The sequence below is a fragment of the Dermacentor andersoni genome, chromosome 8, assembly GCF_023375885.2.
Source record: "Dermacentor andersoni chromosome 8, qqDerAnde1_hic_scaffold, whole genome shotgun sequence".
NCBI lineage: Eukaryota > Metazoa > Arthropoda > Arachnida > Ixodida > Ixodidae > Dermacentor > Dermacentor andersoni.
Window position 1 is genome coordinate 55,688,631 of NC_092821.1, and position 144,179 is coordinate 55,832,809.

The 144,179-nt window shown below is 46.2% G+C and overlaps 1 protein-coding gene across 1 annotated transcript; it reads right to left on the bottom strand.

The window, feature by feature from the left end:
• Positions 1-9,556: 9,556 nt before the first annotated feature.
• Positions 9,557-86,626, bottom strand: LOC129383489 (glutathione hydrolase-like YwrD proenzyme). Its single transcript, XM_072284073.1, has 10 exons — positions 86,602-86,626; positions 85,716-85,869; positions 80,281-80,437; positions 76,379-76,582; positions 66,341-66,596; positions 55,979-56,147; positions 36,870-37,032; positions 29,683-29,853; positions 14,875-14,969; positions 9,557-9,904 (listed from the first exon to the last, which is right to left on the bottom strand). Exons 1-10 carry the CDS (start codon positions 86,624-86,626, stop codon positions 9,649-9,651), a joined length of 1,650 nt encoding a protein of 549 aa, XP_072140174.1. The 3' UTR covers positions 9,557-9,648.
• Between the last annotated feature and the right edge of the window lie 57,553 nt (positions 86,627-144,179).

Sequence of the window (144,179 nt, forward strand, 5' to 3'; positions counted from 1 at the left end):
GGGATTTGCCTGACGGGAGGCCAGTGCTGTGGTGTGTCGACCTTGGAGGCAGCATTCATCCCCACATGGTGCCCGCTTCGGGCACATGACGACTACGTGCACGGCTTGGGTGTCTTCGCGACTTCTCGGCGTCAACGACGGAAGCCGCCGCCGGCTCACGGACTGCTATTCGGCCCCTCCTCGTGCCGGCAGCAATGCAGCACCCCCCCCCCTCCCCCCCTTTTATGCGGTGGCGCTCAGGGGCAACCCTTTTACCGACCAACCAAGGACTATGTTTCGAACCCGTGCCTTGCAGATTGTTCCCTTTGTCCTATGCCGGGCCATTGAACTTGCCTGGCGCACCATTCCGACCGACCACCATATTGGCCTGACGACGCAGCGCGGTGCCCGGAGGCGCCGGCCACTGAAAGCGGCGTTGGGACCACGGAGGCTGCCCGGACCCTTTCTCTCTCGACCTTGTTCGTCCTTAGGTACTGTCTGGGGAATCTGGGGACGGGGAGGTGTTATTTAAGCAGCTTGCAGCTGCTCTGTTGCGCTCTCCTGATAACCACGCCAACTTGTACACATTGTATAAAGAATTCTTCGCCGAGAAAGCTCTCCTCGTCTCTGACTCTACGTGAAGTGGGGTCCAGACCTCCTGCCGGCCACGCATACTTCGGCACACGCAACACACGCGACGCCACAATACCGCGAAAACTCACCTCGTCAAATGGACGTGTATGCGTTCAAAAGACATTAATAAATAAAAAAAGAAATGAATAAAAGCCCGAACAAAACTGAGCTTTTTTCTGAATAGCCACAGGTTGCCCCATTCGGAAAGAAATGACAGATGGCTGCCGCCGATCAACTGGTCACTGGCCACTCGCGCCTGCCGGAGAGCATGGGTTTAGTTGTGTACACTAAAACATTTTTCGTGGCCGTATAAGTTTATCGAGCACTTTCGGCACGTTTATGACCTCGCTCTGCCAACTCTTCTTTGCTTAGGAACTGTTTTAGCGACAGTTTTAACCTTTCGTTGCATGTCACAACGATTTTCAATCAGCCAACTACAGCTAAATAAGGGAAATCGCAGACGCCGGCACCACCCTCTTCATGAGGCTATCAATTTTCAGTGCACTGGCTCGGCCCCATCAAATCGCTCTCCACTTGGACGTGCTCCTCGTCTCTTGTCAGCCAATTACATAAGACAAGCCGTTCACGGTAGGCAACGCTTTGTTTTTAAAGCAAACAAAAGTGACCTCCTACATATGAGGAGAGCGTTTGATTGGTCTGTTCAGAGAACCCTGCGGGTCAACGCCTGATGCTTGCGTCGGCGGTTATGCAAATTTGACGTCTGGAGATTGGAATAAAAATATATTGGAATAGTTTTACGTTATAGGACCCCAGAATGCAGCAATCTTCTGAGGAAACATTTGGCCTCACATAGAAGCAAACGATATCGGTGCCCCTTCAGAACCTCCGCGTAGAAAGCTGCATTGCATATTTGTGCTTCAAGTATAAATTCGTGGACCTCAATTCTGTATCAGAAAGAAACGTGATCAACATGACTGCATATTGGGGTGTTCCGCTTTTTTTCCTTTACGCATCTTTCATTTTTGTAATGTTGGGTCATGTATTTAGATGAATGTTGTTTCGTCCGTGGTGACGAGACCTTGAAGAGCTGATCACATTAGTGAGTTTTGCATCAACTGCAAGATTATACTCGTTGCATTGCTTTCTCAGGAGTCAGTAGATCTGGCACAATCTTAGGGCATGCCTTTGATATTTCAAACTTTTTAGTAAAAATTGTGTGATCGGACTTTTCAAACCATGTGTGTCTGATATCATCCTAATGTCATTCGGTAGTCACTGAGTAAAAGAGAACTCACACATTTGACGTTTTCACGACGTGCACAGGCATCCAGGACTTACATCGTTCGCGGGGCTGTTACGGCCTGTCTCAGAAAGCTAGACCTACTTGAATAGCTGCTTCCTTAAAGACATCATTTCCATTGCCTTCTTGCAACATTTGAGGAACTTATCCACCATTTTTACCAAACTTCAAGAGATCTTATTCTGTGTCTTCGGTCTATCAATTCGTCAATATCTATTTCAGACAGACTAGTCTTTCACAAAATGTCGCAGTGTCACACGAAAAGCGAAGCATCGATTGTGATAGGAAATTAATGGCCAGCTATAAGGAGTAAGGATATTAGTGTTGTCATCCGGGTACGCTTGTAAACATACGCATACTAAATAATTTAACAAGCATGGTGTCACTCGCGCAAAAGCAATCATGAACACATCTCACACGATGACCGGGGAAACTCGCTCACAAAACGATGGAGGGAAGAAGCGCGGCAAGGGCAGCGACCCATTTGACCTTCGTGCTGCCTCTCGCATCAACGCGAAGTAAGCCTCAAGAACACAGCGCACAGTGAACATTGCACCAATCGCAGCTGGCTTTCAAGATACAGTAGTCCGACCGGGCTGTGCACGGCCGCCTGGGCCGTGCGCGCTCGCTTCTGATATATTCACGTGCTACAAGCGACCCACCATGGAGGTTGAGCGTCTATGATATTACGCTGCTAAGCGCGTACATTCGCGATGTTTTTCTTCACAAACAGTTCTTCCTGTACGTGTTCCTTGTTATAAAAATGGCTTATGAAGCCACCTGGCGCTACGTAATTTTTCGAGATCGCTCGGAAATGAATATTCGTTGCAAAATGCTTAATGTATTAGAAAGGTATTTAGTAAATCGCCCTTTCCGTGTTAGAGTAGGCAATGCGTTGTCCAGACAATTTATCCAGGAAACTGGGGTACTTAAGGGAGGAGCACTTAGTGTTACCCATTGTGTTATAAAAATGAATACGCTACGTTCTTTTATTCCACGAGACATCTTTTATGGCATATATGTAGAAGAGGTGAAGATGGGATATAAATCCTATAACCTCGCCATCTGCGAGCGACAAGTTCAACTTTGCCTGAAGAAAGTGTCGAGATGGGCACCGTAGAAGTCATTCAAGCTAAACGCTTTAAAAAGCTCGGCTGTCTTTTTTTCGAGAAATAGAGGTATGATACCAGACCACCATATTTAGCTACATGGTGAAACCTTACCTTTAAGCTGACAACAAAAATTTTTGGGGATTAACCCAGAGACGAATGTAACCTTTATTCCACAGCTGAAGTAGCTTAAGAGCAAATGCCTAAAAACAACGGATATTCTTAGCATCCTTTCACACACAACGTGGGGTAGTGAAAAAAAGCGCCTCATGAACCTTTACAAAAGCCTCATACGAACATGTTTAGATTATAGAGCTATAGTGTATCAATCAGCTACTCCTAGCGCTCTGAAGATACTAGATCCTGTGTACCATCTTGGTACCCGTCTGGTGACCGGTCCCTTGAGGACAAGTCCTGTGGAGAGTCTCTATGTTAAAGCTAGCGAGTCGTCGCTTCATATTCAGAGGTCATATTTTATTTTCATGTACTTTCTGAAAGTCAACGCAAACTACGACTACTCCTCTTGTGTAACCGTAAACGACGTGACATTTGTAACGCTGTTTAATTATCGACCAGCAGCTAGAGAACCATTCGCTCGGTCCGTACGAAAGCTTTCTGAGGAAATGGGAGTTACATTTCTCGAGCATATCATGATGGTCTGAACGCTTATAAGCCATTGTCGCCATGGCTGTGCCCGCCACAGAATGCGATACATCATTCGTAGATGTGACAAAAAACGCCCAAGAGGTACATATTTGAATGCATTTCTTAGAACTACAGAGGTTTACAAAGACGCTTCTAAGTCACATGCCGGCGTGTTTTATGCAGAAATCAGACCATCCTTCACTGAGCCCGATGTCTTGCTCCCGGAAACAAGTACATTTACGACGGAGGCCTATACATTACTGTCGGCCGTAAAACATATAAAAAAAATAAATAACAGCGCCGTGTGTTGTCCCTGTGTCTCTTCTTTTGTCCTGTTTTTTATTCGCGCTACCGTAAGCACATTCAAGGAAATTAAAACTTGAAAAAACAATTACATTTACAGACTGACTAAGTGTCGTGAAAGTCTTAATTTCACTGCGTAAAGACAAACTCTATACATACCGAGCTTTATTTCGCTATTTCCACATCGTACAAGTCTCAGCAGGAAATCATTATATATTCGGTACCTTGACACAGCGGACAGAGAGTTACATGCTGGGGGACCAAATTGCACACCAGTTGCATTGCAAGCTACCAATCCAACCGGGGAGGTCACTACCTTAGATCTCAAGCCTTTTCTCCGAAAGGATCTAGGAAGCCACTGGAAGAGATTATTGACGCTCAAACAAATAATAAGATCCCTGTTATTAAGCCAGAGTTGGGTTTCTGGCCCTCCACAGCGAAAACGATACGAAGGGATGCCCAATTCTGTCGTCTCAGGATAGGACACACATATGGCACCCGCAATTTCTTGCTGACTGCTGATGGACCTCTAACTTGTGGTATATGTGGTGAGAGACTAACCGCCCTCCACGTTCTCCTAGAGTGTCGGGAAGCCGAAACTGACAGAAAGAAGGACTTTTCTCTAGCTCACCGGCAGCCCATCCTTCATTCTCTAATGTTTCTTGTCGAAGAACAGTTTTTTGGCACCGATGCCGTACTACGTTTCTCGACTGATGCTGTATTGCATGTTATAAGCCCAATAAATTCGTAGTGCATCCTCTCTCTAGAGGACGCCGCTATGATAGTTTTCCGCAGCACATGCCTGCAGGCCCTTGCGATTCAAGGGCTCTGTTTAGGCAATAGTGCTTCTTGGAAACGTTTGCCTCTGGCACATTTTTGTACATCAACATTATTTCAAAATGTATCATTTGTGTCCATAGCACACCTCATGAGCCATTCCTATTCTTTTATTACATATAGGTTTTATGCACTTTACATCGATCGTTTTTAAGGCATTTCACAGCCATGTAACATGTACCTGTCGTTATTCATCGCTACACGGCGAACACATAAACACTCTTTTGGCTTTCTTTTGCGATACTTGGCCCTTGCGCCAAGAAGCCACCCACATTCATACAATGTTCCATGCTTTCACACATATAAAACGAGTGTGATCTGCTATTACAAATACCTATTTAATGTGGTAGCCCAGCAGGAATAAAGGTAATAAAGGGTAAGATACTCGGCTTCTGAGCGTCGGGTCGCAGGTTCCAAACTAATCGGTGCAAAAATTTTTCCCTTCAAACTTATTTTGTTTTATGCATTATTTTCTGTATGGCAATTCGTCTTAGGTGACAAGCGGATGTTTTTTTATTTTTTTTGGGCAGGCGTACAAACGTTTACGCATTTAAAAAGTGCACACATAAAGTCTGCCTTGTCATTAGTCTGGTACGCTCACGAGGCCAATTGAGAGCATTCAGTGGAGAGCATAAGACAGCGGTGCCGCTGTGCCGTTTACCACTTCTTACTCACTGCATGAAACTTTGGGACAGGCTTTCCATATGCCAATTAAATTGTTGCACATTGGTTCAGAGAAGCACAAAATTTGTCAAGTACATGAAACGCCGATGTTACGTGCTGTGATGTGCGAGTATCATTCACAATCTCACTCTTCACCATATCACTTGGACAAGATATGGCAATGAAATTTGGCGATATAAAACGCGATATGAGTGTCAGTCTGTCAAGGCGCCGTCTGTTAGAGGCCAGATATTCCTATGCAAGGTTTAGGTGATGAAGTGCTGAAGTGGATGCCACTACGAATTAAGAACGGTTTTTCCCGAGACTAGTCTCCCCAGACTAAGCAAAGTTACTTGCTATAATTTTGTCATAGGCGACAAAAGAAGGCCCATCTTCGGCAAGAATATGTTGTTAGGTTACTAGTGTTTCTTTCGTAAAGCCTCATTAAAAAAGATTGGCTTTCTGAAACGGCAGGGTTCTCATTTGTTTTTCTTTTTGTAGAGTGACACAATACGCTAATTGAGAGGAACATGCCGCAAAGAAGACCGAGTGAACATATGCATAGTCCACGAGTCTTCCATGAAGCCATGTAATAAGCCCCAGTAATATCGATAATTAAGCAGAGTGATAAACCATGCTACATTATTGTTGCTTGTTTCGATACTGCGTACTATTTCAAAAGGTATCAAACATTTTCTACATATAAGGCTAATCTCATATCCTAATGGCTACAATGTACTCCATGATACTTACCTCGAGTTTGTGAGGCACCGATCGACAGAAACAGCCCTTTTTGCTCAGAAGTTAGTTATCATAGAAGCACTCACTAATAAGGAACAAACCACCGACACTTATATTGACTTTAGAAAGGCTTGCCCCCTGCTCGACCACACACTATTGCTCTATAAGTTTGACAAATACGGTGTTCGGGGACTTCCACAGGCGATATTTAAATCATACTTATTGCCAGACATCCATTTGTAAATATTGATAGCCCACCGTCCGCAACTCTGCAAATAAGCAGAGGTGCCCTACGATCAGCATATAGGGTAATCATAACTTTTTTTTCTATACACAAACGGATACTACACACCAACAGAATTACCCAAGTAATTTCATCTGCAGACAATATGATTAATTTTTACAACTCGTTAGTCTGAAATAGAGAAAGGTAGCGAATCAACCGAAACCCTACTAATTTTTTAAAAATGAGCCGATACCGTTAGGGTAAATATAAACGCTTATTAAACTAAAACCGTCGTCCACGCTCCCAGATGCAAAGAATAAAATATGTAGATGTTAACTCATGCACCGAGTTACTAAATAGTTCTGACTCTGAAGACTTAAAAACATTTTCGCTTAATATATAACCTTGAAGGAGCATACCGAAATATAATAAATCTAATATGTCTACTTCATCAGGCGCTCTCACGAGTACTGGGCATATACATTCTTTTAATGTTAAACTGCTATTCTGAAACTGTTTTCTGAAGAATGAAATATTGTATGATTATGTGGTGCACAACAGGCATGCCTAATTTAAAGAAAGTGCACCTGTCCACAAAGGAGCCGTTCGTTGCGTCGCAAATCAGCCGTTTTTTTTTTTTTCTTTCATCCACTAGTGAACTGTTCGGGAAATATGTCCTGCCAGGGTGCGCGTTATGTAATCATTGGTTGCTCTCATGTTGTGGGTCCTATTTAGAGCAAAGCATCAGCGCAGCATTCTCATTATCCAAGCTTCATGAAACAGCTACATCCGAGAAAATAGACACATAAAAGGTTGTTTAAAACTGCACCTAAAAACACTATGACAATCAGTCCTTACTTTACACAGCACCATCTCACATAAATAAACATAATTCAGAAAATTTTGAAGTAACCTGCCACGCTAAATCTCAAAGCAGATTGTATTCCAACAGGAATAGATGTAAGTGTTAATATGAAGAAAAGGTAAGGAAATATATAACTGGTACTATGTATTTGCGCAGGAATGCGCTGAACTGAGCTGGTTTATTTGTAATGTAAGTTGTGGGCATTTATAGCTGCTATATATATATATATATATGTATATACAGGGTGTCCCAGTTAACTAGGACCAAGATTAAAAAGAAAAAAACCGAGAACTCTAGAGAAATCGTACCGACTGCAGAGTAGCGGCACTCCTATGTATTTACGGCCAGTATCTTCTCATCATGAAATATTAAAAAGGTAATTGCTTTTAATTAGCGAACTTTCTAATTACTGCTTGAATTGCAAACATATAATTACAATGTTGTAGGCCACCTTAAATAGCCTCCAAATCAAGAATTTATTTCGTGCAGAAGTGGTCCTGGTTGCTTTTTCCAAGAAAAAACAAAATTCCGCGAAATACGCGAAATACGAAATAGATGCGCACTCGCACGCCACTACTCAAGCGCGTACACGCAACCATTCAAAGATATACAGCTGCATTCTCTTATCGCCACATCGTACAAGGCTCCACTACGCTCACCAATGCGTCAGCGGCGTGTTCTCTTGATGCCGCGACCATCACATAGCGTGAGGTCCTGTATCGAGCTACCACCGCTGGTAAAGCCGTGTATCCGTGGATATTGGCTTGGGAGCGCTTGAGTAGTGGCTCGCAAGCGCGTATCTATTTTCGTATTTTGAATGCTTCGCGCTTTTTTTTCTCTCGGAAAAGCCAACGCGGCTAAGCTGAGCACTAAAAAAATGCTTGATTCGGCGGTTACTTGAGGTGCCCTACGACTTTGTAATTGATATGTTTGCGATTCAAGCGATAAATAAAAAGTTCACTAATCAAAAGTAATTAGTTAATTCTTCGTGATGGAAAAGTACTGGCCGTAAGTACATAAGACTACGGCTACAATGCAGTCGGAACAATTCTTCTAGAGCTCTCGGGTATTTTTAAAATCTTGGTCCAAGTTAGCTGGAACACCTTATATATGCACACATTGTGGGCATTTTTTAGGTGCTTCATCGTATGCATATGATCATCATCAAATCGGGTTCTTCGTCTTCGTCGCTTGCGGGGACTCATCCTGAGATTAATTTTTGCCTTGAGTGTGATCGGTCCGCCACGTCTTCGGGGTGTATTAGAGGTCGTGCTAACTGCTCCGTCACACGTGCTGGAGGTGCGTGGTATCGGTCGAACAGTGGCCGGGATAAAGGCGGCCGCATGCGGGTGTGCCGGGGGGGGCTTAAATATATGCATATGTAAATATATATCTTTGTTTATACTACAGTATATCCTTCTATATATGGTACGTATACATTTTTAGGCTTTCTTTCACTGTTATCTTTTGTGTGTGTGCTGCATTGCTGTTATAGCATAGCGGTCGAGTTCATTATCAAGCTCACGAATGCCTCTTGTCCCAGCTCCTCCTCTCAAGGAAATAAATTTAAATTGAATTTCAATATTACATCTGAAAAAATTTGCATTTTTCTGTGCGTTAGCTCTACGCGCCCTATGACATTGAGCAAATCTTCATTTTATACGGTCTGCTATATCTAAAAACGACTGCCACGATTAATATAATGGACAGGAGTGCTTTTGATTCACTATCCTAAGGAATACTTCACGTAATCAACTATTTAACATAAGTTATTCCAGAGCTAGTGGGTTCGTGACCTAATGACAAAGGCGACGGCGCACAGCATACGAGGTATATGTCGTTTGCATCTCACATCATCCTCTGTTGCTTAGCGCCGTGCCTTTTGTAAGTTAAGAACCAACTGGCTCAGCAACAAGTCTTGTCTCGTCGTATTTCTTCAAGAATCGCATATGTGATTTGTGCCTCACTTCGTCCTCACCTGCTTGTGCCTTATCGTTTATTTAGTAACCAACCAGTTGAAAAATAATGGATACGTATGTGCATACCTTGAACATTTCATTGACTCTAAACTTGCTTGAACGCTTCATTTGTAAATAACTCTCTGTAGGATATCGATCTAGTCTTTTAAATGCTCCGCAGATTGTATATTTTATGCCTTCAAGTCTCAACCACCATTTATAATTGTGGCACGCCGGCCTTTAGGCTTCTAATTTGATGGCAGCAACCCCCGCAATGCTTGATATAACCAAAATTGAAGAAGAGCGCGAGTTTTATAACAGAAATATTACTGATAGGGCGCTATATTGCTTTAATACAGTCATCATGACGCAATAATACAATGTCACAACGACAATGTAGGCACCAATGTGCCAAACTACGAGTGCTTTCAATATCCCAAAGCCGAACCGCTGATGCGAGGTTCAACACCACACCAGATGGGACCGACATCGGTGGACTGCTGGACTCCAACCGCGTCTCTCTCATCTCCCTTGGCAGACCATAGCGACGCCCTGGCCAATATGTTGGCATGCCCTGCGCCGTGTGTGCGAGGGTCTACGCATTTGTCCTTCACGCTGTGGCCCCGCTGCTTGAGCGCCTGTAGCACGTCCTTTGGAAACGTAGCTTCCACCGCAAGAGCACCACTGCGTTTTAGACAGTTATATTAGGTGTGAAGAACATCGTACCTTTATGAATGATTAGTCATCAACTATAAATGTAATATAATATTATATATTATTTATATACATATAACTATCCTGGAAGCGGTAAAAATGAAAGTTCAAGCTGAATAAAAATGTCCTGTATTTCGACCTATGGTAACAATAATAGCCGTAATTAGGTTGAAATTATAGATCTACCTGTTCCTTATTTTGAAGCATGCGAAATTTTGAATTTAATTACCAAAATTTCCAGCACAATTCTAATGGCATATGTACGCCCACATACTGGCGCGTCATTGTACTAGCTGTACACCACGATTTCGGTGTATTTTCCGACACTCGATGCTGTCTGTGGAAAAATGATGGTAACCTGTTTCCGTAAACAAGACCAACTTACATACCAATGGCACAATACTACTTTTTATTAGAATTGGGGTGCGTTACAAGACTACTTTTGTTGTTTTTGAGCTAGACACCTTTCCATTCATGTCACTGCGCGTGCACAAAATGAGATCGAACCATTACCAACAGACACGGTACTCATGGACAACGCATATCTTGCCAGTCATGGTAATGCAGTTGTACTTTAACGTGCTTCTGGAATGCTTCAGTTGGACTTCACAAACTCCGCTGGAACTGAACACCGCCTGAATCACCCAACTATCTTCTGCATATATGTGGCAAGCAGAAGAAAGACTGATACGATGTTTGCGTAGATTGAATGTACTATCGTGAGCAATATGAACTGGAGCACGAGATCGTGTGGCAAATAGCCTCCAACCCGACATGGGCGATTCGAAGCGGCTGCTGTCGGAAACAAAGAGGAAAGGGTGTCGCGGCTCAGCTAACTGTTTGCACTCCCGCCTCGCTAGCATTACTACGAAAGAGCAGCTGATTGCGTGTCACCGGCTGCAGGCGATGATATGAGTTCATATCAGCGCGCACAGCCACATCCAATCACAGATCAGGCAGCGTAACTACTGAGAGATCGGCCGTTACGTAGCCTGCCGCAATACACAGGATTTGCTGATATCTAGGTGGTGTTGGCCGAGCATTGGTACACCTGTTTTAGTTTTATTTTTCGTGTAATATGTTTATAAAGTAAACCACGGCTGTTCGTGCCTAGCAGTCAACTGTGTTTCAGAGCCCAACGATATCACGGGTGCTTTTGCCTACGCGGGAAGCAGTCATTGAATTGTCAAAGAAAAGTTGCACGCAGCGCAACATTGATGCCTTGACATGCTGCCAGTTAAAGACCGTCAACAGGACAGTCCAAACATACCGAGATGAAGGACGCATTAAGGATGCGCCCTGCAAGAGGGGACCCCGCACTACGTCGATTCACCAAGACCGACAAATTGTTGCTGCAGTCAATGAGAAGCCATTTAAAACTCCGAAGGACGTAGGCAGTACTCTCCACCTGGCAAGTTTAAGTTACAGCCCCATACGGCGATAATTAAACGAAGCCGCACTTCGTAGTCGCATCGCCACTCAGAAGCGCCTTCTCACAGCTGCCAACAAAACTGCTCACCCGAATTTTGCGGCGGATCATAGCAGCTGCAGGGTGGCAGATTGGAAATGTGTCATCTTCTCCGACAAACCTACTTTCTAGAGGCGCTGGGACCAGCAGAAATGAGTGTGGCGCATGGAGAACAGACGCTTCCCTCTGCAGAAAATAAAGCAGGTGGCCGCAAGCGGACGCACGTCACTAAATATGTGGGCAGCTAAGGCAATTGTGGGGGCGGCTGTTTTGCAGGACGGACTAAGTTCCCTTGTAAGAATCTCTGGGAGATTTACGAGTGCTGCTTATTGCACATTGATGGATCACGATATGGACCCATATGCATTGAATGATATGCATTGATGATCTCATTTGCATTGATTGCACTGAATGCATTGAATGGACATAATGGATCATGTTTGGGCACGTATGCAGGCTAATCTATCCACGCTCTCCTTGCATTTGGCGACCGCTGATAAACTGCGGGAAGCTGTACAAGAAGAGTGTAAACGTTTTTAAGGTTACACAGCCATCGTTGAGGGTCTCTACGGCTCTCTGCAAGAAAGAAGAGAGGCCGTCATTCAAGCCGGCAGAGTCGCGATCCATTATTGGCCCAGCAAACGCGCTAGAAAAACGCAGGCTGATGCGTATGTAAAGGGGTACTCTTTTTATGTAAATTAAATGTTTGTTACCATGTCGCAAGCGCCCAATAAAATATTTTGAAGCGACTGCCGCCCGCAACTTGTCTCCGCTCACGACAGCCAGCATACAGGAATGTAGCTAGAAAAAAAATCAATATTGCTTTTTCCTGCGCGTGAACGCTATTACAGTTAATATAGTGTCAAGCCGGTATCACTACCAGACGTTCCGTGCATGCATAGAGAGAAGGAGAGAGAGAGAGGATTTTGCGCAGAGCTATAAGCAACACATTACCACGCCCTGCGTGCTATAACTACCTTAACATCCCTAGCAGCCGGTGAAATGCAATCAGATGCCGTTTCGTAGCAACGATAGCGAGGCGGGAGTGTGAACAGTTAGCGGAAGAGCCACCTCCTTTTTTCCCTGTTTTCGAAAGCGCTATCCGCGTATCGCGTTAACTCGGTTTCGAGGCTATTCGCCACGCGCTTGCGTGTTCCCGCTTGTACTGCTCGCAATACTGCAGCGTAAATACAATTGTGTTACCTGTTCTAAATATCTTATAATACTGACAGGACAACGTGTTGCGACAAAATGAAGGGAAAGGTAAAGATATAATTCGCCTACAAGTGAAAGTTCCTCTGAAAAAGTCCCACATTTTCACTCACGTTAATTAAAGTTCAAATAAACAAACACCTATTGATCACAACAGTAAATAAGAAATAAGAAAGATGTCGCTCAGCGTTTGAGTTGGCTCATTTTGTGGATTATCCTTCACGCGTCTGGGCAAACTCGTCACCTTCAAACGTGGACGCAGCGTCGATTCCCCCGGCGTCTGTCCCGAGAAACCAAAAGCGCTGCCAAAGGCTGCGGGACCACATGCCATGGTAACACACGTGCAGATGCTCCGCCCCGAAGATTTACATTCTTTGCCACACAATGCTGTCCGCAATATCAAAATGGCCAACTACCCGTTTGGGTCTTGCAATATGTGCAAAAAGTTTACCTTCTGCTTCAGCTTGCTTTGTGTTATGAAATTTAAAATGCACAAATGTGCACGTATAGACGCTACGCGGCGCGAATCTCAGATTGCAAGGCACGACGCACGATACTATGCAAATGATGAGGATGATGATTTATTGGCATCCCCTTTGAAACGTGGCGGCGACGTTGTCACCTGACAAGCTCGCTTTAATCAGGTACACAGTGTATTTTTCTAACATTCCTGTATACATCTGCCTGAACCTCTTTTTATTCCTCAGACATTCTGTAACGGCCTTGTACCGCTTCATGTGTACCGGCTACAAGCCGTTCTACGTGGCGTAATAATATGCCAGTACAATGCAAAACGCACTCGTATCCACGCTACGCAGCGCGCATGCCACGTCGCGTGTCTCCATTCGCGCTAGAACGCGTTATAGGACAACTTTCCGCTGCAAGCGCTGGCGTGGCTCAGTAGTAGAGTAGCTGCCTCCAATGCAGCTGCCCGGGTTTGATACCCGCGGCCACTGGTTCATTTTTTTTTTGTCATTCGCGGCAGTAGCTGCTACGGCCACCGGTGGCGGCGGACAGCATCGCCACCTGGAATGGCTGTTGCAATCAGCCTGTAACAGTATACGCTGTAAAAAATTCAGGGTCCTTTATGATCTCGCTTAAGAGGTGAACGGTGCAAGCCCACTCTTCCTCCGCTTATCATTCGCCTCTACCTCCTTGCCTCTTCTCTTTTTCTTCTTTCTTTTAGTCTACACTGCTCACTACTAAGCATTTTTAATGAATTGTGGTCATTACAAGACGTTGTTAGACATGTTGGTCATATCATAGTCACTATTAGTCATTACAAGTCGTTTCAGTCATTATTAGTCATTACTGGGGATTACTAAGCATTTTTAATCATTTTTAATCATTTGTAGTGGTTACAAGTTGCCGTTAGACATATTGGTCATTTTATATGCATTACTAGCCATTACAAGTCATTTCAGTCATTATTAGACATTACTGCTCATTACGAAGCATTTTTAGTTATTTGTAATTGATTGTAGTAATTATAAGCCGTCTTTAGACATGTTGGCCATTTCGTAGTCATTAGTAGTAATTACAAGTCATTACAGTCATTATTAGTCATTACTAGTCATTACTAAGCATTTTTAGTCATTTCTAATCAATTGTAGTCATTACAAATTGTTAGACATAATGGTCATTTCATAGTCATTACTAGACATTACAAGTCATTTCAGGCATTATTAGTCATAACTGTTCACTACTAAGCATAGTAATTTCTAATCAATTGTCATTAAAAGACGTAGTTATACATATCGTTCATCTCGGAGTCATTAGTGGTCATTACTAGTCACCATTAACCTCTACCAATTTCTATTATCGCGTTATCATTCACTAACCAACACTATCAGTCATTTTTCATTATTTAATCTGTCTTTATAAGGCGGGATGACGCTTCGGCGGACACTCCGGCGGTCAGGTCTTATGGCACAAACTTCACCACGAGCCTAGAAAGGCTTTCGCCTTAATAGTGTCACTTACTCTACACAATAGTCAGCAACATGCATTTGGTCGCGTCGTCTTAGAGCGCATCGGCATATCTTTAACCTCGGGGTAAACTTTGCTGGGACACCCTGTATATTCCAATAGGGAACGTTGGATTAGCACCATTTCTTTTTTTTGTCTTCGATGCAGTGTAGGAGTGTTTTGAATCGTGTTTCGTATTCTCCGTAGAAGTCAAATGACGATGAAACCAAACAATGGAAATACCGTTTGCTTTGCAGAAAATCGCGAGACATCTGCTTGTGTTGTTACTCACTCAGGATTCGCGTGATTCGGGGAGCCCACCAGAAAGCGCGGCCGCGCCAGAGACTTTTGTGGGTCTAGACCAAGTTCCATCATATCCAGCAACAGCTGCAATAAGCAAAAGAGAGCACGAGTTACACGTGGAACTTGGCCGACGCTTCATTTTGGCTTTGTGCGCAACCGCGTTATCATTCGAAACGTACATGCTGGAAATCACAGATTGTGTTAATTGATTGCATTAGGTAAGTTATGCGATTTTTATCTGGTAGCCTTCAATGCAGAGATGGTCATGGGAATACTGGGCTACGCTCCAATCATTCTGACAAAACGTTAACTCCACTGCAGCGTGTATTACTCATTAACATTGCAATACGCGAAGCTGTTAACATGCTTTGAAAAATGTCTCCCTGTTGGCTACGGGACGTCATATAGGGCAATGACCCTCGAAGCGGTTTGGCTTGCTCGTGAATACTACAACGAGGGTGTCATCAATGAGGGGTAATCTTATGGAGCTTTCTTTTTCTGTGAGCTGAGTACATGGCTGTACAGCGGATATTGCATCTGGTGTTGGCATTCATCCCTTTTGCCATAATGCAGAAACGTCATTGAGCCTCCCCTATTTCTCTAGACATGAACCCACGCCGCGTTATGATAGCAAAGTTGCCACCTTGGGACTACTTTGCCTTTGGTATTTCTACCCTTCGTAGCGCTTGGAGAAGGATCGTCATATATTCCACGATACAAACTGAGGTGTTTAGTTTTATTAAACTCAATAACATGCCTGATTCAAGCGAACGCTATATCACAACTCGACGCCGCGTATAATTCGTGAGCGGGGCAAATGGTTGGGGTCACACACCTGCAATAGTCTTTGACCTGCGAGCCTAATATGGAGGCACTAAATTGTCGCCTCAGGCAGCTTTTAAACAGCATTTAAAGAGCAGACCTCTCTGCTTATTCTCCCCACTCCGCCAGTTCTCACTGAAGACTCTGGCCTTGCCTTGTTGATACAAGCACAACACCTACTGCAAGACAGCCGCACTGACAGCCAGGCCCATCATACTATTGACACTCCGTTTTATATAGGTAACACTTCGTAATCAACGCAGGTACAGCCGTGATAGAGGTTTTACTGCGCGGCTTTATGCGGGGAAGTTGCCTTATAACTGCGAAGTTTTTAGAGTACATACACTTCAAACGTTAAAAACCTTTCTTGTGAGCTCAAATTGCGTTAGGTCCTAAATACGTGGACAGATTTGTGCTTCCAGTAGAGGCGACGTCGGTTATGAGCGCAGATTGTGCGCTGCGTGATACATCGAGATGATATGTTCCCGTCACATCTCATTTCGATCAGGTTGAGGTCAACATATTCTAGCCTCTGACGCCTTTTACGTAGAAATACTGGTTATATGATCCGAAAGGGAACCGAGTTGCGCCCTCCTTTGGGCTTCGCCGTTCCCGCCGCTACATACTGAGCCCAGATACGTGGTCTAAAATGACATTAAATCTTCCCCCGCACTGCAGAGAAACCTACTTTAGGGACTGTGGAAAAACTGAACTCCTCTTTGGCTGCTTCTCGACGCTCCTGTTTACCAGGGCCTGACGGCATCACCTATTCCGCTCTTGCCCATCTTGGACAAGAGGCGAGGCAAGAGCTATTAAATTACTACAACCGCTCATAGAATGAAGGCATCGTTCCTCAGCAATGCAAGATTAGTAGGCTCGTATTGCTACTCAAACAAGGAAAGTCAGGTTTCGACCTGACTTCATATCGCTCTATTGCCCTGGCAAGCTGCCTAGGGAAAGTAATGGAAAAGATGATTGTCACACGTCTGGAATGGTATGTTGAACGCCACAATGTGTACCCTGACTCTACGACAGGTTTTCGTTGAGCCAGGTCATCAATAGACAATGTCATTTATATAATAACATTCATACAACAAAAATTCCTAAAGCGCATATCAGGGGCGCTCTTTCTTGATGTGAAAGGGGCGTACAACGATGTTACACATGAAGCAATCATTGGGTCATTGTAGGCTTTTGGAATCGGTGGCCAAATGTTTCTGTGGATCTGTGACTATTCGACCAGAACGTCCTTCTTTGTGCTTACCGCAGATGACCCAACTGCCAACTATTTTACACACGGTGGCGTCCCACAGGGCGGGATATTGAGCCGTTTCTCTTTAAACTAGCTATGGTTGGCCTGGCTGCCATATCACCCAAGACAATTCACCTGTAAATATACGCAGATAATATTTGTCTTTGGTCTTCTGCAGTGACTAGTCTTCAAGCGTGCGCAAGAATTCAGCGGGCAGTCACCATAACCTGTTCATATCTCCGCTAGCAACGCCTTAGAGTGTCCATCAAAAAATGCCCGTTAATCGCGTTTATGCGCAAATCTATGGCACCATACCTGGTGTCTATCAATGGACCGGCTATCAAATACCAGAAGGGTCACCGCTCTTTAGGTGTGATTATTGACAGGACCTTTGAAGCCTGCACTGCATCAACCTGAAGCGGACACTAATTACGATTGTACATATACTCATATTCCTGTGCGGAAAAACCTGGGGCACGTCGGTACGGTCCATGCTGCAGCTGTAAAAAGCACTGTTTCTGGGCTTTTTACGGTAAAGCTTGCAGTTTTGGCGAACTCACGTAAAACAAACACTCGCACCCTCGAAAATTTGCAAGGCCAGGCTCTACGGACATGTCTTGGACTACCACGATGTGCTTCGAATCACGCAACAATCATGATTGGTAGAGACTACTTGGTGCCAACATATACGATTGACAGCCTTAGAGCACACATTGAACATATGTGTGGCGAACCCAGTCATTATATGGCTGCTTTGCCAGCACAAGGACCTCAGGCCACATTTTCTAGACTTGTTGTGACACATCAAGGCTACTTTCCGTTGGGTTTTACACCAGCAGCAAGATCACTGTTGCTCCTTTGGTCCCTACGACAACCACAAGTACGCATCATGTTTCCGGGAATAACAAAGAACGCCCATCATTCAACAGTGGCTCTACGTCAGTTCAGACTGTTATTACTGAACGAGGCATATGAACAAAGAACGCAAATTTACACCGATGGCTCTGTCTCAGCCACAAGCTCCACCGGTGCTGTTATCATCCCGGCCTTAAAAATTACAAATACTTTCAAAGTGTCCCATATAACGACCTCTACGGCAACAGAACTTGCCCCTCTACATGCCGCTGTTAATTACATCGCCGAAGCCAAACCTCGAAACTGTGTCGTTTTTGCGACTCCTTCAGAGTCTACAGTCAGCCTTGCGACGCAAGACCCATGACCAACTGCTGTTGGAGACCAGAGAGAGCCTCTATCAAGCCCTCATATACGAACATGACATCATCTTGCAATGGCTTCCGGGGCACTGAGGCATCGTCGGAAGTGACCTTGCTGATGATGCCACCCAGCCAGCCCCCAAAGAACCCCTGACACTTCCTATACCTTTATCAAGGACAGACGCTGAGAGCGGTCTTCGTTTACTTGCTTAAACCAAGACTGAAGCTTTGTGGAACAGACCAATTTTCTCCAACTGCCGTCTCCCCCCGGTCAGATCCTACACTGAAGCTGCAGATTTCACCGAACTTCTTCCGCCGTGATACAACTTTACTGTGCCGTCTCTGGTTAGCGGTGGCTGTTACGAAAGCCTACTAATCTTATTAAAATGTCCGACACACCGATCGATGACTCGTGCAACTGTGAAGAGACGATTGAGCACGCGTTGTGTTTTTGTGATCTCTATTACAACGAACGTGACCTTATTCAGAGGGTGTTAAACCAATTAGATAAAAGACAATTTTCAGAGAATAAGATTCTCGGACCATGGCCACATGGGTCGCAGGCTTACAAAGCGACAAGGGCACTGCTACGTTTCATGAAAGCGACTGGCATCAGTGACCGATTATAGGCGCGAATTTATGGACATCCGCATGTACTCAGACCGATAGTACCTTCTTCCCTCCCTGTCCTATTCTTTTCTTCCCTTAAACCCCTTCCCCTGTGTAGGGTAGCAAACGGGTCGCGCATATGGTTTACCTCCCTATGCTTTCTTTACTTCTTTTCGTCCTCCTCCTCCTACTTTAGGAACGCGAAGCTGGCTTTTGCTTGCTTTCGATTAGATCAACATCGCAAACCACTGCTCCCGTTGCGCGTTTGACGTGGCGTGAACGCATGTAATGTTAGGAATAGCACGACAAGACATCAACGTCAGGTAAAGCCATAAATGACACAACATACGTGACTGACATCCTAAATTACATGCATGACATGAAATATCGTATGATGAATGACTTGTAATGAACGACATCAATGGAACTGACATCCCATACGTCGCGTGCATTCACGAAAATAACACTGCACGCTATATGAAATGTACACATGACATGTACGACATTTAGGCGTGGCATAACATACATGACTGACCTACAAGACTTATCAGGATTGATAGCATACAAACATGACGACCAATTATTTGACATGCATGCGTGACATGAATGATACGTCATTACATGACAAGAGTGACGCTCATGACATGGCGAATTACATGCACTCATGAAGTCACAGGAACGACATGAAAGACATGTCATGATATGCATCATGACGAAGGCAAACCTTGTGGGCAAAGCTAGCAATGAATGGCGTGATAGGAATGACGTGACATAAAAAAAAAATATTCGGATCGCGCGCACTGGGAATCGATGTAAGCGAAACTTTCCGTGTTGCTCGCTTTGACTGACGATAATTTGAGTTGATATTGACGGCTAAATCCTAATTTCTTCGAGGTTTACGCTAACCCCAGAGTGGTGCGATGATGTTAAACGTTACCCTGCGGGCACAGCTGCTGTTTGCCTGCGTCGTACACAGAACACACAGGGAGAGGTGTTTGCTTGAGGCATTGTTATGCGCCATATTTCAGCACCTCTGAGGGGGTTGAGCATAGTCATTGCCTCAAATGGCACATCGCATTGTGTCAGAAGTATTAAACTTGAATTGGATTATGGGGCTGTACTTGCCAAAACCACAATCGAATTATGGGGCATGTCGTAGTGCCAAAATCCAGATTAATGAAGAAGAAGAAGAAGAGGCGGTGGTGGCGCCGTCGGCAACAGCAGCAGCAGCAGCAGCAGCGGCGGCGGCGGCGGCGGCGGCGGCGGCAGCAGCAGCAACAGCAGCGGCAGCGGCAGCAGCGGCAGCGGCAGCGGCAGCAGCAGCAGCGGCAGCGGCAGCAGCAGCGGCAGCAGCAGCAGCGGCAGCGGCAGCAGCAGCAGCGGCGGCAGCGGCGGCGGCGGCGGCGGCGGCAGCGGCGGCAGCAGCGGCGGCGGCGGTAGCGTTAGCGGCAGCAGCAGCAGCAGCAGCGGCAGCGGCAGTGGCAACGGCAGTGGAAACGGCAGCATATAGAGTTAGTAGAACAACTCTAGAGGAAAAGCTGGGCAGGAAAAGTGGGAATCTCTAGGGCGCCGCCCTGTTGCTACTGGTCAATGTGGCCAGCGCAATTACTATAGAAAGAGCTGAAAACAAGTACAGGTCACCTTATGCTTTGTCATCTGAAAACGCATACCTGATGGCTTTATGAAGGTGGTGCGTTAAGATTAAGTTTACAGAAAGCGATCGCTAAGTCCGTGACGTATGTAAATCATGATGTACGCATTCATGCAATAAAGGATGACACGAATTTCGGTTTCGAATCTGTTTTTTTTGGATGCGTAGTAGTTTCGTACAGTTTAGGTTTGACATGCGATCGCGCGTCGACACCAGACGCTATGGCACACTCATTCCTTATGTGCCACCGAAGCCCCGAAGTGCTCTGGCATATACCTTCACATCTAACTAAACGAATGTATCTCCTTGTTGAGAATATCACGCGAGTAGGCAGCTACATGCAGAGCGGTGTTTTTATTTGAAGGTTTCCCTTCAGTAGGAAATTGCTGCACAGGTGGACCAGTGCACAGGAATTGTACTGGCGAAGCAACAAGCAACTCAAAGAATCTGCTTGATTGTCACACTTTGAACAATCATACTTCTACAAAGGCCACAGCAGAAAAACAGCCTGATGCAGAGTATTTCTGTGCCACGAAGTATTCAAGAGGCGAGTGCCTAATGCGGATGAAATCGAGTGCATCGAGACTTAGAACGACAGAAAGCTGAGCTAGTTGGTAAGGATTCATTATGCAAAACAGAGGTGAGGTGAAGCACGAGCGCCGCCCACTTCTCTACAAGAGTAGAGAAGTGGGCGGCGCTCGTGTTGTTTGCTTGTAAATACTCTACTCTTGTGTCCTGTCTGCACGCCTCACCTCCGTTTCGCATAACGAGTGCATCAACCCACATATTAATAGCGTAGCCGTTTTATTAACTGTGCAATATTTTCAACACTTCCTTGCATGCCATTTCATGTGGAATATCTTTTCTGGTCACAAATTTGTGCAGCGAATCTATTTGCATGATCGACTCCGGTCCTAAGGGACCGTTCACTTGCACTTCATGCTGAGTCTTTTACATGTATCCATAAGCTGCAGATATGCACATCAGATCCCTGCAAGCATTTTCAAAATTCAATTATTTTACACAACAGGCACATATGCAATACTGACATAATCTCAAATAGCACTAAGAAGCTGGGACACATTTTTGTTGACCATACTCGCAGGTAAAATAAGTAGATCATGTGGACAGCTCCAGCTCACTTTCCTTAAATCAGTGTGTACAAGGGGTATGCAAAAATAATTTTTTTCTCGCGCACCGATTATGTTGCTGTGTAAGCAAGAGAACCCACCAGGTTAGTGTAACGTGTCTTGTATATCACACTAATATGTGCTTTAATTTACCAAGTGAGATGAGTTATTATTATGGCTCATTCAGTCATATCACACTGCAAGCTGCATTCATCAATCTTCAATTGGATTTTGCAAATGTTTAATGAAACATGTTTCCCTTTTATGCAGATATGCAATGGCAAGCCCTTCCGTGTGTTCCAAAGGTAAAATTTAACCTCTAAATTAAAGAAGACATTTCTAGTCAGAAAGAAGCAAAAATTGTGAATGCAGAGTATCAGAAGCCCAAGGTACAGAAATTGAGAAGTGTCGAATGATTTTAAGGAAAGAGTCGTATTTGAAAATGCAGCACTCTTTAGTGGAGGTCAAGCAAGTCAATATATGTAGAATACTCTGAAAAATTATGCGAGTGAGGGGATTCAAACAATGGGTCAGGAAATGCGTTGTTTTTCTGCAAAAGTAAAGCTGATTGCCATTACATAAGTCACTTTAGCATCATGAGACTGCTGCTTGATAAATTCAGAAATAAACCAAAACAAGACACGCAAAAATAAAAAAAAAACAATTTCATGATGCTCTCTCCACACTGGGCTAAATGAAAACAAACACATCACATCTAATGTGAACATATCAGACGCCTTGTGAAACACTAAAGGAAAAATTCAGTTTCCAGCTATGGCACTTGCCGCATAGATGTGGGGGGCCTCGCAATAATAGTTATAGTTACCACTGCATTTAGAAATTGAAAGCATTAATACAGACAAGGATGATTCTTTATATTTTTGGCTACCACTTCAAATGCCTCCACCAAGTGTTACAATGCTGCACGCAGCCATACTAAGGATCTCGCAGCAACACCTGCAGGTAAAAAGCAGAAGCAGTGATAGTGCTGGTGTGTACTGGACACTATGGTTAAAACTTTTAGGCAAAAAGAGTGCAAGAAGCAGACATAACAACTGCATTTATTTCCATAATTCCCCATTTGAATGGCCTTTTCTTTTTGCTTAGACAATGCCTACGCCTAGCCACAGCAGCTCCTTCATACAGACTCCGCAAGCCAAGAGGCCGTGGAGGCAAATGCAGGTAAGAGGCAAGAAGCAATAGCACTGGTATCGACATTCATCTAATTTCTTTCTTTTTCTTTCGTTTAGGCAGCCAGCACACCTTGAACATCCACCTTGACTGCAAGTGTGTGCCCCTAGTCGCCAAGGAAGCATTTGAGGGAAAGCGACAGGAAATGTGAACAGCCACTTCTCCACGTAAACGATACTCTTTCTCTCGGATGAATCCTACGCCTCGCCCCGCCAGCACACTTGTGCACAAAGATGCCGCGGAGGCACGTGCAGGTCAGAGGCAAGAAGCAGCGGCACTGGTGTCGACATTTACCCAATTTCTTATTCTTACACTGAGGCAGCCAGCACACCTCGGACAGCCACCTTGACTGCGGGTGTGTCAGTAGCTTCCTGTTGTATATATTCTCATAACAAACTTCAGTAAACTTGAACTTGATAATAAACTTGAAGGCAAATGGGACATTGATGCATTGTTTTTTTGAACATTTATTGCACACATACAACATATGTTATACTTTGCAGTGCTACAGAGTGTATTTTGAAGCTTCCTCCTATATTTTGCACCTTGAATTACGTAGTGTTGTGAGGCCCTCAATGCAGTTCATGTTGTAGCAGCTGCTTTGTCTGTGTATCGCACATTGGCTTAAGCTCGTGATATCCACATACTTCTCTCACATATACAAAATAAACTTCTATGTAGTCCTCAGTGTTACAAAAAAAATGAAAGTAAACAATCCGATCCTGGAATTGCGTTTATTACAGTGATTCCTATGACAGTTACTGACAAGTTGACAACTTGAACCGATAAATCCGTCCATAGCCTCCTCTATTTTTCAAAAATAAAGGAGGCTATGATCCGTCACGTCAAGGAATTGTATGTATACATAAAAAAGGGGGTATGTGTGTGTGTTCGTAGAGGGGGGTATAGGATTAGGGCGGTACGAAAAAATGTACCAACACCGTCCTTTAGACCCATTCCGTTAAGGTACCGTAACAAAGCGTATTATGCATAAAGTTCGTACAACCAACTCTGATATTACTACACACGCCAGACGACGCGAGCTACATTTGCCATGACGCACCAGATGCCCTCCATATTATTCTCGTTAATCGTGCTCACTGCACCAAGGCAAAAGAAAGATCATGGGCGCAGGTGCCTTTAATGTATCTCGACCTTGCGAGGCACTGTTGCGCGTGCCAGGGGAGCTGTCCGTGCGAACACTCCCTGGCACACACCTGCCTCGGCGGCCACAACCTACGTACCGTCCTGCTTCGAGCTTTGATCCCCCACTGTCCCTTGGGTGCCCTGTAGTTCCTGCGCCGCCTGCTTTATTATAATCTCAAGTGCTCTCCTGAGACTGGGCCTAATCCTGGGCCAGTTCCCCTGGGCCTAATCGACCAGCTTGGAACTGCACATAGCCAGGCCTAAGCTCTGCGAGAAAAGGCCGTCGTCTTCGGGTGGCGGCTGTACAAACATGTCGACCGAGATGGAGACGTCCATTGTTCGGGACCCGGCGAATTCCGGCGTTAGCCAGATGTGTGTTGAAGTTCAAGGGGAAAAAATTTCTTCCGAGGAATTCAACGACGATGCACACTGGTCGCACGTAGGCTGGCGTATAATGACCTTGGCCGGCGAGAGGACTGTCGCTCACCAGTCAAGACCTACGACGAAGAACTTTCCCAGGAACGTGAAAGCTCCGGTGACGAGGACAGCAAGGATGCCGGACGCTCTACAGAGGGAGGAGACCAAGGTGATAGTGCGGCCTCGGGGAGGCCATAACATCGCAAGGACTCAGACCCCCACCGTGGCATCGGCCATCATGACGGCGGTGAACGTATCAAGGGAGGACGGAGCAGCGGACACCTTTTGCTCCAACTTGCAACAAAACATCATGGTGGTGAGTACCTCCGACGATATACGTGCTTCACGTTACGCCGAGATTAAATCGATCTGCATTGGTGGCAAGGAACACGTGGTTGACGCATATCAAACCGCGCCATATGGCACCATTAAAGGCGTTATTAGAGGTATCCCAATAGAGGACTCCTTGGCCGCAATCGACCGGAACATTGTTAACGCGAGAAATCCCTTGGTACTTGGTGCGAAGAGGATTGGTAGCTCGACCACAGTCATCGTGCCTTTCAAGGGCCTGAAGGTTCCGAATTACGTGTGCTATGGTCCCGTTCTCACCAAGTGCAGCCTATATCGAAAACCATTCGATGTATGTAAGCAGTGCGGAAAGGTAGGCCACCGCCGTGACGTTTGTCAAACCCTCACGTGAGGGCTTGCTTTGCTTGCGGGGCCGTTGACCCCAAGCGAGACCATAGATGTACTCCCACTTGCAGATTCTGCGGAGGGCCACATCTGACTGGTGACAAGGTTTGCAAAAATAGGTATAAGGTCCTATACGTATCGACAAAGAGGCAATGGGAGCGCATGATGGCCGAACAACAAGCGCAGCAGCAACAACGAGCGTCTCTCAGAGCTGAGGATTTTCCATCGCTGATGTCAGCAACCGCAACACCTACCGGCCCAGCTGGTCGCCGCGCGTCACGTTCCGTCTCGAAGCGCAGGGCCAGCGTGAGTAGACAGCGTAGCCTTAGCCATAAGCAATCACAGCAAGGTGACCGCGTGAGCTGGGCCGATGCAGCAAGGCGTGGTGCCAAGAAAGCACAGCGTGGGTACCACCACCTCCAATGCCACCGCAACGACCAAGACCATTAGTACCAGCAAGACCGTCGATGGCAACAACAACAGCAAGACGAGGGAAGACGAGGCGATGAGGACGTTGAAAGAAGCCAACGAGGCACTCCGCCGCACGAACAACGAGCTCGAGACGAAAGTCAGTACTCAAGAGGCCACTATTAGCAAGATGGCAAACGAGATCGCGGAAATCAAGAAGCTTCTGAGGACCCGTTCCACCAATAACGAAACGCCCCAAGCGGTATCATGTGAACCCACACCGAACATCAGAAGCGCTGTACCACCAACATCCGCTGAGAAGGAGCCTGCACCCAAGAGACGAGCGATCGTGAACCTGAAGGAGTGCAAGCTCAATGACCGGGTGGACAAGCTGAAAGACAAGGTCGACCAAATCGAGGAACACCTCGACGGGCTCGAAAATTATATTAAGACAACTTTCACCAATGTGATTAACGACAGGTTCGCCGCCATCAAGTGGACGTGCCAGCAGTTAACAGGAAATAACGCAGTAGTACAATCAGCAACAATCATGGCCGCTCCAGCAAGAGCAACAACTACAGCAGCGAAGGGTCTCGGGACCTAGCACTACAAGTGTAACGGTTTCGCTAGAAAGAGGGCAGCCTTGCAGCAACATATGATACAAGTAGCACGCAAGCCCGATATAATCATGATACAAGAGATTTGCACTGATGCAGTATCGCTACCCGGTTATCGGGTATACGCGAAGTCTCCGAACGTCAGCTGCGGTAGAGGGATATGCACATTGGTTCGCAAGAGACTCACCTTCATTGAGCACGAGTTGCACAGCAGTACAATTGAATACACTCTCATAGAATACACGTCTACAGTAGCCCTTCACACCGGAAGCCAAAATTCAAGACGCTCCTTCACAGAGCCAGCACCGTGGCGGGGACTCACAGGCTCGTCGCCGGCGGGGACTTGAGCGAGGCGCACCCGGCATGGGGATATAACAAGCAATTGGGCAAGGCGCGAGACCTGCTCCAACACACAATAGACCTGGGCTTCATATTCATCCCATACCCGACTGATCCTACAAGGATTGGGAACTGCACATAGCCAGGCAATGAGCAGTTCACAACCAGAGGGCGGGGTCACTGCCCCAGCAGTGGAAGACTGCCAAGGCCATCCTCATCCCCAAACGAGGCAAGCCGCAGAACACGGGCAACCTCCGGCCCATCTCGCTCACGTCCTGCGTGGGCAAGGTGTTGGAGCACGACCTCATGTGTAGGTGGCAGGATTACCTGGAGGAGTCGGGACTATACCCCACCACGATCATCGGGTTTCGGCGTTCGCTCGCCACCCAAGACGCCATGATTCTGTTGAAGAAAGATATCATTGACGATGACACCCTAACGAAAGGCAACAAGGCCATTCTGGGGCTGGACCTGCAGAGCGCGTTCGACAAGGTGAAGCACTCTGCGATCCTAGCTCAGCTGTCCAGACTTAACATGGGCGCAAGACCGTACAATTACATCAAGGACTTTCTGACGGGGCGGACTACCGAGCTCTGCGCTGGAAATCTACGGCTGCAAGAGATGAGGCTAGGCAGTTCGGGACCCCCCAGGGCTCGGTCATCTCGTCGTTGTTATTCAACCTCGTTATGATCGGGGTGGCCAAGCGACTCTCTCGCGTCGACGGCGTCCGGCACACCATCTACGCCGATAAGATCAGGCTGTGGGTTCCGGGAGGCAGCGATGGTCACATTGAGAGCACGCTGCAAGAAGCCGTCGACGCGATCGAAGACCAGCTGAACGGTTCCGGTGTGATCTGCTCACCGAGCAAGTCAGAACTGCTGGTGTTACCACCGAAGTAGGCCAGACCTAACAAGAGCGAACCGAGGGATTACGAGGCCATCAAGATCGTAACGAGCAACGGCCAAGTGATCCCGGAGGTCGACAAAATCCGGGTGCTCCGCATGATTATCGACAAGCGACGGAGCAATGGCGAGACCATTTCCCGCCTTACAGCCAAGATTACCAACGCAATACGTCTCATCAGACGGGTCATCAACCGCAAGGCCGGGATGAAGGAGGAAAGCTTGATTCGGCTTGTGCACTCCTTCGTAATCAGCCACGTCACCCACGTTGCAGCCTTCCAAAACTGGATGCAGTGTGAAAAGAATAAGATAAACGCCCTGATACGCCGAGCTTACAAGGCGGCGCTCGGACTATTCGAGTGTGCGAACACCAACAAGCTCCTGAGCCTGGGGGTACACAATAGCCTCGAGGAAATTGCGGAAGCGTAACGGACCGCCCAGTTGGAGCGGCTCTCTATGACGGAAGCCAGCAGGCGCATACTTCAATACTTGGGCTTTACGCCCAGGACGAAACAGGCGAGTAGCGACGTTTCTGTCCCGGACGGGACCCGGTGCCGGATTAGGGTAGACCTGATCCCGAGAAACATGAACCCGGAGTTTAACAAAGAGTGAAGAGCGGCGAGGGCCAAGGCCCTCATCGACTTTCACGCCAAGAACGAGCACGCAAGGATCGTGGATGCGGCAGAATATCAGGGAGACTGCGCTGCGTTCGTAGCTACTGTCATCGAGGCGTCGTCCCACGCGACAAGGGCAGCGGCGAGCTCACGGCTCCGCGAGGCGTGTCAGGCGGAGGAGGTGGCCATTGCCCTGGCCATTGCCGACCCCGGGTGCCAGATGGTGTTGTGCGATTTACGAAGTGCAGTGGGGAATTATGCAAAGGGCAAAGTGCGTGGTGAGGCTGTGCACGTTCTGTGCTCGGATGACCTGCAACCAGAGAATAGGTATGTTAGAATCAAGTGGTTCCCAGCGCACGCGGGCAACGATGCGTTAGAGAAGCACGTTAACCACAACGAGACGGCACACGCAGTGGTGCGGGCGCTAACCAACCGCGCCGCTGCAACCGACATTCCAACCTGGTGTAGTGTCAAAGACCGCATGATGACGTTCAACGAACTTACACAGTTCCACCGCCTTGCTCGAAGGACTTTCCCAACCCCGCACCCGGGGCTGAGCCGAGCGGAGGCGGTGCTGTTCAGACAATTGCAAACTGGTTCGTTACCCACCCCAGTATTAATGACTCATCTATACCCGAAATTATACGTGAGTGATGTGTGCCATGTGTGCCAGCGAAAGAGGGCCACCCTGTCGCAAATCCTATCGGATTGCACCAAGTTCCTCGACGAAGCTTCAATAAGTGCAACGATTCCGGCGCGACCCGCGGCTGCGGCGGAATGCTACGACCAAGAAAGCCAAACCTGGGCCGTCCAGCATGTCTCGGCGGCTCTCGAAGGACAAAGGCCGAGCGAAACCGACGAAACGTTGCCTCTCGGGGTGACCGACCGCGGGAGTAACACGCGCTGGACTTGAGTAGAGACCACCCGCTGGAAAGACCGACCGACTGACCGACCAACCGGGCGAGCGAGCGAGCGACCGACCGACCCACCGATCAGCCGACCGACTGACTGACTGACTGGCTTACTTACTTCACGTTGCTAAAGTAGGCAAGATATATATTGCACTAAACTAGCTTGGCGGCAGATGCCCATAGACAGTGCTTCACGTTCGGCTTCTGCGTCATCGATGAGTGGTTTCACCGCGTAGCGTTGAAACAAAACGGAGGAAACAGGTGCAACTATTACATGTGAGAGCACGTACAAGGATATTAGCCTTCGTAGCGTCGCCTGCAATGTTTGAAGCAGGGTGTCATTACGGAATCAAATAAGGTACTAGAATTCCATCACGGCTTCGTCATGGGCGCACTATGAAGTTGAAATCGGTAGACGATGAGAATCGGGGAGCGCGGTCAACATGGCGTCCACGAACGCGAATTGGACTGCCGTAGATACCCATTTCGGGTGGCCGTGAAGGAGCGTTCCCCGTACCGCAGTGTCTCGCCTATATACGGGAGTAAACCGATACTTGAAAGCCACTTCCTGAAGAACCGCTTCGAAAGCCCGTGCAGTGTGTGCGACCAGAAACATGGTGTGTCAAACGACAGCGTCTGCGTCCTTTGCAAGAGGCACAGCGTTTTAACGACTTTGTCTTAAAGCGCTAGCTTTCACGAGGAAAGAATGCGAGACGGCTCCTCTTACCACCATGCCACCCTTCGGTACTGCACGATTGCCGTGAGGTCTTCAGCTATGTATCACTACCTTTGGAATCAGCCCACAAAAGCGGTTAGATAGCTATAAAGAATTCCGGTTAGCTCTCATAGAATGCTAAACCCATTGACAACCGCAATCTTACCTGTGCGATGACGACGGCCTGCGTCATGCCTCCCATGGCACCTAGCGTGCAAAGCCAGGCACCGGAGTTTGCATCGGTAAGCATGACCGGCATGACCGAGTGGTAGGGTTTTTTACTAGGGCCAATGCAATTGAGGTGTCCTGGTACCAGGTTGAATCCAGTTGCCCTCGTCTGAAATACAAGAAAAGGTAAAGCCTCGGCTTTACTTCTGGCAGCAGACACGGTGCAAATATATCACCATTCACGACAGCTCGCTTTGTACTAAAGTTCGTGGACGCATCCGCCTGAAAACAACGAAATAAAAACAAAGACAATGCAGAATTTTGACTGTAGACCTATTCTATAAATCTAGAAGGCGGTAAAGTTCACCAATGATAATGTCAATTGATTGCTGTTTAGGTAGAGTTGTATTCCGCAAACATAAATAAACTTTGGCTTGTAAGTAAATACAAGGATTGTCATCAAATACAGGCATTTCTAGCTATTATTAGCATTTCTACCAATAAACAACGAAAAGAAAAGATTATTTCGCAAAGCCAAAAATTCCGATGCTGCTCCTGTCTCAAAAAAGTATTACGCCAGTGAAATGGCCTTTAAATCTTTGCCTACAGCAGCTAAATGAACCTTTTACTCAACAACCATCCCTAACATGCTGCAAAACAATACTTCACAATTCTGGAAATACATTATACCAAACAACCGTAAACCACCATATTATATGTTGACGACAATAACCATGTTTCTGACCATAAAGTATCTGAAGTACTAAACTCGGTCTTCTCTTCCGTGTTCACTTCTGAACCTAACACTGACCTCCCAGACTGCCCTTACTTCAACCATCCAACCATGCCAGACATAACATTTGGGGCGTACGCTATCACCAAGCTGCCAGAATCCCTGAAATTAGCGTCCTCAACCGGCATCAACGGAATCAATTCCAAAATGGATAAGAACACTGCGCCCATCTCTAGTGTATTTTTGTGTCATATCTTTCAGCAATTATCATCTGGAGTGGTACTGCAAGAGTGGAAAATAGGTAAGATAATTCTAGTACCAAAAACAGTGTTTGTTCCAAACTAATGGAGCATATAATTTATTCTCATATTCTAAAATATCTAACCTCCGCTACTTTCTTCACTGCTAAGCAACATGGTTTTCAGAAACACATGTGCGGCGAGACTCTTTTCGTTAATGATGTCAGTTCACATATTGATCAAAACGTACCCATAGATCCTCTCTTCCTAAATTTCCTAAAGGCTTTTGACAAGGTTCCTCATGAACGGTTCTTCCTAGAACTCTCGCGTCTTAATCTTAACCATTGTGTTCTCCAATGGATACGGAATTTTATGACTAACATTCAACAGTTCGTTTACGCTAACCAATGCTCGTTTAATTTATCACCCGTAATCTCCGGCGTGCCGCAGGGCACTGTTCTGGGGCCACTATTCTTCTTAATATATATGAACGACTTACCTATAATTTGTTCTTGCAAAATTCGTTTATTTGCTGTAGATTGTGTAATCTATCATCCTATTACTGACGAAACAGATTCTCGTGGTCTCCAGTCCAACCTTAATGTCATTTACACTTGGTGTAATAATTGGCTAATTTCTCTCAACGTCAAAAAAAAAACGTCGCTACTTACTTTCCACCATCGCCAATCATTTATTTGAGCTAATTACGTTATCGCCGGTTCTGCAATATGTGCTGTGACTTATCGATACTAATACATTAACTTGCCAAGTAACCTCTATTGGTCTTCAAACCTTTGCAGCAGTAGCAATGATGCGAATCGTAAACCATGCTACCTGTGCCGTAATCTGCGTCTTGTTTCCCCTTCAGTAAAACTACTCGCAAATTTAAAACTTGGTTAACCCAAATTGGAATACGTATGCACAGTGTGGGAGCCATAACAATCTAACTAGGTGCATACTGAAGGATTTTACCATAGCACGCCGTTGCCCACGTGTCACAAAGCTCAGTGCCCATATTTTTAATTTATTCCTTCTTTTGCGCCTCTATCCTTCTCTCTTTCTCTCCCCAATTCCCTTCCCCATGCAGACTTTCAATAAACGGTTCTCTCTCTCTCTCTCTCTCTGGCAACAGCACTTGAATCCATACAGGATCATGCAGCAAGGTTCATTCACTCTGACTACTCATACCATACTAGCGTCACTAAACTTACGTCATCTCTGAACCTTCCGACCCTACAGCACCGCCTCAAAGCAGCAAGATTGTGTCTCCTTTACGAGGTTTATTACTCACTGTTCCACCAGACCGACATTACGCCTGCGCATCGCACTTCATGCCATCATAGCCCTTCAAAGCCTATTTATCTCCGCCCCCCCCCCCCCTCTCATCTCGCAGCACCGCTAATCTAGACTCTTTCTTCGTTCAATAAGCGAAATACTACAATTATGTACCTGCTGAAGCAGTGCACTACTCCAGTCATTCATCGCTCAAGGCATTCATTGAAAATGTTACCTAGGCACGCACATCCCTCATGTAAAACCCCAAATGGGGTATATGCGTTATGAATAAATAAATAAATAAATATATTTCTCATAAATCGGTACTAATGGGTAGTAATAATGAGTACTACATTGGATCACCTAAAGAACTGCTAATCGCCTACTTTGTTACTCACTTCAATATGCATATTTCATATAATTTTATTCCAAGAGTGAATGCTCACTTTTGTGTGTATCTGCTTTTTTGTTTTAAATGCGAATCTTTTTTTGGCAAACATTTGCCACTTTGACAGTACCTATCTTGCCGCCTAAGCCTTGGTGCTCTCATGGTTGTTTCGTTAAGTGGTATGTACAAAAATTGGCAATATTATGAGAAGAATGTGTGAAGCACATCAATGATAGTTCATCACATTAATATCGTGTAATGTGTGTCATGTAGGTAATGAAACAACGGCCTACGTCTCGGTGCTCTCATGGTCATTTCGTTAACTTTGTATGTCACAAGATTGGGATAGCATGACAAGAGTGTATGACGAACACAAATGATACGTCATCACATTTGCGTCGTGTAGGTCTTGAAATAGCCGCCTATGTCTTGGTATGTACCAAAATTGGCATAGTATAACAGGGGTGTATGACGAACATAAATGATAAGTCATGACATTAATTTCATGTCATGTGTGTCATGTAGTTCATGAAACAGCCGGCTACGTTTTGGTGCTCTCATGGTCGTTTAGTCAACTTGGTATGTACGAAAATTGACATAGTGTGATGGGGTGTATGAAGAACATAAATAATAGGTCATGAAATGCACGTCCTGTAGATGATCAAGCAGCTGCCTACGTCTTGGTGCTCTCATGGTCGTTTCGTTAACTTGGCAGGCTCTCCGCAAACTGCTTCGCATAACATCAATTCCCCAAAGGCGTGGGCTCTGCCGCCTATTCAAAATATAGTTTTGTTGGAAATATTGTCTTTGATACATATGAACGATCGCTTCGGCGGAGTATAGAAAGGGGTTGTTAGTCAAGTGATCATCCTGTTAACGTTTTCTCGACACCCTTCTCAGCACTGAGCCTTATTTAGTCGCAGAAGAACCTGCCAACAACCATTTAGGCGCGCTGCAAGAGAACCGCCATCTTGAAGAAATTGTCACGCGTGTCTTTTAATCAAATCGGGGTTTCGACACGTAAAAGCCCAGAATTCAATTAAAAGAAATTGTCTGACTCACGAGAAATGCGACGCATTGAATGCGGTGGGAATGTTGCGTGTTGCGTACAAGCTTCTTGAACGGTGTTCTAAAACATAGGAGGGGCAGCACCTCGGGCGCTACGCAGTGTTTCTGCAGTGCTGTTGTTGCACTCCAGAAACAGCGCCCTACCAGGCCTCTCACAGTAGTGACGTGACGAAGAGCTCCGCCAGTTGTGTTGCTGGCGTCGCACCACGATAGTGAAAGATATGAGGCGGAAGCTAAAGAGTCGAATTTTGCAGTTTGAACTTCATTGTACGCTCCACTTACACCGGTGTAGGCCTCAAGATGTGGTTTCCATTGGGGAGTGGAACCGAAACGTTTTCAGGTTCGTTTCCAGTGTGAGGTTCAGTCTTTTGCACGTATTCCCGTTAGTTCCGCTTCAGCTCCGCAGCAAAAGTATACCGCTTCGAACCAGTTTGGAAAGGTTCACACCGGTTGAGAACGGCTCAAAATGAGGGATAATAAAAAGATCTGGCAAATGTTTCATTTTAGTTTCTGATATTGATGTGACAGAAAGGTAGTGAAGTTATGTCCTCACGCGATGCGAACCAGTGCAAGTATCTCTGATGATTTACTGTTAAGTAAATAATTGATTAGACTGAGACCTCAGGCGCCGACGCCAAGACGTATCGTGATTTGCTTTAGTGAGGCACTTATTTCAATTCATAGTATGCGTTCAAGAGATGACAACCAGTGCTATCTCTCACGAGCACACGAATATTGCACATGAGTATTGTGCTAAACCGATCTCACTGGCAGATTTAGTTGTCAGCTTGAATCGCTTTGGATGGTCCCTGTGTATAAATCTAGGATTGCAGTTTGAAATTAAATTCGTGTACGTCAAATGCGGAACGTGAAGCAAGAGTGCGTCCAAGTTTGTCAGAAATCTTGTGCCATAGATGTCTGAACTGGCTAATCTTAACGCATAGTCTTTATCAGCAATGATATCTGCAAAAGACGCAGGAAATTATATGCCGACGAGACGTGTGAAACCGTACAATGCACTATGCCGCTGCCAGCAGACACGTTGTCTCAGTGCCATAAAATCATAAATGAAGTGACCCTTCTTCGGAATATATATCAAGAATACTCTACACACAAGGAATCTGCAACAGCTCTCCAGCAATGTAGGCGCAGGTAACGGCGCATGCATCAACGGACCTGTACGACGTCCAAGCGGGATGAACCATCATTTCCACACCAACCTTTATCGCCTACTGCATGCACCTTTGAACATGATGCAGAATGATGCACTCCATTCGCTGCTTTTACATACGACAAGAGTACTAGGTGGCCATTGGACAGTTTTCGTATAGCGTATAGCAGGAAACGCAAGCAGTTGGCGTTAGCGTTGCGTCCTCTACACAGCGCGTGCACTATACGTAGACGGTGCTGGACCTCTTATGTACATACACTATTTTCGGGATTTAGCGTTGAATGTTAACACATACAAAGATAGCCTTACGTACGACAACATGACAACAACAAAGCTGCCCGCTTCGGATCAATCGAGACGTCGGCCTGCACTGCTCGGCTGGTTCGTTCCCCACCAATGCTAATGTTGACTTGAGACTTGTTTGATGATGCTTCGACAGCGTCGGACTGGTGAAAATTGATTGGACGTTGTCTTTAACGTACGTTATCAATCAGCCGTGCTGTAGGCTTAACGAGATAGTTTGCTCATGTTTGCTCACGTTGGCTGTAGCCTCGTAGAGACAGCACTAAAGCCTATCTGTCGCTCATTCGCTTGACTTTTACTGTGTTCCAATACTCGCCGTAGACGGCAAAGTAGATGTCTAAGGGCACAGTAGCCATCCTAAGTCCCGTTTGAAGTCTCACAAAGGCGCCAATGTAGGCGCTTAGCGACGACAGCATCGAAGTCAAGAATGTTGCAGGCTACTTTCTTGTCCAAAAAAGATGGCGACTGAGCAGGACGCTTCAAAACTGTACAATAATATAGGTTCCGCAAAAACGCAGCAAGGGTTTCCTATGGCCTTAATGAAAGTCACATCTTGTTTTTCACATGTTTGGAGGCGCAAAGTCTATTTTAAAATACACAACTAATCTGTGCTCTTTTCAACTTTCTCTTGTCGCCGCGAGGTGGCATCACGTAGCAGAAGCGTCTTCGATACGTCTTGCAGAGGGCTCAAAACGCGTTCCATTACATGGTCTCAAAGCTGTCTACAAAGGCTGTATTCGATGTTGGCCAGATTTGAAACACATCCTTAGTAATGCAGGTTCGGCCTTGGATTAGCTCGACATTTCGTATACATTTGGCTTGCCAGCACACTTCCTGTTTTGCTCCGATTCGCTATTGTAAAAGACTGGTTGGTGTTGCGCAGCGCAGCCTCTCTTAGCGTTCACTATAGTAAGACTCTCTATTGCTCTCTCTCTCTCTTTCTATATATATATATATATATATATATATATATATATATATATATATATATATATATATATACTCCGCTATATTTCTCACAAGCGGCTCGACGTTTAATGCACTTCGCTTCCACCAGACCTGCGCACACCATTCCTATGTGCTTGGTTCCTCTACCTAGGAAGAAACCTATCTAGGTAATGAACCCCTTGACGCTTTTAACCAGGCAATAACTGAGACTAAAGAAAAGGTGATTCGGAGCTTGTTGAATGATCTACTGAACTCTATGAGAACGCTTCTTTCTGACTTCTAAGTACACTACACAGGCCTTTGTGGTATTGGAGTCGCTTCTTGAAGCCCTTTATTGACAGCTTACAAAGCTTGAATTCCATAGAACTCAAATACGCCATTGAATTTTGTCAGTCCACAGCGTATATTTTGTGGAGCATCGTTACGCGGCATATATTAAGGACCTTACCTTAGGTTTGTGGTCATTTGACAAAATGCCAAGTAACATGCGTTGGGAGATGTTCTGAAACGTTCCGAGAACAATGAAGAGTACCCTGGCCATGAGCACAGCTACACCTTGCCCCCCCCCCCCTCGTTGTGCACGTAGCAGCTTGTACTCTTTCGTCTTTTTCACCCGCCGCGGTTGCTCAGTGGCTATGGTGTTGGGCTACTGAGCACGAGGTCGCGGCATCGAATCCCGGCCACGGCGGCCGCATATCGATGGAGGCGAAATGCGAAAACACCCGTGTGCTTAGATTTAGGTGCACGTTAAAGATCCCCAGGTGGTCCAAATTGCTGGACCCCTCCACTACGGCGTGCCTCATAATCAGAAAGTGGTTTCGGCACGTAAAACCCCATAATTTAATATTTTTCATTTGTCTTTTTCATTCACGCCTTCGTCCCCGGCTAAATCCCATTAGTTCAGGCCAACCTCTCTCCATTTTTTTTTTTTTGAATAAAACCTTTTTTTTTTTCACTCTCCAGACGTGAATCAGCGTGGCTACTGATGCAACTGCAATGTAAGCTTTATGATTTCGTCGCAATGAAATCGTTCACTTTGAATGTATGATTTCCTACTTACCTGGACGCAAATACCTTGCTCTTCCACTACCGTGCAGCCAAAAAACTCTGAATTACTGCCCATTAAAGCGCATACACTTCCAGCGTCGTCAATCGCGGCCATGAACGTCGTACCAGAGCGCCTGCAGGTTGGCTGTTGATCAGCGTACACGGTATCTTGTCTCCTGCGAGGCCGATAAACGACCGTCTATTCATCTCACAGTCGAAACACGACGTACACCACGAGTTCTTACATATGTTGTGCAGGTGTCCTGCCACACTATACAAACTACAAACACATTTAATATGGTACTTCTCACTGGCAAGTACCAACCTTTTTTTCACCAAATGTGACCCCTTGTAGCGGCTCGCCAAGGATTTGTTGTCTTGAGAATTTATAGAAAACAAAGACACGTGCGTGAGCGCGAAGCCGCGCGCCTGCGATAAGGCACGTGAGTTCGGCGAATTCCTTCTTGATTCCTGAGAGAAGTGCGCTTTCGTTCACGAACATACAGCTATACTTTCACGACATTTAAATCATGGACGAGGACTTCAATGTGTGCTTGCCTTGCATTATACCAGGCAGTATGTCGGAAGCCAAGAGAAAACCACATTTAAAGCACAAATGGTAACACGGACGCAAAGTAGCTAACAGCGGAAGGCAGGCGGTATAATTATTTATCTTACCAGCAAGCAACTTATACTCCAAGAAGCTCTTCTGCTTGCCGTCCCCCTGCCATGTATGAAAAAGTGCATAACGTGACCGATGCAGTGAGGGGTATACTGAGAGAGACGACGGCGTCACCACAGGAGCTGATCCCAGCGTGCTTCTTGGTAAGCGCTCATTAAATAAAAAGGACGAAGTGCCACACGCCTACGCATTATAATCTCCTCTAAACACCATAAACGTCAATGCATTGTTATTTGTAAGCACTGTTTCACAGTCCTGCAAGTTCCTCGCTAATATAATCGCTGTCCTGATTGCAGGGTCTTCCACCTACAGTTCCTGAAATGTAATCTGATGCTCTGCTTCCTTGATGTCACCTTGCGTACATGTTTCCCATTCCTTTATGTTTTTTTAAGGAACACGCAGTTCCAGTACTTTGCGATTGAACACACTAGATGTTAATTATTCGTTTCTGTGCTTGTTAGGAAAGCAGCGTCTTGACGCAAATTATCATAAGCTTGTCCTACGGCCATATTTGAGACGTCTTTCGTTTGAATTATATCATTTTGCATACTTTGAGCCAACAATGGTGGCTTCTGAGTGCATTCTATCGATTGCGCTCAATGCAGGCGCAGACATTAGGTCAGCAATGTCGGTACAGAGTGCGCCTCAGCAGTACCCGTTCTGGTGACGCGTGATCTAAAAACCTGTCGGAAGGCAAGTGGAAGAATTTCGACCCCTCATTTATAGAAATCGAAATGGTCCCCTTTCTAAGGCTGCCAACTGCTGCCGGTGTACAGCACGACACATTACAGTGGCCGCGTCCATTCGTATCACGTAGCGGCATAACGGTGTTTACAAAATACTCACCGCGTGCGTGTCCCTGCACCGCAACGTGCGCGAAACAGCTAACGCACGAGGGGCATCACCATGCAGGCGTAGTACACCCTTGTGAAAAATGAATATCTTAAGCATTCTTAGGGGGAGGAGGCGGCACGAAAATCCTTTGTGTTATTCAAAATTTGAATGCCTTTCTGTTCACTTCTTCAAAAACGGCTTTGTGCGGCTAGCTAGAGCTTTAACTTATTTCATTTTTATTCGCCCTGTTACTTTTGCACCAGTCACTTATATCCTGGGAAAGCACAGGGAATGCGAGAAATAGAAATTCAAAAATGTGAGCAACACGAGAACAATGTAAGAGCAGTAGGCACCGTTTCCCCAAGTGGACTCCTATTTTTAAGGCAACGTGTGATCTTCTCGGCCCCGCGGACGCACGCACGCACGCACGCACGCACGCACGCACGCACACACGCACACAAACACGCACACACACACACACACACACACGCACGCACACGCACACGCACGCACGCACACGCACACGCACGCACGCACACGCACACACACACACACACACACACACGCTATAGCTTGAATGAGGGGACTTATAGACGCTTTCCGACCTTAGAGGAAGGCCGCCTTACAAGGAAGCCTTTCTTACACGCGGCTCAGCACCATTGTAGCGGCCCGTCTCCCCACTCTAACAATTTGCCCTTTCAGCGAAAGTCTCTGCCTAGGCACCCTTCTCTCAGTTGGCACCCAAGTCTTTGGCGGTGATTCAGTATCAGTTCCACTTCGTTAGGAATAACGACTCCAATGTGTGGGACAGGCAGCCAAGACCGTGAGTTGTTTGGTGTGCCGCCTTGAACACGCTAGTAGTGAACGCCCGGTAAGCGTTGATAGTTTTTCTTTCTTCTCATTTTCTCTTTTTTTTCTACACTAAATTTAGGTATCGTTCAAGTTCGCCGAAAATATATCGTATAGCTAGCCGCGTCCATGGCCGCATGCGCACAGGTGACTCCGAAACCACGATGTTGGGACCAGTAAGCAATACTACGCCGTATCGCCTGCGCACGCGCGACTCCGCAACTACGAGGCCGGAACCGTTTGGAAATCCTTCTATATTGAGTTACGCATTGCGATCAGGTAAACATTTCTATCGCGCACAAATCAAAGAAAGTATTAGGTATGTAGGCCTGTCGGGGTTGTACTTGTCGGCGATAAGGTAGCCTCCCCGCCTGCGGGATTATCTGACTGAGCTGTGGCGAATGATCGGTTGCCACAGTCGGAAGTTCGAATCCCGCTATAAGCTATATATATATATATATATATATATATATATATATATATATATATATATATATATATATATATATATATTTACATATATATGATGGTGAGCGTGAAATTCAGCTCCACGGGCAAAAGATGACGGGAGCGAGTGGGGCTATATTAATCCAGGTACAATCAAATCATGAAGGCCCACAAAGCTTCAACAAGACACTCCCTCACCACACCAGGACATGGCCTCCCTGGTGCAGTATTCGGCCACCCCCTACCAAATGGCTAACTCAATTACCCTACGGCCCTCAGTCCCCAGCAGCTGCTCCGCAGCTGACCAAGGTGGCGGTCAGACCTGTAACGCAGCAGCGGGTGCTAAGAATCTCTAGATCCGGACAGATCGCCAGTGGAAAGTGACCCTTGCAACATTTAGCACCCGAACCCTCTCGAATGAGGCTAGATTAGCAGGATTCTTTGAGGAATTATCAGACATTGTTGGTGATATCCTCGGACTCAGTGAGATCAGACGAACTGGGGAGGCTTATACATTACTGAATAACGGACATGTCCTCTGCTATAGAGGTCTCCTAGATAAGAAGCAATACAGGGTAGGATTCCTAGTCCATAAGGACATAGCGGGCAACATTGACGAATTCTACAGCATTAATGAGAGGGTAGCTGTAGTCGTAATCAAACTTAATAAGAAGTATCGATTAAAGGTAGTGCAAGCCTTCGCTTCAGCATCCAGTCACGACGATCAGCAAGTATATCAATTTTATGAAGATCTTGAATTAGCGATGAGAAAAGTGCAAACTCCATATATTGTAGTAATGGGCGACTTCAATGCAAAAGTGGCGAAAAGCAGGCTGGTGAACAAGCAATTGGGAACTATGACGTCGATTCTAGGAACGCTAGAGGACAGATGCTGGTAAAATTTGCAGAAAGGAATAAGCTTCGAATAATGAACACCTTTTTCAGGAAGCGTAGCAACAGAAAGTGGACCTGGAAAAGCCCTAATTGAGAAAGAAGAAATGAAATTGACTTCATACTTTCTGATGTAGAAGTGATAGGTAGGGTAGAGTGACGTGATCATAGGTTGGTGAGGGCTAGGATTCACCTCAATTTGAAGAGATAAAGAGCTAAATTGGTCAAGAAGAAACAGGTCAACCTAGAGGCAGTAAGGGTAAAAGCAGACAAATTCAGGCTGGTACATGCAAGCAAATATGCTGCCCTAGAACAGAGAGATGGTGAGGGCATAGAGCTAATGAATGAAACCGTAACTAGGTTGGCATCAGAGCAAGTGGGAGGCAAGGCACCAAGGCAACCAGTAGACATGCTATACCGAGTAACGAAGGACCTGATAAAGAAACGACAAAAAATGAACGCGTGCAACTCAAGAGATAAGGAAGAATTCGCGGAACTTTCGAAACTGATCAACAAGGCAAAAATAAGGAATATCCTAAACTGTAACACGTAAAAGACGGAAGAAGCCGTAAAAATGGATGCAGCCTAAAATTGGTGAGAAAGAAACTTGGCATCGAACACACTAAGACGTATGCACTGAAAGGTAAGCAGGGTAATATCATCAGATGTCTTGAATATATAATGAAAGGAGCGGAAGAATTCTACACTGACCTGTACAGTACCCAGAGAAGTCAGTATACCTCAATTATATACAGTAATGAACAGGATACAGGAACTCCTCCTATAACTAGCAACAAGGTCAGAAGGGCCCTGCAAGACATGAAGCGAGGAAGAGCGGTAGGAGAAGATGGAATAACAGTCGATTTAATCAAAGATTGAGCAGTCCTAATGATTAAAAAACTGGCGTCTCTTTATACGAAATCTCTGTTGACGGCAACGGTCCCAGAAAACTCGAAGAATGCAAACATTATACTAATCCACAAAAAAGGGGAGGTTGAAGAATTGAAAAAGTATGATCCCGTTAGCTTACTCCAAGCATTATATAATATATTTACGAAAATAATCTCCAATAGAATAAGGGCAACACTGGACTTTAATCAACCAAGAAAACAGGCTGGCTTCAGGAAGGGATAGTCTACAAGGGGTCGCATCCGTGTCATCAATCAGGCTATCGAGAAATCCGCAGAGTGTAATAAGCCTATCTGTATGGGTTTCATAGATTACGAAAAGGCATTTGACTCAGTAGAGATACCAGCAATCCTAGAGGCATTACGTAAGCAAGGAGTACGGAACACTTAAGTAAATACCTTGGAAAATATCTACAGAGGTTCTACAGCTACCTTAATTCTACAAAAGCAGGAAGATACCTATGAAGTAAGGGGTCAGACAGGGAGATACAATCTCTCAAATGCTATTCACTGCGTGCTTAGAAGTAGTCAAGCTATTAAACTGGGAAGGCTTAGGAGAAAAGATCGACGGCGAATATTTCAGCAACATCCGGTTCGCCGATGACATTGTTCTATTCAGCAACAGTGCAGACGAGTTACAACAAATGATTGAGGACCTTAACAGAGAAAGTGTAAGAGTGGGGTTGCAGATTAATATGCAGAAGACAAAGATAATAATAAATAGCCGGGCTAAGGAACAAGAGTTCAGGATCGCCAGTCGGCCTCTTGAGTCTGTGAAGGTGTACGTTGTCCTAGGTCAATTAATCACAGGGAACCCTGATCATGAGAAGGAAATTCACAGAAGAATAAAAATGGGTTGAATCGCATACGGCAGACATTGCCAGCTCCTTACTGGAAGCTTACCATTATCATTGAAAAAGGTGTACAATCAGTGCATTTTACCGGTGCTGACATACGGGGCAGAGACTTGTAGACTGACAAAGAAGCTTGAGAACAAGTTAAGGACCGCGCAAAGAGCGATGGAACAAATAATGCTAGGCATAACTTTAAGAGACAGAAAGAGAGCGGTTTGTATCAGCGAGCCAACGGGTATAGACGATACTCTAATTGACATCAAGTGGAAAAAAATGGAGCTCGGCAGGTCACGTAATGCGACAGTTAGATAACCGTTGGCCCTTAGGGTTACAGAATGGGTGCTAAGAGAAGGAAAGCGCAAGCGAGGACGACAAAAAACTAGGAGGAGGGATCAAATTCGGGAATTCGCGGGCGCTAGTTGGAATCGGTTGGCGCAGGACAGGAGTGATTGGAGATTGCTGGGAGAGGCCTTCGTCCTGCAGTGGACATAAAACAGGCTGATATATATATATATATATATATATATGTATATTGTCACAAGATGCGTCATCATCGTTTTAGGAAAAGTGAACAAGCAGTAAAGCGGTGTTTCGCACGCCTCGAACTGCCACAATTCAACTTCAACGTGACAACGATTCTTCATCTCACAAAGTGGCAATGTACGCTACAATAACAGTAACGCGGAGCCAATGCGCTAGAAGCGAGTCAGTGAGGAGCTGCACAACTGTGGCATTGACAAGGAAGGCGGCCACAAGCGATGCCATGAAAAGCAAGACATCGGCAAGCGAGGCAACCGCAAACAAGACATCGAGAGGCAAGGCCGCGACTAAGAAGATATCAAGTAGCAAGGCACCGAGAAACAGCAAACCTACACCAAATGCGCCTACAGACTCAATGGAAAGAAGCATATCGACATGGAAGACGACAGACAAAAGCACGACTTGTAGTGATGCTGTGGACAATCCAGTGACTCGCAAGGCGACAGCCCACCCATCGGCACCTTCTCTGACGCTCTGTGCCACGTTGCGCCAACGAGGATACGGGCTCAGAAGCACGTGACTTGAATCAGCCAATGGAACCAATTGTCTAACAACATCTTGCCGGGGTAAGGCACCTTTTGGGGACGCCTCGGTACATTTCCTTTTTCAATATTAGAAAAGCTTTCAAATTAGAAAAGTCTTAGAGTGTTCCGTGTCTGTGCGACTAGAATGTTCTTCCATTATTGAGAGGGAAAAAGTTGGTTACGAGACAAAAATTGCGAATCACTTTAGCATACGCCAAGGTGCTCAAGAGACATTCAATAAGTCACTTTTGATTATTATTCGAATGCGCTGTTATTTCTTAGTACTTCTTTTCCCCTACCAAAGGTCGCTAGTTCGAGTGCGTTAAATTATGCTGACTTAATGAACTGCACCTTAATTACCTTCGCTCTCACTAACACCAGAAGTCGTTGGTCCGACTCGTGCCAAAAATACAGTGCACGACTACCACAAAAGGTCGTGGGTTCGAGTGCCTTAATTAACTCAATATTAGTCAAATTGCCTTGATTACCTTCGCTTTAGCACCGAACGCCGTGGGTTCGACTTCCACATAAGCTCGAGGGTTCGACTCCCGCCGATGGTCGTGGGTTCGAGTGCCTGAATTTACTCTGTCTTAATTTGCCGTTTTTGGTATGATGAGCGGCATCGGAGTCAGCTGTGGAATAAGACGGTGACCAACGCGTGAGCAGTGGCACGAGTGCGTGGTATCGGTGGTATCGCGGCCGCGAAATATTATGGAGGAAGCCGGACGTTGATACGTCGAAGCAATTCTGGGGGGTGGATATCGGCGGTGAAAACTACTTGCCCGCACAACATTCGCGTTAAGGTAGAAGGGTGGGCGAGTAGGAAAGAATACGTACTTATTAATCAGCATGATTAATAAGTATGCGCTGTTTTCGCTGTTATTGATAAGTAAACATTAGGGTGGCACACTCTTAATACTAGTTAGAGATTTTATATATATTGGCTGATTACTCAAACCAAGTTATTTATTATTGCAGGCATAGATATCCAAATTATTCTTCATATGATTACTCTGTTTCAAAAATGTATTGTTTTGAGGAGCCCAGAAAGACCACTGTCTGTGCCCTTCCTCATTTGTTGTCGCTCGTCAGCGCAGTACTTACATATGTCATTACCAGCTTGCCTGATGCACCAAGCTTCTACGACATACATTCAACTAATGTTGGCGTGTTGACAGAAAAAGGTCTTGCGCTGAAATTAGAACATAAAATAAAATTGCAGCCAATGATTACGTTAGACATACTATTAGCGAAAGTGGCCACCGAATGACAAATATCATTTACGAACGAGAATCTGTAAATTAGGCCCCTGACGCTTGTGGCAGTCCGCACCACGCCTCAATGTTTCAGGCATACTATACTCCATTAAGGTAGTGATGTGGAAGGAGAGATAGAATACTGGGCTTCTACTTTGAAGGTCGTAAGTTGGAATCACCATCCGGTCCACTGCATATTTAAGGATTTGGAGTGGCACCTCACAGCAACAACAAAATGCGGAGGCCACTAGGGCAATGCTAGTCCAGGGGCAACCAAATTGTGAAGGCCCACTAAGCTTCAACAAAGACACTTCCTCACCAAAACAGGAGTTGGATTCCCCCGATTAAGCATTCGGCCACTACCTCCCTCATGGCGCTTCAAGTTTACCGGTGCCGCTCAATCCCCAGAGCCTGTGGAACACCTCATCAAGGCCGCGGTCAAAAATATGGCAGGAGGTGCTAAGAATACCTAGATCTGGACAAGTCAGCAGTTGAAACTAAACCTGTCAACGTTTAACATACAATCGCTCTCAAGTGAAGTTAGCATAGCAGGGGTCGTTGAGAAGTTATCAGACATTGCATGCAATATTATTGGCCTGAGCGTAGTTAGAAGAACTTAGGAGGCTTATACAATGCTAATTATCGGCCACGTTCTCGATTTCCAGAGGTCTTCCAGACCGGAGACCATAAGGGGTAGGATTTCTTATTCATACGGACAGAACGAGCAACATTGATGAATTCTACAGCATTATTGAGAGGGTAGCAGTCATCCTAATAAATATAAAGAGTAAATATAAGTTTAAGGTATTAGAAGCCTACGCTCCAACTCCCAGTACAATGATGAAGAAGTAGAACCGTTTTATGAAGATCCTGAAATACCAATGAGACAGCTGCAAACTGTGTACATTGTAGTCATGTGCGACTTCAATGCAAAACTGGTGAAAATATGGTGGGGAACAAGCAATTGGCATATAATGCGTCGGGTGTACAAATAGTAAAAGAAAGATGTTTATGGAAATTGCGGAAAGGAATAGACTCCAAATAAATACCTTCATGAGGCAGCCCAGTAACAAAACGTAGACATGGAAAAGCCCTAATGAAGACACAACAAAAGGAACAGATTTCGTACTTTCTGCCAGTACCATCATAGTGCAGGATGTAGAAGCATTAGGTTGGGTAAAAGGCAATGACCATAGGCTACTGATGTGTAGGATTACTCTCAATATGAAGAGAGAAATAGCAAAAGTAGTCAAAAGAAACTGGCCAACCTTGGCCCAGTAAGGCCAAATACAGACAAATTCAGCTTGGTTCTAGCAAGCAGATATGCATATTCAGGACACGAAGATGAAGAAAGCATAGAGTTAATGAATGAAACAGTAAATAGGATGATTTCAGAAGCAGAAATTGATTTGAAAGGTAAGACACCAGCGCAACCAGTAGGTAGCCTCTCCCATATAACAAAGAACCTAGTTTACAAATGACAAAGCATGAAAGCGCATAACTGAATAAATCAGACAGAATTCGCCTGTCAAAGCCGGCAAACTACTCTCTTAAGCGAAATTACGCCCTATCGCCACACAGCGAATATCGTCATCTGTCTGGTCCGCATTTCCTTTCTTTACCGCGGCGAGCCCGGTACTACCCAGTAAAAAACTGCATGCGCGTTATCAGCATGACATAGCATTCCCGATTGGAAGAAAGGAAATGCAAACAAGGCAGATCACGATTATCGTTGTGGCAGATATATACCCTAAGGGTGTACTTTTGTCTAAGAATGTATGAGGAAATGAGAGTTATTCGAAAACGAAAAGCTAGGGAGATCGACGAAGCAGTAAAAAATGGCCACAGCATGAAATCATTCTGAAGAAACTTTGGCATACGACGAGTAGTCGGGTAACCTCATCAGCAGTGTCGATGATATGGTAAAACCAGCAGAAGGATTTTAGACTTCCGTGTACAGTAACCAGACAGCCAAGCTGTGTGAATTTGAAGTTGCATGAACAGGTCAAAGACGCTCCATCTCTAGCTCGCGATAAAATTAGAAGGCTGTTTCAAGGCATATGGCGGAGAAGACCAGCAAGATTAGATGGAATAACTGTCAATGTAATCGAAGATGGAGGAGATTGTATACTTAAGAAGCTTGCGGAAGTTTATACGCGAATCCTCACGACTATAAATGCACCAGAGAGCTGCAAAACATGGCAATGTTAACTTAGTCATGAAAAAGTAGACGTAAAAAAATGGTAGAACTATGGGTCCATTAGCTTGTTTTCAGTATTCTATAAAGTATCACCAAAGTCACTTGCAATGCAATAACGACAACACTAGGGTTCCACAAGGGTGGCTTCTCGAACAGATATTCTACAAGGCATCGCACCCATGTCATTAATGAGGTAACTGAGAAATCTCCGGAGTACACGCAACCTCTCCATAAGTCTTTCAGAGATAAGGAGAGCGTATTTGATTCCGTAGAGATATGAACAGTGATATTGGCACCGCATTATCACCTAGTACAGAAGGCTTACAGAAAAATCTTGGAAAATGTCTACAAAAACTCCACTGCTATTACCTACCCAGAATGGGGTAAGCAAGGGTGATGCAACCTTTCTAATCCCATTCACAGCATGCTTAGAAGTGTTCAAGCTAGTAGACTACGCAAGCTTAGCAGTGAGGATAAACGGGAAATGTCCTAGCAATATTTATTTTGCAGTTGACATTGCACTGCTCAGTAACAGGGCGAATGGCAGCAAATGATCGAGGACGTTATCTGAGAAAGTGTAAAAGTAGGGTTAGAGATTATTATACAGCGCACAAAGGCAATGTTCGAGAGCCCGGCAAGGAAACAAGAATTTATCAAGCCAGCGTCTAGAATCAATATTATGGTGAGTTTTTGACAGGATATCCTCATCATGAAAACAAAATTTACATTTGAATAAAAATGGGCTGGAATAAAAATGGGCTGGCATGTATTACCATACCTTGACTGGATGAAGGCGGGAGATGGAAATTCAAGGTGATGAGCAAAACGAGAACAAGGTGAAAGCGGGAAGCTTCCCCTTGTTCTCGCTCCTTGCTTTTACGTCGTTCTCGTTTTACTGAACGCTACACCTTGACTAGAAATTTACCCCTGTCATTGAAAAGGAAACTCTAAAATGAATGCATTCCACCGGTGCTAACATATGGGGCAGAAACTTAGAGTGCTACTAAAAAGCTCGAGAGGAAGTTAACGATCGCGCAATGAGCGATGGAATGGAAAATGTTAGGCGTAACCTTACGAGTCAGAAAGAGAATGGTTTGAATCAGAGAGCAAGCGGAGATCACCGATAGTTTATTTAAGGATGATATGTATTTAATTAATTGGTTCCCAATTTGACCTCTTTTCAAGTCCGCTTCCAGTAATTATGCGTTCAGAAGCGGGATTCTTTACTCACAATCGTCTTTTCTTTCTGTAAACTTAGCCAACATATCTCTGCCGCCATTCCAGCTGTTGTTACCGTAGTTGTACGTTTCCTGCTACCTAGCCTGGTTTACAGAAAAACCTGTTTAGCTGTACTTCCCAATGGGTCTGTCGTGTCCGTAGGCCCGGGAGGGACGCGCCACGTGTGCTGATGGCTTCCTTGTAGCAGCAGCAGATATTACTTGCGCAGAAACTGTAGCATACAAAATAGGGTGTGTCGTAACAACACTTTCGTATGTAAAATAAGAAACCGGCTTGCAATTGAGTGTGTGTTGACAGTGCTATGCGAAATCCACCTGCAACGAGGACTCCTGAAAAGCAGCGTGCATTCGAGGCAAGGCGAAAGTGTGGTTAAGTGCACTTCTATTTTCTCTGGTCTACTCTTTGTAGGTGTAAGAAGTAGCGGAGCAAGCCAATTTGCCGGCCGTTGAAATGTCTCAGCCAAGTAATTCGGTAAAGTGGATGTGAATATCGCCATGTGAATAATTTCAGCTACGTCGCAATGAGCAATCATTCTAACTAACGAAGACGACGAAGTGTCCCTGCTAAGGTGGCTGCTCACCGCTCCTGTGAAAAATCTCGCCTCCCACGCAAATACGTTCCATACATCAAGAGATTGGACCCCACGACATCTGAGGACGCTCCGGACGCTCATGCGCAATCTGGTTTTCTGACATTCAGCGAATGTCCCTCTATCGGCCCCGCAGCTGAATTGTACACCGGGACTAGGCCTAGTGCCTCCGGTGACGCGCTGGCGGCGGTAGATTCGCCGGGGCCGCTCGTCACGACGCCATTACCAGCCGCACAATTGACACCTGAGCCTGGATCGCAGCTACTGGTTCCTGCTCCAAGTCCTTCGGCTACAGCCCACCCGCCGCCTTGCCAAAATGCACATCAGACCGTGAGTGATCTGCCATCAGGGCGGAGCCCGGCGATGGCTTCCCAGACAAGGAATGGGGCTCCGGTTGTGCATGACGAACCGAGTACCCCTATGGACTTGTCTTCTGCACTACCATCTGTGCCGTGGCCCCCCGTGGTTCTCAGAAGCGTCCTTCGGAGCAACCTACACTAGATTCGTGTTCGGCCAACAGCGGCTCCCAAGGCAAGCGTTCCTGTCTAACGACTCACCACCCAGTTGTGTCGACACCAGGCTCGGTTTGCTATAAAGCAACTATTAAAGAGCTGGCCCCCACAAGCCTCACGGAGATTCCAAATAGGATTATTCAGGCGAAACCTAGACGCTTGTCTTGGCACCACAGGCTTCCGCGGCTTCACGGCAAGGAAGAAGTCAAATACCATCGCTGTGTGGCTCCCGACATTGGCTGCTATCGAGCGTTTGCAAACGCTTCAAGGTCTCTCGATCCCAAACGAAGTCACCGTGCCGGTCCAGGTGTACGTGGTAGAGGGCTCGGATTTACAGCGCTGTGTCGTTTACAACGTTGACGTTGGCGAGGGCCAGACTACTCTCCAGCGTGAGCTCTGCTGTCCTACTCACCGTGTGTCATTCAAGCGCGTTACATGGGAAAGGGGCGATCTTGCATCGTCACCTTGCAGGGCCCACCAACTCCCCCAGCCCACCTGTACTACTATGGCTGCATTCTACGACCTGGGCCATATAAACCCAGTGTCGTCTATTGTTACAACTGTTTCCGATCGGGCCACATGCACCGATCCTGTCCATTTACAGCGCCAGATGAAGCTGTACTAGCTGGCGCAGTGTCTTACCGGTGTGGACTCTGCAAGACCGACGACCCCGAGACCACTTCTCCAACTTGTCCCACAAAGCAAAAGGCCAATCAGAAGGTTCGTCGCGGGATTCATGAGCAATGGCCTCAGCATGCTGCGACAGAACCAGTGACGACATCTAACAGGTTTGCGGCGCTCCAGTGGGATGACGACGACTGGCCAGAGCTTTCCGAGCCCGACCCGCCTGTACCCCATTCCCAACAGACTTACAGTGACAAAGTTCGCAAAGACCGCCGTCGCCCGCTGGTTACACAGAAGCAGAGCGTGTCGGATCATCCGCGTGATGATATGTCAGCAGTTGACAATCAATTTGCCCGCCTTTCAGGGGAGGTATCCAAGCTCCGACAGCACCGTGAACTACTTGCGCGTCGGCGACGTGCAGTGGAATCTCGCACCACTACAACTATCGATTCCGCTGCATCATCGTCTCTGTCACGCCTTGCTGTATCGTTCGCAGTCTACCAGGTCTTCAGCTCTGTTGCCGGATAACTCTACAACATCCCTTTTGCGGTTCATGGTCAGCCAGCTATCCAGCCTGGCATCTGTGATTTTACAACGCCTGGACTCGTAATCGAAATGGCGGGCACAGGTGCTTGTGGCGTGCTGCAGTGGAACTGTAGAGGGCTCGCCACGAAAGTGGTAGAGCTTAATCCCCGTCTACGTATGAACAAGCTGCAGGTGTGGGCCCTGTTACTACAGGAGACCAACGCCTAGCCTGCCATTCCGGGCTTTAGTGGATACGTGTCCCCTTCGATGAGCGACCGTCGCGTGCACACAACAGCCCCTCCATGAAAGGCGGTAGTGTATGTTGATACGCGTTATCCTCAGGTCTGCCTTTCTCTTGAAAACTGGTGTAACTCATATCAGCAAGTAGTGGCAGTAGCTGCTAAGCTACCCAAGGCAACTGCTGTGGTAGTGTCATACTACATAAGACCAGCCGGTGGCTCTTCTGCAAGAGTTAATCTGGGCTGGTTATTGAATGTCCGTCGCCAATACCCAGCGTGTTCTATTTTAGTTGGTGGTGATTTCAACGCCCCTCACCCAGATTGGGGGTGCCCTACTTCTAGCCCTTGAGGTAGGCGTGTGCGAGACGCTTTCGCGGATGCGTTGTTTGTATTACTGAACCATCCCGATTCAGCAACGCGGGCTGTGCCTCAAGCTCGACGTACAACATACGCACCGGATCTTACGTGGTGGTCGGGTCCCGGCACTCCGACTTGGCACCTGGAGCCCGACTGCTGGGGTAGTGACCACCACCCTATCATCATTGGCCTTCATCCGTCGCAGGCCCGCCGATTGCACCGCAAGTGTTCTGTGGTGAACTGGGACACATTTCGCTCCGTTCTCCAAGATACCTCTGTGAACTATAAAAATTGTGGGTCTGACGGTACACGAGTCGGGAACCGGAACTGCTTGGCTCTCCAGCGCTAAACAACCGCTGCTTGTTGACCCCATACAAAGCGCGCTCAATGAAGGTGCAACCATCAGCTGGGTAGAAATTGATCGACCGGCAACGGATATCGGCCTGCTCAACTTGTGGGCTGCTCGCAGACAAGCTGAGCTGGCAGCATCCCGAGACCCCACCTCTGCACAAGCACGTACAAGACTGAATTTCCTTACTGCTAAGGCCCGCAGATATGAACGCGACCTCTCGCGGTGTCACTGGCATACGTGGTATGAGCGGTTTTCATCCAAGACAACGAATGCTTCCATGGAAGACGGTTGCCGTCGTCCAGACGCGGCAGCCACAGCCTGCTTCGCTGCTGGCTTGTCGCCGGATGATTTCACCAGAGAAGCAGCCCGGATGTTTTTCCCTGAGTACGACGTGTTGCCTCAAACAGCCAATGGTGCTTCCTTAGCAGGCATTCCGGCACCTATCGACAAGTTACCATCGACAGCAGACTCCGAGGGGATCGCAAGCTCTTTCACGATGCCTGAGTTGCTTGCAGTGATAGATGGTACCAGTCGCAAGAGAGCACCCGGCCCAGACTCTATTACTTATGAGGCTTAAATGAACCTGAGTTCCGCTGTGCTGCCTCAACTCCTCGACACCATTAACAAAGTATGGCTAGATGGCGTTGTCCCTCCAGACTGGAAATCAGCTATTGTGATCCCGATTCCGAAACATGGCAAGCCGTCGAGCGACCTTGGCAACTTCCGACCCATTTCCCTAACACCAACGTTGTGCAAGCTTGCTGAGAAAATGCTAGCCACACGACTGTCGTGGTGGCTAGAGTACCACGGTTTCTACCACCCTGCTCAAGTTGGCTTCCGTCCCTCCATAGGTACTGAAGATGGGTTGTCTGTCTTGGCATCCTCGGTTTTATCGTCAACTCGTAGCCACAGTGTCCGTACTGTGCTCGCATGGACGTCCAAAAGGCGTATGATAACATCAGTCATGCTGCCATCTTGACTTCAATTGACATGCTGCATTTTCCCCCTAGAGTACGGAATTTTGTCAAATCTTTCCTTGAAGACAGACATCTTGCAATTTGCCTCAGTGGTGACGCCGTCGGCTCATTTGTCCCTCTTTGCGCCGTACCCCAGGGATCTGTATTGTCACCCACATTATTCAATATTGCTTTCATCCCGCTTGCATGGCGCTTACACGATGTACCCGACATAAAGTTCCTGTTGTACGCTGATGACATCACGGTATGGAGCACTCATCAAGACCTACAGACTCAAGCCGCTGCCCTTCAATCAGCTTTAGATATCACGGCCACTTGGGCTTTTTCGGTCGGCCTTAGGCTTTCCGTCAGCAAATCTGCTTACATGTCAGTAGCCAATCACTGGGGCCGGCGTAAACTCTCTGCAACACCCATTCGTCTTCATCTCTACGGAAGCCCTCTTCAACAATGTTCAACTATAAAAATTCTGGGTCTGACGGTACACGAGTCGGGAACCGGACCTGCTTGGCTCTCCAGCGCTAAAAAGCAGGCAATTCAGATGTTGGGTCTGATTAGGCGCATTGGTCCTAAAACGGACGGCGCGCGCTCATATGTTGCGCGACAATTGGTGAAGGCGATAGTGCAACCACGCCTTGTTTATCAAGCCCAATTCCAGCATTTGACGAAGGCACAATGGGATCGCCTTGAGGCTGCTAATCGCGAGGCAATGAGGGTCATCACTTGCCTTCCCCGCATCACCCCGATCGGGGCTCTCCAAGAAACTGCACAGCTGAACACACTAGATGAGCTGGTGCAGCAGCGACGTGATGCTCACAGGTTTAAGGCCCGCCTTTCACATGCAACGTGTGTTCTCAGGGCTTACGCTTTCTCGTACTCCCTTCTACCACCACCATCGCCAGTTCTTCCTCCATGGAGATTTGTACAGCTGAGTGATAACAAGCCAACTGATATACGTCGCCCTACATAAACTCACGCGGCGGCGTCGCTTCGTGACCGAATTATAGCCCAAGATGCCCACCTGCCGCTTGGCTCCATCATCCTTTACGTTGATGCAAGCATCCAGGACTGTGAAAGAACCACTGCAATTTATGGCAGATGCGCACCTGCTCTTAATAAGACGACCCGCTTTCAAATCCAAGAGCCTCCTTCCTCCTTTTGTGCTGAGCTCCTTGCTGTCCGAGAAGCGTTGTGCTCTGTGGCCGCCTTTCCCATGGTCTCTACGGCGCGCATCGTCATCCACATTGATGCCCTCCAGGCGACGCGGCTTCTGCGACGTGTCAGTCGCAGCCCTGACATATGTCAACAGATTCATCTTCTGGCGGCACGCATCCCGCAGCCAATATCTGTAGAGTGGATCCCACGCGACCTTCTAAGCTTCCAAAGCCGTGCGGATTCTGCGACCCGTCTAGCCACCTCTCCATCGTCACTGTCTCAACTTTTTCATCTAGATGATGCCACCCTCTTTTTATAAAGAAAGGAGCACCTCCGGCGCCGCACACGTGCTCTCATACCTCCGTTTGCGGTAAACCTCCCCCGCGGTCTTACCCGTGCAGAGGAGGTTGCGCTTCGGAGGATCATGGTCGGGGTTGCCCTCACTCCTGCCGTGACTAGGAAGTGGCCGCACTTTCGCCCGTTATATCCGTCGCGAAATGCTGAAGCAGACATCCACCACCTGCTGTGGGTTTGGCCTGCACTGAAACCGACGAGGCTCCGGCACCTCGCAGCAGCGGGACTCTCGCCGCATAATCCGAGCGATTACACTGCTTGGACGCAGAGACTACATTATCGATCCCTCTTGGACTACATTAGATCAGCAAATCTTTTTTCATTCATTTATTCATCCTTATTCACCCCCATCCCATACCCCTGTATGCCCTGAGGCATTTAGCCTCGCATTAAAAAAAAAAAAAAAAACTATCGTTTGCGGTTTCGCTGTGCAACCAGTTTTAGAGCATGGACTGGAGATCATCTTTTTTGTCCAGTTTTGAATTGAAGTCGCCCTTGACCACAGTATACTGAGTATTCATATTGTCAGTGCTAACTTACGTCTTGAAATAATTGTTCTGCGTCAGTATCTTGACTGCATCTATGCGCGCAGGCATCACTTCCTTTTATTCATATATACTACTTAGCTTTAGTGCGATGACTCTTACCCTTTAGTTATTAACTAAAGCTACAGGTTATGCTCTTACGCACTAGAAATCATATCGCGTAGTCTCTCTTGCCTTGAAGGACTCAGTAGTAGAAGACGCGGTCATTCGTCAGTCAAGTATATGACTCAGTGGCTCTGCAAATACCACAACACAGAAGGATGAGCAAGCGAGAACAAGGTGAAAGCCGGAGCCAAAGTTTCGAAAAGTGGACTTGCAGAAACGTAAATAATAACGGAAAAATGAGACATCTATTGAATCGTAGCAATTGCTACAAAGAATACCCATACGGGTTCCTCCAAAGAAAAGCCGTGCAGTTGAATAAAAATCAGTCCTGGTCTGGGAATCGGAGCAGGGACCACGGCCTTTACGGGGCATACGCTCACCACCTGAGCTAACCAGGGGGCTAGCAGATGGCAGGGTGAAGTAGAACTTATCAGCAACTGGAATCAAGGAGAAAAGTTTAAGGTAATAGTTCTGTGGGAAGCCGCAAGTTCGATAGAAATAATTAAAGAAAGACAAATGAGACATCCACCCAATCGTGCTGATTGCTATAAAGGACACCCATACGGGTTCCTTGAAAGAAAAGCCTCACATTTGAAGAAAAATTGCTACAACTGAGTGGGTGTCTCATTTTCCCTTTACCAATACATAATCATACCTGAGGCAAGGTCTATTATTTCCTCAAACAGCACTCGTAAATTCACTTTACTCTGGAAGGTTCCTGTGTTGAACGATTTAAGGTTGATGGAGGTTTTCTGTAACCGCCTGTCCACACCATACATAGTTAGGACCCTCTGATACGTCCAAAGTCTGACCGCCACCTCAGTCACGTGCTCCGTAGCCACTGGGGATTGAGGGTCAAAAAATATTTGCAAGCTACCATCGGATCAACTTGGGCCACTGAGTATGTGGCAATGTGTAGATATGTGCCACTCTTCAATGGGCCTCTTTCACGCCATCATAGGTCCGCGTACTATATGGGAATAGGTAAGTACCGCTGTTTCGCGAAAGCGAGATGCGCTATGACTGCAGTGGGTGTATGCCCCTCTTCGATGACCCTCTCACCTACTAGGGTCACGGGGTATGCGTCGAAAGATGTGTGACAAGCGAGGGAACAATTATCAGCGTTCGCAGGCACCTACGTGCCACGCTTTTCGTTCAGAGGCCAAGTGCGCGCTTCTCGGCCGCGTCTCTAGATGGGGCACCATGTACAGAAAGAAGCGCGACAGAGGAGCCCTGTTGTCACATACACCTTTCTCAGCGTTTCCATTGAACCACGCGCCATACATTTCGGAAGCCACGTGCAGGCTGAGCCGTGGCGCCGCTGCATGGCGCTGACTGTTCTTACGGAAGCGCGAAATAGGAGCTTCGGGGCAGTTCAAGCCTCACACATATATTATTTCACTGGCTGAAACACGTTGCGTCGCTATATTGATTCAATGCTAAACGCATTACCGTCGACAGTCATTGTGAGATAGGCTCTGCTGATTTTTTTCGACAATAAAACGCCTAAAAATATGCAAGCTGTTGGTGTCGGAATGAATAGTTTGGTAACTTAAGGTTCGCTCACCTGTCTAGACTCACCATCTCTGCACACTTGCGCGCGTGTTCCTTGGAAACCATTTTCTCCAGTGAGCCTCCGGCTGCAACATCTGCCACGCATCGGAGCCCATCAGCAATGGCGTGGCGAAGGGCTTCAATCGTCAGGTGTTCGAATTGTCCTGGAGTTTCCTGTAGGCCTGTTTGTAGCGATAGAATGGGTAGACTTGTTTCTGTGCCTGTGCACTAGGATGCCTCTTACTGCACCCTTACATTTTCGTCCTGCCTTCGAAGATTAGAATACTTGTTCAGGCGGATTAGAAAACATAAAACAGCTAACAAAACTGGACGTCGCAATATTATGCCCTAGTTTGTTGGGCAAATATTCTGATCGCCTCATACGTCGGATTGAACTTGTAGTAACTCCAAGAGCATTATTACCGCAATGTTCAGAATAGCGACCTAGTAAAAGTGTGTTTAAAGTATTCATATAATTTTTGACTTTTACAGCAACAGAGTATAATATACGCAAATACGCATCTCATCGGTTAGATAAGATTCATACTTATTTGTAATATATCAAGCAGGGAGTAGGCATTCTGTGACTGTATCCCGACGGCGAGATGTTGTCTAGAGGACGGTTCATTTCGACCACCACTAACTGGTTGCAGCTGTGCAAGGGAGAATGTGGCGGCCTAGTGGCGCTTCCCTCGATCTCTAATGTATCCCAACAAAGCCAATCAGCACTTTAGCAACAGCCAGAAATGAAGTGTCCATTATGTGGACATTTGCAAAATAACCCCTCCTGATCGTTCATTCCTTTTTACTCAAATGATTGCGTGCACGGGCAAAGTTCGAGGCTCGCGCACGGATGAATGAGAAACTTTCAAACTATTTTGATAAATTAAGATATACCGTATGAATATTACACGGAATGTGTCAAGGTTGCAAGTTCCGAAATACGGATATTAGAAATTGGGCACCATTCGATAAATATATATTGTCACGTGGTGGTGACGTTGAAGAACACAGTAGCAATACTGTGAACGACAAAACTAGCTTTTATTGGGCGAACCTGTGCCCACAAGACAGGCTACACTTATAGCACAACGATAGCGGTGAACACGGTCGGCGATCGTCCAAAATCTGATCAGCGGGTCCAGTGCGTCGGCTTTTATACATCAATCGTCGAATGTTCCAGACTAATCGTTGGGACCCGCGTGCCTTCCACAAAGTTCTACACCATTCGCGTCAGGTGATGAAATCAGATAACATAAGGTTAGGCGACAACAGACAGGAGATAGAAGCATCGATAACTTTCCAGAAACTACGGATACATGCAGGCACGTCCCGCGCTGTGCGATAACATTTGTTACGCGGCGAAACGTGGTCACCCGATAAAGATAAGTACACGGGTCAATATTACACGGATATTATTTCTCGCCTCAGCCTGCGCTCTGCTTCCCGCCTTCCTACTGCACCTTCGCTCTTAAGTAGAAGAAAAATATACATAAATATTTGCCCGAAAGCACTGCTACCACTATTTCCTATCTTACGGCCTCTGTGAGGGCTCTAGAATAGTAGATTGACTACTCTAGGATCTATTACTTGTGCTGACAACATTATCGAATTACACAAAGGTGGCCTTGGGATCCAGGGTCAGGGCGCTTCTTTCGCACGGTGCGGTTTTTGTGGCGTAGAATCGAGTTGTTTCGCCGAAGCCGAATTAGTTCTTGAGGCCCGTCACTTTCACTATGTCGGTCTCACGGGTTTCGGCGACGAAAGGGCGGAAACATATGCGCTGTGCGTGCAAGCGTTTGGCCTGCCCAGGCAGTCGCATTTGAATTGTTTAAATGCAGGCGTTCAAGTAAGCCGCAGGTTAAAATAGAAATGCCTTCGAGGGTAGTGGGCATCTACAGGTAAGCTACCTGTCTGTTTTCGACCTTCATGGGCACATCCGCACTGCGAGTCGTGTAGCACTATATGACATAGCACCCCCAATACATGCAATGACATCTCTCGTGCTTCAGAAGATAAATGCGGATATTACGTACTGATACAACGAGGCTAAAAGAGTTCTGTGAAATTACCTGGTCAGTGTGTCTTGAGATAAAAAGAAATGAGAGTTCTGTTCGTGAGTCGGGGTGAGCCTTTGTCTTTGTATTTAGCTGATCCGCTATATAAGGTCGTCTGCGATCGGTGGCTGGCGCTTGTCCGGGTTTGCAATACGCACTGTTTCAGGTAGGGGAAGCACGGCTTGGGAACACAGCAGACACCTGCTGTGCGTAGGAATTATGAAACCCCATTGAAACGTGAGAAGGGAATAACATCCAATCGGACGAAGTTAGGTTTCTTACAAGATGTTTCCAATATTTAGCGAGGGTCTCTTATTCAGCAAAATTACTTGTATTAGTGTAAGTACATGACTTGTAATCAAATTGAACAAGTTTTAATAGAATTTAGCTGTGCGCGCAGTGTTAGAAAGCAAACTAGCGGTGCTGTGCGCAGGTTGACATGTCCAAAGCTAAGCGCTGTTTGCAGTTCCTTCTAAATTTTGTGCCCAAAAATAATCGGGGAACTCACCACGTTGAATGCGAAAACAACACTTTCTGCTTACACCCCTATACCAAAGCCCATTATCAAAATGAACATTGCAAGTGTCATGATCAACTTCAGACCTGCCTAAGTAGTTACCGTTCCTGGTACTTACTATGCCTGCGGACAAAACACATCGGAGAGAATGCCCCTGCTGTAAACATATTAGAAACCGTAATGCTGCGCCAGGAAAGTACAAACAATCAGAACCATATGAAGCTTAAGCATTGCTCAATGTAGAGGGTGTCCTAGCTAATTTTAGCAAGAGTTTAAACATGCGCCGATTCACTCTGAAACGACGCGACCAAATGCATGTTGCTCACTATTGCCGTTCTAGTTTGAAGTTTAGTTCTTTCTTCATTACAGAAAGAGGAAACAAGAGCTAAAGGCCCTTTGGCCTGACAGGGGCTCTTGCTCCTAAGCGAGTTGGGCTTGCATGATGATCCAATGTACGAAAAAAGCAAATATAACAAGAAACAAGCAAGTACGATGTAGAAAATACAAATAAACAAGATAATGTGTACATTATACAATGACTATGTGAAAAAAACATTTATGTTTCAATTTTGGTTTGTGCAGTCACATTACAGTGCAGATTAAGCAGTATATATATATATATATATATATATATATATATATATATATATATATATATATATATATATATATATATATATATATATATATATATATATATATGGTGCATAAGAATATTTAGTTCGATAGCATTTTATGTATAAATAATTTGATTGTGTATGAGAAGGTTTTTATACAGTGCTTAAAATTAGGCGCACAGAAATCAATTTTTGCTCAACGATGTTTAGTAGCCTTGGTATTTGATAGTTTACATCCTGACCTGCGTAGTTAGTACGCGTGAATGGTATTTTCTTGATTTGGTAACGTAATGGGTATCGAGGAGAAGTGGGTATGCTGACAACATGGAGCCTGTTTGTTTTTATATGTAACAGTAATATATATTAAAATACTTGATTTGCTCGGATCAGTAAATGTTCGCCGAAGAGATTGTGTGTGGGCAAGTCAAGCGGCCTACCATGGTAGTTTTCAAAAATTCGGGCTACTCGTTTTTGCAAGCTTAATAACTTATCATAGTTTTTTGCTGCAGTTGTCCCCCAAATCAAGACACAATAAGTTAGCTTCGAGTGAAAAAGGGCGTAGTACATTGCTTTCTTTAGCCATAATGGTATTCGATCACCTATATTATACATACAGCCTACTACTTTGCTAAGATCATTGCTAAGCTTATTGACATGATTGTCCCAGGAGAGGTTCTCTTGGAACCATACCCCCCAATACTTTTGCGTTGTTACTTGTTCTAGCCTCTTTGCTTGAAATAGAACAGTTATATTAACAGGCAATGGCTTGTTTATCGGTTGAAATATTATATATTTGGTTTTGTTGACATTCAATTGTAGTTTGTTGATGCACAGCCATTGAGATAATAAGTTTAATAATCATTTATTTCTTTTTGCAAGCATTGGAAGGAAGACTTGTATGGGGTAAGTCACACTAATTTTATATTCTGCTTAAATGCATAATTATTCAAGATAAATTAACCAACTTCTGAAGTAATGAAGCTAGGCCAAATATTTCAATTGGAAAGTTGTAGAGCACTTTACTAACCGTCCGATTATGCTGTTTATAAGCCACTATCTATGAGGCATTCGTGCTTTTCGCCTATGATATATGCCAGCGAAATACAAAAATATACCACGTGACATGCCGGCTTGCGCGTCGTCATTCCAGCATTCCGAAACGTTTCTCGTACAAACGAACAAAGCATCTAGCAGGGTGTGCTGCCGCTTAAAACGCGACAGGACAGTGACGCAGGTGTTGGCTATGCAATTTACGGCACTGATGTGCTTCCCTAGCGGCTGTTCATGATAGCGATAAGCAGGCGTAGCGCCAGCACACCAGGCTGAATGCTATGCTCGTCTGTACGCGGAGCGCTTGGAAGCGCTAAAATCACGGCGCTGAAGCGGACAGCTCAAGTGGTGTTTTTGTGTATTTCGCGGTCGTCAGCAATAAGCAGAAAAACACTAATGCGTAATTGATAAAAATTATGCTACTGTTGAATCGGAAGTTTTGCAAAGAGCTGTAGAACTGTCTAATCACAAGTTTTTCCCTAACTTCATTTCTTTCGAAGTTGGCTAATTTATCTTGACTAATTGTGCAATTAGCCAGAATAGAAAGAATAGTGTGACTTGCTCCATGTAATAGCCAGTCTGGGGAAAGGACACAATATTCCTTTTTATAATTTTTTTACACTTCTACGCCGCGACTTGTAGAATCAATAGAGTTGCAAGTTTGAAGAAATCTGAAACCGAAGTGAAGAAGCCGAACTGAGGGCAGGTGGCACGGCAGCTGGAAGGACAAAAGAACAAAACGAAAGAAAAGAAGTGCTAGGTGAAGAACGTGCGGAGGAGCTCGAGCAATGAAGCTACGATGGTAGCAGATCGAGTGCGACCCTCGGGATGAGCTCCTGCCGTTCTTCCTACTGCGGCTGAGGGACCAAGGGCCAGATGCGGAGGCCTGTTCCGCGACCAGGGACGAGGCCTGCTGAGCGGCTCCTGCCAGGCCGCATTTGCTGAAGGTCGTTCCCGGTCGAGGCCTACCGATGTGCTGCCAACGTGGGTTAAGCGTGGGCCGCGGTCCTTGTGATTTGCGGCCACACATCGTAGTGGTGTCCTGAACGTAGGCAGGCGCAGCCGTGCGCCGGCGACTGTTCCAGCTGGAGCAACCGTGCCACCTCTGCCTCGGTTCACCTCGGCGACCGTACCGCGCAACGACAAGCGAGCTGTCACGACCCAAATTGTGAGATGGTGTTTTGAACTCTTGCCGCACTGAACGTTGGTGTAGGAGTGGTTGTCTTAACTCCATGTCCTTCTCTGGACTGAGCGTCGCGTACATCTGTCTGCACGTAACTCTTGAGCTATGATGCTCTTTTATTTCCTTGTGCTTTCCTTTGCCCATCGTTTGTGTGGAAGATAAACATTGTTTTGGCCTACTAGCGTTTCTTCCACATCCTTTCTCTTCCTAAGACAGCCGAACTGGTGTCGAACGTCCATAATCATCACAATCATCACAATCCGAGGAGACGGAAGACAGCAGGCTGAAGTCTCGAACGCCGGCGATCAAGGCTCCAGGGAACGCAGCCATCCATGGAGCTGCCGCCCGACCGTCGCCCTTGGCCGAGACGTTCGCCAGCACGAGTACTACAGCTCGGAGCGTGACTTGGCTTGCTGCTGCGTAACTTCTTGCCACGAGCATTGCGGATCGCTGGCAAAACGTTTCCTCGATCGGCCGTTCTGCGGAGCACCGCCCATGGCCTCGCTAATGGCCGAGTATGCGCCGAGCACTGCGGCTCGCGCGCAAGCTGTACACTGGGCTGGCTGACCATTCCTGCAACGAGCACTGCGGCTCGCATGCACGCAGGCTGCTGAGCGGTCGTCCCTCGTTTATGGAGAGCGATCTTCGTCTCCCTGTCCAACATTTAAGCGCCTTCTACGTCGTCACGCCATCACCCCTCACTCGGGCAACCTCTCGTCTCTTGTCTAGCGAACCGTGACCTGTTTAGAACTGTTTGTTTCTCGGACACACGGCGGCCTTGGCAGTTCCAGCCTAGTCATGTCATCTCATCTGCTTTAAGCTCGTTTGTGATTGTAGTTTGGTCTTTGTAGTTTGCATAAATGTAGTTTGCGTTTTCATCATGTGTTAGACTACTTTTCTTGCGTCCTTTCATCATCGCGCGGCACGACAACCAAGTGTGACGAAAGTCCCGTAACCTTCTTTACAGCCAGCAACATACATATGGTCACGTCGTCTTAGAGTGCGTCTGCCTATTATTAAACGCTGGCTAAAATTAGCTGGGACAGCCTGTATATTGGTAATGTGCCTGTCTAAACAAAGTACACTGCGCGATTTGAAACGCCATAACATATTTAAAATACACACGATGAAAGCAGTGACCAATTCTCCGTGAAGAAGGAGGCCCCGAGTGAACTGTTTTGGATAAACGAACATGTTATCAGTCATCTTTTCTCGATGCGCAAGCGTCGTATCCAAGTCGCTCACCGACACGCGTCTTCTTTAGGTAAGCGATGAGATGCAACATTGCTGTCTTTGCACCGCGATGACAGCTGTGCTTCAAAATACAACAAAACTTTGTCGACATCCGTGTTTGTTTTATATTTAGAGCTTGTGCGTTGCGGCGTCACGGTGATTTCAGAGCTGCCAGGCACTCAGCGTATGCCGGGAGAGGAGACCGCCTTTTGCTTGAAGCCCGAACTAGGATCCGTTTGTTCTCGGTGCACCCATTGAGCAGCGAGGATTATTTGGTAGCCGTGTTGACGTTAACTTATTTGTTCTAACTCAGTGTACTGAAATATCCAGGGAAGAAACGAGTATCTCATTCATGTATGTTTCAATAAAACTTGGTGCTGGGCTAGTTGGTGATGTTTTCTTTAAAACTGATGGTAGCGCTAAAAAGGATGGTCACACGATGAAAAGACGACACGACGACGAGGGAACGCAGCGTTCCCTCGTCGTCGTGTCGTCTTTTCATCGTGTGTCCGTCCATTTTAGCGCTACCATCAGTTTTAAAAAATCATGTATGTTGTTTTTTCAGACATTACGGGAGTACATGACAACATCGATGGGACCATAATATGGGATGCATTTGAAGGGGAAGGCTTACGCAACAACTGCATATGGGATTTAAGGGAGATTTACCTGGACAATATAATGCGCATTGCATGGGAAGGGATGAGGAGCGATGGGAAAGTTGAGACCAGCAAGCGAACGAGATAAGGTTGCCCTTTGTTCCTGCTATTGTTAGCGATGTAGACAGTAAGGATGGAAAAGGTGCTAGAAGGAATGAATAACGGTTTATTCTGTCATACAAACAGGCTGACGTAGAAGTAGAGCAGCATCTTCGACGTCTATTTTATGCGGGCGATACTGCGATGCATGCTAAATGGCAAAGTGATATTACCCCGTGGTCGTGACGGTCTGCGTCACCGTACAGAAACTGTGATAACGAAACGAAGTTTTGCTGGACCAACTTGGGCCTGCTAAACAAGTGACACTGGAAGCACAGCGATATCGGTGAACGCAGTCGGTGACCGTTGAAATCTGACCAGCGGTGATCAACATCGCTCGTCGAAATTTCTAGTGTAATTGCTGGGGCCCGCGTGTTTTCTGGAAGCTAATACACAATTTCTGTCGCGCATGCAATCTCATTCTACAAGGTTCGGCGAGGACATATACAACAAACAGAATCAACGTTAATATTCGCGTAAGTTGTCAGTTGTGCAGGTGCGCCTTGAGGTGAGCGATGTGTTTAAGTTGTTAGCGGGTGAAATGTAGTCCCCGAGAAAAGGAGAAATAAGTAGGCGTGTGAACATACAACGTCTCACTAATATCTGCCGACACGAAGGTGAGAATTCATGATTAAAACTTAGCGTTTTTAAACGACGTGTTGTGGTATCCAACGAAACAGTGAACAGAGAGTGCCCATACATGGGCAGGAAATACCTCGGGTGAAAGAATACAAATAGCTTGGTGTATGAATAAATGTAAAGCAAATATACATAGAAACACAGGAAGACAAACTATTAGCAAATGAAGAGGAATGAGGCCATAGTGAAACAGAAAGCGCTATGGTAATACAAGGGCTACAACGTGCTCCGAGGTATGTGGAAAGGTGCAATGGTTCTAGGACTTACGTTTAGAAACAAGGTTGCTTACATGTTGTTATGTGTACAGTAAGGACGCAATGCCAACCAAATGTCTGTGGGATGCCTCGCATTGGGCGCTCACGAGAAGGCTACAAATGATGGTGCACAGGGCGATATCGGCTGCAGAAAATTTGAAGTGAGAGATGCTTACAGTGGAATTAATTTTAATTAACGTCTGAGGATTATGAAAGCAACTGGGTTGCGTGAATGTTCAAGGATTTATAGAGGATAAACATTGACTCACATTGGAGAAAAATAACTAGGAAGCTTATCGCCAAGCATGCAACCGGTATAGTAAACAACAAGGAAACAATGGACGTGAAACGCATACTGAGAGCGCCCGAGACCATTTCCTTGGTGGCGGCAATGAAAAAAGAAAAACACGGTATAAGTAACTACCCAGCACGTAAGAAGGAAATCAGGAAAGAAACAATTTAAAATAATTTAAACGGAAGCTCTTTACTTTTCGAAGCTAGACAGGGATGCCTTAGAACGCTTAGTTATAAGCGAGGCATACCAAACAAGAAGACGTGCTTGCTGTGGCAAAGCTAGAGAAAGAAAGAACATGTTTTATGACAATGTGAATATATGTATCGAACCATCGGTTTACTTTCCGCTGGCTTCCTTAGAACACTTGCGTTTAGGGATAGCACGAGGGAAGTTCACATGTGCGCTATAGAATATAGCAAAAGGCGACTGGAGGTTTAGGTCGGTGGCTCAACTCATCGCCCCATTTCAAAGAGGGCGGTCATAGCATCAATCCATCCATCCAGTGCGGACAGGGTATAGCATTCGACGTAATATAATATAGGGCTGGCAGTAAACACTCCCAAGTGCTCGAATGTAAAAGAAAATGTTCTCCTACTGTTTAGTAGCGCATATCCATTTCGCTTCGTAACAATCGTAGGAATTTTCAAGGTTTGTTGGTTGGATTACCGCACTCTCGATTCCGGAGGGGATGGGGTGACAACAATCCCACCCCGCGGGCGTTACGGGTTGTTCGACTGGCTGACCGGTGATAATGCCCACTCCTGATCGACAGTGGACCCGAGGCCCGAGGCAAGAGGCAAGAACGAACTGTCTAACTAAACTCAAAATCGTACAAGCGAAGTATGATGAGAACCCACACAGAATACATCCACGCGTCCAGCCTAACCGGCCGTTACCAGTTAATAATACCAAGATAATACACGACAAGTGAATGATTAACCCGGCAATACACGCGACACAAACAAATAAAAGTAACGACAACCGAACTCTGGCGCAACGCGCCAAACAAAGCCCACCACGTCTGAATATCTAACACTCGCGAATTATAGAAAGGAATGCGCAGGAAAATGAAAAATACACGCGACAATAAACGCGGCAAACACTACACTAACAGAAAATAAAAAAATGAACACGCGATGAATAAGAAAATGAAAGATGAAACGCGATTTAAAAAATAAAAGAGACTGGTGGAAAGTTCTGAGAGCAGGTTGGAACATCAGGCTTATCTGTGGCATGCTCGCCGAGATCCCGATCTGAAGAATGTCGGGCTGTTGGTAACTCGCTGCCGAAGATCTTGGGAGACTTGCACCGTCTGTCGATCTACTGGCGAAGACTCCGGCCGGGGAGTTTCAGCCTGCTTACCACATCTTCAGCTGTCTCTTGGTGCACGACTCTTCCAAACTACTGGCGCACGACTTGGTACAAACTACTCTGCTCGCTCTATTACGCTTTGGCGAACCACGTGACCAACCGGTCCGGCGAGCTCAGGAACAATGGGGAGCCCTCCTCCCGATCGCCGTGCAAGCGGCCCTGCGGCTTCGGCGGAAATCGCGGCCATCTCGAGATAGCCGCGGGCACGCACTTTGTGACATGGATATTGATGCCCATTAATCGTAAACGTACCCAGCGATGACTAAAATGAGTTTTGGAAGCGTGGTTGCACAAGGTAAGCTTTTACAGTAGGAAGATCAGATACCAAAAGAAACATTTACGAATGTAGGAAGTGCAATTGCGATGGAAATAGGGAAATTGTGCCACACGGCTGAGCTCACCCCTCAATTGAAAGCACTCGAGTATGTTGAGCGCCTCTAGCAGTACGGCTCCCTGGGTGGGTAGCGGGGTCGTGTACACCTTCACATTACCGCGGTAGGTCGTGGAAGCGGGCTCCACATCGAGGGGTTCCGCCGATTCAAGGTGATCTGCAAGGTCCCGAGTAGAAAGGACACCACCCGCTCGGCGCACGGCGTCAGCAATGTTTTCGGCTACGATGCCTTTGTACACGGCCTGGGGTCCCTCGTGGGCGAACTTCTGCAAACAGGCAAGACCACGTCATTCGTATAATTTGTGACCTTGTTCTCCAATGGCGCAAAATACGTGCATTAAAACAGCCAAGGTGACACAGGCCTGTCAAAGCAACGACGTTGTTTTATTGTCCAACGGGTAGACATGAGCACCTGCGCACTTGTTATGATCAAAAAAAGTGTTGCTCGCAGAAGAAATGCGCGAGGATGTGTACAAGACCGGATTAGTGCTAGGAGCACATCTATTGTTTTCTTCTTGCAACGTAGGAAAGAATGCATGCGACAACCCTCATTGTCTTAATGTATAAAGGTATTCACGAGTGCCCATAAGTCCTAGTGACAACCGACAAAGAAGAAAAACCACCAACCGATCATGCCTTGATGTTAGGCATGGTAGGGAGCTTCATAGCTGCAGCTGGGCGGGTTTTCGACAAAGCCGATGAAGTCATTCCCGGTAACTTGGCAATGGTCACTGGCAACGCCCATGTGATGTAAAGTATAGCTGCTGAAAGTGTTTCTGTGCGCTGGACTAAATGTGCCATTCTTCGGTTTACTGTGGTACTGATCTTGGGAAAGATACGCCTATATTGTTGGTTAGTTCGTCTGTGGAGTCAGGTAGGCTGTAGGGTTCCCAAGTTTAGGCCAGGGATGGTAGCCATCAAGCGTAGGGTAGCGCGGGCGACCTGGTCAGCTATTATATGCGTGAAAGTTATTGTAGAGGTATTGAGATCTCATTTGGTATCTTGGAAATTATGATGTCGTAGTTCCTTGGGAACAAACCCTCTTTGGAGTAGTTTGCACGCGCTTTGGAGTGCGTTTTTGTAAATACGTGGGTGGGTTGTTTCGGCGAATGTTTGATGACTGTAATAATTGATCCTACTTGGGCCTAGTGCGTTTCTATTGGTAACATATACACTGTGTAAAAGAAGTTTAGTGCCGACTTCCATTCTTTTGCTCGCGTGTGTGCAATTGTGGAGTATATGTCTGGGATAAGTAGAGGCCTAGGTGTGCACCGTGAAATGGTAGGGGCCATGTCAGCGGTGAAATTGCGTGCGCAACAGCGAGCTGCTGGTGATGAACATTGATGAGGAGCACAATAATATCACCGTGCAGCAACTCCCTACGCCTGTGTTTGGATGCTCGGCCGCATGCTGATACGCGACAACCGCGACGCTTCTACCACTGGTGGCTGCCGGATATCCAACTGGAAATAATTAACAAACAAAACAATGCCTTCATGACGTCACTCATGAGGTCAGAAGGAAGAGCAAGAGAGCACGCAGCTGGGGAAGGAGGAGGGTTGCCGCGGAAGCCCTACTTTCTCACTTCGCACGCAAGCAGGATGTGGTAATTCTCTCGTCAGGTTCACTGGCAGCGCGGCGACATACGTTAAATTGCGGAGCAGGACCCGCTGAAGTGTGCCGTGTTTAAAAAGCGCTTTTCTTTCTGCCGCGTTTACATTGCAAGCTTCTGTGCATCCTTTAAAGCACTGTGTTATCGGCGGTATACACCATCACCAGCAATTATAATGAAAAGTATTTATATAAGAAACACCGCTAACGACCAATATTCGCTGTTGAAATGCTACATTTAGTCATTTCATAAAATTAGTCACTTTAACGTACTAACTTGGGGTTTAGTTCAGGACTACAGGCTAACTAGTCCACAGATAAAGATATATTCAATCCGCAATGTGCACTATAGTGGAGGCTAGCATAAAGAAAGCTTCGGGGCACCAACATTCGTTTATTTTGTTCGTGTGTTGTAAGTGGATCAAGTAAAACTGGTTGATTTCTCAGTTAGCCAAAATTCAACGCAAGTGAAAGCTTAACGGTTTTGTTTTTATTCATACATTTCGTACTGAAAAAAAGACTGATCTCCATGCAGTGCGAAAGTGTCAATTTGCAGAAAAATGAAGAGAAAATACATAGCTTAAGCCTTCTTGTGTACAATCAGGGGCGCATCAAAACGCCACAAGGAATTACGTGGGTCCATCGTTTCGCCGTCATTGCTCTTGAAATTTGATAAATCATCACGGCAATGTTTCTTTTTTTTACTTTAGCCTTCGCTGTTGATGTCGACAAAGTAAATAGTGAAAAAATTTATAGTAAAAAAAAACACGCACCCAAGCCCTTCATTGCAAGTATTTCACGAGCAGCAGTTGAGCTGCCGTCATGACGATTGAGTCGAGCAATGCTAATCTTATGCGAGTTCACTCAGGCTTGCACAGAACTGGTTTGTTCATGCAAAATGAAGACCTGCTAGTAAAATAGAGGGATATACATGTGCTTACCTGTTTTCATTAGGAAAACTGAAAAACATCGCAGAACTAGAAATCCCGAAGTTAGAACACCACAGAGCCGCAGAAGACATGTGATGCACCGTTTAAGCCATCTTCATCCTCCATTCCTTGCACGCCTGATCAAGCTTCTCTGTCTTATCTTTACCATTTTCATACTTGGCACCACAACTGAAGCTGATGACCGAGCACGATCCTATTTGGGATATCGCTGAGCGAGTGGCAAGTGTGAGCGGAGGGAAGCTGGACGGACAGGCAAGGTCAGCCAGTTCCCGCTTTTGACCCGATTTAGAATTCACAAAAAAAGAAATTAAATAATTGCTAAACATGAAGAAAAGTTGCTTGCCATTAGCTGAAATTTCTTTATTTCTAAGAACTTGTGCATGGCAAGAAGTGTGAACGCCCATACATACTTTAGCTCGTTCCACAAGATCTTGGGATGTCCGGCAAATGTTGAGAGCACGCATGTCCTTGAAACCGAAACCAGCCCTCGCCTTCCGGGGGTTACTAATGCTTTGTCACTCGTATTCCGTCTGCGGCTTTGTGGCATTAGGTATCACTTGAGTTAGTACTTAGTTACTCAGAACTTTCCAAATTAATCAACAAGCGTAAGACAGCTGACTTATTATACTTCCCTATGTCTGCTGTCTTACGCTGGTTGAATAATTTCGAAAGTTCTGAATAGAACTGACAGAACTTTCGAAATTATTCTACAAGCGTAAGACAGCTCGCATAAGGAAGTATAATATGGATAGAATTAAACATGCTCACAGGAACGGAAGAAGCCAAAAAGCAGTGACGAAGAAACTAGGAATAGGCAAGAATCAGATGTTTGCGTTAATAGACAAAGCCGACAATATCATTACTAATATGGATGAGGAATGCTATAGAGAATATTCTGAGGAATGCTATAGAGATTTATACAGTACCAGTGGCACCCATGACGATATTGGAAGAGAGAATAGTGGAGAGGAATTTGAAATCCCACAAGTAACGCCGGAAGAACTAAAGAAAGCCTTGGGAGCCATGCAAAGGGGGAAGGCAGCTGGGGAGGATCAGGAAACAGCAGATTTGTTGAAGGATGGTGGGCAGATTGTTCTAGAAAAACTGGCCACCCTGTACACGCAATTCCTTATGACTTCGAGTGTACCAGAATCTTGGAAGGACGTTAACATATTCCTAATCCATAAGAAAGGGGACGCCAAAGACTTGAAAAATTATAGACCGATCAGCTTACTGTCCGTTGCCAACAAAGTATTTACTAAGGTAATTGCAAATAGAATCAGGAACACCTTAGGCTTCCGTCAACCAAAGGACCAGGCCGGATTTCGTAAAGGCAACTCAACAATAGACCATATTCACACTATCAATCAGGTGATAGAGAAATGTGCGGAATATAACCAACCCTTATACATAGCTTTCATCGATTACGAAAAAGCGTTTGATTCAGTCGAAACCTCAGCAGTCATGGAGGCATTACCTAATCAGGGTGTAGATGAAACATGTGTAAAAATACTGAAAGATATCTATAGCGGCTCCACAGCCACCGTAGTCCTCAATATAGAAAGTAGAAAAATCCCAATAAAGAAAAGCGTGAGGCAGGGTGATACGATCTCTCCAATGCTAATCACAGCGTGTTTACAGGAGGTATTCAGAGAACTGGATCTGGAAGAATTGGGGATAAGAGTTAATGGAGAATACCTTAGTAAATTGCGATTCGCTGATGATATTGCCGTGCTTAGTAACCGAGGGGACCAACTGCAATGCATGGTCACTGACCTGGACAGGCAAAGCAGAAGGGTGGGTCTAAAAATTAACCTGCAGAAAACTAAAGTAATGTTTAACAGTCTCGGAAGAGAACAGCAGTTTACGATAGGTAGGGAGGCACTGGAAGTGGTAAGGGAATGCAGCTACTTAGGATAGGTAGTGGCTGCGGATCCGGATCATGAGACTGAAATAACCAGAAGAATAAGAATGGGTTGGGGTGCGTTAGGCAGGCAATCTCAGATCATGAACAGCAGGTTGTCATTATATCTCAAGAGAAAAGTGTATAACAGCTGTGCCTTACCAGTACTCACGTACGGGGCAGAAACCTGGAGGCTTACGAAAAGGGTCCTATTTAAATTGAGGATGACGCAACGACCTATGGAAAGAAGAATGATAGCTGTAACGTTAAGGGATAAGAAAAGAGCAGATTGAGTGAGGGAACAAACGCGATTTAATGACATCTTAGCTGAAATAAAGAAAAAGAAATGGGCATGTGCATGACATGTAATGAGGAGGGATGATAACCGATGGTTATGAAGGGTGACGGACTGGATTCCAAGTGAAGGGAAGCGTAGCAGGGGGCGGCAGAAAGTTAGGTGGGCGGATGACATTAAGAAGTTTGTAGGGACAACATGGCCACAAGTAGTATATAACCGGGGTAGTTGGAGAAGTATGGGAGAGGCCTTTGCCCTGCAGTGGGCGTAACCAGGCTGGTGACCATGATGAGTTAGTGCTTGTAGCTGCGTTACCACTTACAGAGGAAAATGAAATTTTGTGTATTGAAACAAAGTCCCACACGTGAACTGGAAATTGGCTTGTGACAAGGCTTGCGCATTGCCCTTCAAGCTACTATGGCCCCTTTTCTATTAAAACAACATTGTAAATCAGAATCAGAATCAGAATCAGTTTTATTCATGACAAAATGAGGATAATTACAACATATGTATATACAGAAGGAGGTCCCGTAGTTAGAAACTGAAATGGGACCTCCTGTGCATGATGACTAGAAATAAGAATACATACAACAATGGCAACATGAAAAATTTACTAATAAAGGTTTTAGGAGAGAAAGCATAAATGAACAGAAAAGCAGCATAAGTACGTATTAAACAAAAACAAGGCTTCGACTTAGTCACCGAAAGGTGAAACTACAAAAATAGCTAAGAAGAAAGAAAGCAATATATATATATATATATATATATATATATATATATATATATATATATATATATATATATATATATATATATATATATATATATATATATATATATACATACATATATATATATATATATATATATATGCGGGAAGGAAATCAAGAGACAAAGAGAAAGTTAATAATACAACTCATACTATACTCAAATGGGAAAGTCGGAGGAAGCTAAAAGAAAATGCTTAAGTTCTGTACGAAATCTGTGAGCTTTGAACAATTTTAAAGGGAATGGTAACGTATTCCACAGAGATAAATCTGAAAAGTGTAGTGACTGCTTACCATAGTTGGTGCGAAATAAGGGTAAAATGAAGTTAATATCTTCAGCAAATCTTGTATTATTTGTATTAGTAAGGGATGTCTTTGGTATGATGGTTGCTGGAAAGCATTGTTTAATGCCCTAAAAATTAATATGGCCAGGCTATATTTAACAAGGTCAGTCACATTAAAATATTATGTGCATGTAACAGCCGAGATGCGCTAATGCTACGAGGTGAAAATATTATTAGCCGAATAGCTCGATTCTCAATGACTTGCAATGAAGTTAGGTGACTGTTATAAGTGTTTCCCCATGATTCAATGTTATAGTTAATATGAGAATGAACAAAAGCATAATAAAGCGACATGAGAGTAAAAAAGGATAAATATGGTCGTGCTTTGATTAAAACGCGTATCCCGTATGCTATTTTCTTTTTAACATTAGAAATGTGAAGGTGAAATTTGAGATGGCGGTCAAATACCGCACCTAAATAGGTGCAATGATCAATTGCATTGATTGAAATAGACTGAAGGAACTCAGGCGATCGCTGATGTGAGGCAAAAACGACAAAATTGGTCTTAATATGGTTAATCTGTAGTTTGTTAAGTTCATACCATGTGGAAATTTTCACGAGATCTTCATTGAGCTCGCGTGTTAGTGTTGATGTACGTTTGTTAGAGCTAAATATAGTAGTATCATCTGCGTACAGAATACACTTCGATGAGGAGATTACTCTGTAATTACTCTGTTAACGTTGCAGGGCTTTAGAAAACGTTTATCCTCCTCAACATCTCAGCGAAAAGCGCATGTGATCACTTTTCTCTTGTTAATGCAGTGTAGGCACCAATTAATAGAAAAACTTGTTTCGCCCTGGCTGAAAAATGCTTTGGCCCCAGCGTTGTCGTTAGCGTACGCGTTGTGGTAGTCTTCGCACTAGGAGCCAGCTGGTGCTCCTAGTGCGAAGATTACCGTCTGTAGCTACGCCGCTTCAGCATAATGAGTTGACTGGCATCTGTGCTCCTGTCCGGCTCAGCTGAATTCCATGCAATACTGATTAAGTCTGTCGCATAAGTGAACGTTCGGATAGTCAGATTTACAATGACGTTTCCGCAATCACGTGTTAAAAGCACGCGCTTAAAAACTGATTGAATAAAGGCAGAAATGATTCAGAGAATGTTTGTTTTTGTGTATATTAAAATCACGCTTTATAGTACATATTTATAGACAGTCGTAAAGGAATTGTTTGCAATGCATTATTTTTTTTCTCTTTATACTGAATATGTGCTCTTTGTGCACTCTAAGCAGCTCCTAATGTTTGTAATAAACAAGCTCATTAGGCATTTGGGTGGCCACAATGGCTTTCATTTCGCTTTGGAGTTCAGAAAAGTAGTCAGCACGGAGAAAAGTAAACTGCATAGGAGTAGAAAATTATAAATATTGTGTGATAGTGACACGCATGTGCAGGTTGTAACTTTATATTTACCATCTGCTATGGAGCGTTTGTCAACAGCTGTCCTCTGTGTTTGCCGTTGGAATGCGCATGACCCTGCGGCATTACAACCCGCTTGCAACAACAAACAGTACTGCCTAAGAGGTGCACTGGCAGTTTGAGTGTTCAGGGAAAGAAGTGCCGACGTCGTATCAGCTTTCGCTGCTGCCTGATGCGTCTAAGTTCTAGCGCTATGCTTGATGAAAAAAGCGCAAAAAGCTGGCGGGACGCATATAAGCGTCCCGCCAGCTTTTTGCGAGGTTTTCAAGAACGTTTGTGCTGATACCTTGTAACACGCTTAGCCGAGTCAGATATGAAGCTGGACGCAAGTGCCTGAATATTAGTTGTACAATGGCTAACGCAAAACTCGGAAAGCGCTACTGAAAATATTGCCTGTGCTTGCGTGTCTGTATGTGGACGCCACTGTTGTCGTGCTAAATAGCGACGTTGGCTTTATATAACCTATTGTGGTGTAGTCTCAAACATTGGAAAGAAGACGACAATTATTTGTCATAAATATGACAGCATTTGCATCTTAAAATAAGCGTAGTAATGTTGGCAGCTGCGTGATAACAACAAGGTTGACGGCAACAATGCTCTGTAAAAACGCGCATGCTTCTCATCTTCACACGGGCGAGTAAAATAATTCAGGGTAACGGGCCACAGTGTATACGGTAATTCAAGATGAATATTTCCGTAGGGGCGATTGGAACAGAGTCACAGCACCCTGTTGCAATAGTTTTGGTTGACCCTGGTTGGATGATAACGCCATCGCAACCCGCATGCTCAACCTGCGCGCCGGTTCCGTCGAGTTGTCACAGTGAAGGCACAAGACTAAGGTATGTCTCCAACGTTATGGGCGCTGCGATAGCAGATGGTAGCTTCCTATCCGTTCATTTACTGAGGTCGCCAACATAGTGACCTACAAAAGCGACTCACCCACTCAGCAGTCGAAAGTGGAGTCACCTACCACTAATCCTTGATATCCCCTTCGGCCACGATTTAAGAGCGCGCCACTTTGGAGGCGTATTTGATTTCATACTGCATAACTGAAATATACGGCTGTCTTTATTCGAATTTGTACGCTTGCTTTTTTGTGTGTGTGGAAGCTGTTCGGAATTTCTCATAGTGCTGTGAATTTTCGCTTCCTCTGTTTTGCCCACACGGGCTCCCCAGTGGTACCTCGTTCCCTTGGCGCATACCAAATGGGCCAAAAAGGAGTCACCAAAACATAACACACTGAAGAAAATGGTGGTCACTGCAAATAATGCGGTTTTCCATTACCGGGTACTTATGCTCGAGATATACCTATGAGCATAGCCTATAGGGATGAGCTGTAGGTCGTACTTGAAGGTTTTATTGAGCAGCACAGAGCGCTGGTGCGTCATGCTAAATTTCGTGCTGCATAGGCGAAGCCGTCAATTGCCCACGTGGCCAGCTGTCCAAAAACGACGTAGGACAAGTAAAGATGATTTAGGAATACCCCCCTCCCCCCCTCCCCCCCCCCCCCCCCAAAAAAAAGTCAGTGGCAGTGGCGCAAGCAATGTCTTGCGCTCTTTTGTTGAGGCATCTCTCTACTTGAGGGATACCTATAAATCGAAGTCGCATGCGCAGTTTTATGGCGTTATTTATTGTATTCCTATGTAGAACAAACCGCCGTTTGCTAGCACAATCTTGAAGCCCTGTTTCAGACGCTACAATCGTGTATGCTGTGCGTTACTTGGCGGGACAGCATGGCTGAACGTGGAGCCCCGGTGCGTTAGCAAATCAGAATTTCGTCAGAAAACGAAGCACATAGTGGACGTGCCTAGACGGTCTCTAGAGTCACAAATAGCTCTTCATCAAATATTATGAGACATGGCTACCTCAAAAATTAGAAGTGCATTCCTACAAGTGCGAACGTGACCTAATGAATTCTGTTGTCCCGAATTAAAAGAATTGTGATAATTATCAGCCTCCCCTGGAAATCGGGACCGACTAGTTGCTTTACCGTGAAGCTAGTTTGAATTTATTCTTGGTTTTCGGTACTTCATATCCTTAATACTCTCCAAACACATTGCCAAATACAAAGTTGTCTGCCCGCCCTGCTACCTGAATTACTTTTACCGCCTGAATATTTGAGAAGCATGAGTGTGAAGCCAGATCAACTGCCCAGTAGTGAACATTCCGACTCGTTGGACAGTCAGGCTCGTGGACATACAGTGACATTAATCATTCCATCTCGCCGGCCAATTGACCCATGGAACATTTGTTCCCTCGGACATTCTGCTTCGAAATTCCAGCCGAAAACTTTAGTTCATGTTACTCGTACCTTAACGCCACTGATCATCCTTTCGCTGTGTACTTCCATTCTTTAGCTGTTTATGAATCATTTAATGAACATCGGACAGGGGTTCCCAAACTGGGCGACATAGTAGAGTTGCGCAAGCCGCGAAAAAAATGTTACTTCACGCACCTTTGGGCCAACTACTACATTGTTTAAATTATTTGATATTATGTACGCTTCTTTTCCTCTGATAAGCCATTCAATTGATTGATCGTAAGCATCATCGTGAGGCTATTGATAAAATCATCGTTGGGAAAAATAAGTAGGCCAGGTGGCGAGTGACAGGAGTTCTGCGACATTCTGAGAAGGCAGGTGGAGTTCCCCAAGAACACGATATACTATGGACTAGCACTTGGGTACGAGGCTATTTCCACAGCTCTGTCTCACTGGCAACAGTGAACTGTGGCTTCCGCATAGAAGAATTTACGCCACTTGCCTTCAGTAGCGCCGCCAATGGTCGGTTAGTGATAGCCTGGCCGAGGGCTGGCACACGAGAACGGTCATCCAGGAAGTAACGCCCACCTGGCATCTCAAGCAATGCGTTTTGCCGCAGTTGCCATATGCTTTGCTTCACGTGATCCATGGGGAATCCGTGCTGGGCGTAGTGGACCGCGGGTGCGAAGAGCTCACTCATCGTCACCTAGGTAACAACAACACAGCACAAGGACATCTTTGAGCTGCTGCTCCCCTTGCATGTTAAAACAATGCAGTCACTTTGGCACTTCGTTCAACTGGTATTTGATTTCCAATGCGATTGCGGTAACACAAACTGCGACCTCGCCCATTCTATAAAAGAGGCTTAGAATAGTATTTCCTTGACTAAATGAACAATCTGGCATGCCTATAAGAAAAGGTTGAGCCACATAGCATACACTAAGAAGGATGAATAAGAAAGGCTACCCACATACGAGACATTCATCATATAATGTAATATCTTCATTTTAATGTATGGTTACTTCCTCTTACATGTTTTCTTCCAACAAAGTTCATGGATACGAGTTTCCAAATTAACTCTGTTTTAATGCGTCCAAATTAAGGTAAAAGGTCGCGGGTGTGATTCCTACCAATGGTCGTTGGTCGAGTGCCTAAGTAACTCTATGTAAATCAACCACGCCTTAATTAACCTCGCTTTAATTCACACCAAGAGCAGTGGGTTTGACTCACGCCCTTCACTATGTCAACTGGTATCCAACTTTGAGATAAGGCCAGTTCGCCCATATCGCTATGTTGAGTTGTGTGTTCGAGCGCCTTAATCAACTTCACCTTAATTAACACCAAAAGTCGTGGGTTGGACTCTCACCAGAGGTTGGTGGCTCGACTCCCACCAAAGGTCGTATATTCGACTCGTGAACTTTGCGATGTGAATTGGAATCATACTTGCAGATATCGCCGGTTTTCTCAAATCTCCAAATTAGTTCGACTCCTAACAGAAGTGGCGGGTTTGACTCCCGCCGAAGGTCGCAGGTTCGAGTACCTTTATTATATATATCCTAATAACGGCGCCTTAACTAACTTTGCCTAAATTAACCTCCAAGGTAGAGGGCTCGACTCTCGACCATCACGATGTGAATTCGAATGCAATTTGAAGATATCTTCAAGTAGATTCTACTCCCACCAAAGATCGTGGGTAAAACCCCATTCATTACCTCTATTTTATTAGCTGTGTCCTAATCAACTTTGCCCTAATTTACTCGACAGGTGGTACGGTCCAACTCCAACCAAAGGTGCGGGTTCGACTTGTTCGATTGCGTTAATTAACTTCGCATTAACTATATAGCATAAAAGGTCATGGGTTCGACTTCCACGAGAAGTCGTGGGTTTGACGCTCGATCTTCACAATGTCAATTGGACTCCAACTAGGTGATATGGTCCTTTCCACCATATCTCCATATCTCCCACCAAAGGTTGAGGGTTCGGAATATTTAATTGGCTCTACCTTAATTAACTCTCCGTTAACTTTGCCTTACTTCCCACCATAGGCAGGTCGTGCTGACGCTTCTTCTGCACTTCGGCTTCACGCTTTCTTATAAAGAAATTATAAAGAAATACACACGAAACTCGTGGATTCGACTCCCACCAAAGGTCGCGAGTATTAATGAAATTTGCCCTCATTAACACCGCAGGTAGCAGATTAGATACCCTACGAATTTTGGTTACGTAATGTCGGATGGTGTAGCGTCGGACATCGAATATTTTGTCCCATGAGCCATCTAAGGCTTTCGCCTTAATATTAGGGCGAGCGTTATTCGATCTTTAAATAATCAATTTTGAATTCCAGTAGGTGTTTGTAGTGACTGATGTGACATTGTGGCCTTTTTTCCTGATACTCTACCGACGAAATGTCTTCCCTCTTGAAAATTGCGAATTCGCTGCCTTCTTGCCCTTCCAAACCATGAGGACGGCGTAAAACGCTTCGTGCAGAAACCATTGCTGACTATTGTCAATGCAAACGGATTGCAGGGCGCCTTTGGAGAGCTATCCGGCTTATTAAAGGAATGATGCGCATCGCGAACTACATTCGTTGCGGCGAAGATATTTAGGTAGCGTTTCATTTTTTTCATTCCCAATTGCATATAGAACAGAACCGGTAACAGAACAAAGTTGCACGGAACAAAGTTAACATAAGCAGATTAAAACAGAGCCTCCACCACAATACAATAGTTAGGCTCGACAAAAGAAAGTGCCTCATTTCTGATAGCACAGTAGTGAAACTTTCGGACAACTTGAAGGTCTCGAGCGAAAAGATAAGCTGGAACGCTCTGTCGTGCTTATGGGCACAACTCTATGTTTTGGTTCTACCTAAACTGGGGGATGTCAAGTTCTACTTTCGCATCACCAAAGCCAAGCAGGCCCAGGGCCTTATTTGAGCCCGATCCCTCCGCCTTTACCCTTCCCCCTTTCAATAAAGTTTACCAACAAAAACACCCAGTCCCACCTTCACACAGAAAACGTATGGGAACGAAGTTTTTTCCCTGCTTCTGGAGAAGCATGTCTTTGCAGGTATGTCATGTGCCTCATTTAACTTCAGGCACATGGGTCAACTGCGAGCACCAGCCCGTCCGAAAACAAGCTAACCTCAGGTTATATCTCGCACCAGCGCAAACATAGTGACTTGTGTCTGCTTCTTGAGTACAATAAAAATGCTTTCCCTTTAAAATTGTGCGGCACACATAAAAAGTAAAATGAGCTCTGCCACCTCACAGCACTGCGACCATAAAATTTCACAATTACGTACTGATACATTTTCAAAAACATAACACTCGTACAATCTACTATGATGTGGCAATCAGTTCTGCGGGAGCCTGCGTAGAGGGCGACGGTTCATGAATTGTAAAATTTTCATCTGCTTGACAGAAGCACGAAACTACAGAGGAAATGCGTACGCGTTTCTAAGAAAGAAAGCTAGCCACCCAAAAAATGATTCTTGCTGATAGGGGGATCAAATGTGCTACCAAGGCATTTCCTTGCCGATCGCTCCATCATCTGACCTAACCAGGAGGCTAGCAGTATTGTCAGGTAGTTATGACGGTGAAGAAAGCAGTAAAACTGTGAATGACGAATATAGCGTTTTATTGGGCGAATCGGTGCCCTCAAGAACAGGCTACGCTGAAAGAACAATGACAGCGGCGAACGCACTCGGCAATCGTGGAAAACGTGATCTGCCGGTCAAGCGCGTCGGCTTTTATACATGAGTCATGGAAGCTTCAAGAGTAATCGCTGGTGCCTGCGTGTCTTCCAGAAAGTTACACACAATTCACGTCGCACACGCAATCTTATTACAGAAGCTCCGATTAGGACAGCAGATAATCATCGATAACATTCGAGATACTTCCGATACATGCAGGCACGTCCTGCGCTGAGCGATAATACTTGTCAGGTGGCGAAAAGCGGTGACCCGGAAAATATACACATGTACACGTGTCAAGGTCGCAAATTAATGGACAACTATGAACACAAAGACATGGAACATGCCATATCAGTTATATGAGTTGCAATAAATTTTCGCATGAATTTCGTTTCACGGAAAAAAGTTTCACTACGTCACACTGTGTTTAGGCTCTAGTTTCGAAGATACGCTTTTTCCTTCCAGACGCCATTTCCTACCATTACATGTACTGTACATTCTCCATATGGTTTTGCGTCAGTTTGAACACTTTCGAACTGTTCTTTGCTAGGCTTGCACGTTCATATTCATACATATGTCAATGAGCACGAAAAGAAAATGAAGAAAACGTCAGGAACGCAAGGACAGCTTGCACAGCATCAAATCAAACAGGATTTCCCAGAACATCAAAATTAGTAGGGCACTCTGTCTAGCGGTAAAGTTCTATAACGTACCTTTCCCGAGCCAAAGCTGCGAGCAATGTGAAGCCACGCTTTTGCCGCCCCCGGCACTGTTGCCTGGAGGCCTGAGATTTGCGCCTCTGAGTCAGACTCGTGAGGCTGGTCCTTTGACATCACGAGTTGTAATGACAGGGCGGCTGGGCTTCTTCCGCTGCGGAGGTCATGTTGTAGAATACTTTTGAAGTTCCTTGTTCGAAACTGGTTGCAGTGCTTAGTAGAACATCGGTAAACTTCTAACTTTCGGTGGTTAAGTGAAACATTAAATTTTTAACAACATAGGGACGGTATAACGTCAATGAAACCGAAGCGTGTTCGCTTATTGGCAAGAATGACAGAACTATCCTTATGTTTAATACAGGGAAAATGAGGCATCCACCCAAACGTAGCTAAGTGCAGCAAAGGGAACCCATATGGGTTCCTCGAAAGAAATGCTTCGCAAGGGCAGCCGCTCTACCATCTGAGCTAACCAGGCGGCTAGCAGATGGCAGGCGAAGTCGAATTTATCAACAACTCAGAAGCAAAGGCAAGAGTTTCACGTTATAGTTCTGCGGAAACCCGCAAGCTGGAGCAAAGTAATTAATAAAGGGAAAATGAGACATCCATACAAAAGTTGCCATGTGCTACAAAGGAAACCCATATGCGTTCTTCGAAAGAAAAGCTTCGCAATTTAAGAAAAGATGGTACTGCGGCTGCCCCGGAATTTTTCTTCAACTTCAGAAATCACAGTTCTGTCAAGTGAATGCATTAGAGCATCCACGCGGATAAATTTGATGTAGGAATTTCAAGTAAAGGTGAATTTGATGCAATATTTGCGAGGATTTCGCGAAACGTCTATCCACAAGTGAGGCCCGACGCTGGGAAGGCGGGAGGTGGAATTCAATACGATGAGCAAAAACGAGAACAAGGGGAAAGCCGGAGTCAACGATTGGACAGGTGGACTTTTCAGATACGTGGATGACAAGTGGACGCATAAACCTTGGTCTCTCGAGCTCTTAAATGCAGAACCGCCAATGACATATGATAGCCACCTAACTGGAAAACGCTTCAACTGAGCTTGATCACAACGGCCTGGATTTGCATTTTTTATTCATGCGGCTGGGCAAGGTTGACAGCCATTTCCGGCAGCGACTAGAATAGGTCTAGTACGACACAACTTGTCGGATATGATACGTCGTTTGCGGTTTTACAAAGGGATACTCGATGCAACAAAGTTTATGCGTACGTAGATTGATGTGAATGAAATACGAGTGCGTACGTCACGACAATTACAACAACATAAAGCTGACGGTGACGTTGGTGTGACAGTGTGAGCATGACGACCGATTTTTTTGAGGCAGCCAAGGCACTTTAAAGCCTTTCATGGGCCGATCCCGGAGGTAGTGCAGTCTGACACAGCTTCTAGAAATCCTAGCAGCGAAGATGTATAAAAATTTGAAACTGCATAATTAGGAGGTTTCTCGCGTGAAAACAATAATAAGACTATGAGGCACGCTGTAGTGGGGACTTCGGACCACCTGAAGTACTTTAACGCGCACTTGAATCTAAGCATACGAATGTTTTCATCCACCCCCTCTAAATGTAGCCGCTGTGGGCGAGATTCAAACCCGGGACCTCGTGCTTAGCAACCTAATGCCATAGCCACTAAGAAACGACGGTGGGTGATGGAAGAAACTGACCCGCTCTCGCCTCTATAACGAACTTGCCTACATGTGTCGCGCACGCCAGAAAGTAAGCAGTAATACTTAGTTACTTACGCGGTTTTCTTCCCAAATCTCTTTCCCGAGTCGGTCGTCATATGCCATTGCTATTCGTGCCCTTCGGCGTACTGCGCGTGCCACATGACTTGAAGAGTCATCTTGCACTGGCACAATAGTTGTATGCGATTGATTGTAGATATTACCGCAAAGATGAATTTGGCTAGTTGATGCACGTTCACATTTACATTCAGTGTCTACCCATTAGTGTAGGTGGTACATAGAACAATTGCAATGATTGTAGACAGGGAAGGTACGCTTGAAACGTAGACATTAAACCATAATCGTTATTATTTTATATTATTTAGGGAAACTGGCGGTCCTCTACAAAACACCTTCATCTTTCTGAGACGACATAGTCATTGGAGAAGTCGGTTGTGTAAACGACAAGCAAAGGTTCTTTGAAGTACTAGGTCCTTTCTTCCAGATATTGCATCGCATGTTGCTAGTGTGTGTGTGCGTAGTGAGACCAGCCCCCGGAAGGGATATACACATGGGGTGCATGCTTTACCCTGCCAGATTATTAGGTGCCTGTTTGCGTAGTGATTTGTGGAATTTTACGTCAGTTTTACGTCATAAAGAAACAAGAGCACTGCCGATTGCTTAGAGCATCATTCGGTTCTGTTGAGGGCTGAGGCTGGATTCCACTGAATACTCGAGTTACTTTTATTGCAAAGCTTTCAAACACTGCGACATTTGAATTTACGCACCTCAAACTGCATATCAGTAGTCAAAGAAACCTTCGAAATAAAAACACAGACATACACAAAAACAAGGCAGGCACCCAAGGGCGGGGGGGGGGGGGGGGGCGTAGTTCTTCGAAGCTATGCGGCATAAACTTCTCCCCCTCCACCCGCGCCACCACTCCTCACACACATTCCTAAGGCGCCGGCAAATTAAACTTGAGACTTCACAGCTATTCGGCAGACAAATTCTTGCTTCCTTTTCCACTCTTATTGGATGGCGGTAGTTACCGGCACGTCCTGGGATGTGAAGGCCAGTTTTCTCATCGATTCGGTGCCCGCGCGATTAACTCGAGATCCGTTCAGATGTCACCATGTATCAGCCTGCAATACTTAGGTGCAGCAGGCAGGGCTTAGATTTTTTATTTTAATTATTTTTATTTTCATTAAATTTTATTGCCCAACACCATCTTTATGTCACCCGATATTGAAGCGGTCATGCGCATCGCTGTTGCTTTGTTAGGTAAAGTTCCTTTGGTTAGACTGACCCAGGGACCAGGAAAGGGATTTAGTTTGCAGTCAGCTTGTCTGTGTGCTCGTGGAACGAGTTGCGGTCGGAGACAACGCCAGTTGCTTTTAACTTTTACTTTTGCTTAATTATTTCCTCTAGTGACGGCTCGTCGAGACCCTGGCAGATCCTCGGAACCCTAAACCCGCGATATAGGCTAAATAAGGTGGAAAAGAAAATCATGTGATACAGCGTCCGTCTTTAAACACTGCAATAACCGTTAAGCTCATAAGCAATATGAATGTCACTCGTTACTTCGTCTGGTTTTTTTCTAATTGTAGAGCTCTTTTCATGCGAAATTGGCAACTGGAAGCAGGAGTAGGAAGGAGTTGAGAAATTAAGCGACCTGCTAAAGGAGAGAGCGGAGGAAGCAGCCAATGAAGAAGGAATGGATCAGCATCATTTATGGATCAGCATCATTTTACTTAAAAAGAAGCAGAGAAAACGCCGCCGGAAGCGGAGAAGGATTCCGTTTGTTTTGAATGACGTCAGTCTAACCGCCTGACCTAACCACTTCTCTGCTATGCTTATGTGGGTGTTTTTTAAACGTACCGCGGTGGGCGCAGCACATCTACAGCCGCAGCCTCCTGTGACCTACGCGGTTGTAAGGGAATGGCGACCACGCATATTTACGCAAATTCCCAAATAAAAATAAGAGTTGGTTGGGGAACTTAACTTCGTGGAGCAGTAAACGAGCGATCCAATAGAACTGTGATTGTTCCACAGATATATATTCCTCCATATTTCTTCTAGAGGTAACTCAAAAATTTGCTATTAGAAATTTTCATTTAACACTTTCGCTTGTTTACTTGTTCTTGGCAGTCTCCTTGCTGCGCTTCTTTTCTGCCCGAGTCCATTTGATGTGGTTCCTTGTTTGTCAAGCAAATGAGAGGTGTATCTCATACTCGTCAGATGCACCTTATTTCCCTTCTCTTTTTCGGGTTCGCACCTCTTTATAGCGAACGGCGGGCATAAATCACATTTGTATAAGAAAATCTAGACCCCTCCCCCCACCTCACTTGAACAGAAAGGTTACCTTGGGTCCCGCCCCCGAAAAAAAATCCTGGCTACGTGCCTGACAAAAATATACGTATTAAAAACAGGCCGCTGCCGGCGGTTTGTATGGAAGGTTGAAAGAAGTCGCCGTTCTATAAACGCAACTTCTAGTCCATTCTAGGCTATGTATCTTAAGCTAATGTAAATAAGTGAGCTTCTATTGTCGGACTTGGAGCTTAACTTGCAGTTGTTGGAATGCTTACATTTGGGTTTCACTATGCTTCCTTTAAGTTGTGCCGGAAGAAGTTTGTTTTTCTAAGCATCGAAGTGCCGCACGCGAACCATGAAAGCTCCGTACGGAGAGCATCCCATCTAACATCGGTCAAGCGTTCAAAGAAAGGTAATGAGTGCCATCATGTGGCAAGTGACGTTGTTGTTCGAGCCGTCTTGAGCGGACTAGGTTATTCTAATAACATAAAGTTTGATCACCTCCATAAATAAGTTAGCCAAATCAATATTACTGACCTACTGGCCTATGTTTGATTGTAAAAGATATCTTTTCTAGGTTTTGGGGCAAGTACCACGTCCACTTCCCCGATCTGACAGTAAAGTTCTAAAATATGGTTTCAAACAACTACCGCATCTAAATGGCTGACTTATTGGTGGCGTAAATGTGACTAGGCACGGACGTCTCTGTTGTCTGATGATAAAGAATGGAGCCTAATTACGCAGTGAGTTAGCTTAGGGTCCTTCAGGTTTGGTAGGCGATGAATAGTAGGATTCCTCTTACTGCAGCAACGAGCACTTTCAGAGATGCCTTGTCAGAAGAAACGCGTAGTGGGCTGGAATTTATCAAATACATAGTTTTTCAAAGCGAATACATTTTTGACATTCGAGCATCAGTCATTTGAGCGAATACTTCCGATAATATTGTCTAATAAATATCAGAGAAATATAACCCAGTTTGCGGAAGACGACTTCAAACACGACACCGTCGCTCACTGCCGTGTACCTCGTAGCGTGTTGATTTAATAGCTTAATCCTTGTTAGTTCGACGCTCCCTCTATGCCTTCTAGTGGATGAGCGCATTCATAGTTATAATCACCGTCGCACTTCGTAGAGTTGACCGCGAGGAAGGACCGCGCTTAACAGATGGAAGGTCAGTGCAAGAGTAGCAAAGTCTCAGTTATATTGTTGCACTATAGCAGTTTCGGAGAAAGTGCGTCGCTGAAGCAAAGCGTGATACCAAAATTACTACTGATCGTCCTTGAAACAGCGAAAAGACCAGTTATTTTGAATACTTACAACGCCGCACAGCAGCATCGAGTATTAGCGAGTTTATGACCAGAGGAATGACAACAGATATAAATTTCCTAAGGGGGGCGCAGTTTTTTTAGCGCACCAGCACTGTGTGGATGAGCGGCTCACCATCCGTCCACACACCGAACTTTCTGCGTCTTGGGCTCGTAGTGCAGGGCGAAGCAATCGCCGCCAAGTCCCATGGTGTAAGGCTGCAGAACTTGCATGCAGGCCGCCATTGCGAGCGTTGCGTCAGCCGCGTTGCCGCCGTGGCGTAGTACATCTGCGTGCGTGAAAAAGGTTGTTGCAGCATTGCTGGTGTCGAATAAAATCTATAAAGCAAAAAAGCCAATTTCGCAAGACCACTTGTTGTGACTTTCATTGCTCGATGTAAATTCTGCTGTTAACTGGATACGCTGCCTGCAACACTGCGATAAGCAAAATTTCCCCGAATATTTACACGCTTATCCAGGTCGGGAGGTAACAACATACGTTACGACATGTTGCGCTCAACAGTTTCAGAATAGCGTTTACTAATTGCTCGTCTCAGGATTCGTCTCATTCGAGCTCCCAGTAGGCTTCCCGACAAAGTCAGGAGACACAACCATCACACATGTCTTAGTGAGCGTAGGCTGCACAGCAGTTTGAAAGGCTGGGCTGCAGGTATAACCTTGGAAACATTTCTGTTACTGCGCCGATCGAGGGCTGCTGCCTGCTGCTTCACATGCGCTCCGTAGTTTTCGGGATTTTGATCCGTCTAACCCAATTGGACCGTCCAAATTTTGGTCGGAACCGACGCCGGAAGCGGAACGGACCACGAGGACACCATTTTCGAGCCGGTGGGTCCACTATTTTTGGGTTTACTCGAACTTGAAGAATCCCTACGTGGCCGGCAGAAGCTAGGCCCATTAGGCCTAACACGGTAGCGGGGCTCCGCGGCCCTCCCAGCCTCGGCCAGCGGCAGAGGAGCCTGGAGCGATGTCCCGAGTCATCAACCCCAACCTAGCACACCTACCACCCCAAGTTTCGACAAGTTTCATGGCGGAAACACATGAAATTATGGATGAAGATTTCAGCGACGCCGCCGGGGACACCCTCGCCCACGGAGCAGCGGTAACTACTCAAGCCCTGAAAGGCAGCACCCCAGCGACACCAATGTCACAAGCAAATCAAGGTAAGGACACAGACGCGGATTGGGAGATCGCCATATCCAAGCGGCAAAGAAAACGACAACGTAGTGGAGAAGCAGAACTTTTGGCGGGAAAGAAGCTAGGGAATGAAAATTACCTATACTCGACGAAGAGCACAGATGGCGCACCAGCTGTGGCCAAGCAAGGAGAGGGAGAGAGAGCGCCGAGGAGGAGACTGCCTCCGCTCCCCAGAGATGATTTAAAGATAGTCCTCCGGCCGAAGGGACTGGGAGTGAAAAACCTGCAGACACACCAAGTGGCGCGAGCGGTGGTTGCGGCCAGCGGACACGGATGCAGGGCTGAAGACCTCATCATCCGGCTCCGCACGGGCTCAAACATCATCATAATTAGTACAGACAACGAAAGTGCTGCTCAGCAAGTCAGGCGCATCACGCAACTGAAGATTGGTGAGCACAGCTACGAAGTCAACACGCGCACGTGGCGGCGCCGGAGGGAACTCTGCGCGGGGTCATTCCCGGGGTGGACCCGGGGACCCTCGCCGAAGAACTCAAGACAAGCTCACGAACACGCACGCAAGGGGTGAAGATTTTAGCGGCGAGAATGCTAGGCCGATCTAGCACAGCTGTTATCACCTTTGATGGCCCCATCCTCCCCAAGCAAGTTTTGTACTACGGGGGAGAGATGTGGTGTTATCCATACAGACCAACGCGGTAAGTTTGCTATATCTGCTGCCAGCAAGGTCACCGGTCGGACGTCTGCCCGACCCCCGGGATCAGATCTTGCAAGCAATGTGGCCAGAAAGATCCGGAAGAACATCATCAATGTACACCCAAGTGTCTGCTGTGTGGGGTCTCCCACGCGGTGGGCACAAAGGACTGCAAACAACGCCTAAAGTCGACCAACGAACTACGATGGGGACCCCAGGGCCAGCAGCGGCGGGGACGCAGCAGGAGCAGAAGCGGAGCAAGGCGACCGCGCTGGTTCCGGAATGAAGATCAAGAGAAACGGAGCGACTACCGGAGTGAATCCAGGAGCCGCAGCCGAGGGCGCAGCCACAGTCAAGGCCAGGGCCGAAGCCGGGAGAGGGACGAGTCCTACCCACCCCTGGGCGGCGCGGGCCAGCAGACCTGGGCGAAGCCAAAACAGCAGAAGAAAAGCGGCGGAGTTAAGGTGAGCTGGGGAGCCGGCCCTCTCAAAACGCTTTTTGCTCCGCACAACAACATAACCAATAACACAAGCATGCTGACAGAAAACGAGATGAGGCTTTGTGCCGAAAACAGTAATCTTAAAGACGAGCTTGAGCTCTGCCGCGATGAAACCCGGCAGCTCAAGAAAAGAATAGACGACCTAATCCAGAAAATGCAAGAGATGAGAAAGGCAGGTTTCTCATCAGTTAGGGCGCCATCACCGCCGCAGCAACATATAGAGAGCACGCAAACTAGCGAGGGGAACACGTCAATTGAAGACCTCAAAGCTTTCATGCAGCAGCTAAATCAAAAGATAGCCCTGCAAGACCAGAGCTTCCGCAACTACGTAAAGAATCAAACTACACAGAGAACAGTAAACGACGCCAGAGACCGCCTCTACAACGAGCGCAGGTTTGGATCAGAACCCCAGGGAACAAATAACAATAACAATACATCAACATGGCAGGACCAAACCAACTAGAGATCTGGCAGTGGAACTGCAGGAGCTACAAGCGCTAGCAAGGGCTCCTGCAACAGTTCATTAACACTAGAGGAAATCCACCAGATTTAATACTACTACAGGAAACAAATTGCATCCCAACCCTAAAAGGATATACGTGTCAGGAAAATGGACGAACAGCGACTTTAATAAGCAACAAAATAACAACCATAACGCATAAGGAACTAGAAGACACAAAGCTAGAACATATAGTGACCGAAGTGATTCCAAAACAGAAAAAGAAAGCTAAGAGCACTTTCGTAATCAATCTATATAGCACACCTAAAAACAGAGGAAACTTCATTAAGCTTTTTGCGGAAGCGAAGAAGCTTGCAGGGCAAAACACCCTAATAATAGCAGGAGACTTCAATGCGAAGAGTCCGCAGTGGGGCAGTAGAATCGAAGACAAGAAAGGGCGCAGTATCTGCACAGCTGCAGAAAACATAGGCTGTGAGCTACTCACAGATGAAAGCCAACCCACCAGACAGGGCAATAGCGTAAGAGTGGACACGTGTCCCGACCTAACCTTTGTCAGGGGCGCTAAGCAAGTCGAATGGGAGAACTTGCAAGAAAACCTCGGCAGCGACCACTACTTCATCAGGGCCCGCAGAGAGGCAGAAATCATCAGGAGGAAGATTGGCAAGGCGAGTCTAACAGACTGGGATGCATTTCGAGTCCACTGTAAACAGCTAAAAGGGGACATAACCTCGGCAGAGGATTGGAGCCATCAACTCAGACCAATGAGAGATCTCTACACAAAGGAAGTGGAACGAACAGAACAAGCACCAGAAGTGGACAAACGACTCCTCAGGCTATGGGAGGCACGACGAGGCCTAACCAAGCGGTGGAAGTGTCAGAAGCTAAACAGAAAGCTAAAGAAGAAAATTGCCGAAATAACTCAGCAAGCAGAGGAGTATGCAACGCAGCTGGCAAGGCAGGGGTGGCAGCAGTTTAGTACCTCACTGAATGGCACCCTAAGCACAGCCAGAACATGGCATATCCTCAGAACACTCATGGATCCGAGCAAGAGCAAGGCGGAAAGCAGCAAATCCATTCAGAGGTTAATCCACCAGTATGAAGGAACAGAAGAACAACTGCTCCAAGCAGTACGGGAAAAATGCTACGGAAAGATCTCGGTAGAAGGCTACCGAGGCGACTACCAGGGTGAAGAAAATTCAACTACAGACCGACCCATCACAAGAGAAGAGGTCGTCGAGGCTGTAAGGGCTACAACAAAGAACACAGCAGCAGGGGCGGACAAAATCCGAAACTCGCTAATTCGAAACCTCAGCGACGAAGCAATTGATCAGCTCACCCTCTACCTCAACAAACAATGGGAGGAAGGCAAAGTACCAGCGGAGTGGAAACACGCCGTAGTGGTGATGATTCCCAAACCCGGCAAAAAACTCCAAATTGAAAATCTCAGACCAATTTCGCTTACATCATGCCTAGGCAAGCTGTACGAAAGAATAGTGACCCGAAGAATCCAAACGCATCTTGAAGACGGAGGATGGTACCCCAACACCATGTTCGGCTTCAGGCCAAACTTGTCTACCCAAGATATCTTGCTACAGCTAAAGGAAGAGGTACTCGAGACAATGCCGAAACACGGGGAAAACATGGTCATGGCCATCGACATCAAGGGAGCCTTTGACAACGTGTCCCACGCCGCCATTATGGAGGGGATTAACACCACTAATTGCGGGAAGAAAGTCCATGACTATATCAGAAGTTTCCTAACCGACAGAACAGCGACAGTAGGCCTGGGAGACCTACGGAGTGACGCCTTTCAAACGCCATGCAAGGGCACTCCGCAGGGCTCAGTAATCTCGCCAGTACTCTTCAACATAGCAATGGTCAACCTTACCAAGAAACTTAGCAAGATCCAAGGAATCAGTCACGCAATGTACGCGGACGACATAACGATCTGGAGTACTCAAGGCTCACTAGGGGATAAACAACAAGCACTACAAGAAGCTGCCACCTGCATCGAAGAATACACAAAGCAAAGAGGCCTCAGATGCTCCACGGAGAAATCTGAACTCCTCAGGGTGGGCAGACACGCCACTGATGCCCCGCTCGAAGTAAGGCTAGAAGGACAGAACATCCCGGAACAAAAGATGATTAGAATCCTCGGCATGTGGCTGCAAGGAAGCCGGAAATGCAGCCACACAATCTGCCTGCTAAACAAAGCAGCAGGACAGGTGGGCCGAATGATTAGCCGAGTGGCACACAAGCGATATGGCATGAAAGAGGAGGACACACTAAGCCTGATAGTCAGCCGGGTCACATACTCACTGCCGTACCATGCAATCACCAAAACCGAAAAAGAGCAAGTGGAGACCATCCTCCGGAAAGCGCATAAAACAGCTCTCGACCTCCCAAGGAACACATCCAACGACAAACTAATGCAACTTGGAATCAGCAACACTTTTGAAGAACTGAGGGAATGCCAGCTTAACGCACAAGTACGAAGACTCAGCAATACAACAACGGGAAGGGCGCTCCTGACAAAGCTAGGTCGGGAAGTAGAAAAACCACAAAGTAGCAGGGCCACAATACCAGACCCACTAAGAAAGAAACTACACATACAACCTATCCCTCGCAACATGGACCCAAACCTCCATGCGTATAGGAGACAGGCTAGGGCAGAGTTTTACGAAAAGACGATGGGACATCGGGACAATACAGTCCATACCGATGCGTCCCTATACTCACAAGCACACAATTACAACGCGGCAGCGGTAATAGTAAATAATCAAGGAGAATTAATCACAGGACTCACGGCCGAGGTGGCTAACATAACCGAGGCAGAGGAAATTGCTGTCGCACTGGCAGCGGAAGAAGGTTATAGAACAGGAATATCCCTCAATATTCTAACAGATTCACAAGAGGCGTGCCGGAGCTATATAAGAGGCAGAATTAGTAACCCGGCGCTCAAGATCCTCAGCAGAGTTCCAATCGCTGAGGGACAACCCACACATAACATTATCTGGATACCAAGCCACGCAGGGATCAGGGGCAACGAAGGGGCAGACAGCCTAGCTCAAGGGATGACCAGCCAAGTAGGAACGTCAACCGCCCCAGAGGGGCCACAGATTAACTGCGGGAACAGCTATTCAGAGCTATTAAACCTCTATAAGGGGCTAAGATATCAATATCCCACACCACATAAAGCATTAACAAAGGAGGAGGCCGCAGGATGGCGGAGACTGCAAACGGGCTCCTTCCCAAACTTACACATACTAAGTAGGATGTTCCCCACGCAGTATAGCGCAACCTGTCCGTGGTGTGGAGCTAAACCAACATTATACCACATCACATGGGAGTGTACAAGAAACCAGGCATTCCACAAACACAAAACACCAAGTGCGGAGCAATGGGAGAGCTGGCTCACCAGCCGCGAGCTAGAGGCTCAAAGAGCTCTAATAGCGCACGCGTGCGAGGCGGCCCGGCTCAGTGGAGCCCTGGACTAGGGGCCCATCCGTGGCTGAACAGGACCCAAGCTTCAAGAATCAAGACTTCGGCCTCGACCCGCAAAAACCTTAAAAAAGTCAATAAAGCTTTCCATTCCATTCTTACTGCGCCCGCTTGACATGTAAGCGCGGTGATAATTACCCAGACCGGCTTGGCTCGCGAGCATCTCGTCACAAACCACAGCTGCCTTTGGTGCAACCACAGGAAAGCAAGAAGACAGCTTTCTCAGGCCCATGTAGCTCCGAAAATGCATGGCGCATACACTTTTCACTGCACCGTTCCGGTTGCAGGCACAATTTCCTGCACACAAGCAGAAGTGCTGCTTCGTTCCCACACGAACGCGGATATAAGGCAGCTGCTTTGGGCTTCCATACACAGCTGGTGCGTAATTATGCAGCAGGGAGCACTGAATCACGTGAACACTTCTAAAGTAAAAAGAACACTGTCACAGCTTTTTTTCTGCAATCAAGTTCGCGAGGTGCGTTTGGCAGAACAATGATTTACGAGGATGAGCTTTCGGTATCCTGTATCGAAAACTCACTGCAGGAACATCACATAGGAAAACGTCAACTATTTGATACGCAGCAGGCTTCATAGCTACCTATCCAGCCGCTTGAAAATTACGACTGGTACAACGGATTGTGAAACATAACGAAAGAAGTGAACCCGCTACATATCATGACATACGCAACATGAGCAAAAATACGCCATCGTTTGTCTTCTCGCTCACTTTACTATACATTTTGCACGTGTCATTCAAACTTGCAGCACAGTTCCGACCTGAAGTGCTTCGAGTTATATGCGACCTATCTTAAACCTAACTTTCAGCAATGATTTCACAGTTAATGCACTATCTTGGTGTACACAATAATGTACATAGCGCCTGAAAGTTTAGTGGACACATCAGCTAGTCTCGAAGCTTCATTGTCCTTTACGATAACAAGCGAGTTTTTGTTGAATACAATGGAGGTATATAGTGGTGAGGAACATGAAGGAACATGTAGCACTATACAGGGTGTCCTTTTACCTGCACCAAAATGTTTAAATTCGAGTAATATAAATGGTGGTAACGTTCTGTTTAGCATTCGAACATACGGATAGGCGGCCTCTAGATACACGAGCAATTTCAGCATTTACGTGCTCATTTAGCGAAGTTTTGCTAATTAAATTTCTAATGATCTACAATAGGTGGCTACAGCAAATGAGTACTTTGTGGCCCGTCCTCGATACTGCCTATCCCAACGATCAAATTTTGAATGGCGGAGTTCATCTGGGAGCTACGCCAGCAATTATTTCCTCGTGGCTGGCTTCTTGAAACCGAAACTGGCTGCACAAAGAGCATCTGTGTTGTTGGTGTCACCGCCCCCTGCCTTTCGTCACGTCTCCGAGATCACCGGTGGTCCAGCCCCCCGAGCAGCCTGCGTTATCTTCTTGCTGTCTGCGGCATAGGCCTAGCGCTTCAATTCCAGCCGGGCAGCCAAATTTACTCCATAATTCCGTTTGGCGCCACGTTGGCGCGGTAGCGCCAAGCCCGCTCTTTGGGCTTATGGATACCGGAGGCATGGCGTCATATCAGTCTGTAGCGTCAACTGCAAACGACACAGCTCAAAATGGCTTCACTGGTCGGCACTAGGCTGTCAGTTGAAGAAAAAATTTACATGGTGATGGCTTATTTGGCTATGAACTGAAACGCTCGTCTAGTGGCGCAACACTATTACGCCTGCTATCCAGGCCAGCGAGTTCCTGCGCACACATCGTTTATACACGTGTTCAACGTTTTTGCTGATACTGCATAGTTAATGACACGGCGGAAACCGAAAGAATATGTGATAAGCAGAGTTCCAAGAAACCATCCACGTGTAATGAAGAAGAACAGCACAAAGACAAGGCCAGCCAGATCGCTTGTATCATGCTTGCAGTGCAACCAGCCGCATCGCCAGTGCTTAGCACGAGTGTGAGCCGTTCGGGCAACCAGCTGTTCTTCCTCTGCGTCACCTGCCTTCTTCGTTAAGAAATGACGCTACCTGCTGAACTGTTCAATACACCCCAATAAAATTGGTAGAAGGCGCGGGGTATTCAAGAACATCTACACCCTGGAACTCCGGCCTCGGACTCTGCCTCCCGTCAGGCCTGACTCTCCCCAGCCGACGTCGCCGCCATCCTCCGTTGCCTGCTCTGGCGCTGTCCCGCAACGCGATCCAGCGGTTTTCAGCGGTACGGATGGGCAGGACGTCAATGAATGGTTGTCTACCTATGAACGGGTGAGCTTGGACAATCGATGCGACGATACGGCCAAGTTAAATGCCATTATCTTCTACCTTGCGGGAGTGGCTCACCTGTGGTTTAAAAATCACGAAGCCGAATTTCAGTCCTGATCCGCGTTCAAGACCAGTTTCGCTGAAGTTTTCGGTCGCCCCGCCGTCCACAAGTAGCGCGCCGAGCAGCACTTACAAGAGCGAGCGCAACAACCCGGTGAAACATTCACCTCTTATATCGAAGAGTTTCTCGACCTATGCAAATGTAAGGGTGCTTCTACGGCCGAAAATGACAAATTGAAGCACATTTTGAGGGGAATCGCTGAATAAATCTTCGAAATGTTGATCGCCAAGAGTCCGCTCGCCGTAGCAGAGCTCATAAAGTTGTGCCAAAGCTACGGCGAGTTCACGAGGCAGCGCGATTTGACCAGGCGCCCCTCAGTGGCTGACGAGGCCTTCTTCCATGACAGTCTTCTCTTATCACTCCCCCGTGCTCACACAAATCCAAGCTTTCGTGCGGGAGGAAGTTGCACGTCAGCTTTCTCTACTACCCTTCGCTGAGCTACGCCAATAGCAGCGGCTGGCGTAACAGCCTCCTACACAGCTCGCTCCTACGCTCCGGCGGGTTATTGAAGACCAAGTTGCTGAGGCTCTATATACAAATGCAGCATCAGCAGTACCCTATAGCCGCGCAGCCTCCTCGTCGACCACTCGTCGCGCTACATCCACGGCCACTACCACCCGTTAATCATCCCGTTCATCGACCTGCTGCTACCTTTGCTAATCCTCGGCGCAAGCAAGACAAAGGCCCATATGTTATGCCTGCGATATTCCCGGCCATGTTGCACTACTCTGCCGCCGCCGCATTCTGCACTGTGATGGGTTTGTGCAGTCGCTTCCCTATACAGACGTGCAACCTTTCTACGGCACTTATTTTAGTCGGCTGTCGAAGAGGCCACCAGCCGAGCGCCCGGTCCTTACACGTCGTTCACCTTCCCCGCGTCGCCGCTCGTTGTCCCCCATGTGTCGGCGCCCTTCACCCACGCAACAGGAAAACTAACCGCCGCAGTTCCGGAGACAGGAGCGGCATCGCCATCTATCTGTAAAAGTCCTTCATTGTCGTCTTCGAACGTTGTCGACCTTACTGTTGACGGCGTCCCTACCGTTGCATTAATTGATACTGGAGTAGTCGCGTCTGTCCTAAACGAACGGCTTTATCGCGCTTTACGAAATTTACGACACCACTTTCTGGGTTTTATCTTCTAACAGCAAGGGCCCGTCAGTTCAGCCTTCAGCAGCATGCACAGCTAGAGTTGTTATTCAGGGCGTTCTCTATATTGTGGAGTTTGTGGTTCTGCAGCCCTGCTCTCACGACTTGATATTTGGGTGGGACGTTCTTTCGCGAAAAAACGCCGCCACCAATGGTGCACGTGTTGAAGTTGTATTATCGCCTCTGTATGACGTGCCCCCCATCGGCGCCACTTCTCTTCCTGCTAAGCTAGGCCTTCGGGAAGACATCGTCATACCGCCGTACTCGTCTGCCGCTGTTCCTGTCTTCTGTAGCGCTGTCTCCGAAGGCGCTGTCCTCTTCACTGCTTCGGAGGTCTTCATAACCCGCAAAGATGTTCCCCTCCCTTTCGCCAAGCCTGACATTTCAGCCGGTTTCAGCTCCATCGTTTTCTGCAATCCGCTTCCTACAGCCCTGAAGGCTCTTTGCGGCGAAGGACTTGGCCGTGTTCAGCCTCTTGATGACATGTTCATAACATACGTGCCGAATGATTCGTATGCAGAGCTCAATGACTTTTGTGCACTTTCCACTTCTGCTCCGCCATCACCTGACTTATTCACACCTTTCATTGCCGATGACCTTACTTCCGTCCAGTGCTCCCAGCTTCTTCACCTGCATGCCCAGCTCCGTTCTTCTTTTGATGTCGCTCAGCCTACTCTGGGTCGCACGTCAACCGTCAGAAACTACATCGACACTGGCTCCAACGCGCCATTGCGGCAGCGCCCGTACCGTGTCTCCGCCAAGGAGCGTCAGGTGATCAGTGAGCACGTGGACGACATGCTTCAGCGCGGCGTCATTCGACCTTCCAGTAGCCCGTGGGCATCACCGGTGGTTCTCGTCACAAAAAAGATGGTTCCATTCGGTTCTGCGTCGATGATCGGCGTCTTAATAAGATAACGCGAAAAGACGTCTACCCTCTACCGGGCATTGACGACCCTCTGGACCGCTTGCAAGGCGTTAAATTCTTCTCTTCGTTGAATTTACGCTCGGGCTACTCCCGATGTTAGCAGTTGATCGCCTTAAATCTGCATTCATTACTTCAGATGGTTCATACGAATTTATTGTGATGCAATTTGGCCTATGCAATGCGTCTGCTACGTTTGAACGGCTGATGGGCAATATCTTGCGCGGCCTAAAATGGAGCACGTGTTTATGGTACCTCGACGACAGCGTTGTGTTCACCCCTGATTTCAGCTCGCATCTTCTTCGCCTTAGGCAAATGCTGACGTCTTTGACCAACGCAGGCATGCAACTGAAGCTGAAAAAGTGCCAGTTCGCCGCGCGCAAGGTTATGATTCTAGGTCACGTGGTATCACAAGACGGCATTTGCCCCGAACCATCAAAACTTCGCACTGTGGTAGAGTTTCCTAAACCTAAGACACTCAAACAACTAAATATTTTGTATGAAAGCCCGGAAGAAGCACGCGAAAAGTTGCCGAGTCTTGTGGAGCGAACATCAGAACAGTGTGGAAAGTCCTCATGAAACATCGATTGTACCCATTTCATCTGAGCTTTCACCAAGAACTAAAAGACAGGGACTTCTCGAGATACCTGGACCTTTCAATTGGGCGCTGATTGCTCCAGACTGAGATGCAGATTTCCTCAGGAAAATCACTTGGACACATAGAGCCTAGTTTTATCGAAATTCAGTTGTGAACATTCACAATGCACATTTTTGGGGCAAATTTAAATCTTCACTAGCACCGAGAGCAACCACCAAGTACGGTGGTTGTGTCTCGGTTAACGTGTGGTGCAGGATTTACAATGACAAAGTTATCGATTGGGTCGTATTTTTTTTTGCTGGCACACTCACTGGCATGCAGTACACCAAGCCGATACTGAAAGGAGTCGTACGAGAATTCATCGGTGAACTGCCTCTAATCCTTTCGAAAGACACTTGATACCAACATGACGGCGCTTCTCCGCATTCTTCTTCTAGTGCTGTGTCGTGCCTGCACAGCACTTTTCCTCTTCCACCGACCACCAAGTACGGTGGTCGGTTAACGTATGGTGCAGTGTATGGTTAACGTATGGTGTAGAGCTGGGGGTAAAAAAAATTCCTTAGGAGGGCATCCTGAGAATCAACATCATTATCTAAGCTATTGAAGCATTATAGTAAGTCGCTTAGCACCTGAATGACAAAATCAGTGCTAACAATAGTTAAAAAGAAGACTTCCGAAAAATAAATTAAGCGCCTGCGTAAACAATGAATATTACGCCAAGCCGTAATGCCAAACAGCAAGTAACCACGGCATTTTTGCAATTCGTGCTGATAAAGCTAGTATTGCTCCAGTATATTAGCATTATTAGCCTAAAATTCGCGCAACCATAAACAGCCAGTGCATATAATTATTAACATATTAATCTATGCATCCACAGACACTCTTCTTAAAGGAATAAGAGCTTGAAAGGTTGTCTTCGGGGACAATGCTCTTTTGGTGTATTCAAGTATTCAGTTGTATGCGAAGCTATTCCTCATTTGCAAATAAAAGAATCTATCTTGCGTGCACTCTTAAAAATTTCTTATCTTGTCCCATAAACGTCATTTGTCTTGCCCGCACTTCCTTTCTTTAACGCTGCGAGTGCGGTACTTCATAGTGACGAACGGCATGCGCGTTGTCTGCGGGACATAGCTTTCTTGACAGGAAAGTAGCGAGTACAGCGTCTCCAAGAAAGGAAACGCAAGCGAGGCAGATGATGATTATTGTTTTGGATCAAATATACACTCAAAAGAGTGCAACTGCTTTGGGAGTGTACATTCTTCTACAACCATGGAACACCTATGTAGTACCTAGCGATTGGCATGTCCGAAACTTGCGTTGAACGACTGGGGCATAAATCATTACACTGCCGTCATAAGAACGTCACCACTATTTTCGTGTACTCACACAGGTGATCGCTTCACATATATCTGCTTGCCTTAACAAAAAAAAAAAGGAATGCTTGAATTCACCTCATAACGCTTTGTGTATCCCCAAGCAATTGTAGGTAACCAGCTACCCACAATATGTGTCGCAGACCATCGATTCCGCTACTGAGTAGGATCTACATTTTTTTTAGGATCTACAAAAGGAGGGAAGGCAGGAGCTTACCTACCGCAAGAATCCTGTAAGAGTCAAAATATTCAGTGCATTAAATAGCCTTTTTATTCAATAAGCGATGTCGAGGAAAATAGAATGTTGTTACGGGCTATGTACAAGGCGTCTATTTCAGGGAGCCACAGGGCAAGTGCGCGCCGGTACTGCAGGACGTCCTTATCTTCCTCGCTGCCCTCTTAATGTAGTTGTGGCTGCCGATGCTGCTCCTCCACTACCTTTGACGCACTGTAACATGGCTTCTCTCGTAGACGAAGCCCTCCGGGCGAGAAGTCAGTGGGTCTTTCGTTGAGTCAACGGCTTCAGGAGGCTACATGCGTGATGTCGGTCTTCGATGACCGTCTTCCACTGCAAGTGAGACGCGCAATTCTATAATTCACCTCGCTGAGACGCTCAAGCACAATGAACGGTCCAACATAGTCGGCGAGCAGCTTTTGACATAGACCGCGTTTACGCACGGGAGTCTATAGCCACACTAGGTCACCCGGATCATAAGTGACTTGCCGGTGTCGACTATCATATCGCGAATTGTACTGCTTTTTTGAAGCTAGAGTACGTAATCGAGCGAGGCGCCGAGCCTCCTCCGCTCGGCAGAGGGTTTCGCGGTACAGGCTTCCTCGTGATTACCAAAAGGAAAGATAGTGTCCAACGTGTACCTCGGCGGACAAGCGTAAAGAAGGAAAAATGGACTGTATCCAGTGGTCTCATGTTGCGCGGTGCTGTATGAGTAAGTGAGGAACGGCAATACTTCGTCCCAGTTCTTGTCCTAGCTTACGTACATGGAAATCATGTTCACAAGTGTTCTGTTCGTGTGTTCTACCAGACCATTAGTCTGCGTGTGTGATACGGCGTTGAGTGTCGCAGGTTGGAGGCGCACGAACGTAGAGGTTTTTCAACAAAATCGGCTGTGAACTGACGGCCACAGTCGCTAATGATCACTCGAGGGGGCCCATGACGAAGTATAATGCAATGCAGCATAAACTTTGAATCTTCGCCTGCAGTTGCGGAGGTTAGTGCTGCCGTCTCGCAGAACCGAGTCAGGTAGTCGGCACGCACAATAATCCAGCGGTTGCCTTTGGAAGGACGTGAGAACGGTCCTATGAGGTCGGTGTCTACTAGCTCAATGGGGGAACTGCCTGACATCACAGGCTGTAAAAAACCGGCTGCAGCTGCAGTAGGTCTCTTGTGGCTTCGACACTCGGTGCAAGTGGCTACGTATGCCTCCATTGCATTGAGCATTTGAGGCCAGTAAAATCTCTTCATTGGCACGATGGAGTGTCTGCCTAGACCCTAAATGACCTGAAGTTTAATCATCGTGCAGGGCGCGCAAAACAAGAGAGGAGAGCTTCTGGAACCACCAGAACAAACCGTGCACCTGTCGCGGAGAAATCCTTCTTATACAGCAGTCCTTCTCGAACAGAGAAACTACTTGATGTCGACTCTTTCGCGGCAGATAAAACTGGCTCTAAACACGGATCCCCACGCTCTTTTCTTGCGAAGGTTGTGGCATCTGGGAAATCACGGTGTACTGATGCGATGAGGTGGTCAAAACTGGCGTCACCACATTCCGTTGTACTAAGAGGCATCCGGAGAAGGCAATCGGCATCAGCATGTCGTCGGCCGCTCTTGTAGGACACAGTGAAGCTGTACTCTTCCAGACGAAGGGCCCATCGTGCAAGACGTCCATATGGATCGCGAAGATTTACGAGCCAGCACAAAGAATGATGATCGGTGACGATCGTAACGTGACGCCCCTACAGGTACGACCGAAATCGTTGCAGCGCGAAAATAACAGCAATACATTCCTGCTCAGTCACCGTTTCGTTACGCTCGGGTTTGCTTAATTACCGACTTGCGTAGGCCATGACGTGTTCTTTGTCATCCAAGCGTTGAACCAGAACAGCACCAACACCTACGCCACTCGCATCTGTGTGGACTTCTGTTGGCGTGGAAGGATTGAAGTGTCGGAGGATCGGTGGTGACGTCAACAGAAACTTCCACTCGAAAGCATCTTTATTGTGAAGGAGGCTTGTCAAGGGAAAATTCACCCGCCGTGGTTGCTCAGTGGCTATGGTGTTGGGCTGCTGAGCACGAGGTCGCGGGATCGAATCCCGGCCACGGCGGCGGCATTTCGATGGGGGCGAAATGCGAAAACACCCGTGTACTTAGATTTAGGTGCACGTTAAAGAACCCCAGGTGGTCGAAATTTCCGGAGTCCTCCACTACGGCGTGCCTCATAATCAGAAAGTGGTTTTGGCACGTAAAACCCCATAATTTAATTTTTTTTTAAGGGAAAATTCACGTCAGTAAATCGATGAATGAACCGCCTAAAATAGAAGCAGAGCCCTCTAAAACTGCGAAGTGGTTTTACAGTTGAGATTGTTAAAATGCCTCAACAGCCTCTGTCTTCGCAGGGTCCTTCCTGACGCCGTCTTTGTACATGAAAATTGTTAGTCAGTGCCAGGGTGTGTCGTGTCTTTCTTTTTGTGGATTGTCTTAGGTGTTTGCGCTGTGAAGTTAAGTTCAGAATTTTGTCCACAAGATGTCCCAGCACAAAGGCTTGGCGCTCACCCAAATAGCACTTTTTAGAGTTGAGCACAAGACAATCCTTCTGTATGCAGCTGCGCACAATGCCGAGACGCGTGTTGTGCTCGTGAAATGTGGCCGAAAGAAAATAACATCGTCCAGGTAGCACATGCATATCTCCCACTTTGAACCACGCAGAATAGCATCTATGAATCCTTCGAAGGTGGTGCGGGCGCTGCACAAGCCCAATGGCATGACATTGAATTCATAAAGTCCGTCGGGTGACACGAACGCTGTTTTTTTCGTTATCCTCGGCATGCATCGGGATTTGCCAGTAGGCAGATCTGAAGTCTACAGAAGAGAAGCAAGAAGCAGAATGAAGGCAGTCTAAGACATCACATATACGCGGAAGTGGGTATACATCTTGCTTGGTAAGGTTGTTTAGCCGCCAGCAATCAACACAGCATCACCAACTGCCACGTTTCTTTTTCGCGAGAATGACAGGTGCTGCCCACGGACTCGCGGACCCCTGAATTGTCCCCTTGTGCAGTATTTCCTGAACTTGATCACTAATTATCTTGCGCTCTGTCGGGGATACTCTGTACGGCTTCTGTCGTATAGGGTGCGCTGCTCCTGTATTTATACGATGGCGTATTCGAGAGGGGGGTATTGACACGCCTAACAAATGTTATCGCACGGCGCCGGACGCGCCTGGATGTATCGTAAGTTTCTGGAATGCTATCGATGGTTCCATCCGCTGTCTGTGACCGAACATTGTGTAATCTGATTGCTTGTATTTGTAGAACTGTTTGATTGCTTGTATTTGTAGAACTTGAATTATGTAAAACTTTGTGGAAGATATGCGGGTCTTACGATTACTCTGGAACATTCGACGACTGATGTATAAAATTCGACGCGCTTGACCTGCTGATCATATTTTCGACGATCGCCGAATGTGTTCGCCACCATCGTTGTGCTTTAAGTGTAGCCTGTTTATGTGGGCAATGGTTCGCCCAATAAATGTTTCGTCTTCCACAGTATTGCTACTGCGTTCTTTTACGTCACTACCACGTGACAATATTTATAAGTATTTATATTCTTGGAACTGGGTAACACAATGAAGCCCTCACATTGTCAGGATTTATGCTACAGGTATGCGCTGCGCACGCCAAATGCTATCAATATCTGTCATGCACGACAGAGATTGGGCTGTGGAAGCGATAATACTGAAATATGCCGAGCATTCTGCAGGGGTCTACTTAAAAAATATATCTACCTGTAAAGAAAATTAGAACGAGAAAAGAAAGAAAATGTTTAACGTAGAAACAGGCCTAGGGCGCTATAACGTAAAACTATTCCAAACTTTTCTATTCCAATTCTGCTATCAGCCCTCCACGATTGGTCAAAAACTTTTTTCGACCACCCCCACTTCACCTGTCTGTCACCCGACGTCACGAAAACCGCGATACCTCCCCATCTGATATGATGTGTACCCACTGATTATGCATGATTTGACAGAAAAAAGAAAAACAGTTATTTCTGATTCGACCCCTTTTCGCCATTAGCCCTCGGCTATTGGTAAAAAGTTTTCCGGCTGCACCCACTTCACCTGCCTGTCACGCGACGTTACAAAACCGCAAGAACTCACCTCGTCAAAGTGACGTGTACACGATAAAGATGCATTAATATGCCGAACAAAACTGAATTTTCTTCGGAATAGCCGCAGGCTGCCCCGTTCCGAAAGGAATAGAAGATGGCTGCCGCCGATCGCTCAGACGCTGGCTACTCGCAGCTGGCGGAGAGCATGGGTGTATTTGCGTATAATATGACTTCTTGCGTGGCCGTGTAACGTTTTCAAGCACTTTCCGCACGTTTACCCCCTCATTCTGCCAACTCTTCTTTGCTGAGGGTCCGTTTTAGCGTCATTCTTGAGCTTCCGTTGCATGCCACCGCGATTTTCGACCAGCCACCGCAAGCTAAGTAAGGGAAAGCCGACCAATCGTAGACGCCGGCACCACCCTCTTCATCCGGTAATCGACTTTCAGTGCAGTGGCTCGGCCCCATCGAATCCCTCTCCACTTGAGCGTTCTCCTCGCCTCTTGTCAGCCAATTAGATACGACAAGGCGCTCAGTGTAAGCAATGTTATTCGTTTTTCAAGCAAACAAAAGGGACCTCCTATGAACGAGGAGAGCGTTTGATTGGTCGGTTCATACAACCCTGCGGGTGACCGCCCGGTACTTGCGTTGGTGGTTACGCAAATTTGACGTCAGGAGATTGGAATAGAAACATATTGGAATAGTTTTACGTTATAGGGCCCCTAGAGACCATTTTGTATCACATTCTTGCATGGACCACCCCAGCGGGCAAATTTGTTCTGAAAGATAAAGCGAAAGAGATATTGACGTATCTTTCGCATGCGGTAAAATATACATTGATGAGAAAGAAACAAAAAACTCATTGCATATTAAAGGCTTGCTCACTGTTATTTAAGATACTCGCTGTGTGATCTTTTGGAGAAAAGTGGAATCTTTATCAAAGGTCAGCAGTTATCTAACCATGGTATAGTATGGCCATTGGCCGTACCATGCTGAATACGGCAGCTTTCGTCGGCTCACCAAAGCTAAGCAGCATTGGGTTCGGTCACCGCATGGGAGGGTGACTACGCAGAAACACCGAGTGCTGATAGCAGAAAGAAAATGTCCTTTCTCTTTCGCTGCCTCTTGCCGCCAAAAATAAATAAATTTTGCACATTTTCTACGGAATATGGTGCACCACCAGCGGCCCTGAAACACTTTCTTGAACATACTGAGAAAATTTTACCCATATGTGGAAAGAGCTTCTGTGAACTTGTGAACCAAACAATATTCCACTGCATTCAGCCAGTGAATATTGATGTTGGCATATGTAGTGTCTCGGGTAGCCTGGGACAACAAATCATTTAGAGCCACAGTTACGCGACAAAGGCCCAGGAATCATTTAAAAAATTACAGGAACTAGAGCTCATTGTGATGGTATAAAACGATGTATTCTGTGCCCAATGTGTTTGACTGTAATATTCAAAGATAGAAGCAGCATCTGGGTTGATATTTTGCTTTTACACAACCGTCCAAAAAGGATTCATTTTCGGGCCCCCACATTACCAGCAAACAAAATTTGTACAAATGACGACAACAATCTGTCGATAAAAATCGTCTTGGTACTCTGCTGACTTTGTCTATGCGCCGCTGTATTTACTGCAACACCCGCCACTGGCGCTGGACTACGCGCGTTTCGCACTTCGTCCGCTTGGCACGGGTTGTGTTTGTTTCGTTATGCGACACAAATGCAGATGCTGGGCTGTGATAGTGTAAACAATACAGTCGTCCATAGCCAGAAGACAGCGCTTGGATCTGCCGTCTCAACAGCCTGCTTGGAATGTACGGAGAAAGCGGACGTAAACACTAGCCGGCAAAACGCCTGCAAAGCGGGCACTCAGCGTCGAGAACACCCAGAAGACGCAAGAACCAGTGGTGCATGCAAGGTAACGTGAACATCAACTTACCGATCTCGTATCGTATTAACGCTTCATAAATTACCTAATTCCGGCCAATATCACCGGTAATTATATTTGATCAAAGCAAACAACCTACAAGGCTTCTCTTACATCGATTCCGACAGTGCGTGGGATCCGCATAATTTTTGTGCTACTAATAGAGGACACAATTCGCATAAGCTAACTGCATCTGATATAAACATTACATATGCACAGGACTTTCAGGTTTATAATGTTTGCAGATTTTGTGGAGAAGCTGCTGTACTGTGATAGGTGCCGGGCAATGAAATCGACATTTTAAAGATATACGGTTCAGGAATTTTGTCCTGATGCTATGCCTTTTTCAGTTCAACTCGTACAAACCGTTGTTCGCAAGGAACTTGAAAACATCGGTCTACATTCTGTCTGTGCTGTCGCCAACCCCAGAGCTTGGATAACGAAAACTTGGATAACGAAGCATCTGTGAAGAGACTGATCCCCTCGTCCTCTTCTACTATTTGACCCAAAGTCTCTGTCAAGGCCGCTATACGAGCCGCTCTGCGGCCGTCATTATGACCCGACCTCATGTTTCTAGGCAGTGGCTTACTGTCGATTTTATGCGCCCACAACCTGGGTAACGGCTCCATTTTCTTCCGCTCCAGCTGCCTCTTCCCAGCCCAACTTGGCAATGACGCGACGTCCCGCCGACGTTTGACTGAGTCGAACTCTTTGATTAGACAGGTGAGCTTCTATTAACTCTTCGGCGACGTTGTGATTGGCCATGCCGAGTAGCTTGTCGGTCGAAGAATGATTCGAAATGCCCAGCGCCATCTTGGTTGCCTTGCGCATAATGACGTTCAACTGGTCCCTGTCTTTCTTCAGTAACTTGAGGTACGGCGCCACGTAAACGGTGCGTGACATCACGAAGGCCTGGAGGAGCGTCGGTGCATCGTCCTCCTTCAATCCCCTCTGTCTGTTTGTGACTCTTCTGATCATGTTAGAAATTTGTTCCCTTGAAACATTGATTTGCCGATCGACGCCCCCGCCTTGCCATTGTTCTGGAAGGTGACACCCAGGATACGTGCTTGCGTGGGTGGTGTTATGGTCGTCCCGTCGATGGTGAAGCGGACGTTCTCTTGGTCTGCTTTCTTTCTTCTTGGCTTGATGACGAGTAACTCTGACTTCTGTGGCGAGCAACTGAGGCCGCACGATTTAGCGAACTCGTGCACGGTCTTTGCCACTCACTGAAGGGTCTCCTCCATCCAACTCTCCGACCCTGCTCTCGACGTCCACACAATGATATCGTCTGCATAGAGAGCGTGAGCTATGCCCTCTATGTCTTCAAGCAAAGCCGAGAGAGGGAGGGGTGCCAGGTTAAAGATAAGCGGCGTAATAACCGATACTTGCGGAGTGCTTCTGTCTCCCAAGGCTATCGGTTTCAACTTCTCCTCTCCAATTTTGATCGTTGCCGTTCTAGTGCTTAAGAAATACTGCACATATTTGAATGTTCGCTTTCCGCATCCCGTTTGGCGCAGGTTATGCAGAATACTTGTGTGCGTGACGTTATCGAAGGCCCCCTTTAGATCGTGCGCCAGGATAGCTCTTGGCGTAGGGGTCTTCGCTTGCTTGATAACCAGCTCGTGTAGTTGCACCAAGACGTCTTGCGTGCTCAGATGCCTTTGGAATTTATACATGGTCGGTGGCCAGTGACGTCCAAATGTCTCTGTAGTTTTTTGAACACCATACGCTCGACTACCTTCCCTACACACGACGTGAGGCAGATGGGGTGCAGATTGTCGACGTGGGGTGGTTTACCTGGATTGGGAATGAAATGCACCTCCGCTTCTTTCCATTCTTTGGAAACGAACCCTTCTCCCAGGACGCGGTCGCGAGGTTAGCAATTCAGCTCGGCTTTTGCCGCTCATATTTTTTAACATTTTGTATGTAACGCCATCAATTCCTGGTGCGCTGCATTGATTACTTTCATCAATGGCCGCATCCAGCTCCAGTTTGGGGAAGGCTTCGTCCATCTCGACGTTGCTATCCCCTTCATACTCGTGAGTCGGGTTACCGCTCTTCTCAGTCTTGAGGTATTTACCGTATTTTCGCGATTCTAAGCGCGCCCCGATTCTAAGCACCCCCCGTCCCCTCGATTTTCGCGAAAAAGTTAGGAAAAGAGTTTGCATGCGAATCTAAGCACCCCCCTATTTGTTAGGAAGAGCGCGTAGCCAAGGCCGCCAAACGCGCTTGCTCACTCTGGAATCATTGCTCGACGGACCTGCAGGCACGCGGTCGATGCTTCTGTTGGACGCGTTTCGCGGCCATCTAACTCCGAAGGTAAAGACAAAGCTTCGGAACATCAATAACGACGTGGTTGTGATTCCGGGTGGCATGACGCCAGTGCTGCAACCCCTCGACGTTTCAGTCAACAAGCCCTTCAAGGCCAATCTTCGACAGGAGTACGAAGAGTGGGAGCGAAAGCCTGACCGGGAGAGGACGCCGACGGGAAAGCTGCAGAAAGCGTCCCCATCAACCATCGCAAAGTGAATTTCGGACGCGTCGAAAAGGGTCAAGTGGACGTTGTGGTGAAATCATTTAAGAGTTCGATCACAAACAACAACGATGGAACGGAAGACGACCTGCTGTGGGATACTGAGAGCAGCGGTTCAAGTGGTGCGACGAACTAGAGTGGCAGTGATAGTGACTGACCATCCTACACAAGCGGTGGGTTCATTGACTGCACCAATTTTTCTTTTGAATGTTTGCAAAATAAAATGTTCTTTCTGGCACCCATCTCGTCGTGATGTCGCAGCGAAAAAAAGGAGGGGGATGTCATTCTAGATTTTTCGCATCTAAGCACCCCCCCTCACTTTGGGCACCGCGATCGGGAAAAAAAGGGGGTGCTTAGAATCAAGTAAATACGGTACTTGTGAGTTCACGAATGAGCTTTTCCCCGTCCCTGCCGTAACTGTTGATCGTTCTTGTGAGGTCTCGAGCGCATGCGCTCTTGCTTGAGGTGTCGCGACAGCTTCCAAGTCTTCTTCGTAGACAGTGTGCCTTGCAGGTCGTCACACATATTCATCAAATTTTCCCGGCATAGTTGTTCCGCATACTCGGTCACCTGCTTGTTAAGCGCGCGTATACGTCTGCGAAGCTTGTTATGTCTTTGCCTCTTCCACCTTCGAGTGAGACCGTGCCTGGCCGCCAACATGTGACTAAGCCTGCTGTCTACGAAGGGATTTTGCGTGGTCGTACTAATGTTCTGCGTAAATTTGTTTACAAATTCGCGTTGCTTTTGTCCCACGCCTTATACGCCTTCGTGTCTTGGTCCTCGTCCTCGCCTTCACTGTCTGCGCTTCTACATACCCGGCCCCAGGCTGTAATGTTGGCTTGACACAGTTTCGCCTTGATATCGGTCCTCCTGAGGGTTACACAAGCTATATCGTGATCCGAGCCAAGATTTTCGCCCGTGTTACGCCAAGTTACGTCGACGTTTCCCCAAACTAGCGTCAGATCAGGAGGGGTGTCTCTGACAGTGCTAGTGCCTGCCCTGATCATTACGTCCGGTTTGTTAACCACCTCCATGTCGTGATCCTCTATAGCTTTAAGCAATCGGTTTCCACTTTTGGACGAATATTTGTAACCCCACATCGTGCGGGTGGCGTTGAAATCTCCTAGCACTAAAATCGGTCTGTTCTTGCTTCTTTAATGCAATTCAATATGGTGTCTTCAAAGTCAATGACCCTGCTGGACGGTGGGGAATAAGCATTTAGTACGAAAATGTTCTTGTCCCCCTCCACTCTTCTGGTGTGAATTTCGATGAACGTATGTTCGCAGCCTCGCTGAGCGGTGACATGCTGTGTCACCGCCACGTTGCTGCGGACCAAGATCGCAGTACCCTTTCCGCTAGGGTCCGTATACGTAATGTATCCCACGAGCTTGGCCCGGCCGTTGGTCTCTTGTAACGCTATGATATCCGGTTTCTGGTCCAATTTATCAACGCATAGTTCTAACTCCCCTATCTTGTTTTTAATACTCCTACAGTTCCATTGAGCCATTGCAGTTGCAGTTGCAGTTCCATTGCAGCCACGTGGCCTTTCGTCACCTGTATCTTTTGGCCGCACCTTTTCGTAAAACTAAGAAATGTAGCCCTCGGAGGTGGTGCTTTATTACATACTACTGCAGCAAATCGTCTCTCTGTTGCCAGAAAGTGAAGGGAACATAACTTTGAAATAGACGGCTTACCTGTCCAAATACTCGTCGTCACGGGAGCCCACGTATCTCTGATGAGTGCAAGCCTACGTAGACGTTTAAAGAGGGTGCTCACCCCAGCAGCTGCCCGAGTGCTTCGTGTGGCCGATAGCGGCGTACTGGTTGTTCTTGGAATGTGTACTGCGCCTTTAAGTATAGCCGGCCGCCCTACTTCTGTTTTCTTTGCTGTGATCGACAACTGCCCTTACGACGTTATTCTTGGATTGCAGTTTTTAGCCCATCATATTCCGCTTCCATCGAATTCCCACCCTACGTTCTTCATTCCTTCAGTAGGAACTGCCTCAAGTCGCTGATCCTCGGAGCACAACTCCACCACACTTCTGTTCCCTTGAAAATGTGCGTCTGTCCCCTGAGACAGTGTCTTACGTCGTATTGACCGCACAGCCACAGATTCCTCACGGTGAATATGTCCTTCGCCCCATCATCGACGTGATTTTGAACCGGAACGTTGCTCTTCCGCGTACGCTGCTGACGATTACTAATAACGGCGTTATTCTTACGCTTCTGAATTTCAGCCTGTGCCCTGAAGTGCTTCCCGCCGGCATGTTCTCGGCCAGCATTTTTATAAATTCCGAATTTGACAATGAAAGTCAATGTCGTGAGTGGCTTCTTAGCGCCAATTTCAACCCACAGCTCTGGTTCTCTAACGGATGACTTCGCGAAGATGATTGAACCTGACCTTACCTCTGCACAGGCCATGGACATACGTCTCTTCCGCGAATACTACCTTGAAATATTTGATTTCGGTGACAGGCCTTTGGGACAAACATCTGTTGTTCACCACCCTATCGACACTGGAGATACGAATCCTATTCGTCGGCGTCCCTATCGTGTATCGCATGTTGAACGTAGAGTCATCCAAGGAGAAGTGGACAAAATGCTCCGCAAAGGGGCCATCGAACCATCAGCCAGCCCTTGGGCTTCGCCTATCGTCCTTGTGAAAAAAAAAGCGTGGTACCTAGCATTATTGCATCGATTATCACAAATTAAAGAGGATCACACGAAGAGACGTCTACGCACTACCACGCATCGATGACGCGTTAGACTGCTTGCACGGAGCTAAATACATCTCGTTCACTGATCTTCGATCCGACTACTGGGAAATATCCGTTGATGAAATGGACCACGAGAAGACGGCCTTCATTACACCTGATGGTTTATATCAGTTCAAAGTCATGCCCTTTGGCCTATGCAATGCTCCTGTGACGTTGGAACGTACGATGGACTCTTCTGCGATGCTACAAATGGACCACCTGTCTTTGTCACCTTGACGACGTTATGGTTTTGTCTCCTAAGTTCAGCAGCCACCTTAGCCGACTAGCTGCCATTGTTGCGGTCTTCCGAAAAGCCGGCCTCTAACTGAACTCCACGAAGTGCCAATTCGGGTGCCTTCAGATTGCCGTGTTAACACACCTCGTTGACGCATCCGGCGTCCAGCCAGATTCGGAAAAAGTTCGCGCCGTACGCAATTTCCCTGTGCTACGTTCTGCTTCTGAGGTGCGCTGCTTCGTCGGCCTGTGTTCTCCTTTTCGAGGTCTCGCCAAAGACTTCGCCGACATTGCTCCGCCTTCGACAGATATTCTAAAGACGAACACACCGATATCATGGGGCCCTAAGCAAGCTCACGCGTTAGCCGCTCTCATCGGGTTTCTGACCACCCCTCCCAAAGTTGCCCGCTTTGACCCATCTGCACCGACCCAAGTCCACACTGACGCAAGCGGACACGGCATCGGGGCGGTTCTCGCCCAACAACAGAATGGTGCCGAGTTCGTGATAGCTTACGCCAGCCGCCTGCTGTCACCTCCCGAGAAGAATTACTCCATCACCGAGTAGGAGTGCTTTGCTTTAGATGGGCTGTCGCAAAGTTCCGGCCATTGTCGTGTGAAACTCAAATGGCAAAATTCACACATGATATACTACATTACATAGACGAAAACCTTAAATTCACGCCATATTTTTCGATTTTTCTTAAGCATTCGCCCGTGTTCCTCAACCAATTGCTCTCTAAACTGTGCAACCTTGGAATCCCTCCTAACCTAATTTCCGGAAATCCGGAAGCAGTTTACAACCGCTAATATCTGTGACTCACCTCTCCCTGGCGTAACGTCAGGCGTACCCCAGGGTGCCAGTCTCTCCCCGTTTCTTTTCCTAATATACATAAATGACTTGCCCACTAACGTAATAGCAAAGTTTAGACTTTTTCCCGATGATTGCGTTTTATACTCTCCCATCCGTAATCCAGGCGGCCGCACTACACTTCAACAGGACCTAGAAATAATTGCAACTTAGTGTGATAAATTACTCACGCCATTAAACATCACTAAATGTAAAATGATGTCTTTCACCCACAAAATCAGCACAGCGCATTACACCTATAGCATTGTCATTTCCGGTTAGCTGTACATCGTCATACAAATGTCTCGGAGTGCATATGTCACCGTCGCAATTATGATCAACCTACATTCAATCGATCTGTGAATAAGCCTCGCCCACACTCTGATAGATTCACCGCAACTTCAAATTAGCCTCACCGGACATAAGAAAAGCTTGCTTATCAAACCTTCGAGTGAGCGAAACTCCAGTATGCTTGTTCATTTTGGCACCCCTCATAAAATTATCTTACTAACAATTAAGACAGGATTCAAAACTGCGCCGCCTGTTTTATATGCTCCCAGTACTCAAACGGCACCAGCATTACCGCACTGAATGTACCACTGAATCTGCGGTCCCATGAATCTTGTCGTATCGTTCGCCGACTATGCCTTATCCATGGTTTTTTCTATCACCCTCCATCACAATACCGTCCTCCTGCAACCATCACATCGAACTTCATCCCGCATAAACCACAGCCACTCTATAGCACCAATCAACGGCCGAAGTTCTGCCATGAATAATTACTATTTCTCAATGGTATAACACTATCGAACAACCTACCCGATAATATAGCCACGTGCAGTAACCGATAAACTTTCCGCAATATAATAAACAATCACATGTGGCAATCTAACTGTATATACTCGTCCTATGCCGTTTGAGAATGTTCTTTTATGTCCCGCTTTGTAATATTGTCATTGCTCTTGGTTTGTTTACCTTTTGTACTGCGTTTCTTTTTCTTCTCTTTGAGTTTTGTTGAATGTATATTAAACCTTGTACGCCCACCCCTCCCCCCTTATGTAATGCCCTCGGACCTTTTATTTTATTTACAGATATTGCAGGAGTGGATACTAAGAATACGAACAAGAGAAGTAAATTTAAACGAACTACTTGACATAATTGCAAAGATATAATAGACACAAAAGTGAAAAAGAAAACCATGAAAAAAGAACCTTTAAGGTGAAATAAATGAAATGAAATGAAATATGTGTACGGCCGCACGTTTTCGGTCGTTACAGACCACGCAGCCCTCTGCTGGGTGTTTTCCCTGCAGGACCCCATAGGACGGCGTGGTCAATGGGTTTTGCGGCTCCAGGAATATACATTTGTTGTCAACTATAAGTCTGGATGTCTGCACAAGTATGCTGACTGCCTCTCTCGTCCCCCCGTGGATCCTCTTGATCCTGTTGCGCATGATCCGGTAGCTTGCGTGATGGCTTTCACTGACATGACCGACATGCGCGCTGAACAACAACGCGACGCATCCTTACAGTCAATCATCGCCAGAATGCAATATGTCAGCACTGACGGCACGTGCCGCATGTTCGTGCTGCATGACGGCATACTCTACCACCGCAATATCAACCCTGACGGCCCTGAGTTACTCTTTGTCCTTCCCCGTCATCTGCAATCCGTCGTTCTCGAACAACTTCACTATGCACCCACGACTGGACACATTGGAGTTATTCAAGATCCCTTACAGGCCCGAAGAATAGGCATTGGGTAAGGGGAAAGAAACATTTTACACAGTATGAAGAGCAAGCAATTATGCAAAATTATACAATTATACAATGCTTTGTTAATAATATTACAACGAAGAGTCAAGTTTACAGAAACTCAAAAATTCTAACATACAAAGAAAAAAGCATGCAGGAAGCAACGCAGACAGTAAGTTTTTTTTTTTTTTTTTAGTAAGAAATGAATGTTTATGTCATGACGGAATTTTTCTTTGTTAACTTCAGCTACCAGGATATCGGGAAGGTCGTTCCACAAGCGGATGACACGTGGAAGCGCAGATGAGTTAAAAGCGTCTGTTTTGTCGTAGATGCGCGTGATAGAAAGATGATTATGCAATCGTCGTGAGGTGAATGGGGAAACTTGTAGAGCTATTTGTGATGGCCTCGGTCTGTGAACGTACTTGTGAAACAGCAATATAAGTGCTACATCACGACGATTGTTCAAAGAAGGAATTGATAGACTGTTTTTAATTTGCGTTATGCTTTCGTTCCAGTTGTAATTTTGTGAAATGAATCGAGCGGCTCTATTCTGAACTGATTCTAGCATAGTGGTTAAATAAATGTAATGAGGGGACCATATTGAAGAAGCAAATTCAAGTTTAGGGCGAACAAAAGTAAGATAGGCTAATTTGCGGACATTTGTCGGCGTCTTGCTGAGGTTCCGGCGTAACTATCGCAAGGATCGGGAGACATTTCCGCAGATGTGGTTGATATGTGTAGTCCACGAAAGGTTTGTTGCCAGGGTTACGCCTAGGTATAAAAGAAGTAACTACAGACACAGGATTTTTATTAATATGATATGAGAAGTCGGAAAGGAAATGTTTGCGAATGAAAGACATTACATTTATCTGGATTAAGCAACATTAGCCAGGTGCTACACCAACTGTTAATAAGGTCAAGATCATTTTGAATTTTTACGTGGTCATCAGTACTAGCAATTTCTCAGCAAACTATACAATCGTCAGCAAAGATCCACACATGAGATGAAATGTTATTCGGTAAGCCGTTAAGATATATAAGGAAAAGTAGTGGACCGAGGACACTGCCCTGTGGCACACCAGAGGAAACGGAAGAGAGCGGAGAGGAAAAATTATTAACCACGGTGAACTGCTGCCGATTGGTAAGAAAGTTCCGAATCCAAGATAGCGTGAGTGAATCTAAGGACAACCAAGACAGTTTAGAAATTAGTCGTCAGTGAGCTACGCGATGAAAGGCTTTTGAAAAATCTAAAAACATGCAGTCAGTTTGCAGGTTTTTGTCCAGATTAAAATGTAATTCAGTCGTGAACTCATATAGTGGCGTGTCACACGATAAACCCTTTCTAAATCCATGTTGGTTTGTGAAGAAAAAGTTATTATTCTCTAAATGATTGTAAATATGGGAGGTGATTATATGCTTCGCATTTTGCAGCAGATGGAAGTAAGTGAAATGGGTCTGTAGTTTAGTGGTGAATTTCAATTGCCACATTTAAAAATGGGAATGACCTTCGCGATTTTCCATTCTTGGGGAAGCATACCTGTCGATAGCGATTGTCGGAATATATGAGATAATATTTTACTCGAGACTGATATCGTGTTTTTTAGTATCTTTGAGTTTATTTTGTCAACGCCTGCTGATATGGACACTTTCAGATTATTTATAATGGATGTGATGCCATCGACAGTAATGTCGATGGGCTGTAAAAAAGGGTAGTCAAGATCAGCTACCTCAGGCACGTTTGAGTCGTCTTCTATAGTGTATACTGATGAAAAGAATGAATTGAACGCGTTTGGGCAGTCATGGTCTGGAATGGGAATGTGGTCGTTACCATGCAAAATGATGTTGCTGTCCTGTCGCTCCGGACACACTGATTCCCAAAAATTTTTAGTGTTAGTTGTGAGCAGGGATGGCAAATCGTGCGAAAAGTGCTTATGTCGGGCAGCGCGTACTCTAGAGCGGTAGATTTTCAAGAAGTCGGTGTATTTTTTCCAAGATATTGGAGTGGACGCGCGTTTTGCGGTCGCGTACAATCGTTTCTTCTTATTTTTCAGTTTGTTAAGTGACTTAGTGAATCACGGGTTGCGTTTATCATTTGTTATTTTAATTAACAGAACATGTTGTCTAACCAGTGTTATTAGCTTGTTTTTGAACAAATTCCAGTTATCTTGAACTGTTCGGTTACTGAAACAAGGAAGTAATACGCTAACAAGAAATGTTTCAAGTTCAGCGTTAATAACACTGTAATTTCTTCTGTTATAGTCACGAGTTATCTTAGTTGTCGCACCAGAATAACGGGATGGTACTTTGAGGTTCAATTGCATTAATTTATGGTCACTGAAACCATCTAAATATGTTATTTTTCAACAGTATTAGGGACCGTTGTCAATACTAGATCCAGTATATTGGAATCACGAGTGGGTTGACCTACGATCTGTGACAGGTTGAAATGCAATGTTAAGGCAATGAAGTCTGAGGAAAGGCGGCACGTCGAAGACAACTGCTTCCAGTTTATGTAGGAAAGATTAAAGTCGCCGAAGAGAAAAATGCTTTCAGCCGGAAAAGCCCTAACGGCGTGAGTTATGCTGTTTCGCAGGTCGCTAACAAACAAACCACTTGAGTCAGGAGGACGATAACAGCAACCTAACAATAACTTTTCAAAATGAGTCATGCACGCAACGCAGACAATTTCTAGGTTAGTGTCGGCATCAATTAAATAAGATGTTACCGTCTTGCTAACGCCTATAAGTACGCCTCCACCTCGTTTATTAGTGCGATCACATCGGTAAATATTATACGTGGTATGTATGGGACTTATTTCATTGTCTGAAATGTCAGGATGGAGCCAAGTTTCCGTGAAGATGATAATGTGAGAACCTGTATCGTCTAATAAAGAAGAGACTTGACCGAGCTTGCGTACCGAGCTTCGAATATTAGTAAATCATATTGATAGTGACGGTATGATCCGAGGTTCTTGTGCCTGATGGCAGTCATGGGTTCGTGTGCCGCTGGTTTGTGTGCCGCTGGTGTGCCGCTTCAGCTATCTGCTCAGCTTTACTACTGTGCTAGTGACGCCGTCGTACACGTAGGTTGTGTCATCTATGCGCATTCTGTCGACGCTGAGCTTCAAATACTTTTTTTTTGCCTTCGTGAATTCGATCAATTTTCTTCTTGCTTCTCGTGTAGCTGGGGAGAAGTCTTCTCGTATCAAAAATCCGGAGCCCTTGCGCTTTCGTGCAGCTGACAAGATGCGTTCTTTATCGTTCTAAAAGGTCAATTTCGCTATGATCGGTCTTTTATGTTATCGGCGTGCTTGCCTAATCTATGCACCCTTTCAAATTGCGTGCTTGATAGGCTTACGTAAAGTTTTTCGGCACTGCAATCGAAAAATTTTCTGCTCCGACGCAGCCCAGTCCTCTTTTTCGTCGTCCGCTGTGTTAAAGAAGAGCAGGTTTGAGCGTCGCATTCTATTCTCAGTTTCATCGCACCGTGAAGAAATTGTGGCCAATCGATCAGATACACCGCGAAGGATATCAGCGCCTGCTGTTGTAACAGACGAATTTCCGGATGCGGGAGTATCGACCAGCGCGGCGATCTTGGGGTTCAGCGGCTTGATTTCACCTTCAGCGGCCTCCTGTTCTTGTTTTGAAATTTTTAGTTCAGCGAGTAGTGTTACCTGCTCGTTTTCTAACGTTTGAAACTTGTTTATAACTGCCGTACTACTGGCTTTGACACTAGCTAGTTGAAAAAGAAAGTGTGAGTGTGCTTCTTCTAATTTCCTAATAGCCTCTAGTGCAGCAGCAAAAGCTTCTTTTTGAGCCTTATTCATTGGTCCAGGATTACTTCCAACGTCTCCCGACAGCATCAGTGTTATTGCAGACAAGGCATGGCACATTTCACACGCAAGAGCCAATAACTGTTTCAACACATCATTCAGGTCTCGTGGGAACGACACCACCAACAAGCAATAATTACTGGATTTAACCCAAGCAGCACCTTTGAGGTAACTAACCTGAAAAGGCAAGGGACGTAAGCCTGCCATTCTGGAAGTGGTGTCGTGCCCAAGTGAAGCGGCTGCCAGCTGACGATTATGAAGGCAGCCGGCTGCGTCTACCGTATACGTGCTGGATCCATGTTGCCAGATGAGCTGGCTGGTTGTATCCAAGCTTGGCGTCCTGCGCAACCATGGCGGCCGTGCTGTAAGCGGATCCTCTGCCGCAACATGGCACGAACCGAGCAGTCCGGAACACACGACCCAGGTGAGCGTGATCTGAAAAGGCAACGGACGTAAGCCTGCCATTCTGGAAGTGGTGTCGTGCATACGCGGTCGTATGCGTGCATACGACCGCGTACTACGCAGGTTCTTCTGGCCGGGTCTTTACCGCTCTGTACGTCGGTATGTCGCAACACGCGAGTTGTGTCAGTGCCGGAAGAAGCCTCCCCTGCCACCTGTCGGATGACTCCATCCAACTGAAGTTCCCTCTGAACCTTTGTTACGCGTAAGGCTTGACCTGCTAGACCCTTTTAGACAACGGCTAGAGGGAATGAGTGGATCGCTGTCGCTACTGATTACGCGACACGCTACACGATAACAAGTGTATTGCCGACTAGTTTCGCAACTGAGGCCACTGATTTTCTCTTTCTCGACGTCATTCTCCAGCATGGGGCACCACGACAGTTACTTACAGACCGCGGTCGCTCGTTCTTGTCTCTAGCTGTAGACTACCTCCTCCACTATTGTGCTACTCAGCGCAAGCTGTCCACCACCTACCACCCACAAATGAACGGTCTTATAGAAAGTCTCAACCGAACACTCCCAACGATGCTGTGATGGACGTTTCCGATGATAACCGCGACTGGGATGCCGCGCCGGCCTACGGGACATTTGCGTATAACTCGTCACGACATGACACTGCAGAATATTCACCCTTTTATCTATTCTACGGTCGCGACCCCATATTGCCCTTTGACACCATCCTACTTTCTGTGCCACCCGTTGCCACTGAGTACGCTCGTGAAGTCATCGAACGCACTCTCATGTCGCGTCAAGGCGCCCGATCTCGAGGCTCGAAGCATATGCAAAAAGAGCGTTACGACCGGTGCTATGGCGATGTTCAGTCCGCCCCAGGTGCTTGGGTCACCTTTGGTCACCATGTCATCAGCTCTGCCTCTCCCAGAAGCTTCTCTCTAGCTACACAGGGCCTTATGAACTCCCACGTCAAGTTAACGATGTCACTTACGAGATTGCGCCGTTACAGTTTAATCCATCCACCAGTCCGCCAACAGTTCACGTCGTACACGTTTCGCGGCTGAGGCCACACTTTGCTGGCAGTTCTTCGCCTGCCATGCACCTAGACGGCGCTTCGACACCTGGGGGTGCTGTTACGGAAGGATAAAAGAAAATTGAAAGAAAAAAGATCGCGAGACGCTGGCTGCTGCGTGTTGTTGCTAGTCAGCCAACTTAAACCCATTGACTCTGCTTGTATATACATTGTTAATACTAGCTTTCTATGCCCTCAACATCCCCGTAACGTATTATCTATTCTGCCCTCACAGTCACCTTGAATGAACTTTATTTATTTATTTATTTTTTATGAAATTTATTTATTTTTTGGCAGATAATCAGCATGGTTTTCGAAGAAATTAATTATCTGAAAGACAGTTATTCGCTTTTACTAATGTCCTTTTTCAGCTTTGGATTGTTCTTCCGTCGTTTATTTTATATTCATTGATTTCCCTAAAGCATTCGATACCATGTCTCAACCTCTGCTGCTATTTAAACTTAGTGAACTAAAAATAAATGATGCGGTATTAACATAGTTTGAATGCTTTTTGCGTGATCGCACTCAGTACGTGACAGCTAATGACCCTAACTCCAATCTTTCATAAGTACGATCAGGTGTTCCTCAATGATCTGTACTAGGACCTCTCCTCTTCCTAATCTATATTAATGATCTGCCTGATCTCGCAACATAATCTATCAGGCTGTTGGCTGGCGACTGTGTTATATACAGAGAAATTTCTAACCCATCTGAATTTAATGTTTTTCAGAATGACATAATAACATTTATGCATGACGCGGCACTTGGCTCATTAAGCATAATATAGCCAAATGCAAGGGAATGAAAGTAACACGAGTTCCTTCCAAAGCTAACCCACATCCATATGTTCTTAATGACTCTGCTTTATCCTTTGCCTGTGTGTACAAATATCTCGGCGTGCACATTAGTAGTGACCTTTCATAGAAAACGCATATCGAACACATATCTAACAATGCTAACTACATGCTTGGTTTTCTTCGCCGTAATTTTTCACTTGCTCTGGCTCCTTTAAAATTAATTTTGCGTAAAACGATTGTTCGAACAAAGATGGAATATGCTTCTTCCGTATGTGACCCTAATATAAAATCATTGATTATTACTCTAGAATTTGTTCAGAATCGTTCACCTTGTGTTATCTTGACTGACTACTCGAATGCATCTAGTGTCACACTTACGAAACAAAACCTAGACCTTCCAGACCTTTCCGTGTGGTGCCATTTTTATCGGCTCTCCAATTTACACAAAATACATTACGCCAAATGAATAACTCAAACAAAGTCTCTTGACTGCCCCAAATTACGTAAAATCCTCGCATTGATCATCGATTCAAAGTAGGCTTTCCAAGTTTCAGAAATAATCAGTATTTTATTCTTTCTTTCCCGAGACCGGCTCAGACTGGAACCACCAGCCCGCCTGCATCGTCTCCATTCCTTAATCTAAAGCTTTCAAATCTTCGCTTCATCATCACCTTTGAAACTCCCACTTTTTGATTTGACCTGTAACGCCTCAACGGCTCCGAGAGTAACCAAATAAATAAATACAGTGGGCGAGAGTGAGTGGTGATAGGGACCGGGTGACAGAAAGGAAAAGCGCTATCACAAGCAGCATCTACAGGTGTTACATCCCTCGCACCTACATGAAAACACCGATGCAAGGAGTCACAAGCGATTATGGCACCTAATGATCAGGTGAATGGGGCTATCTCTGAGGACAGAGAGGTTCTTCAGCAGAGTTTGAAATGTCCACAGGTTCCTGCGGAGCGATCACAGCGCTATTATCGTTGGTTGTAGATGCAGTGACTGGCACATGCACTAGGGATTCTTATTTGATTGCAACGAGTGGTAAGTCGATGCCCATGGTATCCGTAGAGTTCTCCGCGCGATTATGGGTGCGGTGACATGACCACTGAAAAACAACGTATAAGTGTAATGTCTCTGCACGGTATGACACTGCTACTGCGCGGGTAAGAACTGTTCTAGTAAACTGCTTCCGTCAAGTTCGGAAGTTCAGCAGATGAATGGCATCACCTACACCAAACTTGTTGCCGCAACACGTACGATGGCTTCCCTGGTGAAACTGGCGCTGTGACACCCCGTTCTCGACAGACAGTGCGACGAGGTCTGGTTTGGTCCGTGGACGCCTCTTCAAGAGCAAAGTTGGGGGGGGGGGGAGGGTGTACCGTGTCGGAGGTTCGGTGTTTTCCAATGCATCAGAAAAAAATCTCCTAGCTCCGTCGTCACGGTAGGCGGATTCTTCTTGCGAAGCATTGCCTTTAAGCTTTGATTCAACCGTTCAGCCAACCCATTGCTGCTTGTGCGATAAGGGGTTGTCCGTAAACGCCTTCTGTCCTTTTACATCGGGTAGGTTTGAAATTGTTTAGAGAAAAGCTATGTGCTGTTTCCGGACACAAGGATTTCCTGGACTCCAAGCCTGTAAAAGAGCTCTTTAATGTCTACAATTGGTGTCCCAGTAGTAGTAGTCGTCATCGGTAATACTTTAGGGCACTTCGAATGGGCGTGGACTACTATACCAAGCACGCGACATAATTACTAGTGCGAAGAAGACTAAGCACGAAATTAGTTCCATAGGAACTGTAACAACCACGTGCGAGCGTTGTCATGCAAGCATGAGCCAGGACCAAGGGTGCACAAGATCCTTGACTGGCAGACTGCGTGTTTCAGCGTGTTTTGCAAGACGCAACGCAGTGCTCTATTTCATGGTATGCGCTTCGCTACCACGTGTAGATTCTTGCGACTGCTTTACGCATTCCACTCCTAGGTGGACATCATGCGATTCAACAAGGAACTAACGGAACGTCCGAGCAAGCATTCTTGGCACAATGCAAAGTTCTTATAAGTAAACTTCCAGTCTCGCGTACAAAAGTGGTTTTATTATAGCAGACACAATAGCGGGCCAACTGGACAAAATGTACTATGATATTTTGCCATAAACTGGAACACATGAAGTTTATTTAGCAATTTCATTACTGTAGACAGGCATGACGTCTAAACGTAAAACAAACAAAAAATATGCAGATTCCACACACTGTGGGAATTGATTTAAACGGAGCTTTCTGTGTTGTTTGCGAATTAGCAGGGATGTCCACGGCGAGTGTTTATTTCTCCAATGCTTTGTCCAACACGTGAAGGGTGAGTTGATTTTAAACGTTATCTTGTGTACACCACTGTTGTTTGTCTGCGCAGTACACAGAACACATAGGGAAAGGTGTTTGCTTGAAGCATTGTTGTGCGCCATATTTCATAACCTCTGATAGGGTTGAGCATTGCAACTGCCGCACAGGGCATGTCGCATCCTGGCAGAAGTATTCAACTTCAATTGGATTATGGAGCTGTACGTGCCAAAACCGCCATCGGATTATTAAGCACGCTGTTGTGGTGGACTCCGGATTAATTTTGACACCGTGGTGTTCTTTAACATACCCCAACTTCTAAATGCATGTGCGTTTTCTATTTAGCCACCGTAGAAATGTGGCTGCCACGGTCGGGATAAAATCCACTACCTCCACAATGCCACAGCCGCAAAGATACCGCGGCGGGCACCGAAGTGTCGCTTTGGCGGTCGAGCGCTTTTGTACTGTCGCCTGAACCCCGCTGTGCGCTTTAATTAATGCGGATCTGCTTATGCATGCCCTGCGTAATTTGTCCGCTTAACATATTTGCTTGACGTTTATTGTCCAGAAATAGCAAAAACGCACTATACGGTAACTTGAACTTAAGCTTATTTAGTGCCCCCCCCCCCCCCCCAACCGCTGTCTTAGGACAGTAGGGTTTGCTTGCGTTCTCACGTCCCCCCACCCCGCCCTAATGTATGGGAACTACTTCTTCTCCTCTCTCCTCTCTACAGTTCTGTCTAATCCCCTCTTGGATTTGCACGTTTGTAAAAATAGAAGCGCTGCGATTTCTGCAATGCTATTGAGGTGCATGAGGGATCATTACAGCGGTCAAGAGGCTAATGTGGCGACGCTCAAGGAGCTCCAGAGGCCATTGTGCACATTCGTCGTGGTGGGGTCCGAACGAACTTATAGCGTAGCCTTTCCTCTCTGACTCACTCCTGTCATGAATGCGCACACTCTGAAGCAACCCCCGACGCGATATGCTAGGGAGCATCAGCCACAGCAAAAGCAGCAACAGCAGTGGGAAAGTCGAAGGAGGAGTCAAAGAAAGCTTAGCTTTAAAAAATATATGCCGATACTAGGCAACGCGGGAATTGATGTAACCGAAGCTTTCTATGCACTTTGCTTTGATGGACAAGCCGTGATGTTGGCGGTGAATGTGTACTTTATCATCGTTTATTTCAAAGCGAGAGTTGTGAGTTGATGTTACATGCTAACTTACCTGCACCACTGCTCTTTGTCTGCGCAGTCTGAGTGTCCTCGTGGCTGAGTGAAGGCTTCGGAGCCTATTCGCTGCGGCGTGTTTACGTGCTCCTGCATACGTCGCCAAAAGGCTGTTAAGACGCCAGCTCCAAGCGCTATCTTCAGGCTATCGACGATAGTAATATTTAGACTATTACAGTCCTGCAAGCGACCTGCAAAGCCGAGTACCTGCGTTTTTATCGCATAGGAAAGCGAGCACAGCGCTTGCCGCACGCGCAAACTGTGGAACACTGCCGAGGTGACGCCGGCGAGAATGTGCGGAGGCGAGCGCCATCTGGTGGTGTTGCAAGAAACCCTGTGACGCGTACGAGCAAGACAATGAGGCGAGCGTCGTCTGTGGTGTTTCAATAAACTTATCCGCGAGGGTGAGCAAGACCACACGATTTACAGCAGCCCTCGAAAACTGAGAGATGGTGAAAAAATACGTGCGTTTTAGAAAATTATTTGTCCTGTATGCACCGGATTCCTGAAGTGGAAGGCATGATATTCTGCGCTGAAAGACGAACTTGCAAAGAAAAAAAAACACACACAGGCAGTGTGACTGCCTAACCTTGATGTCTGGCAGCAGTTGTCGTGGGAATGCCTCCTTTTGGCCCAAACATCATTTCACGTGCCTTATGATCAGTGAGCAACGTAAAATGTTGTAATTAAAAGTAGTCATAGAACTTGACACCAGAAATACATGCCAACGCCTGCTTTTCTGTTTTAGTGCAACCTTTGCCAGAATGAGTGAAGCCCATCCGAAACGTGAGACAAAACCGCACCTACTTCATAAGCTGAAGCATCACTTGATCGATTGACACAGTGAATCAAAGTAGGCTTCGGCAGTTCTGTCACTTGCACAAACGCATTTTGCCAAACGGTGTTGCAAACCCAAGTTTCGTCCTTACGCAAAGACTTGTTCAGAGGAAGGAGTATCCATTAGAGATTCGGAACAAACTTTCCATACCAATTAATGAGCCCTGGAAAAGGCTGCAGTTTTTGCTTATCGGTTTCAGTCTGTGATTTGAGTCTGAGAAATCACACTCGAAAGGCTTTACGCAGATTTGTCGTTCCGATAGGCTTTTAAGTATTTTATTAATATTAAGGAAGTGTTCTGCTTCCGTGCAGCCCGATATTAGTATTGATAACATGTCACGCTGTTGAATCGTTTCAGCGCGTCATCCATAATGTGTTAAAATATTGCAGGAACCGATGAAATGCCAATAGGTAGGCGGTTAACATGTAAGGACCTTTGTGGTAATTTAGCGTGAGACATCGTTTGGATTCGTCATGCGTTTCGAACTTATGAAATACTGCTCGCGCCTACCTTCGAAAAGTATCGGGTTTAGCGTTGGCTCATAATCTCCCCACAGTCGAACATAAGCGTGGCGTTTGGGCCGGTTGTAACGGGGAGTAATTATGCCGAGCGCTTGTAGCTTTGAGAATTCCTGTTTAACAGTGGTTTTTAGTGTACAGGCATGCTTCTGGGCTAAAAAAATATAGGCTTCTGTTCATTCTTGAACAAGTTGCTTGCCTTCGTACCTCTATTGTGCCATGTTCGCCATTGAACAAGTCTGGATTGCGATTAAGCAAGGTCTCCAGCTGTGGAGTTTGCTCCGCGCTACTTGAATTTTGCGGCGGTATGCGATGAACACCTTGAATATGTATCTAATGCAGCTCAAGCTGCTGCTGCCAAATGCACCCCAGCAGCGGCCGACCATTCTGACGCAGCACGTGCCGAGGCAGACACTGGCACTGGGTGTTGCACTGGCCGGCAACAAATGCCCATCCGCGGGTCTTTACAGCTTCATTCGCGTATGTACTTAACGTACTGGCAGCCCTGTGAGAACGAGCGCTAGGAAGAAGAAAACGGAACTGTGAAATAAACTTTGATATAGAAGCCCCCGTATTGAGTTCCACGTTCACTGGCACGCCATAGCGACCTCAAGCATGACTACATTTTATCTTGTTACTACAGCGGGTATTACGCATTTTCGTCTACTCCTTCGAAGCGACAAGGAACGAACTCACAGAGGTAGATTCTTGAGATATACTGGCAGGTACCTATTTTGGAGGATTCTACAGGAATCGGGTTAGGTCGAAGTAAAATGTAAGATAAGAGTAACATTTATACTGGTTAGGTTGGAATCGAGAAATAGAGATTGGTCAGGCTGCTTGAATTTCTTAATATGAAAATTCTGTCATCACTATAAAAATAAAACATTTCAAGTTCAATTTGGGTGAAAGGAAAGCACGCTTAAAATTTTTCGTTTTCGGAGTTGAAATGTCATTGATGATAAAAAAAAAAATGCGGCTTTTTTACCTCACGTTCGTTTGAGTGTCTGCTACAGCAAGCACGCTGGATGCGCCCTTTGCTATTAAAGTGAAAACAAGTGTGTTCGACTGCCTACAAGAACTTGTGCCATGTTTCCATAATCCCCAAGGATAATATGGGAGAGAAGCTTGTTCACTCACGGTTCAATTATTCACCTCATATTCTTCCGGGCGCGTTGAACGCATTGCGGACGCATTTTGCAGAGATTATTCGAATGCTAATGAGCGGTCGACTGCTCTTTGAAACGTGGGCTGATTGGTTTCCGCGAATAGGCTGCGCTGAATGTCAGCCAGAATGAAATCGCAAATGAATCTGTCACTTAAAGCTGCATCGAAAAGGCGTCAAACTTACAAGTTTGTGCGAGGCTCCACCATTCTGTGACACACAACAAAATATTTCCTTACGGAAATTGTGAGCCGTGATGAATTCTTGCTCTTTCTCCAATAGTGGGCAATTTCGGCGCAATGTGGTTTTGTAGCAACCCTAGAAGCGCTTGAAACTACTTAGCGGGAGCATCCAGCCGCTTTAGTTGACTCTGCTGACCCCTTTGGCAATGAATAAGTCTTCAGTCCTGCCAAGTTTATCAATGTATAGGCTTTCTGCTCATCCAAGACTTTGTTAACACATAAAATGCTTGGAGGTGGTCCTTGTAAATAGCCCGGTCCGCTGAAGATTCTATTAAGGGTTCTACTGGCCCTAGGTGCAACGATATAGCGGCGGTGTATGGATCACCTAGTTTGCCTTGCCATTTTTTCGTGCTTGTCTACCAGAATTTCACCTTCGTCGCCAAGAACGATTTCGTATCTGGGGCTTCCGTAGGCAAAGAGGTAGAGGATAATCGGACACGGTTTATTGAATGCCAGCAGCTTAGCGACAGGCGCTACCTAATGACGGAAAGAGCGGGTACAGAAGCAATGCTCGTCCCATTGTCGCGACAAGCGCTCATATCACCTACGGCATGCGAGAGTGAGTGGTGATATGTACCGCGTGAAATAAGGGAAATGCGCTATCACGAGCACAGATGTAGAGATATGCCACAGGGGATTTCGGTTTCAACGAACGCATACAGCATACAGGGAGAAAAATCTTCAGGTTTGCTGCACCGTATAGGCAAGCATCGGAGCAGCAGAAACAAATCTCTCTGGCCACTTGACTAATACCTTTATGTATTCTCCATTCGATCGTGTAACATAATTTACAATTTCTCAACATTTTTTACTTTTTGTTCCAATCGCAAAATTGTTTTATTTTCTGTGTGTTATATGGGAGACAATTGTTGCGTTAGCCAGCTCTTTCTGTGGAGGAAATTTAACGTGACGGTATTAGTAATATTTATTTTTTATTTCCTTGGTTCAGAACATATTGGCCTGGGATAAAAGTTTCGATCATTGCATATTTAAATTTCCACGCATAAGTTGACCTGCCCTATGCATGCTGTAGTCACACGATGTTGACGCGTGTACTTCTTCTTCGGGTGAGCGCATTTCACCGACTAACAAATGTTAAAACTCAGCGCAGGACGCACCTGCACATAGGAAAATTTGTGCAATGCTGTCAATGGTTCCATCCGCTGTATGTTGTCACCGAACTTTGTGTAATCTGATTGCATCTATGCGCGACACCAATTGTGTAGTACTTTCTGCTGGACACGCGGGCTCCTGGGATTACTCTGGAACCTTTGATGAATCATGTATAAAAGCCGACGTGCTTGACGTGCTAATCAGATTTTGGACCATCTCCGATTGTGTTCTCCACTATCGTCGTTCTTTTAATGTAGCCTGTTTTTGAGGGCATAGGAGCGAATCTCCGCATGGCTGCCACTGGCTGTTTTTAAGCAGACGCTTTTTCGACGCTAGAGCCAAGTTCCCTTCACTTACGGCCCTAGCAGAACAGCGATACTTAGGTAAAATCACGGCGCACAGGATCGTTCACATCGTCACCGCAACAGGAACAGCAGCCGCGCGTTGCGTCCTCAGCATAGTGCTGTTTGTTTTTCCTTTTGGTGTTTTATTATGACGACCTGCTCCGCTCGCTCTCTACCCTACCCCATGCTCCCGCGACGCACCTTCACATTTTCTATCGTTTTGGCTGTCCAAGCGCGCATTTTTTTATCGAGGCATTGTTTGTGAAGTGGCGCATGGTGCGCCGTTGGTTCTTTATGCGTTAGCACGCATGTGGACTTGTACATATTTTGAGTATGCCAGCATATGCCAGAACAAGTATAAATTTCACTTCCAACTCAACAAATCTTTGGCGTAGTTTTATTGGCTTCCGTTTCCGAAAAGTAATATTTTCGCATAACTTGATGTGATGAAAAGGAACAAAATTAAAAAAATGCATGACATGTACATGACTACTAAACAACACTAAAGTTCATAGACAGTGAAATAAAATAAAATTTCAAGCGAACGGGAAGGCCGTTTCATGTACACACATTTAAGACATTTTATATAATGCCCTAAAGACCAAAGTGTAGAAGAGATTGTGATATTCCCACTGAAAGGTTTTGATATACTCACTGAGATATTGCACAAAACTTGACCACATGTATGTCAAAGCAATGACAACTAAAGAAATGAAAAATTCACTGGTAATGGCAAAAACCATAACACGCAAATTACCTAAAACCTAAATAAAATACTAAGATTGTTTTATTGATAGGCATATCAAGAAAAAAAAAACCAATAACGTACTTATAAACCTGCACAGGACTATATAAAATGCGTGACATGTTTATTAATACTGAACAAATTGAACAAAACATACCAGAGCAAAAATAACATTGTACTACAACCTGAAATACACGTTATGACACCATAGAAAACATTAGCAGAAAGGCCTATTCTTCATTCAAAGACCTTTTGATATAAGCCAACAACACGACATTTCTTTCACCACGAATGCAATGCTTAGCAATAAAATTTTGTCATTAAGCCACTAAGTCATGCTTACTGGGTACTGCTTTATGTAGTAAACACGGACTGCAAACATCTGCATATAGGACATGCAATGCTCATGCATTCCAGAAAAGAAGCGTATCATGCGTACACTTGGAGGTGGTTCGCGTGGTGTAATCACTGAGATAATACAAAAGCAAGAACAGTAACTTTTCAGCTCTTAGTATGTTTGTAGAACGGTGACACACATGAAAAGCACCGAAGGCGAAACGGAAAGCTGGGCGAGTTATGGAAGTTTCAGAATGAAACTGGGCACAAGAAAGTCATAGATCAGGTGACAATATCTATTTCTCAGCTTTCTCTACCGGTAGCAGGGAAGTGTAGCACAATCAATGCGCAAACGACGTCCGGAGACTCATGGAGCACACACATGTAAAGGGCCATGTTCGTGTACACGCGTCTTCTTGTGTCCTTGGGTCTGCGCGCTCACCTGTGGTTTTTAGGAACCCGGAAGAACCTTGTAGGCCTTTGTATTAACTTATTCGTGCACCTCTGCATGATGCTTGAGCGGTGCGAGATTGTGAAACGGGTGAAAGATGACCGCGAAACAGGACCACGAAACAGGTCCACAAAACTCACGGACCACGAAACAGTACCACGAAACTCACGAGACTGCCCACACCGGTCAACGCACAGCAGCGCACGCTTCCTGATAACAGAAGATAACGAAACATGAAATTTCATGCAGCCAGCTAAGCTGGCACCAAGTCAGCGGACCCGCGCGGAGACACTCGAAAGTGAGGGAGTTGCGAGGGAGGGCAAGAGTAGAGGAGTTGAGAGGGGTGAAAGGGCACGGCTTCCTGGATCGGTGCGCGCAGGCGCGCGCATGCCTATGAGGCCGTGCAACGGAAGCGAATTTGATTTCCCGCCTTCCTAATGCATGGCGCCAGTTAAACTTGCCACCGAAGCGCCGGAGTTTCCGAGGCCGGGCCACGGTTCGCGCAATAAAGGGTTCGCCGCCGAGGCTCCATAACCGCATTAAGCTGAACGCACTCGCGATATCACCGACTACACAGCCGCCACTCAGTAGAGCCTCCGTCGCCATGTTGTTCGCCGTCACCAGACTGCTGGTGGACTACTTGTCCCCGTAATGCCGACCGCACCATGGCCGCGGCCGGGGCAGGACCGTCAGCCCATATACCGAAAACTAGAAGAATCAGCGGGTCAAGGTGCGGTTGCTAATCGTTGAGCTAACGAACATCATCCGCCGCCGACGAAGATGCTGACAAGGCTACCTCGACCGCCTATCAACAAAACACCGTCATCCTGACGAAGCATAGAAGCAAAGAATCCGCCTACAAAACAACACCTGATTCGCGATGCTCCAGTCACAGGCAAACACCACGCTGTCATGATCCGACGCCAAGACCTAACTGCAATTCAAGTCAAGTAACCACCACCCTCGACGTACTTCTCGACGGCCACACCGCCATTGCCTTAGTGGACGCTGAAGCCGACTACTCCACTATGAGTGGACCCATCGCCACCCAGTTGAAGAAAGTTAAGACTTCATGGGAAGGCCCTCAAATTCGCACCCCTGAGTGAACTTATTAACGCCGACTAGAATCTGCCCGGCAAAAATTACTGTTCATGACCGGAACTATCCAGCCAGCTTCGCTAGCCACCAACAATGGTCGCCTGACTTAATTATCGGCATGGACTTCCTGTAACAGCATGGTGCAGTCATCGACCTGAAGTCAAAGTCAATAACGCTGAGCACAAATCAAGCGATACAGACAGAGAAGGCTTCCGTCAGCATTCCTTGGGTGTACTTCAGGACTAAGCGAGCATCCCTCCTGCTTCTAGCATTGTCATTTTCGTCGGCAGCGAAACACCCGCAGGCGTAGATTGTGACATCGAGGGCGACCAGCGTCTTCTGCTCGACTGTGAAATTGGCGTCGCAAGAGCGATCGCTCGACGGCATGGAGGGAAAGCGAGAGTGATGATAACAAACATCAGCCGGGTACAGCCGGAGTTCAAACATATCAACAAGGGCAAGACGATTGCATACATCGAGGAACTTGTGCAAATCAGCAATGCGTGTGGCCTTTCGCATTTGACTAACTAGTTGTCGAACCAGCCTTCGACATAAATCGAAGTCTTCTGATGAACAGGCAATACAAAGACTGCTACAAGACTCCCACAATAGAAAGACGGCTTTTTGACGTCATCGAGGATTCGACAAACAGCAGTTACAAAACATCGCATTATATAGCCGAAGAGTCTATTCGACCACTCCGCCAGAGCCCTTACCGAGTTTGGGAGCGTGAACGTGAAGCTATAAGGCAACAAGTCGACAAAATTCTGCTCGACGGCATAATGAGTGCAACGGAAACTCTGTGGGCATCTAGTGTTTTTGGCGAAGGAAAAGGACGGAACCCTAGGTTGCTGTATGGATTATCGTAGACTGAACAAGTTGACGAAGATGGGCGTATACCGCTTCCCACGGACAGATGCGCACTGGATCGGCTCTGCAACGCTAAATACTTCTGGTCGATGGACCTGAAGACTGGCTACTGGGAAATCGACGTCGGCGAGAGGGATCGCGAAAAGACCGGCTTCATCGCGCCAGATGGACTCTAGGAATTCGAGACCATACCATTTGGACCGCGCTTCGCGCCTGCAACGTTCTAGCGCGTACTGGACTAGGTGTTAGCAGGATTGAAGTGGCACACCTGTCTTGATCACTTGGATGACGTTCTCATCTGTGGGAAAATTTGGCGATCATCTTAGCCGGCCTGCGAGAGTACTAGAGCCTATCAAGCCATCAGGGCCCAGTCTGAAGCCGGAAAAGTCCCGCATCGCTTATGATGAGCGTCTGTTCCTGGGCAACGTCATCAGCAAATATGTAGTTCGTCTTTACTCGCAGAAGACAGCTGCGATCGCACAGTTCCAGGAGCCCATCGCAAGCAGGCAGTGCGTAGATTCCGTGGTGAGTGTCTTTACTACAGGTGCTTGGTCAAGGACTTTTCATGCATTGCTGAGCTGCTGACACATCTAACCACTTGTTATGTCCAGCTGAAGGGGGAAACGCCGTGCGCCGACGCATTTCAAGAACTCAAACGACGTATGCAGTCAACCACCGGCACACGCCGATACAGAAATCCAGATTGACGTCAGTGGCCTAGGCCTCGGTGCTGTCCAAGTCCAGAGGAAAGACGAACTTGAACGGGTGATGACAAGGTAACCAAGCACGTTAACCAAGCACCGTGTTTCCCATCGTCGAAAACAGCAGAGGAATGGGATGAAAACCAGCGACGTGATAGATGACTAGAACTGCCCACTGACTCGCCAACTTTGGTTTGCGAGTCAGTAAGGCTGAGATTAGCAAGGTAGCAAGTAATCTATATATATATATATATATATATATATATATATATATATATATATATATATATATATATATATATATATATATATATATATATATATATATTTGTGTGTGTGTGTGTGGTCGAGAAGAAAGGGGGTAAACCAAGGGGTCCGTTATTTGTTATTCATAGGTCGCCAACAAAGACACCAGAGACAATACAGGGGAAATTACTTGTACTTTAGGCCTGATATAAAGACATCATTTTTCCAAAATTTGAAGTCAATTAGTAAGTGTAAGTAATTTCGACTCACACACACACACACACACACACGCATATATATATATATATATATATATATATATATATATATATATATATATATATATATATGCACAGGCTCATAATGATGCCTTAAACCGCTATAAACTATCTGGCCCCACACATGCAGTCTTTTAATAGTCCGTATCGTCATCAGCCGCCTGCCAGTGGCTTCAGGGCATGCTAATAAATACATAGTGCCGTTAAGGCACTAGAGTGCATTATTCATGCAAAGTAAGAGGTTCAGTCAACTCCCAATTATACGGCCCTAATGTATCTGCAAGATTTGGTCGAATTATCAAAGAAACTTCGAGGAAAGACGGCGGCGGAGCATATGAATTCATGTATTTTTCATCGGCGAAGCCGGTCTCTAATACTCTTTAGCTTTTCGCTCTTGCAACGCAGCTGAACCGCTACGCGTCAACGAGTGCCAACATGTGTGAGCACTGCCTGATGAGCAAGCTAAAAGAAAAAGAAATATCTTCTATGTTTATCAAATATTATAACAGTAAAATAACATCAAAACTAGAGAAGGAGGTGTGCTGCGTGCTGAATTTCCTGTTTTTCAAGCCTCGTTAACTGCTACGCTTATGCGGGGAAACTGTTGGGCTCGAAATAACAGAAGCGGCGTACGTCCGTGTTTGAATAAACATGTTTTTCTGCCATAGCCACATATGGCTTCTTGCGTTCGGATGAAGTAGAATCTCACATTAGCGAGAGTCGAATGTATACGGATTTCTTGCAATACGCTATGCGGGTGCACACGAAAGAGGCTCACATCACCTGTGTTTATGCGACACTTTTAAGTGGCCTGACCTACGGGTCCATTGTCGAAGAAAAAGACGTGGCAGATTGAAGTAAGGGGAAACAGTATAAAATCAAGTGTCAAATTTTTTTAATGCGTGGCAATATAAATAAAGGAGCTTTGTCTCTTATGTATCTTTTGCTGCCATTAGTTAAAAGCATTTTGCGGAGCGCCACGAGATTACAAAGAATAGCAATTTTTTCGTCATGGTAAGCTTAAAGACAATAAGGGGGGGGGGTTGCTTGCTGGATTAGCCCTTGCGTACATATTTCAACCACAAAACGCAAAACCTTTTTTCAGGTGCTCTCTTTACGTGACTCATTAACACAAAATTGTTAACTCTGATAGTAAGGCCACAGCCGTGCGCAGGTAACCGGAAAGTTGCTAACATACGGGGGCCAGATTTATTGGGAACTGCAGGCTTCACAGGAAGCATACCTTGGAAGCGTGGGTGGACTGGGTACCACGACATGCAGGTGTCGTCGGCAGTGCTGTTGCACATGTTCTGGTGAGCGAGAACACCGCGCCATCCCGGCTCTCCTTATTCTATCCACGCTGAACCACCCAGTTCCTGGTCCAAATGTGTCAGTTCGATTAAAGAAAAACGAAGAAATGCTTTGGCCGCGCAAGCTCCAAGGATAGGACACGTATTGCTGCGAAACCTAGTATGTAGCACTAAAGTGCTACTTTACAGGGCGTGTGTCAGCTATGCCCTATAAGGATCGGCTGAACAAACAACGTCTTTACAAGAGGAGTTGCGCCGTAACACCTTGGGCCAGAACAGCGACGAACCGTTGAAAGGCATCATGGAAGTCGGAGAAGCCGAGGACTCTATGGAAGATGCGGCTGTCCCTAGAACACTGGTCACCTGCTTCTTATGCCACAAAGGAACTCGACGGATGGCGTTGTGGGAGTGCCTCGGGAAGAACGACATTGTGCTGAAATGCGTCCAGCCGCACACCAGGGCCTTTCAACATCAGATAAGGCCCAACAACAACGGCCGAGCCCATTCGACACTGCAGTATGTCTGGGACACTATACGAGGCAGGAACTGACCGTTGTTTGCATCTCTCCTTTTCTCCTCTATTTACCCCGCTCTCCTATCTAGACCTTCGTGCCAGTCGTTGGTATGCGAATTTATCACTCGCCTATGCAACTTTCCAGAAATAAGATGGGTTTTCATTGTAGAGGTAGAGCAGCGACTTCAAAGCTGTAAGTTCACGAGTCACGAAGCGTGATGTGTACGTGATCTTTTGGGGTGAAGGCAACTGGCCAATAAACCCACATATGCTAAATGAAGGCATATGTTATCTGAAAGCAGATATGCTACCTTTGCTTTCAGGTAGCAAAATATTGGTTTATTGACCCGTTGTGCTGACACCAAAAGATTACGTACTCGGGACGCCTGCAGCATAAAGGATGTTCCACATCCGCCGCCAAGGTTTGTGAGTGGTGGCGCTGGCTAACACTCGCAACGTTAGTTCATGTAGTAAAAACAAATGCCCAAGAAAGTGAATGGGGAAACGGCACCGTGTTAGCTCAATTAGTTAGAGCATCGCACGCATAATGCGAAAGCGTGAAATCATTCCCCCCTGCGGCAAGTTTTTTTTACATCAACTTTCATTGCCAATAATGTATCGTTTAATTGAATGAATAAGTATATGTAATTTCACCTATGTTGTCCTTGGCGTAATTGTTTGTTGGCTTCTTATGATATGCTTATTAAACATCAGCCCCTTGGTTACGGCTCTTTCTTCTCAATCATGTATATATATATATATATATATATATATATATATATATATATATATATATATATATAAATGATGTCAAGTGGTATTGTCGGTAAAGAACACAGTAGCAATACTGTGAAAGACGAACTAACCTATTATTGGGCGAACCTGTGCCCACAACAACAGGCTACACTTAAAGCGCAACCATAGCGGTGAACACAGTTGGCGATCGTCGAAACCTGATCTGCGGGTCAAGCGCATCGGCTCGCATACTCCAGTCATCGAAGGTCCCAGAGCGATCGCAGGCGCCCGTGCGCCCTCCAGAAAGCTCCACGCCATTCGCGTCGCACGGTGAAATCAGAGTACACAAGGCTCGGCAACAGACTGCGGATAGAAGCATCGATCCCTTTCGAGAAATTTCTGATACATGCGTCCTACGCTGTGCGATAACATTTGTTAGGCGGTGAAATGTGGTCAGCTGATAAAGATAATCAACTGCACGCGTCAGGGTGTGTATATATATATATATATATATATATATATATATATATATATATATATATATATATATATATATATATATATATATAGCAACGTGCCATTAGCCTAGCAAGTTGGCCTTCATGCGCATCATTCGTTTGAAACCCTGTTTGGCGAATGCAACGGTGAAAATGTGTGGCATCGGCGCCTGTGCAGTGGCCTGCGCCTCTGCTTAGAACGTCACGCGCGTCGACGGTGCTAGCGCGGCTGCAGTTACGGTTGTGGCAGATGCATGGGAGATGCGGTAACCTGCCCAGCGCATGGTCGGCGTAGTGTGGTGCCGTATAAAAAACATTTATGATTTCGTAATTTATGCAGCCATTGTATGCATAACCGAGCTGGATTACCAGCCCACATAGGAATGACCACATTCATGTGCGAACGGTTTTCCAGCTTCGCTGGTAATCCGTCCCCATATGATCGTTGCGGCCCCAAACTTTTTATGTCAATAGATGAATTGTGTCGAATCTCCACAAATCGACCGCACTCAGTGAGACGACAACGTTTACAATGGATCACATGTTGCTCCTAAAATCTGCCATGGACATTATCTTTATACTCTCATAAAATGTGTATGGTGGAGTACACACCTTGCTACGCATTGCAACACAATGTGGCTGTTACTGTCACTTTGGCCGTTCTGTAGAGATTTAGGGAATCCGTTGGACTCAGTTTATATAGCAATTTTACCCAAGTATAAAATATCTGCTCTTTGTAAGAATCGTGAGTATTGTGTGAGATAGACTACCAGAAAAACAATATCTATTTTTATAGAAATTCATTAAAAATCATAATTATGTATAGGCCAGCAAGGCCGATCACCCTCTAAGCTTTAAGTCTTATTTGGTTAGTTGTTTGTGCTGTAGTATTTTGTTTTACTGTGCTTGTTATATGATGACACGTACATTCAGTATACTTTCTGCTCAGACGCTTGGTCAATTTCCCGCTACAGATGTAAATGCGCATGAGTTCACAAGATAATCAAAAGATAATCAGACGGGCTGTGCACCTCAGATAATAGGCAACTTTGCTACCACTGCAGCGAAGTGAACCATCTATATCGCCAATGCCCTTATCGGAGGATGGGTCTTCAGAGATTTCACCTTAACGGGGGTTGACCAACCATCCTCTGCACTAATGTGACATCTCGATGACTCGTCTCTGCCACCATTTCCACAATTCCAGAGGAAAACCGGGAACTTCGCCACAGCCAGCGCTTGCAAGAAATATCTCCTGAATACGGCCCATTAACACCGGTAAGAATGTCGACCACGACGCAAAAAAGCGACACAGTCCAATTCACTCCTACCCCGCGTTTAGTCTACGCAGCGCGTGTTTCGATGTCATTTCATGGTGACGTGTACGAGTACGTGGAGGATTGGCTTGAACGGTTCGATCGAGTCGCCACAGTTATTGAATGGGATGAATCTAGCAAAGTGCGCTACGTATGTTTTGCACTCGAAGACTATGCTCACATGAGGTTCGACAATCATAAGTGATCAATCACTAGATTGCATGATTTCCCACAACTCCGCAAGACAAATAGCAGCCCTGAACGGAAAAAAATATGTGGAGCAGGCTCTGCAGAGTCAGTTTTAGAAACCGAATGAAAGCGTGGCCATGCTTGTCCAGGACATGTCGCAATTGCTCGAACGTGCTTATACAAACATGTCCGAGACAAAGAAGGTGGATGTCCTAATGCTAGGGGTGAAAGAACAACTCTGCTTTGGACTAATGCGCCTCCCTCCAACTACCGTAGCTGAGTTCATAACTGTAGCGACAGCAATAGAGCGAGCTCGGTGTCAACGCTTGCAACAGTAAGACTGCCAAAGCAACGTCGCCACCCTGTCAAGCTTCCCCTGCGGACATGATTTAGCAGTGCTCCGAGAGTTTGTGCGAAGGGTTGTGCGCGAAGAGCTGCAGGAAGTTCGCAGAGCTGCTAGTGAGCCGACTGTTACGGCACTTGGCGACATCATTCGTGACAAAATCAGAACGCTGGCCGAACCATTGGTACCAAAGCGAATGGAAGCCCCTGTCTGGACGAAGCCTAACGGAGTTCTTAACCATCTACGGGACGACGCTTGGTCAATTTCCCGCTAGAGATGTAAACACGTATGAGTATGTAGACCCACGGCAGACCGCAAGATAATCAGATGGGTGCTGCACCTCTGATAATAGGCCATTTTGCTGCCACTGCAGCGAAGTGGGCCATCTGTACCGTCAGTGCCCTTATCGGAGGATGGGTTTTCGGAAATTTCACCTTAACGCGTGTCGACCAAGAAATGGTGAGTGCCCACGCGAGATTGAGCAGTACGTGGCCTCTTAACCGCCGTGTTCTCTCACACAACGTCGCCAATCTTGTTCACCATCACTTCGGCGCATCATGACACCTAGCCGTTACCCCACGTTCGCTGATGTTTGCAAGAGATGCCGAAGTCCACGCCCACGTCAATGAAACTGAGGAAAGCGACATCCGGGGGTGTCTGTCGGGGGCCACTGCTGATCGTCCTGGCAAACATCATCCGATACGACACGTTAACGATGACGATTTATCTACCATGCCATCTTCTCATAAGGACAAAGGACTTTCGACCAATATTACAGTAGCCGTCGACAATTACCGGGTCCCCGCCCTTGTTGATACCTGTGCCAACCCATCCGTTGTGCGTGGTGAATTGGTGGCTGCTCTTCGAAACGGTGATTACCGTCAGGAGCGGTCCCCAGCTCCGAACATCGGATTATTTCGTGACGCCGGTTAGCAGGTGCACCACCCGGGTGCATATCTGGGGCTCTTGTTTCATCGGATCTTTGGTCGTGCTGCGGGAATGCTGCAGGCAGCTTATATTAGGAATGGGCTTTCTTAGAGAATAAGGGATCATCAGGGTGTAGACGAGCCGTATGTAAAAATACTGAAAGATATCTATAGCGGCTCCACAGCCACCGTTGTCCTCCATAAAGAAAGCAACAAAATCTCAATAAAGAAAGGCGTCAGGCAGGGAGATACAATCTCTCCAATGCTATTCACAGCATGTTTACAGGAGGTATTGAGAGACCTGGATTGGGGGGAATTGTGGATAAAAGTTAATGGAGAATACCTTAGTAACTTGCGATTCGCTGATTATATTGCCTTGCTTAGTAACTCAGGGGACCAACTGCAATGCATGCTCACTGACCTGGAGAGGTAAAGCCGAAGGGTGGGTCTAAAAATTAATCTGCAGAAAACTAAAGTAATGTTTAACAGTCTCGGAAGAGAACAGCAGTTTACGGTAGGTAGCGAGGAACTGGAAGTGGTGAGGGAATACATCTACTTAGGACAGGTAGTGACTGCGGATCCGGATCACGAGACTGAAATAATCAGAAGAATAAGAATGGGCTGGGGTGCGTTTGGCAGGCATTCTCAGATCATGAACAGCAGGTTGCCATTATCACTCAAGAGAAAAGTTTATAACAGCTGTGACTTACCAGTACTCACGTACGGGGCAGAAACCTGGAGGGTTACGAAAAGGGTTCTACTTAAATTGAGGACGACGCAACGAGCCAAGGAAAGAAGAATGATAGGGGTAACGTTAAGGGATAAGAAAAGAGCAGATTGGGTGAGAGAACAAACGCGAGTTAATGCCATCTTAGTTGAAATCAAGAAAAAGAAATGGGCATGGGCAGGACACGTAATGAGGAGGGAAGATAACCGATGGTCATTAAGAGTTACAGAATGGATTCCAAGGGAAGGGAAGCGTAGCAGAGGGCGGCAGAAAGTTCGGTGGGCTGATGAGATTAAGAAGTTTGCAGGGACAACATGGCCACAATTAGTACATGAGCGCGGTAGTTGGAGAAGTATGGGAGAGGCCTTTGCCCTGCAGTGGGCATAACCAGGCTTATGCTGCTGATGATGATGATATGTCTTCGAGAACTACTGGTCAGACTTTCCCGTAACGTAAGCTCGCGTGGCTTCAAATCGCACAAACTATTGTTAGGTATTTCTGACGATTTGTCACTTTACTGCCCCGTCCCAGTGTACTGGTTACCCTAGTGCGACACGAGAACCAAACTGCTCTTCGAGTTGTAGAAACCAATGTGTCCGGCCTCTTTACTCGTCAAGTATGTGTCGCTCGCGGCTCCTTCGAACTGACCAAACAGCCTGTAGAAATACTAATCACGACCTTTAGCCGCGAATACCAACACTTAACGAGGCACGCTGTCGTCGTTTACTTCGACGAAATCGGCGATGCCAGTACCAGTCTATCACTCGCAGAACTTTCCGCCATCCCGCACAAAGACAAGCAGTCTAAAATTCACATCGATATGAAGTCCGAACTATCGCCTCAGCAGTAAGACAGTCTTCGCTCTCTTTTGCTTTGCATTAGCTACTGTTTTGCCACGACGTCAAAAATCAAACAGACACTCGTTGCGGAAGTGGATAATTACTACCAAATCGCCGAAACGCCCATTCGACATCATCCCTACCATGTGTCTCGCAAGGAAGAGGATGCCACTCGCGAACAACTAAAAGAAATGCTCCCTGACGACATCATTCAGCATTCTACACACACACGGGTGTCACTAGGGGTGCTAGTTATATACAAAGACGGCACACTGCGTTTCTGCGTCGATTATCTCAAACTAAGTAACGTCGCAAGGACGTCTATCCACTTCATCGCATCTACGACTGAATAGGCCACCTTCGACTATCCAGATATTTTCCACCCACGGATCTGCGTAGTGGTTATGGGGAAATCGAGGTTAAAGGCTGTGACAGAGGAAAGGCCACATTTATTACTCTTGGTGGACCCTTCGAATTCGAGTTTCTATGTTTTGGTCTGTGCTAAGCTCCTGCGACTTTTCAAAGAATGATGGACACTCTTTTGTCCAGTCTTAAGTGGCAAAGGTGTCTTGTTTATTTGGACGACGTCGTCATTTTTGCGGATACTTTCGAGCAGAATCTTCAACGCCTTCGTACAATACTTGATGCGCTCAGACTGCTGGCCTGTCTCTGCAACCTGAAAAATACCCCTTCAGTTAAGAGGAAAGACAGCCAGACAGACAGAGAGACAACCAACTTTATTTAATCCTGAGGAGCTACTGTCAGGACCCCCTAACAGGAGACCATTGTAGCCGCTGGCCACGCCCACGTAGAGGACAGAACGCCATGACGCTCCGCCCTTTCCTGGGCCCTCTGGATAGCTTGGACTTGCTTTCTGAGTACCGTGCTTTTGATGGTCTCCTCCCATTCGGCTTCGCTAGAGAGAAGGTCATTGCGGAACATGGCCAGGCGCATGTGAGCTATACAGCAAAAGGTTTCACTGCTCTCGGGACGACTAGAGTCCACATCCGAGTAAACCTTACTGAGGAATCCCCGCGACGAGAAAGATCCCGTCTGCAATATTCTGAAAGTAGCTGACTGACTTCTACCGAGATCGGTTAAAAGATTAATCAATGTAGATGGTAGTTCCTGGCTAACCGCTATGAGCACTCCTCCTCCCTTTCTGCCATTGCGGCCCTTGCGAAATGCTTGAAAATTCGGCAAGTCAGCCAGGATCTCGTGATCTGTGACGTCACTATTAAGCCATGTTTCCTTTAGTACGAGTAAGTTGTTGCTGAAGGATGAAACAAGATTAGAGACGAGTTCACGTTTTGAAATAAAGCTGCGAATATTCGTAAAAATTGCGGAAAGATATAGGGTAGCTTGCGGTGCTGATTGGGGTGTGCTTGAGGATAATTGACATCGTGGTGATTGCTACGTTAGTTCCTTTACTGTCTGGGAGGATTGATCAAATACGTAACGTTTTGAACCAATGAACAATGTTTTGAAGCTCAACTTGAATGCTGTAGATTTTGTTTTGGTGAAGGTTACTAGATGCTTTCGGGCATGCCGGACTGTGGGTGGGAAATCTTCACCAAAGCTGTAATTTGTGTCTTTGAATTTCTTGCCTTCCGATAAAATCGACTGTTTGACATTAAATGAGTTAAATTTTACGATCAAAGGCCGGACGCGATCAGGCGAATGGCGTCCAAGGCGGTGTGCGCGTTCTATATGTGAAAGATCGGTTGTTTGTTGAAGGTTTTCGCTGATGTGACGAATGACTATTGCTTCAGAATCAGCGAAGGATTCTTTAGGATTGGGATCATGAATGCCATAAAATATCAGGTTGTTTCGGCGCGAGTGGTTTTCGCTGTCGTCTATACGGGATTCAAGGTCATGATACTGGCGGGTTATTGTAGCGCTTAAAGTTTTGAGGTCATCTAATTCAGTGCGCATGCTTGAGAGGCGATTGTAACGTGATTCAAGGTCAGTCAAACGCTTGCATATGTCAGTCAATGTTACATCCGTAGATAGCAGGTGATCTTTAGCAGTCTGAAGTTCGGAGATTAGTTTGGTTTGGCCTGTGGACACAATTCTTAGTTCAGCGAGCACAGAATCTAGCGTGGGTCCCGGGTTAGTTTCAATATCCCCTGCCAAAAGTATTAAAGAACGGATCACTTGCGAACTTTCGACAATAATAACAACGCAGCACTGCGGGCTCGGCAGCTGTACTAAGAAGTAATTGCTTGATTTTTTACAAAACAGAACCTGCGAGTTACCAACCTGCATGGTAAAGATGAACGGATTAGTAGACTGTGCTTTCACACAGCTACCGAGCCCACAGAGCGGCGCAGACGGGTGGCACTCTCTTATAGTGGCTGAGGTTGACGTTTGTTTCGTTGTGATTGGCCAGGCTGGATTGAAGATGGCGCCAGTTGTGACAGCCATCTTCTAAGTAGTTGGAGGCCGGATTCGGTGCAGGTACGGCGTAGGCAGGCAGGAGAGCCACCAGGAGCGTGCTGGCGACGACGGTGAGTGTCTGCATGGTAAAGATGAACGGATTAGTAGACTGTGCTTTCACACAGCTACCGAGCCTGTTTCACACACCGAGCCTATTTACACAGCTACTGAGCCTATTTCACACAGCTACCGAGCCTACCGAGATATTTGTGAAATCTGTGTCCTTGTGACAATATAGCCTTTACGAGCATCCGTTCCCTCTTATACTCTTCGAGGCCTCAACCCACGTCCCTCCATATCGCAACAGCACAGAGCCTTCACCTGCAGGTGCCGAAATATTCTATACTTTTGTATCTGATTATATCTGCTGCCTGTGTTGTAGCACAACCATTTGTAATCACATGGCGCGCTTGAAACGAATAGTGTTGTGTAGTTTAGAGCTGCCGCATGTTCCAGTGATTACGCTGGAGCGTTTCATGAGTCGAGCATAATTAAGCGGCGTGGGTCACCGAAAAAAGAGATTTCTACGATCGCCGACTGTGCACAATACTATCATTTGTCTGAGTTTCGCTTGCTTTTTCTGGGCATAGGTTCGTCTTCTCTTCACCCTCAGATCAATTGGACAAATGTTGAAAGTGCTTCGTCTTATATGTACCGCGCACCCCCTCAAAGTTGTGACGAAACCACCAACTACGAAGACGGCGCCAAAGTCACCCTCGACAATCAAGCCAGCCGCAGAGTAGAAAACTGCCAGGTCATGCAGTTCTACCCATATCTAGCTTTTATGGACACGTACCGACTAGCGCCCGAAGCGGCCCCGGCAAGAAGCTAGCTCGTTTTCAATGGAACGGTCCGGTTTTTCGCGAATAACCAAAGCTGCAGGTCGATTATTCAAAAAGGCAGGTGACAGACGTATTCTGGAAGAAAATCCACATGAGCCAAAGGCAGTGATCACTCTCTTGCGAGCAAGAATTTCGTTCCCGGAGAGGTTAAAGATTCAGAAACGGAAGCCTATGGAAACGACGAAAATTTGTACTTGATTTTCGAGACGAAAACGGTAGCTGTGATCAAATACGGCCTCTATCGTAAAAGTCGCTGCAGCGTATGATGTAGCCAGGAGACTCAGCTTTCAATTGATGCCTGTCTCGACTTTCTACACCTGGCGTAACACTGTTCGCAAAAGCGATTTCCGACGCACAGTCGTTCAAGTACACGTGGTATCTATAAAAACCACTTTCTGATTATGAGGCACGCCATAGTGGAGGACCTGGGGATCTTTAACGTGCACCTAGATCTAAACGCACGGGTGTTTTCACCCCCATCGAAATGCGGCCGCCTTGGCTGGGATTCGGTCCCGCGACCTCGTGCTAAGCAGCCCAACACCAAAACTGTCAAGCTTACAACTGTGTCTTTCGGCAATGAAAAATGATATCACAATTCTGTGCATTGCATCTAACAGCACATCTAAAGCGAACAAACGTGATACATTACACATGAATCTCAAAATATTTGGAATATGGAAATACAGCCTTTGGGAAACCCTGCACAGAACGTAACGAATTCACGTAAGATATAAATCGACATAACGGATGTGTCCAATTTGAATGATCTAATGGATGCTGTTTACAGAACAGCCATACAAATTCTTGATGCGGAGTTATTAATTTGTAAACTTCATGCTTCTATTTTCTTGCGCTTTCGAATTTTTGAAAAGAATTTTACCAAAATTCTGGTCCTAAATAAAAATCCTGCTTTCAATAGTCACTAGAATTTACCTCTCTCTCGAATCAAACAAATTTCATTAATATTGGTCAAGGGGTTAAACCAGAATATCGTTTCTGCGTTTTACAACTGTTTGAAAAGGCAGCGTCGGAGTTGGGCCCGAGCAAGAAGTGCCTCTTAACGGCTTCTCTGTATTAAAAAAAATAAAAAAGTGCCTCAGCCGTCAATATCGCCGCCCCAGATTTGTCATGATAGCATTGTCACCAACGGCAGGGCTCCGTGCGCAGCTACCAAGCTGTTCCCTTTCGTTATCTTCCTTCCCTCGGCGGTAGCGCTTTGCGTTAAAGCCAGCGACGCGCTGAATCGGCACCATTATTTCGTCATGCATCGCCTCTGCGACCAAGTAAGCTTTCGGCGGCATACGTTCACTGTTATATTGACACTAAAACTGCTAACACTTTAAACTTCTTGCCTTCGTAATAACAGCGTGGGTTACAATCGAAAGCGGACTGGCCACAAGGGACATGGACACGGGACCATACTACTGATGACAGCATCACAAAAGGCTAGGTGTGGTCAGATTAACTTTACAGGTTTACAAGGATTGACTGACAGGCTAATTGCGTCAATATCACAGAAAGTACAGCGTTTCAAGTTGTTAAGGCAGTGTGTGTGTGGTTCCTCCTTTGTGTCTTGTTTTGAAACGCTGTTCCTTCTGTGACATTACAGATGTTCTTTTTCTGCGTCAGTTACGCCTTCCAAGAGTGCTTACTTGGAAAATTTTAGTTCCCATGATTCTTACACAAGCATGTTTAATCGAAACTTATTCTCTCGGCTGGATAATCTCAAGGACGGGCTCCGAACTCCTCATTTTCTTTAGCCACGTAAGATCAATCTGAAAATCTAATTAACGTAGCTTTGCTCGTGACGCATACAACTTCCCAACTTACTCCGCATTCAGAGCGTACCACTCTGATCTCTCGAATGATAAAATGAGGTCACCAATACTCGATGGTTTAATACTCATGCACACAACTTCTCAACTTACTCCGAATCCAGAGGTTACCACTCTGATCTCTCGAATGATAAAATGAGGTCACAAATACTCGATGGTTTTATAGTCATGTTTGGTGCAGTTAAAAGCAGCCGGTATATTGGTGGTGCTGTAGGCTTCTTATAAAGCAAGTGTGAAAGCTTGTACTAGTTATCCGGCGCAAATCAACTTGATGAGCTTAAGTACATGCCCCAACCATTTACTTTATAACTGATTCTCCTACATTTTACA

Coding starts and splice junctions, on each gene's coding strand:
- LOC129383489 (XM_072284073.1), bottom strand. CDS start 86,626: ATGAAACTTGTCGAAACTTGGGGTG. Junction 85,870..86,601: donor ACTTGTCGAAACTTGGGGTG/GTAGGTGTGCTA, acceptor TCACGCACGCAG/ATGTACTACGCCACGGCGGC. Junction 29,854..36,869: donor AGCAAGGTATTTGCGTCCAG/GTAAGTAGGAAA, acceptor CTTGTATTTCAG/ACGAGGGCAACTGGATTCAA.